Source organism: Microchirus variegatus (assembly GCF_963457635.1).
Source record: "Microchirus variegatus genome assembly, chromosome: 16".
NCBI classification, from domain to species: Eukaryota; Metazoa; Chordata; class Actinopteri; order Pleuronectiformes; family Soleidae; genus Microchirus; species Microchirus variegatus.
Window position 1 is genome coordinate 22,187,223 of NC_139817.1, and position 144,179 is coordinate 22,331,401.

Consider the following 144,179-nt stretch of genomic DNA (forward strand, 5'->3'; position numbering starts at 1 on the left):
TTCATTGTCTGCCTGGAGAAGGATTATATTTATGATATTTATGCGTCTCTCGGGCCGTCATTTAGGATAATTGAGGTTTCTGTTTATTTATGTGCTTTTAATGTAGGCTTTATGTTCAGGTATTTGTGTTATGAACTCCTGAAAAATGTCCGCCCGGATCAGGATGGAATGGCTCTGATAGATGATTAAGAGTAACAATGTTTCTGTCCTGTTTGGAGAACATTAAAAGTAGTCATATTATACCCTCTTTCTCCAAGTTAACCTAGTTCCCTGGTGTCCTAATGAACATGTCTGTGACATGCTTCGTGTCTGTCACTCCGTCAAGGGACAACGGAGACGGCAAGGGCTGCGATTGGTCCTCAGGACAGGCCGAGCTAACGCTGCTCTGTGCGCAACGAGCGTCCACAGAGGCGGAGCTGATCACCGCCAACAACGTCGCTGCCAAACTATAAATACGTCATATGTTAATACACAAACCCATTCTCTAGACTCTAAATGGCTAATTTCTCGCCTCAAATTATCTTAAAACTGCGTTCCGGGACAGAAAAATATTGATTTCAGGTGAGAAACGGCCACTGCTTCAATGTTATTCCGCTGCAACAACAACAACAGTCTATCTCTCTCGGACGCCATTGCTCACTGTAGCCAAAAGCACAACAACCTTGTGTAGCGACCCCTACTGATCGGGGGCGGGAAATTGCAGTGCGTATCCGTCACCACGACGGAGAACTGTGAAGGGGTCTCCGTGGTTACGCAGTCGGATAGCGCACTTTGCAGTCGGAGAAGTATACTGTGGCCTTGAGGCTCCGGCAGCTAACAGCAGCTAGCATGTGGAAAAGTGTTCATTTGCTGACTCTAGTCTGCCATCGTATATAAAATGTATTGACAGGACACGTAAATATCCTCTGAGGCTGGAAATTTGTGTAGAACTCTGTGCTGCACTGTGCAGCCAACAATAGAACTCTTTGCAGACTTCTGCTCTTTCAGATACTTTTGCCCTCGCCTGCACTCTTGCATTTTTTAGAGCCAAAGCGGAGCTCTGGATGTATCATTGTGACGTAGCAATGAGTGCGGAAATCAACATTGTGTGTTTTATCTCCTGTACTTAGACTGAAGAGGACCACAAAAACATGAGTGAGTCATCTTTTTTCACACTTTGTCTACTCATAGGGCCTCCAGAGTCCCAAATATAGGTATTAAAGTGATTAAAAAAGTTGATTTTGCAAACCTCTGGGAATCATCAGACTGGTGAGGACGTACCGTCTGGGAACCAGATTTGTACCACATTTAACAACAATCCACCCACCAGTGTTTTGGAGCAGCTTGACAGATCATCTGTGAGATATACAAAAAACACGAAGGTAAGTTTGAGCTCGTATCTTCATGACAGCAGCAAGTCCACAGAGAGCTTGGGACAGAGCTCCAGTGCCAGTGAACCTCCCACTCTGAGGTCACATATCCAAAAAGTTCAACTTAACCTCACCATGGCAGACACTTGAGTCTGGCCCCCGAGGCAGCGAGTCCTTCCCTGACCCGCAGAGTCATCAACATCCCCCTTTTACCGAAGCCGCGGTGCCTGGAAGTCATCAGTGATCCTGGCAACACACAGAGAGCACTGAGGTCATTAATAATGACTCCATTTACTTAACACCAGCCCAAACACCTGCTCATTTATCATGGCCGACGTGCGTCAGCCCGGCCCATTTCTCACACAGGAGCCAGCGCGCATCTTCTTCAGGTCACCTTTGGCTGTGAGAGTGCTTTAGTGAGCAGATTAATGCACAGAAAACACACGGCACTGTTGTGCTTGTACAAACAACATCCTACATGCCGTCACATGGATAACATCTCATAAAAAATACTGATCATGTTAGTACATGTTAATTTTTGTGAGCAATTTTGACAAAAACATTTTTTATTGGTGCTTTCTGTTAGTGATAGTACCTTGTTTCTTTTAGTACCAAGAGAACTGAGTAAATACTAAAATGTTATGTCCACAGTCTGCCGGTCACCGATTGGTCAGAGAGTGATGTCACAGCGAAGAGTCACGGGCGTGAACAATGCCGAACTGTAGATCAGTTAAAAAAAAGAGTTAAAATCACAGAAGCATGAGTTAATCTCCAACATTTAGCAAAGGAAATGTCTAAAACCTCAATATTTAACAGAGGAGTCTGGTGTCACAACTAGTGATGGGATAGCATGTGGCTAGTTCATTTCTGCATTGAAGACATTTTAATGGAACTCTTCGGACTAGAAAGTATGAATATGACAGTTCGGCCTATGATTTTAGAATTTACAAGCTGCGGTGCCTTCAGATGGGTCGAGGAGAGGAGTTCATTTGAACGCCCCTTCCTCATGTTGTATTCATAACCTTCTAAGTTTCAGGAAACTTGGAGGGTTTTTAAAACTTGCAATGTTTTGCAATGCCGACATCTGAAAAACAAGAGACGCTTATGGAAGTTCCCTTTTTCTCAGCGCGCGGTATAAAATATTGTAATTTAAGTCGTACAGGGAGAAAACTTTTTGCAGGAAGATGAAAAGAACGTCAAAAGAACCAGTCGAAGGAGTTCTTGCACAACTGAACCATTAAAAGCATGTTGTTCTCACATGATTGTCAAATATTGATCATGGATGCAATCATTACTCTCTGCACCTGTAAAACAGAGAAACAAATGCATCATCTTTGAATAAATATTCGTTTTGTAAAGACCTCTGGTTTATGAGTGCAACATATTTCTCTCCTCCAGCTTCCTCGGCTAAATCTCTGAGGTCTCCCTCGCAGAACGAGCAGGAGCCGCCTTCAGCTTGATGCTCGCACACTTAAACAGAGTTGAAGATAGAGCTTCTCTTCTGGGATTTCCCCGAGAAATAGCAATAGTTCTTGTTTTCCAGTTGCTATGCCAGACTGCCTCGCGTCTCTGGAGACACTGTTGTTGTTGATGATGATGATGATGATGTTGCCTCAGCCGACTTCATCGCCCTCGAACCGGCGAGTCTCAGGTAGAAGAGATATTGATATCATCGAGCATTTATGATGTAGGTCTGCAGTGCAGCGGTTTACTTTTTTTTCCTTCTCCGTCTTTTCCTCATACCAGCCGCTACTACAGACTGAGAGGGAGTGGACCTGGAAGGTTTCCCAGCATGCAACAGGCAGAGGGAAGAGCAGGTCACTCATTCGCAGCACACACAGAGAGACATGGCTCACGTCCACATGCCCCAGAGGGAACGCGTGCTTCTGAAATGTGGCGAGAACATGAACGTGAAATCAGAGTGAAGGGATTCAAATCCTGCAGGGCGTGATTCCAACACTCTGTGTCTCTGTGGATTAGAAAATAGGTGATAATAAATAGTAAAAGTCTTGTTTAAAGCACCTAAAAGGGATACTTTAGTAAAAGTATCTTACCAGAAAAGTATCAAAAGTAATTTTCTGATGTAAAATGTGCTTAAAGGGATAGTTTGGAATTTTGGACATAAGACCCTTTTTTCCAACTCAGCCAGTGTGATGGAGACGTCTGGAGATGTTTTCAAGAAATTTCATTCAGTTCTTCTAGTTGCCGAGTTCGCTGATGCTATGGCTAGCGCAAGTCAATGATACAAGTTAGCATGGCATTAAAAACACTCATACCGACTCCACAGTGCACCCGAGGCAAATCGATTGTAACGGCAGACTATCGATGTACATATCTGTCTTATGTCCAAAATTCCGAACTATCCCTTTAAGTTTTAGAATTATCAAGACTAGAATTATAGTAATTAACTTTACTCTGACTTCCTTGCAGTAGAATCAACATCTCCAGGCACGACATTAAAAAACTAAACTTCAACTTAAAATTCAGCGTAAATTTAAACTACCTCCCTCTTGTAGTGCCGTCAGCCTCCCTCTGAGTTACATGGACAAACTGCACCTATCATTCACCTGCATGAGGACATTTTATTTGCTGAAATTGTAAAGAAGAAGTTGGTTGTCAGCGTCACAGAGAGCTGCTTCCAAACCGCTGGGAAGGATTTCAGCAATGATCCATGTGATCTGCTGTGAACAGACAGGAAACATCCGTCCAGTTGTTCGGCACCGTCTTGTTCTTGAGACGACTGCAGGGCAGAGAAGATAAGATAGATATTATTGATATTATCAATAATGGGTAGTAATAAATAGTAAGGGTAACCCTAACCCTAAGCCAAACATATTGGAATAAAAGTACACAATTTATTTAGGAAATGTGGAGTAAAAGTAAAAGCTCCTATAAATATAAATAAAGAACAGATACATGGATTTTACAGTAACAAAGTATAAAAAGGCCCAGTGACTCTTTCACTCTGGCACATACCAGAAAGTAAGCGTCAACTTCTCAAGTAAAAGTTCCCACTTTTTAGATATTTCTTTTTACTTAAGTAGTAAAAGTACTGGTCTAAAAATGCACTCAAGATAAAGTCTTTTTAAAATTTAAATTCAGGCCAACATTGTTTTTTTTTTACTCATTAATGGATGTGATTTACTGCGTAGTGAAGTACAGTTCTTCCAAAAAAAGAAACATACTTAAGTAAAAGTTAAATTACACATTTTAAAAATGACTTTAGAAAAGTACAAGTACACAAAAAACCTACTTGATTACAGTAACGCCGGTAAATTCATTACTTTCTAACCTCTGCACATCGACTTAACAGTGCAGGACGTTTTTTGTTTCATTAAAAAAGTTTAAACTTTTCCTAAGGCTATGAAAACCAAATAATTTAAAGTATACAGTGAGTATACATATAATATATTACTATATATATATATATATATATATATATATATATATTAATATTCTGTAGCTTTACAGAGAACATACACATCATCATTGTTGTCATTTCAGCCTTTTTGCGTCATTAACAGAGAGAAGAGCTCATGCATTTTTGTTTTTATTTGTGTTTCCTGCCGTCCTCAAATTATTAAATAGATGTCTTATTTCTTAAGAGATTGGACACCATGAAAATTCAGTTAAGTTTCAAGCCGACGCCACCTCTTCACCCTTCTGAAGACCAAATTTTCCACGCTGCGTCAGTGAAGAGCAAATCGTGTTTAGACTTGTAGAGATGTGCACAGGTATGTCACTGGGAAGCTCTCTGTCTCAAACACAGACTGACAGATGTTTATGTTTTATCCTTCATTTCCTCTAACATTTAAACACGCACTAATGATTTCAAACCAGCTTTAAAAATCATTAAATATAAACCCTTTAAAGTATAAATAAAGGCCCGTCATCGTCCAATCATAATGGATTCATAGCCTACATCGTTTTAGGATTGAGTGTCCGTGAATGTCATGTTTGCAGTGTTGCTAAGTAAGAATGACAAAAATGACCATAAATTCAGTTTCTTACCGACACAAACAATGTCACTCGTCTTCTTTTCCTCCTCTGGCCTCTCTCTGTGTGTGTGTCTGTGTGTCTGTGTGTGTGTGTGTGTGTGTGTGTGTGTGTGTGTGTGTGTGTGTTCACTGAAGAAGCAGAAACATGGAGACGGTGACAGCACGGATATTTATCGCATGAATAAATAATATAAAATGTCACCCACTCTAAAGAAAGGAGTATCTTATTTGTGGAGGTTGTGTTGATTCATTGAAAAGAATTGCACGTTTGTTTTTTATCACCTACATAAACAGGACTTAAAAAAAAAAAAAAAAGCAAAGTAAGGATCAGACATTTTCTTTTTTTTTTTGTTATCTAATATCTACAGTCTGTAATGTGTAAAACCTGTGGTCTACATTACCCACAAGTGCGTTCTGATCATGCTTGGTGAAGCCAATCAGGAAGTAAGAATATACCGAATAGCCACCAGGGGGGCGAGTCCTCTGGTGGCAAAAACAACTCCATTTGAATGAAACATTATGGGCAAAATGAGCATTTCTCTTACTTGATTTACTCAGGAGTTACTGGTCTCAGATCTGCTTCAATAGAACATGATGTAAATGCTGTTCCCCAACAGAGGAAAAAATGACTATGTGAGATACAGCTGGTGTCGTCCAATAGGAGCCTGGTTTCAGGCGACCTCAGCACGGTGCCAGTGATATCATGAATCTCAAGTCTTCAAAACACGAGTTCAAATTCTTATGGGTGACGTCATGACTGGTTGCCATCATCATCATCACCAAAACGGTTTGGTATGGTACAGTTATAGTACGGTATGTTTGGAATGGTAAAGCCCTGGGTCAGGCTTGCATGTTATGACTGAGAACAGTATCTTTACTCGGTAGGCCGGTGTGCGTACCGCGATGTTGTACCGAGATGAAGATGCCAAACAACTGCAACAGAAAACCCCATGGAGCACAAAAGCAATTTTCCCATTGACCGCAATAGTAAAAGAGACGCCTGTAAAAGTGTCCACAGGACACGTCGAGACATGGACACGGGCTTTTATAGATCTTTATATGGTAGTGACACTACTGCGCAGGCCCCATAACCCGGAAATAAGCGCGGAAGTCAAAAACTTTTTTGGTATATGCGCTGAATGAGCAGCTTCATAGGAATGAACGGAAGCGAAGGGGCGGAGCTCTATCCAGTTCATATAATACATCCATGTGTCAGCCTTGATCAAGATTCAAGTATTTATTGTCATTGTGTAGTACAATGAAATTCTGTACTAACAAAAAATGCACCCAGAGGTGTATTTAAAACCTCAAGGCATAACGGAACAACAACAAAAATGACAGATCATTTAAGTGTTGTCATATAATACTGGTGGGATTTCCCCTCTACCATGATAAATGAGCAATAATTCACTAATTGCAGCAAAGTAACAGGACAAGGTTGAGACGACTGGGCCTGCTGACAGTAACATTTCTTATTTACGGTACATAGACTCACGGGAAACATTTTAAAGTACACTTAGTCAGCCAATCACGTGGCAGCAAATCGATGCGTTTAATCATGTGGACGTGGTCAGGACGACCTGCTGAAGTTCAAACTGAGCTGATTTAAGTGACTTTGAACGTGACAAAGTCAAGGAAAGTGGGTGTTTTTTTGAGAGTTTTCACACACAACCACGTCTAGTGTTTACAGAGAATGATGTGGAAAAAGAGCCAGAGCTCAGAACAGAATGACAACAGAAACACAAATAACCTCTCGTTACATTGACGGTATGAAGAAGAAGGAGGAGCAGGTGTCCTGTGTACATAATAAAGTGTCCGTCGAGTGTAATTCTAAGTGTTATATTATTACACGTCCAGTAAAACGAGCTCTTTTAAAAAAAGCAATTCATTATGGATTTACCGGAAGGTCTTTACAATCGTGTTTATGGTGTTATGGAGGAGGCGTGCAGCTCTGGAGCACGTTAAAAAGTTACAGATTCAAATAAAACGGAGGATTCCATTGGCTGAAAAAATACAACAATAATGACACACTACAGGAAGCCAACACTGTATCTCACGTTGAAGAAGCTTAAAAGTGCCATATGTAAGAATGTGGCCAAAAACAGTTACTACATTCAAATTCAAAACACCGAGGTCTTTCAGGTTTCGTTTTCTGACGTAACTGGCAACCCGTGGTTGCTCGGCAGCTGAGACTCTACTGACTGCAATGATTGGTAGACGGCGGTAGGTGGCGCCACATGCCAAAACATGATTTCAAAACATAAACATGATTTGCAGTCTGCAAAATATTTTCTTTAATGCAAATATTTTGTCTGTACTGTTGTTGTTGGTGAGTTCAGTTTGTTATATGAACATTATTCCTGAGTCTCTGTGACATTTTAGGAGGATTTTACGGCCAGTTGCTTTAGATTTATTACATAATTCACCTTTAAAGCTGTAGTGCGTAACTTTTCAGTGAAATTGTTTATTGCATCTATGACTGTGTTTCGCAGTATAGCAGTGGATTGTTTTTGTGTTTGTGGAGACACTAGCGTTTTTACTGTCTCACTTTACTGTTTTACTAGTAAAGTGAGACACTGGTATACTCGCTCGTCAGGGTACGGTAGTATCTGACTTCACCATCGGGTGGTGATACATGTCTGGAAGCCGGGAAATAGGATGTATATCTACCAAAGAAGAAGCGAACGATGCTACAGCTACCTCGGACCCGTCCGGTTCTAGCCGCTGAAGGAGTCGGGGCGTCAGCCGGGTTCGTGGGTTGCCAGGTCAAGGCTCGGATGACTATCCTTGGCGACTATTTCCTCTGCTCAGTGAATGTCCCCAGTTCTCTGAGAATGAAACAAGAGAAAGGTCAAACAGATGTTGAAGAGAAATTTAGGTTAAGGGGTTAAGGGAAGCCTGGTTCTCTGAAACATGAGGGAGGGTAGTGGGATAATGAAAGAGTTTATTGAAAGTGGATCATTGACCTAGAGTCGTTCTTTTAGAAAGCTTGGAAGGTTCCCCTGAGGAGTGGAGTAAGTCTGGGGGGGGGGGGGGATAAGTGACTCTTGGATCAATTCTGACCCTTCTACAATTTCGACAAAGTGTTTTTTTTGTTGAACTTTTGTTTGGGAGAAAAACTATAAAAATATGACCTCATCTATGATTTCCTCTCCAAAACTAATCAGCAGATTGTCTGATGGAGAAAATAGCTGCTGGCTGCAGCCTGAGTGATAAGCAGCATGCAGACACACTGGGACAGCAAAGCAAACTGAGGGTAGCCCAGGGTCTCTTGTTGTCGTTGCGCCTTTGTTTTGCCGCCTTCCTCCTGCTGTCCTCTGCTCCATAGGAGAGCACTGCAGGCTTAACACAGAGCGAGGCTCTCAGCATCAATAATGGGAGGCTCACAGCAGACAGCGCTGAATGGACTGAGGCAGCGGGACAACTTAATACCATTCAGCCACTAATTAACTAATTGAAAGAGCAAAGTCTCTAAATCTGGAAGTACAAATCACTTATTATTGTATCTCTCTGTCTGTGCAGGAAGTGCTCTTCAAACCTAAAATGAGGCGTAAAATCACACGTACGGCGAGTGTGAAATCTCGAGGCTCATATTTGTCAACCTTGGTCTTATTCCCTGATCACAGCCCATAACTGCCTGATTTATTCCGACCGCGGTTCCTGTTTTTTGTGTGCGGGCGAATTGAAGGTGATGAGTCAAGTCCATAAAGTGTAAAATGAGATGTAACCCACATTCATGAGGCCCGAGAGCAGAGGACGACAGAGAGGATGGGGGGGGGGGTGGGGGGGGGCAAAGATATACACACCCGGGGCAGCTTCAGCGGAAAGAAATGGACTCCATTTTTGTAAAGTCCCCCTCTCCAGCTGTCAGCCCCGCTCCCTGTCCCATGGGGGGTTGCCACGGTGATAGGAGGCCACATGTCTTGGGGGCGTCGTTTTGGTCAAAGGACCCCATTGTTCTTGTGTTAAGCCGTCTTCAGTATGCCCGTCTGCCAGGGACAGGGGACTCTGCTTCACACCCTACACACACACACACACACACACACACACACACACACAGAGAAAAAACACACCCACTTGTATGGAGGTGCAGCACTGCCTGCACACTTCAGATCCTCCCAGTTAAGAATCAGAAAAGGATGTGAATATATGGAACAACCGTACAGAAGAAACTAAATTATGAGGAACATTAAACAAGTTTTAACAGATAAAGAAAAGATGAATTTGTTTTGTAATGTTTCTTTTTCCCTCTAGTGTTTTTTTGGACTTCCTTCTGCACCTTTTTGAACACTGAAAGGTCATGAAGTTCTTGCACAAATACAAAAACAAAAGAGTAAAAGTCTGAAACACATTCAACAAAAATCTTACACACAAATTCATCTCCATCTGTTGAGAACATGACTGTGGTCAATGTCCCACAGGAAGGAAAGGAAGTCTTCACTTTAAAGGTCCAGTGAGTAAGAACTACTGACATCTAGTGGTGAGACTGCAGAATGCAACAAAAACTGAGCCTCACACCAGAAAGTTTTGTTTGCTTTGTTTACATAATAAACTTTCACCTCAACCCGAATACAGGGATTTCAGTACAAGATGATGGCCCATTTTAAAGCAATTAAACCCTAAAATACATGCATTTATGGGTATTTCTGCAAATAAACCCCACTTAATGTTACACACTGCACATGTTCTGGTGATAAATATAAATAAAACCAAGAAAATATCATTGGAAAAGGTCAGTTTTAAATCTTTACGTGCCTATTATAGACAAGTTAGTCTAATTTTCCAGATAACACGGATGATGTTTCAGAGGTTATACCGCTGCAGAAGATTACAGCACTTTGTGGTGACTGAGCCAATCTGTAAGAAAAACACATGAGATGGTGGGTTATGGAGAAACTTGGATGTCAAGTGTAAAGTGAAACCGTCCAGAGCGGTTAATACACAATCACACAATCATGGGGGAAACCACAGATGGAGCTCAGTAACAGGTGTATACATAAAAAAACAACTCAGTTTGAAATGCTTTTGCTTCAGGGAGGTATTTTATAAACACACAATCTAAAAGAAAAAATTGGGGCAAGAAAATAGTTAAATCATGAAATTGTTCAACTCTTCCAAGACAATTTTGATGTTTGATCTAACCTGATTTCCTGTTGCATCTCTGGAAACATGATCCATGTACTTACAAGAGTATGAAGCCTGGTTATGTGCAGGTCCTCAATGCTGCCACCAGATGGCACCATGGCCCCACTGCCTCTCCGTGACTTGGTTTGTCGCCCTGTCCATCCATCTTGCATGAAAGTGGGAGACCCTGGCAAACACCGGGAGCCGGAAAATCCACTCGTGTCCTTCAGACTTGATTTAAAAGGGAGGAGTCAATTACTCTGTGATGGATAGATTATGTTGGTGCATAATCCTGGAAGCCAATTTCCCCAATGTGAAGTGAATCAGAAAGTCAATTTGTTGCCGCTCGCTCTGTTCCTCCTCTGACAGACGGATGGAGCTGATTTAAATCAGTAACTGGTGAAATCTGAGGTTAGAGGTCAATTTAGTTCCCGGACATTTGAGCAGCGTTTAAAACGTACATCACAATTATTGCGGTGAATGTGAAAAGGACTGAAGTGACTGACCACACAGACAGAAAACATCACGTTAGTGGAGACTGTCGGGTTTTATTGTGTGAATCGACTCCCGACGTAATCGTACGTTTAAAGGAACACGGTTTGGTGGAGAATCATCACATCTTGCCAAAAGCTTCTCATCAGATAACGCACGTGAAATGGCAACTCACATATGCTTTGCTGCATTGTACAAGAAAATATTAGTGCAACAGGCCGTCTAAAAGCTCAGATAACGCGGTAAAATGGGAACATCTTCATTTCTGAAAACAATAAGCACTTAAAAAAACAGCCTATGTTTTGACCTCCCTCCATTGCTTTTCACTTCTTTCTATCCATGGATCCGACGACCCCTCTCCCGTGTGGTTAAAAAAGGGCCACCTTCATTCATCCACAAAGACCAGATATTGACTTGGACCTGCTTGATCCAGTCACTTTGCAGATGGAGAGTGAAGATGCACTCTGATTACCAGCTGAGGAGTGCTTGGTTATTGATTAGCTGGTGGTCAGCAGACATCGCTGCTGCTGCTGCTGCTGCGCTCTTTCAGAGTATTGACGGGCTTGGTTACGGGAGGTAATTTGGCAACAATTTACTGGTCAGCTCTAATAATTCAAGCACAGGGAGGGAAAGAGACGGGGAAAAAAAATCAATCATCAGCCCAATCTTTGGAGAAAAAAAAAGGTAAAATTTAATCTTAAGAAAACAGGGAGGCTTTCGGTGACAGAGCGATGAAGGTTATCATGTAATCCAGCTAATCTCAGTTCATTCAAATACACAGAGTGTAATCAGCGTAAAGTCTCATGAAGCGTCCTCATGCATCTCCTCAGAGGCTGACACAGGTTGAGCTGCACTGAGCCGTCGTCCCCGGGTTCTCCTGCGAGCCTCCTTAGCGGACTCGGGGGACGTTCGAGGCAGCCAAGCGAGACCTGCGATGCCTCTGTTGGAGACAACGCTGCTCTGGTTCCTAAGGCTGCGGCGCACGGACCGCTGTCCTCTAGTGGCAACAGGTTTAAACACGTCTTCAAAGTTAAAGTCAGCTTGCCAGGGAGCCAGGTCCTCATCAGACACTCGCTCCTCCTCCTCCTGGCTGTTGGAGCTTGACCCGCTGTTGCCGTCGTGCCGCTTTGGTGTATGGTCTCCTCGTCGCTTCTGCTCCACTTCATGGCTCGGCTGGTCCTTTACCCGATCGTCCCTTTCCTGTATGGCGCTGGCAGAGTTTCCGCTGAACTGCTCGGCCGTGTGTTGCTGACTCGAGTAGCCGAGTTCTTCACCTGAAACTGGGAAGGAGTCAGGACTGGCAGGACTTTCTAATTTCCCATCGGAGCGTGTGCTGCGAGTATCTGCACAAGTCTCGTCATTAAGTTCAATATCAACCGCTGGCTGCTCGAGTGCAGTGTGGTACAGTGGGTTTTCCCTTGATGCCTCAGGGTTTGTAGAGGCTTGGTCTTCACAGAGTTCTGGTGTGGTTCCTCCACAGTGCTCCCCAGGCTCCTCACCGAGCCAGTCACAGTCAGCACCACTGACCTTCCTTTTCTTCCTCCCTCTCCCTCTGGACCTCGGCCCTGACAGCCTCCGGCCTTTCCCTGTGCTGCACTTTTTATTAGCATCAAGAGATGGGACCGAGTCTTCTGAAGCATTTTCTAAAGCATGTGTCTCAGTGAGGTCACCAGTGACTTCAGTAATGTTGATATTCTCCGGGTTCAAGTGAGTCTCTGCATTTGGTGCTGTTGGGGGGGAAAAAACAGGAGAAATTCTTACAAACATAGAAAAAAGTATATCTGGAAAAATAAAATAAATAACAGGGAAGAAAGGTAGTTTTGTTTTCCAGTCAGCAGAAATGACCTCCCTCCATAACTCACTATTGCTTTTGAAAACTGTAAAAGGCTGGGGCCATACTGGATGTGCAGTGTGGGATGGTGAGCGCCAGAGTCGCTGATTTACTGCATCTCCTGCACCTTTGTTGTTCACACAGGGAGTGTGTCCTTTGCTGCTATGTCTTACAAAGGCTTTGAAAATCGCCATGAAAATACTCCTTTGTATTGAACTAATCACTGGGACTCTTCGGTTTGAAGCTGTAGATTTGTTGGTCCAGCAGACATTTCACAATTAAGCCTTGCTGGGAAAAAAAAGCAGTTCGGATTCAAGGAACTGAAGTGGTAGAGTGCTTTTCTTTTGAAACGGTAAAACGGTTGATGATATAAATGTTGAACCCATTGTGAAAGTATTTTTTTTTTGACAATTTTGCTGTTAAAACCCGTACCAGGTGAGAGGTCCATGAAAAAAAGCTTCCATACGAGACACACGGGAGAAGATTCTGAATCTCTGCAACAACACTTTTCCTCAAGAGTCACTTCACCTCGCTGTGAAACAGAACCGTCTCCTCACAAAGCGAGGAGAACAGTCGCACTTTCAGGGGCCTTGTTTTAATGAAGTTGACCGCGTTCACCTCTATCAAAATCTCTTTTAATTCCGGGACCGAGCTGCCTTGACACTCGTACTTCTCTGTGAATGACAGCGTGTTCATGTCACGTCTGGAGTGACCCTCTTGATCAGTGCCTGTCGGTCTTTTCTTTTCTCTGTCAAAGCTCTCTGCTGGAGCTCTGCGGTTCCTTTGTTTCTCCATATCACAAATGTTTCCAGTCTGCCAACGTTAACATCCACTGCTACTGCACTGTGTGGAAGTTTGGTTATTGTTCCGCTGCAGTGGCCCAGCAGACATTCATCACTCGCATATATATGGTTCCATATGCACCAATCGATTTTTTGTTTGACTTACTCTATGTTATTTGAAAGACCTGATACCGATTTAACATTTCCTTTGTCCTCTGCACAAATCTTGAGAGACTATCGTGGTCACAGAGACTTGACAGCAATAACCTTGTGTGACCGCAAGCTAGCGGTGGAGCTAACAACTAAGCTAATAGCTGAATGTGCAGATTTGTTCGTTACTTTGCCATATATAGTGTAAAATGTCATCGTCTTTAAGGCTGAACAATTAACCGAAATTATACTGATTATATCACAATATGGCATACTTCATCGCAGGAGGCGCAACATTTGTTAAAGCCAAAATGTGTCGTCTTGATCTGTACACATCTTACTCTACAGACTGAAGAGAGCAGGTTTGTTTCTTACAGATCTGCACGTTTTTCGAATGAAAATCAGTTAAAAAAGAAAAAGAAAAACACCATTCCCTCAGATATTGTGACACATATCACAAAATTGTTCAGCCTTAATCATCTTTCATCGACAACATCACGGTTTTCTTCTTATGAGCAAAGAGGTAACGGACGCAGGCCAAGCTGTGTTTGCAGCTCCCTCTGCTGGACAACTTGGTAATTACTTTACACCGTCTTGAAAAGTCAGAATCATCGCCACCATCTACGTAGTGTTTCACTGTGTGGTCGTATTAATTAAAATCTAATTTGCAGGTGCAGAACTTGCATAACTAATGGAGTGGAAACCAAATCTGTACCAAATAACAATCAAACCGAGTCAGTAAATCAGTGACGACACCTGCCTGAAAAGAAAGACGCAGTCATGCTGCTCTTGAAGTTTGTTAGTACCTGGATGTTCTGTGCAGCTGATGTAGGGAGTTTGCTGTGCAGCTGGGGACTGAGTGAAGAAAGACAGCAGCTCTGTGATGGGACTCAGGGTGGGGTTCTTAGAGGCGTATTCCCGGGAGCCATAGAGAGAGTGATCCACGTCCTTTTTCCACTGACGTGCTGCTGTGGTGGATATCTGTGGAAACAATCTGCATCAGTCTCCTCTCTCTACTGAAAATGCCTCGTTCAAGTGTTTGATACCAGTCGTTTAAACTACAAATTGGGGTTCATGCATAACAGCCATTTAAAAAATATGCCCTAACTGTGTATTTAAAAAAAAAAAAAAAAAAAAACAATATCGAGGGATGTTTCTGGCATACTTGTCTCTTTTAAAACTAATCAATACTGACTGCCATCAACTTTGCTCCAAATAAATGTCATAAAAAAGAACAAAAACAAACACACAAAGTTGTTTTGAGGAGACAGACACTACAAGCTCTGTAAATTGAATCTTGTGATGTGAGGCACTGTCAAGATAGCTCCAGCTATCCACGCCGCAGATTGCTTTCAAATGACTGGGCTGATGCATTGGGAATGCACTGTCAACTGCACACTGCCACATATTAATCTTGTCAGAAAATGCCACAAAAAAAAAGCTATCACACTAAAAACCAGCTCAGTTTTTATAGAAGGATATACAAGTGTAGCGTGCGTGTGGCTGATTTGTCTCCCCACACCTCATGCACATGAACTTCAAGGACCCGCTTTCAAGGCTTGGATTCCTTAAAACCAAAGACCCAACGCTGCATAGTTTGAGACAGGGAGGCACAGGGTTGATTTAAATGTTTGAGCCCAGGAAAAACAATGAAAACGGGAGAACATAGAAAATATGTTTTGAAATGGAGCAAAAAAACTCTGTTTGTTGTTTTCTGTCCATAAATAAGTTTAAAACCACAAGTTTCTTTCACTCAAGAGCAAAAACAAAACATTAGTCATAATTTTGCCATATGGTCATATTCCCACATGTTAAATGGGAAAAATAAATTTCTTTACAACCCACATTATCTCAAATTAAGGAATATTTCAAAGCAGAACTGCATCATTCCGTTTTAATATGCATCGATGAAACACTGATCGTTAGAACACACTGCCTCATTAAAAGGTGCAATGTGGAGGATCTAACAATCTATTGGTGATGTCACCCTTCCTTTCCAAGCCTTGAATTATCCTTTTAACTCAAAAGGTTTTTTGGCCTTAGTGGAGAAGACTCACTCACAACGCACAATGCTGATGCAAATAGAAATGGCTAATTCATTGGTTATTTTTTAGTAAAATTAAAAATAGTCCTTATATGACATACCAGAGGTTTGAGACAGAAAGTGTTCAGTGCAAACATAGTTGAAGCTCCACGTTTAACTTCCTCTCTGCTTTCAGCCATCTATATTCTGATATGTATCTATAATTTTTTTCCTCCTTTGGTCAAGACATTTTTGAGAGAGCTAGTGAGGCTGTTTCCATTCGTAATCAATCAGTATTTAGCAGCTTGCCGCTCTCTGGGTGCCACAACAGACCAATACAACAAACCAATAAACAGGGTTTGTGGCTTGCTATTTGGGGATAAATAGCTGCTCCGTTGTAATTAATGAGGCCAGTATTTCAATTTCACCCGTTTCCATATTCTCTAATGACACATTATGGTCACTTTATGTCTTAATATAATACATTTCTTACATATATCACCTTCAACATGACAACATTGTTATTAAAAAAAAAAAAGCTGTTAAAAAAAAATTCCACTTTCCTTCGTTGCTCTGACAAACTGCTTTGCTGAAGTGCTGAGTCAGCAGAGCCATTTACTCAACTGGTGGCACAACTTCAATTACTGAAAAGATTTCATAATGGAATCCCAATGATTTCTGAGCATGTGGTGAGCATGATAAATCTGTGGCGGTTACAGGAGGAACATCTAAAACACACATCCGCAGTGTTTCCTTCACTCAAGTAACCGAAGTAAGTTGTGGTCACGTATTGTGCCTCAGTCGCTGCCTCCCACAGCGATGTGTGCAGATCCCTCAGTGCAGTGGTGTAAAGAGAAATCAAAGGAACAGTCCCTGCCAGCTCACCTTCATCTTCCCAGAGGCCATCTTGGCAGCAGAGCGTGTCGACCTCTTCACAGGTTCACTCTCCTGTGTGTGCTGAGAGAGCACAGAGTAGGCATGAGGATATAATATATAATAGAGACGAGAGTGGCTGCATCTCTCTCTCTCTCTCTCTCTCTTTCTCACACATCCACGGATCTCATTAAATCCAGATCCAATGGTGGAATTAAACAGTAGATTAGACAAGAGCATGTTTTGACCCCTAAATTATTAAGAAAGACAATCTTGTCTGGTAAATGGAGATTTCTGGTGATCGAGCGGAGAGCGGTGTGTGATAAAAGCAGACCTTTCTCTTTCGACTCCTGGAGCGAGCTGGAGCCTCGCTGGTAGATTCACTCTCTGGTTGTGACTGCCAAGACACACAGAAGTCGTTGTTAAAAGAAATGAAATGTCACACTGTGCGTGGTTCTGTATGACATAGTGATAATTACTTACACATTAGGGCTGTAACGATATGCGTATCGAAATCGCGACACTCAGAGCCACGAACCCGTCTCACGGTGTGAGAGAACAGAATCGCGAAACACCCTTTCTTACTCCCAGTTATTTTAACAAATTACCGCGTTGTTGTGATTAATTAATTACAGTCATCATTAGGGTTGTGAATTTCACACATTTTTAGAGTCGATTGTCGAGGTCCACGTGTCAAATTTTTGTCGAATTTTTTTTGTTGCAGTAACAGCAGCAATGTGGGGGTGTAAACTATTCTACAGTGTACTACTTCATTTTAGGCTCAAAAACATGGCTGTAATGTCCATTATTGACCATCAGAACAGCGGTAATAAAAATGAGGGGCAAAAAAAAGCGGACTCTCCGCCGTCTTCATTTGTGTAGCGCTTGTATCATGTCCCCCACCCCCGTCCTAAACTTAAGCGACAAAAGCGTCATAAAACCATGTCTAACTTTAACAAACACAGACATGCTGCATACCCACAGAAAGGTCAGAAACTCAGCTAAAATCTCATATAAACCATTCTTATGTTCACCAAACAGAGTTAAAACACCGATGGATCAAACCCGCAGGAGCGGAAAAAAAACGTTACAGCGCACATGTTTAAAAGCGGCACCGGAGTGTCAGCGTGATTATGTAAACAGTGGAGAATTCACAGATTACAGCGGTACCATTTTTATCACTCTACAAACAAGATTCACAGATCGTGCCCCAAAATAAGAGCAAAACAACAACTGACTTTCAAGAAATACAAGCGGAAATGCTGTCTTACCTTTGCTATTTAGTTATTTCCACCGGAACAAAACTACTTCTCATGAAGAACTACACTTCCCAGCATGCTTTGGGGACAAATCCCAGTCTGATTGATCATTTACTTTGTATTTCTCAACAGTATTGTTTTGTTACAGAAAAGAGAGAAATCTTTGGTTATTTATTTATGTTCAAGTCTGTTCCAACATATTTGTTATTAAATGTTACATTAAGTTGTTATATAAGTAAATGTTGTTTAAATAAAATGTTTTTTAAATTTAAAAAAAATCGTGGAACGTATCGAACCGTGGGTCAAAAATCGTGATACAAACCGAATCGTGAGTGCATCATTACAGCCCTAGCAGACAGTATCCATATACATATGAAGCACAGAGTTGCTCTGCCCATAAAGACCTATCCAAGAAGGTAGATTAAACTAAAAAAGAAGAAAAAGGTGGCAGACCTTCTTCCTTTGGGTGCGAGATCTGACTGCAGTTGCTTCAGGCTGTTTCTCCTCCTCTGGTAAAGATGCAGGCTCACAGAGGACATCCATCTGGGATGCTGTGATGGGTTCACTCTCTGACTCTAAGGGGGGGAAAAAAACAACCTTCAGTGTTACAACTGAAATAATGAAATAAGAAATAAGAAAACATTATTCACAACATGGGCTGTGAATAATTATCATATTTATCATTTTGACCACAGCAACATTCCGTCTACGGTCTACATTTACAGACCGGCTATTGTATTCCTTTATTCCTATACCCGTTTAAGAGAAACCTGAGATATTGCACACAGTAAAATTTCATTGTTTCTAGTGAGTATTGTAGCTTGACACTGGTGGATTTTGTCAGGGGAAACGGAGCAGACAGAGACAAGGGGAATGAAGACAATAAGAAAAGAAAAGTGGAGTATGTTGGCAGTTCACCTGTCATTATTTGAGAAAGAGACTCCTCATTGAAAGCAGCGTTTAGGTTTAAAGGCTGGGAGTCCCACGTATATTCTGAAATTTCAACATATGGGAAGAGCTGTTAGAACACAAAACAGTTTTGATATATTATATTGGGAAATAACTCAGAGTGAAACACAGAGCGATAATGTACCTGCATCATTTGACAGTGCAGAGTCAATCTCCTCCATTGAAGGGAAAACAATCTACAACCAGAGCGTGAGGCAAAACATCGTTACTCAGTGATTCATTTAACATGTATTCTTAAGGTGTGATTGACTAATTTATTAACAATTAAGAGTTAGCTGAGACTTGTGTGGATGAATTTCAAGTAGGCCTGCAATTAACAACTATCTTAACAATTAATCTGTTATTATCTGTTATTATTTTCTCAATCAAGTAATTAGTCGTCTTTCAAGAAAATTTCACAAAAAATACACAGATTTAGAACAATTCATTGATTTTTAGAATAGCTGAATATCCTTGTCTCAGTGTAAACTGTTCATTTATGACATGTACAATCATGCCGTTTACCTTTTCACTCGCTTCCTCACTCTCTTCGCCCACAGGCCGCATTCTGGAGTTGCGAGGAAGTGCTAATGTTGGAGAGGCACCAAACTCGTCGTGGTTGCTGTAGTCTGGCTGAGCTTGTGGCGTCTGGGCTTCACTTCTCTGCGGCGTCTTCATCAGCGAGCGCAGCAGTAAGCCCCCACCTGGGGTGGGTGCTCGGGCGGGAGTGGCACCCTTCTGTAATGGGGTGCTGGGGGGCAAGTTCTTATCGAAATACTCAGGGGAGAGCGGACCTCCAAAGTGCACTTTCTTGTTCCTCTTTACAGCAGACGTGCCAGTGGAATCATCCTTTCCTGCACAGAGAATTAAACTTCAATTTGCTTTGCATTTGAATTCACTTTTTTATGTCCGATACCGATATCAAAAAGTCGAATAAATAAACAAAAAGGCAGATTTTTATTTTTATTTTTACAGTCTCTGCACGGTGAATAGGATTTTTGGGTTGTATTGGATTCTACATTTTATCTAGATTTAGACAGGACTGATAGTATTGCTTGACAGAGCCTGTTTCAGATTAAAGATATTGTCACTCGTGATCTAAAGATTCAGTGCAGCTAAAATAGTCATGTCTTTGGGCAATATCAATATCAGGACAACTGAAATTGCTTTAACAAATACAGTTCTAGTGTGTGTGACCCCGATAACACATACTGTAGCTCAAAGCTACAGCTCACCGAGGACAGAACTAGGCTTGGATACACAGCTTTGCCTCAAACCCCAGGCTAATCTGAGGGAAAAGCACAAGTATCCATGCAAGGCCACAGAAAGTAGTGTACATGTACCTGTGGGCTTCATCTCAAGCAGAGAAGGGAGAGAGGGGATGCGGAAGGGGGAGACAGGCTGAGGTGGTGAAGCAGGATCATCAGCTGGTGGTCGGTTGGGGCTTTGCGGTTCAAAGACACCATCCTGTTGAAAGAGAATACATGAGAAGTTTCCTTCTGTGGGTCTGTAATTTCAGGAAATTCACAAAACGGGCCGTTTCGTAAAAGTGTAAATGAAATAAATCTCAAGCTAGAACCAATTCTGTACAAAAAGGGTCACACTGGCTGTGAAAGGGGGCTGGATGGACAATATTTAAATGTACAGATTGACATTTTGGGAAAAGCAGTGATGTGATTGAGATGAGAGAATCAATGTTTCTCGAATACATGACTTCCTCAAATCATGACACCATGATTTACAAACATATGTAGCAACAACAACAAAAAAATGATCCCTGCATGATCACAAATCGAGTAATTTAAGGCCAGGGAGCTGCTGGTTAATGGAAAAGACGATTAGTTAACTCCGTTCTAAAGTAGACTTGTGTCTGGGTTTACCATGAGATAAGGCTGCTACCTAGCTTGCAATCCAAGACACCCTTTAAAAAAAGACATCATAAAAAGTAATAACCAGCGTCTGGACGTGCTTATCTGCATTCACAGACATCAGGTACCCCTGGTCCCTGATTTGGAGCCAGGCTGTTGAAAGCACTCAAAAAGTGTGACTTGCTTCCGTTTCATTTTACCACAGTTCTTTACTCATGACTGTGACACATTAGCATGCAGTGCTAGTGAAGTGCTCTGATCGAGTGTGTCAAGCACAGCCCACGTCACATAAAAAAAAAAAAATATATACACGCACTCAAACCAGCAAAGGTTGCCACACCAGAGGGGCAGATGAATCAGCGGTCAGTCTGTGCGTGTGTGAGAGAGCTGCGTGGGCAAGGATATGAATGAACAGAACAATTCTGTGACGGCCTGCCACACATTGGTCGATGTATGGGAAACACTGCATTAATGCTTGGTGCCCATAGTTGTTCTGGCTATTTCAACCATTTCTGCGTGAAACTTTTTAACTCTAGTTGCCCTACCAATTACAAAACAGCTGTTTACTGACTTTAAGTTGTGTGTTTTTCCCTTCTTCTTTCAATTTTGTGTGTGTTTGTGTGACCAAACCTGTTGGTTCTTAGAAGAGGAACATAGCTGGAGCTCAGATTCAACATGCAGAGGTGGGGAAATCAGCACAGCCCCGGCTTCTTTCACAGTCTCACTGGGTGGCAATGGTCTTTGTGTTAAAACCCATGTCACTGGTACTTCAGCCTCCTGTGGAAATGATTAAGAAAAACCCCACTGTTTTCAATTTTGGAACGCTGCAGCACAACAGCAAACACTTCTCTCATGGGTACAGAAAGTAATGCATTTACAAGATTGCAGATTTACTGGAACGATAAAGAACATTTATACTGATATTGAAAAATACAAGCTAAAGAGTAAGACTGCAATACATAAACTAATACATAAACACAGAAAATGATTCATGTCTCGACAGACATTGTGACAAGATGGCTGCAAACAGGTGGGATTATGACTGAAGATACAAACCAAACAAAAGTTTCAGAAGTGAATTCTCCTGCTCCTAAAATAGACTGAAAAGATTGTTCAGCAGATTGACGGGACAAACAATTACTCGGGTCTGGACGCAGCATACAAATATTGTCGAATAATAACAACAGACTTAAGCTCAAAAAAACCCAAAAAGAAGATGGAAAAATAAATACACAAACCTAAAACACCAGCACTTTAACCAAATCTGGGTTTGCTTGTGGTGAAAGGTCCTGTTTAGCACTAAGATCTACCATTCAAAGAGGAGTTAAAAATAATCAATGGACTCAGTGGAAGCCAAGCACAGACAAGTAAAGCCCTCCGGTTACATTATTTACATCATGGTCAGAGTGAATGTACCTCCTGCTCTTTAAACTTGAACTGAAGGACAGGAGCGCTGGCCTCTCTAATCTGCACCTTGGAGCTTTCAAGTGGGGCCAAGCACCTCCTTCTTTTGGCAGTGGGCGTCATCACTGGTGGGTGGTTCTCCTTGCTGCTCCCATCTGCGACAGATAAAAAACATGTTGCACATGTTACGTAAATATACAAACACAAATGGCACTTGGGGACACCTCATTTACGAAAACTAAAACATCACACATCAAATACACGTTTTAAAAATGTGATCAAAGAAATGCAGATTTAGTCTCACTTGAGCAACAAACTGACTCATTTAACAGGCTGCCAGGGGAGAGTTGACAGAGGCTGTCAGAGTTGGGTTTAACCATGCTATTAATCCACTGTTTTTGAACAGTGCCTCCAGACATCACAAAGAATCCTACTGGCACAGAGCTTTTTCTGAGACATGAAACTATTAATCCTGTGGCAATGAGGCAGCCTCACCCGACAGATAATCTCTTGTCTTGATGCATTCTCCCGCGTTGCTGTCCTGCTCTGGCATCAGATCACAGACCTCACTCTCCTCCACATCCATCAGACTCTGGAAGGAGGCCATCTTCTGCCTCAGTGTGGAGGGGACGCGTGGAAGTAAGGGGCTATTTCTGACACGCTGAGAGGTGAAACGGCAAAAAAACAACATATTCACTCAGTGAGCAGCTCGGCAGGTCATATACTGCTGAAATTACAAAAAGGGGGTGATGGACACAGGTGGTTCATACACTCCTTCCACACACAGTGTCAAACAGTAACAGTAAGTCTCTAGTACCTGACATGGCATCTGCACATCATGGTGGAATAAAGAATAAAAAGCCCACAGAATTGTCTTCAGCCACCTCTCCAGCATGACACATGTCCCCACTGTCCACAACACTGCTCTATATAAGCCAGGCTTTGAGCTAGGATTTTTATAGAGGGTTCCTTACACTGGCTCAAACATGCGAGTGCCCACCCCCCTTTCTCTTACTGGTCACAAACATGACATTTGCAGTATGATTGAACTAAGGCAGTCACGGATGTTTTTCTATTTCAAATCTAAACCATTAAAAACATTTCAAAAATTTAAACTAAACCAACATATGCCAAGAGATATCAAGATTCACAACTGATCATGATTCAGAATAAAGACTACCATGATATTATGTTGACATAAAATCACTTGGATGTTATATAGCCTTAGCCCAACTAAAAACATTTAAAACCAGTTGAATGGTGTGTTAGTTTGCAACATAATGTGTCAAGACCAGGCTTTTAGCTAGGATATTTTCCACATGAATTGTGTGACCTTTTTCTTGGCTTGTTTTATTAGAAGACGAACACAAACACATACACATACACGCTTGCAGTATATCTATAACAGATGATAAACATTTAAATGTATAACTTGCTTTGTTGTTATTCATTGGCAAGGGCTGGGCAACTATTCAATAATATATTATGGTATAATTTTCTTCAGCAGCAACATAACAGCAATTTAATATACATCAATATGATGTTTGGGCATAGTGCAAAAACACGTTGAGACATTTCATCAATCTGAAATGTTTACCTCAGATGTGTGCAATATTTGTGTTTAAAAAGAGTATCGTTTTCGGTCCATAAAAAAAAAGATTTAAATAAAGCACAAATTATTGGTTTCTTGTCTCAGGAGAACAGATTTTCATGATAATTACTGATATTGACTATTTTCTAAACTATATTTCTCTGTCTTGAGTGTCAGTGACTTTTTCTTATGCATCGAGTATATGAATATGTCGCAGTTCACTTAATACACCTTTTTGTACCTTTTAATTTCTTTTCTACTATTTTAATCCTTTTCATTTCTTTCTTGCCTGGCACAGGGACAACAGATGGAAATTAGCTATGAAGATAAAATATGGTACAGAGCATCTTTACGCTGACTGAGGCTAATGTTTATTGTACATGGTTCCTGACAAATAAACAAACAAACCAACAGTGAGAAGCTGCATCTGATTGTTTTCTACACTACATTGCAAATGATAATCAGTTTTATCAATTATTGTTTTTCTTAGGAGCTTAGTGAGGCCGAACACTCACAGATGCGATAAAACTGTAAATGTATCCAGAAATAAACAACCACACTATAGTCAATCACAACATTACAATATTATTTGAATCTAATGAATCGTAGACGCTTTGTTCAGTATTTACTTTACATTCCAACCCACACCTTATATTCAATAAGAGGAAAATTGCTTTTTGTGTTGCAGACTTTTTAACTCATTATGGTAAAAGAAGAACCAGGTTTCCATCACAACATTAACAACAGCTCTGCATCTTTCAAGAGCTCCTATAATTAATGTTTTTCTTTACACTTGTGCTTTTTCTACTGCGATACGTCAAAAAGCCTGCTGTTGTAAATTAACGGGTAGAACAAGCTATTATGCTGCTGTGGTTATGGCACAATTTCCTTTAACAGCCATGTATAATACAAAACACCATTTGCTAGCGATTGTACACCAATGATAAAATAAAACCGCCATCACCACACAATTGTGTTTTCAAGTCATTATTACTGCCACACAAATACATTTGTTAGATAAACCCAAATCAGGGGGTTTCTACTCGGATAGCAGCCATTCTCCTAACATTTTCTGCTGAGTCTTAGTGAAAATATGTGAAATAACGACTACATTTGTGAGTACATTATTAGAATTAATGACATTATTATATGTTAAAGTATTCAGAGTTGTTTGGGGATCTGTACTATTCCTATTTCCCTGAGTCACAACCAAAAATGCTTCAGAACAGCTCTTTATCAATAATTAGATGCAAAGCCATGTAAGGCAAACACCAAGTTTTGAAGATATGTGGGAAGCGTTATTATCCAGATGCTGTCTAACTGGAAGGTCCAGTCTGTGACATAGACTGTAAATAAGAACTGACAAAATTAACTCCTGCTGTGAAGCCTCAAGATTCATGATTTGACCGGCATGTTGTGGCAATATTCACATGCGTCACTTGCAACCAGACTCCTATCAGACAATAGCAGCTGGAATATCACACTGGTGTGCACTCATATCTACCCACAAGGCACCATACTTTTGAACTGAACTCCTATTTCCTCTCCTTCATGTTTTCAAGGGTGTTTTTTTTATTTTATTTTAAATGAAAGCAAGTTAACAGTGCAAAAATGTCAATATGTATATGATGGGTGATTAGAGTCTATGTATTAGTGGCAATGATTCAGGGCCAATATCAGTTCTGTCTGTCTGTCTCAATATTGATCACACAGAACTAACCAGCTCTGATTTGGTGTGACACGATTTGCTCGACTGTAAACTGAGCCACTGCTTGAGCACCTCACCTCTGAAGTGCGTTGGGTTGTCGGAGTTTTCGTCCTCTGCTGTGCCATGAAGCGGATGAGTGAGTTTGTCTCTGGGGAGCCTCGGACACCAACACTGGACCGCCGCCTTGCCTTTATTTGTGCTAGACGAGACTTGTCTAAAGCAAGAGGAGAAGAACGAAGCTTCAGCCACTGACTATATATTTGAAATATATCAGTGCACTGCGGTGCAGACACAGACTGCAGAGTGGAGAGACCACAGCACAATTTGTTGTTATAAAAAAGTTATATATGATCAGATGGAGGAAAAAGCTGAATTGATTTGTACAAATCGGCCATGGGAAAACCCATATCAGTCCACGTCTAATTAGTGATGCAGAGGAGTGTGCCCGTTATTGTTCTGGTAATTATGTGTTTATGTTCCTCCCTGAAAGCTGTTCATGTCAACATAACAGTATAGTTATACAGCTGTGAACATGAAGAAAACCTCTCACCTTTGCAGTTGGATGGTGCTGGGGTAAAACTCTGTGCAGAGATGCCCAACTGACAAGGTGTGAGCGTGCAGAAATTCAGGGGGGCAGAAGTGCCTTTTAAAACTGGAGGGGTGTTCTCTTCTGACGGAGACAACATTTTCTCCCTCTCATCTCCGTCAGTGCCAGCAGTGTTTATCTCTACGGCAGACATCTGCAGGGAAAATAATGTACTCATTAACAGCAAGACCTATTCAACTGTTCATTAATGCACATATCTACTCAGCCAATCGGCTCCTCAGTGCATTAAGGCCATGGTTCTCAAAACTGTCATATGTGGTCCACCAGTGGTAGGCGAGATTCCTCTGAAAACACTGTACTACTGTATATACCAGGGTATGTATACCAGCATCTGAAGTATATGTGAGGAAGGGAAGGATGATGTGTGAGCAAATAATCTTTTTAGGAATAAATCTTCTTCCTGTAAAAAAAAGTCTGTAGCCAGTATATTTCCCTGATGTGGGATCAATAAAGTCTAATCCAAGATGGATGACAACAGAGGCCTTGTCGGTCACCTGCTTACTGACGTGTGAACTCATCATTCTATAGGATTAAAAACACTTAATAACACAGTCCACGGTGTTACAGAATGTTATGACCCTTCTCATTTAGCTTTGTCACCTGAACGCCTCAAGAAACATACACGAAGTACGAAGTAAAAAAAAAAGTACTGCACCTAGCTTACAATAACATAATGACACTAAACGAATCGCTAATTATAGTAAACAACGAGCGAACAGGTTGATATAGCAGACTTAGCTGGATAAATATCAGCTATTTCATGGTGATCTCTTCATACGAGACGTTAGCAAACGGTAGCAACAGAACTGCTAAACAGAGTGCAGTGACAGCGTGTACGACACACTTACCTCGTAGAGTTACTGTCTGTGTGGTTATGCTACTATAAAATCGAATATCTAGTGTGTCATAAAAAACGCCTCACACATCTTAAAACACGTTCATAAAAACTAAAACTAAACAAAAAAAGAATGAAAACACAGTTCAGCTGCAGCACGGACGGGTTCAAATTTCGCTCCACGCCAGAGCACACAGAGCCGCAGACCGCAGTTCGTGGATCCCTCCGCCTCGGCAGAAAACACTGCTCAACTCTTAAACATTTGTATAACCTCAGCACATACTGAGTGCCCATCTAATGTCGTTTACAAAAAGTGAACGATTGATACAAAGACAGACGCTGTTTAAGGGTGGAAAACCGTCTGTTTTTAACGGTAAAATAGTACCTAGTGGCGGAACTATCTTTTGTATTTTTCAGGGGCTTGAAGGGGGCGGGGAAACATGTCCAGAACTCGTTTAATATGAATCGACCAATAGAAACACCGTACAGGAAACCACGTGATTTTCCAAAGCAGGAAGATAGATAGATAGATAGATAGATAGATAGATAGATAGATAGATAGATAGATAGATAGATAGATAGATAGATAGATAGATAGATAGATAGATAGATAGATAGATAGATAGATAGATAGATAGATAGATAGATAGATAGATAGATAGATAGATAGATAGATAGATAGATAGATATTATACAAATATAATTGCTATTATATTAGATTTGCACATGATTTTTACATATTTATGCATTGATTTACAACCTAGTATCTGTTTCAGTATGCCTCAGGGCTTCTCCTGATGATCTTGTGCTCTATATTGGTTTACATTGCAGGTCCTTTTATTTCTTCATGATTTTGTTCTGTGTTACTTTTTATCTGGAAAACATTCTGTGTTTAAACTTGTTTTCCACTTCCACGTCTTGGAATTTACTCCCTCGTCTGTGAGGCCCCAGCTGCTGTTTGCTTTGGTGAAACTAAACAGCTGGAGCTCGACTGCATTGCTCTCTCAGTTTGTTGATTCGAAGCTGACCTGATGCTCAAAGTTTAACTCCCCCATCTGTCAGCCAGACAGGTAGCATCAGTGTTTTTTTTTTGTTTTTTTTCCCTCCACCCCTTTGGAAGGTTGTATAGTCTGACATTATATATTTTTATTCATTCTGTTTTTCAACAAAAGACACTGTTTTATGCCACACTGGCTTGGATATATAATATGGTGGTAAATAAAAACCAAAATGAATGTTTAAAAAAATCACAACTAAAACATATTCACCAAAATACGATGATATAATATGTAATATGAAATTGGATTACTGTGGTTTTGCATTATCTGCAGCCTGTGGAGCTGAAACGATCAATGAGCCCCAACAGGTGGGTGAACTGTTGAAGAAAGCCCAGTGAAGCTTATGGAGAGGCTGTGATGCAGCTGAGTACACGGAGATCAGTCTCTCTCTCTCCACAGCTGGGACTGTCCACCGCATGAAGTGTGCGGCTTCCTCAAGTCTGTGCAATCCAAGTTGCGACTGTTGTTGTTGTTGTTGGGCAGAAACAAGCTTTTTTGGACAAATGCATTGCAATTAAATGCATTTAAAGGTGCCATATGTAAGAATGTGGCCAAAAACGGTTACTACATCCAAATTCAAAATACCGAGGTCTTTTCGGTTTGGTTTTCTGACGTAACTGGCAACCCGTGGTTGCTCGGCAGCTGAGACTCTGCTGACTGCAATGATTGGTAGACGGCGGTAGGTGACGCCACATGCCAAAACATGATTTCAAAACATAAACATGATTTGCAGTCTGCAAAATATTTTTTTTGAATGCAAATATTTTGTCTGTACTGTTGTTGTTGGTGAGTTCAGTTTGTTATATGAACATTATTCCTGAGTCTCTGTGACATATTAGGAGGATTTTATGGCCAGTTGCTTTAGATTTATTACATCTTTTTATTTTATTTTTTTGGTGAGAATAGATCTTTCCACGCTGATGTATCTGTGAACTCCATCCCTCCGTATTTTTAGTTTGTCACTGATGATTTCTTCTCATGTCTCGCTCAACTTTCTTTAAGCATATGTTTTTCAGTCTACTTTCGCCGGCCTGATTATGTCACTATAAATATATCTCCTCACTGTCATCACAGCCATCATGTGGTGCAGCGTGATGTTTAACTAATTGGTGGTTTGTCAAACGCTTGCGTTTGATGCATGTACAAGTCTGTCAGAGGAGTTCAAGTCTCCTCCGTCAACACCAGCTGTCACGTCCCAAATGTGTTCCTTTGAATTTCAGTCCAGATTTGATGTCATTTAAAGCAAACCCAGACCGGAAGTTCTGCGTCATTACCTTGTTTAAGGAGCCCTGAAGGTTCTAAACAAATAGTCCAGCCACTGATGAGAACGCTGTGTTTTATTGTAATCTCGGGCTCAGCGAGATCTCTGAAAAAACCTGGTCCGGTTACGTAAACAGCGGTTCTCCTGAACAGCAGATCCTCCTGCTCCGGGCACTAGTCCTGGCACATCCAGTTACGTAAATTGAACCTGCAGAAGAAGAATAACCTCCGTTGTGGAGGTGTTTCACGAGCGACAGTGTCTTCTGACTCCGGGTCCAAGGTCGTCAAAGGGACTGTGGCGGGGAGTCGTGAAGAAGCTATTTTTAAACACTGTTAAAACAATGTTTTGATAATCAGTAGCAGTGCATCCACCGCTCCAGAAGGGGGAGCTGCGCTTCTGAGAGCTGGTGTGCTAATTACGTCACTTCCTGGTATTGGCCAATCACAAGACAGTTGGGAAGGCTCTACACTGGCTGGCCAATCACAACACAGTCTGTCTTCTGGCTGTGAGAGTTCAGTCTGAAATATCGCAGCTGAGAATTTGACCAAAATGGAGTGACATTTTTTGCACGGACACAAATTTGTGACAGTGAATTTGACCTCTGCATTTAACCCTATCCTATGACACACCAGTAGTGAACACACAAACGCTGGGGCACAGGAGCAGTGGGCAGCACTTATAGCTGCACTTTCCCAGGATTAAACTGTTGACCTTAGCAGTTACGAGCCATAGGTTACCTAAATCGGGTGAATAAGACTATAATAGTAAAAGTTTTTAATGCCTTGGATAGCTTTCTTTACAAATGCCACCAACACCCCAAGGACTTTCTCTCAAAGCTGTATTTACAATAGTCGTTTTAACACAATTTTACTCTAAATCTGTGTGTATATTCAACATATTTTGTCCTAAAGAATGAATTACATGAGTAAACCCTGGGTGGCCATCACCGTCAGATGTTTACCATACGTTTTCTTATTTCAGGGACACTTCAGCAATTTTAAATGACATGTCGATAAAGTTCAGGAGACAGGTTAAGAATAAATAAATCAAACCTACTTGACTAAGCACAGACGCTGAGCTTCTAGACGGCCAAGAAATGCCCCATTTTCCATTTCCCCTGTCGTCTTTTCACTCGAACCCTCTGTGTCTTGGTAAACAAGGCTCTGATAACCCTGAGAAAGATAACTGTGATGGCTCTGACATCAGGGTTATTTTCCTCAGACGCGACAAAGCTCCTCCACACAGAAAAACCTCGGCCGCCGCCTGTCGCATGGTAAAACTGACGTCAAAAACAAACGCTCACACACCCCCGAGTATATCTCTATTTTTATTTGTGTATATATACACATATAAAAAATAAGGACATATGTACAATGATAATAAATATCAACATGTTTGTACAAGTGAAATAAGTTACGTAACATACTTTAAAAACAATTAATAACAGACCAGCAAAGATGGGGCAAAAAAAATGAAACGATGGTAACAAAATAATACAACGTGGGAGAAAACAGCAGAACTTAAAGCCTTGTGTGAGATAAATAATTCGAGCAAACAAGAATTTAGGAGGAACTGAGGAGATGCACATCAAGTGCATTACACATGCATTTTCCCCAGCTTGATGCCTGTTTTTCTTTTCTTTTTTTTACAACAAGTTAAATTAAAGTAAAAAGCCTAATCGTAAAAAATGGAATACATTAAGACATAACTACCAGTGTAAAGAGCTAATGTGTTTTTTTTTTATTTATTATTTCTGCCTCTGGTAAATTAATACTATTATGTGGGCTTATTTAATTACTGATCAGCAGCTACTTATTTGGTTTTTACAGGCGCAGACAAATTAAATAATGGGTACGGTTTTGGTACATTATTCAGCCTTTGATAAAGAATTGAATTCAGCAGATCTTCACTGTAAACAGGAAGTGAACAGGACGTCCACTGGCATCAAGCCTTTTGTGTTTTGCTTGAGGGGAATTTTTTTTTTTTTTTCGCTGCAGTTAAAACGACTATGCAGAAACGTTGCAGACATCAGCTCAGTGTAGCAAAGTGGACGGACCGCCGCGACTTAAACATCGAACTGGAACCAAATAAAGTTAATTGAAGCATCCTAACGACAGTAGAACAAAAGCAACTGCAGTCTACTTTGGCTTATTTAAAAAGGTGGCGAGGCACAGAGAAACGTAAACGTGTGGAAATGTTGCCATGAGTTCCTGTACAATCCTTGAACAATTGAAATCAGACACATTTAGTTGTTTTTGTTTGTTTTTTTTTCAAAGAGAACATGTACTCTTCCACAATGTTAGTGTCTGTAAAAGTCCCCCAAAAAATGCACTTGTACAAGGATGATCATATCAAAGATGCACAGTCCACTTGCAGAGGATCATGCAACACTGGGATGGAGCGCTGAAGGCCGAGTACCTCTTCAACAAGGGGATCACTTATGACATTCTACATCCTCCTCAGCGATGTGCACACAGTGGAACAACACAAATACAGTCTTTTTTGTCCTTCTCCTTCCACCATTCTCCGCTCCTCTGGTCCCAAAAGACACGTCCCGAAAAAAGAAAGACCATCGTCGACCCCTGATGGACAAAGCAAAAGACACAGGACAAAATAATGTATATTTAGTAAGACAGAGCTGAGCACATTGTGGCTTCGTCATCACACTTGTGAGTGTTGGCAGTGCGTCAAAGTTTTCTTCTAATCGGGTGGAAAAGTAGGTCATATTTTTTTTTTCAGGACATCATGACATTGCCAGGAACACTTTGAGCAGACGGGCCTGTGTGTGGATTAGACACTACACTTTACAATGCTAAATTATTGTAGATAAAAGAAAAGTAATGTAAAAAAATAAAACACCTTGAGGTATATGAGAGACTAATATGTGGCTACAGCGAATATGACAGTTTTTGAGGCTGAGGTTCGCCGCACTTTCTGAATCTTGTAAATAGAAGTTTTTCTTTTGTTTTTTTTAACAAACAGATGTTCCATTCTGACAAAGCTCTTCCTCGGGTAAACTCATTTTAATCTTTGGCAGTTCAAAACAATTTCTGTTTTTGTTTTTTTTTCCAGTTCAGCCGACCCTTTTCTTATCTTTTTCTATGAACGATTTTCTGACGCACCTGTTCCCTAAGACTTTGACAACAGAACGCACATATTTTAAAAAAGACCTGAAAGCATGGAACGTGTATGAGACACGTTAACATGCAGATGTTCAGTAGATATTGTATTTACAACGGGATGCAAAGGCAAGATTAGCTTATATTGCTGAGCATAAAATGTATAAACAAGGTGGAAGGGAATGATACATATTTGACCTAGTGCATTAAGCAGTATTTTCTGACATGAAACTTAAGTTTGTAAACCACTCACTCCCGACACCAAAGTCCATTCAGAGAATCGTAGATTTTACACCATGGGACACAGGAGTTGTACATATATTGCTGCCTCCACCAGTAACTTAAACTTGGTTATTTTGTAACTTTGGTGTTTTTAATCCTTTGTTGGGATTTACCAATGGGACAAAAATGCAGCCAACAGCTCCTGTGACCTCACATGCAAAATGCTGATTTTCTCTAGGGAGTTTGGTGCAGGAGACTGAGTGGTTTATAAACTGTAAAAGGCTGTCTAAAGGGGAGAAAAAGCAGCCACCGTATTCTTAAGCTGAACAATGCTCACAACATGTGTCAATAGCTCATTTGAAAAACCCTGTACTCTCCCTGTGGGCTAACCGCATCACAACTCCAGTTTCACATCGAGACAGACAGTGCTTTAGCTCTTCTAATTAAAATCTCAGCAAGCAAATTGCATATTTTTCAGCAAGTTCAATGATTCCTTTTTTGCAATAAGTTAAACAAAGAGACAGCCAGAGAACCCAGATGAATAAACTGAATGATTCTAAACAAAACACTGAGTAGCACTAACAACAACCACCACCAAAAAAAAAAAGCAAAATTGGAAATCATTAAAGGTTAGGACTTTGTTTGCAAGGATTTAATTAAGCAGAACAATACCTGTCACTGGTTCATGGCTGCGTCCCGTCTCCAGCCAGCTGTTTTTCAGCTCAGCAGCAATTGGTCTGTGTCTGTCCGTCCGTTCTTCTCTTTAAACTGTGTGTGTGTGTTCGTTCTGTGTGGATGTGTTTTTACAGTGTTCTTCCTCTGCAGGACGTCCACAGTGGCCCCGGGTCAGTCTCTGGGCATCGGTAAGAGGGAGGGGGTTCCGTGGGGGTTTTAAGGGTGCATCACAAACACACTGCAGTCCGGGGGGGGGTGTGTGTGTGTGTGTCGGTGAGTGGGAGGGTTCGTTTCCTTCTCGTCATCCCCCCCCCCCCCCCCCCCACCAAACACACTGGATATAAAGCACTTAATGAGACATCCACGGCGGTCGCAACAGTGAAGGTTCAACTACATTCTCCATGCCAAAATGTCTTCACATCAACTTTCAATTTGGAATTAGGTGTGCAATTATTCTCCGCTGAATGCAAACAGCCTCTTTTTTTTCTCTCACTGTGGGGAGGCACAAACATCCAAAACAGCCCGACCAAAACACAGATCCGCTTTGACAATGTGCAAATGTGATGTGGCGCAAACTCGTAGTATGCTGAACTTGAACGTGCATTCGAGGGCCACCGTGCAGAGCTGAACAAGGAATGTAGGCGCCTGCCCCTCACAGAGTCACTCACGGGGAAAGGGGTGGCGGGGGGGGGGGCATCAGTCACATGACAATCATTTGAATTGAACACTGCTGTAGTCCGTACAACATAGAAAAGCAACAAGTAAAGAACAACAAGAAATGTCTTAATTCAAAGCAACCAGCACAACAAATTAAAGTGGAAGGGGTTGAAGGACTTCCTCCGTGGGTAAATACAACGCGGGAGAAAAAAACACAAATTGAGCAGACAAAGTCTTGAGAGATTGTCCTTCATTGAAAAAACCCCCATCAGGCCTTTCTTGCCGATTCACTTCATTTTCTATTTAATTTCCTCTCTCTTTGTCGCTGGCTCTCTCTCTCCGTCCTCTTCTCTCTGTCCTAAGCAGAGCTCCTGCTAAAGGGACATGATTGTCGTCTTGCTTCGAGATTAATTAGTCTTTTTATGCCGCTCTCACACTCATGGCTCACGAATACAAAAACGGAAGACGTGCTTCCACTTTTTAAGTGCAGTAAGCTGAGAAAGTCTCAGAGGGAGAGAAGAGCGGGGGAACCACTTCAATATTTCCAGTCACTTGCGTTCGCTGCTCGTCATGTGGCGCTAAAGGGCCTCACGTGGTCCACACAGCAAAGAAGAAATGTGCCCTTCATGTAACGCCGCCTGCTTGATTTCCACACTTGCGGTGGTGCGCTCCTCGTCGCATTCGAGCTTCTTAAATACAAAATTTACACAAGTAGCGATGCTGTCCAGAACACAATAATTACAGGAGTGCATGTTGGCGAACACGGTGTATGAATGTGTATAATTAACATGCTGTGTGCTATAAATGTCTACAGTGAACCAAACAGGCATTGGCAGAGTGAGAGAGAGAGTGAGAGAGAGCACAGGGGATTAACAGCTTGTCACTGAAAGAGAGAGAGAGCAGGCATCCTCGCGAGGAGGGAGGTAGTTTGGTTGTTTTGTTTTTCCAACTTAAAAATGGCGACGGAGGAGGACAGGCCTAGACAGATGACTCCTCTGGGTTGGCGTCAGGCAGGACACTTCTCTGCTGAAGGGTGCGTCTCAGCTCTTCCTTGAAGGGGCTCGAGTAGTCGTTCCCAGCCATGCCGAGGCCTCCGAGCCCGCCGCCCCCAGCACCAGCACCGCTAGCCCTCTCCTCCCCTGCTGTGCTCAGGTTGAGGCGGATGTAACCGTTGCTGCCGGAGCCTCGTATGTTGGTAAGGCTGAGACGGCTAGGGGAGTGGATGGGCTGGCCGGGAATGGCGCTGGGTGACGCCGTGCTGCTGACGCTGGTGGGTCCCAGGGCATGACCGGGAACGATCTTCAGCGAGCCGTCCGAGTAGTAGTAGTTGGCGCCGGTTTCCCAGAAGCGGTCCTCGTCACTGGGCATCTTGCTTGGCACAAAGGTGGGCGGTTCCTTAGGGAGAGTGATGGGGTAGACCAGCGTGCTCTCAAGAGGCTTCATGTCTGCGCCCTTTCCCAACGCCAGCTTCAGCCTCCTGCGCAGGTAAAGAGCCGCCACAAGGAGCAGTAAGCACGCGGCTCCGAGGGTGATGACCAGCACCCAGAACAGTCCCATGCTGCTGTCTGGAGCCCGGGCCTCCATGAAGATTGGGGCGCTGGCTACCACGGCCACTTGGAAGCGTTCCGTCTGAAACTTGACCCCCTGCTCCTCAGAGTAGCAGATATAGCTTCCGGCTTGCATCTGGCGCGCTTCAGGGATGACGAGGGCTTTGAGGTTGCGGTCAAATCGTGGACCTCCAGCCTCTCCCAGCTGCAGTTCTCGGTCGTTTACAACCCAGTAGGGCTGAGCCAGGTTGGACACCAGCTGACAGGGCAGCACCAGGGCGGCAATGTCAGATCCCACCACCACAGTTATGTTCCTCAGACGGGAGTGTTCTGCAAAACAAGGTTTAAAATTCATTCCATAAACCAAATCATATTCTCCAGCAGTCATCTCTCTTCTGATTAATTCACTTTCTTTAAGCTCTGGTTCATTATCTTTCTTTACTACTGACTTGCTTCTGCACTGGCAGTCAATTCCCACAAGGGGCCACTACTGAGATGTGGACACACACTCACCAGGACTGGGGATGGAGACGGGCTTATCAAACTTGGCTTTTCCTCGGCTGAACCTTTCCAGCATGAGGTCTTGTGACAGGGAGGAGGTGGACCTGGAGAGGAAAGGGCAGAAAGCAGAGAAAAATAAGAGTCTCTCACGAGGCCTGAGGGAAATTTTCCGATCTGAAAACGTCAAGACGAGACTGCACCAATGTTTTTATGTGCGCAAACTGTAAAGGTAATAATTACAGCTCCACTCAGAATAGAGTGAATCTATCAAAAAACAGGTTTTAACAAGATAGTTTTATAGATTCAGATACAAATCAGTGCACTTATTTATGCAGATGCATCAGCCTTTTAGTCCAAATCAGATCTGGTAAATATCATCCTCACTTGATATGCAGAGGTTTCCTCCCTCAACACAGCATTAAAAAAACATTAGCATGACTGTTTATGTGGAGTTCAAAGGAAAAATGATATCTAGATACTGGTTCACTGTTTACAAACTCCTTTTAAGATATCTATACCAATCCTTATAGACTCATATGCATGAATTAATGCACGTAGGTCTCACCCGCGGTGGAGGTCGATGCGGACACAAGCCCGACCCTCGCTGTCCCAGGCACAGTAGGGGTCGCGGGCGAGAAGACAATCTGGCTGAGACTGATAGCGGCTGCAGTTGGCCAAGGGCAGCTGGAGAACTTCTGAGCGAGAGCCGATGTACACGTACTTCTACAGAGAAACACGGAAAGAGGGAGAAGGAGTGAGACAAAGAACAGATTCAGTCAAGCATCCAGAGACAGAAACCAGAGGGAGATGGGGTGAAAAAAAAAAACCAAGACAGAAGACAAACAGAAAGAGAGTGAGGCAGGGAGAAAGTGACTCAGTTTGGGGTTTGAGGAGATAATGGGATAATGACTCTCAATTACAATAACATTCACTCCCTCGACCCTTTTCCAATCCAATCTGCCTTACGCTCTTTTCTAAAAAGCTGTTATAAAATGTCTGGTCGCAGCTAAGCCAGCATTAATGAGATAAGCAGTGGGCTTTCGAGCTAGGAACACCCCATCAAAACTGCATCGATCGGCAGACATGTCATTGCGGAGCCGCAGGGACATGACCGGTGTCAACACACAGGCTCAGTTGACAGGGCCAGCAGATTGAGAAAACAACAGGGGCAAGGGTTCAATTCCCAACTGTTGTGAAGGATTGTAATTACTGTTATTGTGGAGAGAGATTTGGATTCATGAGGGGAGGTGACACTTGATCTGGGAAAGGGCAGTCTTGATAAAAAACATCTGCTGAGTGCTACTGAGCCTATTTATGATTATAAGAGTCTGCCAAAAAGGGCATTAATAGATCAACAAAGACAAAATTCTGCTCCCATCACTGAATACAAATGATACGGTGATACAACAGAAATATGAGCTTATGTAAATGCACGACTACCTTAGAGGAATATGGTCAGATGGCCTGGGTGGACGGGAGATTCTAGAACAGAGGCAGAATTACCAACAACCTCTTCCCCCATCACTATTCTGATAATGGAATTAGAGCCATGTGACCCCTTGTGATAAGATCTCACTTCCCTGCTCTTGATCAGATGGACATCAGCTGAGGAGGCTCTGAATGTGTTCTGAGTAAAGGCCACATTATACTTCTCAGACTGCGTCACCACGGAGACCACTCGAGCCTTCATACTTCTACGTCGTGGTGACGGATACGCGCTGCAATTTCTCGCCCGATCAGTAGGTTGTTGTGCTTCTGGCTACAGTGAGCAATGGCGTCCGAGAGAGAAAGACCGTTGTTGTTGAAACAGTGGCCGTTTCTCACTTTTCTGTGTCACGGAACGCAGTTTTAAAAGATAATTTGAGGCGAGAAATTGGCCATTTAGAGTCTAAACATGTGGTTTGTGTATAGAGATATGACGTATTTATAGTTTGGCAGCGACGTTGCCGCCTCTGTGGACGCTCGGTGCGCACTGTGAGCCGGCACAGCTTAGCTCGGCCTGTCCTAAGGACCAATCGCAGCTCTTGCCGTCTCCGTTGTCCCTTGACCGAGTGACGGACACTTAAAAAAAAATTCCGTGCAGTCTGAGACGACGCAGAGCCTATCCGACAGGATTTACGCAGGAGTATAAATTGGGCTTGACCCTAACCTGTGCTGAGAGCTGAAAGCTTGTGATCAGATCACTCAAATCAGATGCTAAAACACAATTTTAAAGGGTCGTTGACATTCACTCCTACTTTATACCGTGATTGCATAGGTTTCCCAGCGTGCTATACACAGAAAGCCACCTTAAAAACACTTAAGAACCGAGACTCAGGAGCTTCCTATAAACCAAAACGTACTTTTATCACGTTTCCACATAATATTAGAGTTCAGTGCACGTCTGAAAGCAGCTGTGAAACACTATCCGCGTTTCCTTACCTTGGAGTGGGAGATGGTCAGGCTGTCCACTGGCTGACCCGACTCAAACAGCTGGATCTCCTCTATCACATGGGCCTCGGTGCCAAGGATCACCACTCTCTGCAGCCAGCCCTCCGCTGCAACACAGGAAGAGCAAGGAAGATTCAGCTCACATCTGTTGTGTTCAGTCAAACTTTCAATTTAATTCAAAATTGACTTAAATGGAATGGATTTTCACCCCAAACCGTGAGGGCAATTTTTCATGGCATGCATAAAAACATATATTTTCAAACTTTTCCAAATTTTCAAAGCCCAGAAACATTCCGACGGCCCACTTGTTCATCTGAATAATAACGATATTCTACATAAAATTACCCACGCTCTAATGACAGCATACTAATCAAGTTGAATATTAAAGATCAGTTAATAGATGCCTGCACAGTATTTTACTTAAACACTGATGCTATGCAAAAATATTCAGCAACTCACACCTGCGACTGCTAAGGAACTCATTTAAATATTCATGATGATATATTACGGTACGCAAACACACTCCTTTGATGCCACGGCAACGTATTTAAATATTAAAGAACCGAGTCACAGTGTATGCAAATAAACACTTTCTTTAGCTGCTGTTCGCAAACTACAGTGACTGCCAAAAGACAATCCCCAGCTGTTACTCGTTCGTGTTGTAGTCTGTGGTTGAACAGATGCAAAAGAAAAAACATTTAATGCTCATTTTTGGACTTCCGATCACAGGAAAAACACAGGTGAACGTATGACGTTAATTCCGTTTACATGTCACGGCAGATTCCGGGAAGTGAAGCAGCTTACTGGGATGCAGTAATTGGTTACGTTCAATTAATCCTGTGCTGTCCTTAAAGATCATATGATTAATACTTCAAGGAATAGTTCAGGTTTATTTGAAACAAGGTTGAATGAGGTACTTTACTGACACATACTCAGCACTGGGGATGTGCTACGTGTTTGAAATGCTTTATTCAGATTTACCTAAGTGGCACAAACTTAAAAAAAAGTCACACTTCTCTATGTACTCGATCTTCTCTGTGTACTCAAACTACAGTTTCCAGTAGTAAAAGGCTGTCGAACGGCGAGGTACGGCAGTGAACATATCCTTAGCATATCCCAGACTTCAACCTTTTGTTCAAAGGCTAAAATCTGTTTTTCTTTGTGTCCTCGTTGGCAGCCATGCTTTTAATTAAAGAGAGCATCTGTGTCTCAGCCTTGTTCCTGCATGGCAAATTTAGTGCTGAATAAGTATCAGTATGTTATAACAAAACCCCCCTCAACTATTTCCTTTAATTATTCCTGTACTTTTCCTACTAAAAAGGCCTATTGAAGACAGAATGCACCCTCTGTGGGTCGCACTCTTATCGTGTCATAACACACTCTGCAACTGTCAATCTGTGAAAAGAAAAAAAAAAAAAAAAGTTGAGCTGCCAGAACGTACTCGTCTCAGCAAGGAGCTATTAGAAGGTGAATTTAAAAGAGTGGAGGCCTTTCAGCACCTCAGGTAAAAGTAATATTATAAGAGACATTTGAAGGTTTTTAAAGGGCGTACGGGGAGCTGGTGCCGGAGCAGGAGGAAGCAGAGATCTCATGTTCCTTTCATGTAGGGCATTGTGAGCAAGTTTAGATTCCCCGTGATGAAAGAAAACGCATTTCAGGCACAGCTGGTGGGGGTGACCTTGATGTGTCATGTGACGTGTGCTTGATTAAGAGACTGTCACAGATAATATGAAAAGCAGCCCTGCAGCTAACAAGGAGGTTACGAGGAGGAATCGTCACACGTCCCTCTCTCACAGCTCGTCCTGACCAAATTTCTTCTCCTGTTCTTGGGCTTTGAGAAATCTCAATAATCACTGCATCGCTGTCTTTTCAGCTGCCTAACAGCTAATCAAACCCACAGCCCAATTGGCAGCGAGTGTACGTCTGCCAAGGTGCAAGGAGCACGAGTGTGTGTTTGGATGTGCATCTGTGAGTGTGTTAGCTCGACTGAACAGGTAGCAACGGTTAGAGCTCGACTTAAAGGGACACTGTGTAGTATTTATGGGTTTATACGACCCAAAATCCACCTATTTATACATATTATGTGCTCCTACATTGTCTAGTCGCTGTATAATAGTTTTTGTTTCATTTTCGTAGTGTTTCAAAAAGTCATGTAAAATAACATGGTCGCGGGCCGCTGTTGCATTGCCACTGACGGCATGTTTCTACTGGGAGCCTGTGAGGGCGAACCCGAGAGAACAAATCAAGAACAAAACAAACTGACGGAGCTAATACGATATACAAAAGACACACTTATACATCTGAATAAATACGCTCAGGGAAGGGAGGGGGTGAGCAGAGGAGCAGTTCTTTGTTGTAAATTTCAGCCTCTCCTCTAGATGTCACTATAAATTACTTCACCTTTAACTGTGCATGGCATTTGAGGATGTTTTTGACCATAAAAACAAGTTAATGTATAAGTAGACCTCCATAACTCACATATATGTGCAACAGGACCACTCTATGTGAGCTTCAAGTTGCAAAACCACGTAAACATGTCTAGTTTTAATTGGACTAATCCAATAACTTGTTTTTTTCTAACATCATGTGAACATAGTGATTGCTGGTCGCTACAGCCACTCACTGCTGCTGCTCTGGTCTGAATGGTAAGAAGCCAACTTTGTCTCACCATTCATGAGATTAGCTACATTCATATTCACAGCCCCCATATTCCACCGCCAGATCTGTTGCTCATGAATAAGGTTTCGGGACGGTTGACTGATTCCCGATCCGTGCCAGAACAGGACACCTGCACTCAGGCTCTGATGGACACTGACAAAGATATTAATGAAGTCACGCGCACAAAGATGTTTCCCTTTGATGCCTGAAGATGGATCTTAACATGCATTTCAAGCCCTTAATTGAAACCCAACTGAAACGTGGCCAGATGGCATGATGTTTCGTGCCACCTTTCCTAATGCCAGTACCTGTCCCTCCCTGTCTGCTGCCAGGGACTGTGCTCTCTCTCTCATCTCCTCACCACGGTGTGTGTATCTCCTTCGTCTCAACCCACACAGACAAAAAACACACACACTCAGCCACAGTGTGAGAAACTGGGACATACTGTAGGAAGGAAGACTTTGTATTTTTCCTCTGCCACCACACTGTGAGGATGCCATTCTGCAAGCCGTGGGCAAAACACAAATAAAAGCACACACTATATGGAGCAATGGAACACAACAGCCCTGCAAAACCTAAAACTCGCTTCATTATTAGCTCGTAAGGCTGAGTTTATGTATGAAGATACTTTTTCATTTTTGAAGCTGGAGTGTGGGATTCTGCACCAGACGCCAACATAAAACATGTCAGAAAAGAACAAGAAACTTGGCGTTTGATGATTAAAAAACTATGAAAGATGAACAAATTTGATGACGTACAGAAAGTGGTGATTGGGTTAGGTCTCTGGGTAATAAGTTGACAGATGTTGAAGGACAAATTTCCCGCCTCATAAAAAGCTCTTCATGTCATTTGTACCCAGAGCCGTTTCTTGCTATATGCGGACTATGCAGCTGCATAGGGCCCCGCGGCCAACAGGGGGCCCCAAGCTGCAAGTTCAGACTCATATTTTGTTATATTTTTGAGAATTAAAAGTACCTGTCTTTATTTGCATGTATTGCATGCATTCATTATGCATATATTTGCAAAGCATGTAAGTGTTAGTTGGGTAATCAGGTAAAAATCCCATTATAATCCATTATATCTATTTATAAGTAAGTTTAGTTATGAATTTTTTTTACTGTTTTTGAATCGTGGGTTAAAACTGTTTTATGTTATGCCACCTTGTTATGCTAACTTGTTATGTTACCTTGTTATGCCACCTTAAAGTTTATATTAAACATTTTTCAAGAATATACTGTATCTGTTGCATTTGTGAATGTACTCTCGCCTGCTTTCCTCTTAAAATGTAACAAGATCACAGAATATATGAAAAAGTTAGGAATCTCTACCTCGAGTTTGAAAAAAAATAGGGGCCCCCAAATAGTATCTCGCATAGGGCCCCCAAACAGCTAGAAACGGCCCTGTTTGTACCTGTGCCAATGAAGAGCATGTTGTATGCCCTCAGGTCCAGGGCGCTGACCCGATCCACTGCCAGCCTGGTGAAGTTGACGCCCTTGGCGAGCAGCAGGGGGCGAGCCAGAGCTTTGTCCTCCATCAGTGGGTGCTTCTTGGCGAAGTTGAGCGTGGCATCAGGCAGCTGCAGAGAGCTGTTGTAGCCGTTCTCCCTGTCTGTGTTACTTATACACTGCAGCAGAGACACGGGAGGACGGATAACACAGGGGAGGGAAGTGGAGCGAGAGAAGGGTAGAAGGGTAGGACGCAAGGAAGAGCGAGAGGGGACAGAGGGGAGGAAGGAGACAGAGGAGGAAACTTTTTAGCTGCAGCTGGCATGGTTAACTGGCTTAAACATGCTGCCCTCCCTCTTCCCTTCCTCTTCATCTTTCTTTTTAACGTTCACCTCCGCCTGCCATTACACCCTTTCCTCTGCTTCCTTTCCCTTTCGTGCTGCATCATTACATTCTTAGCTTTTTGTGTCACGCCAACTTTTGCTGGTTAACTTCCATCGTTCACCCTCGGCCTCCCTTTACTTCTCTCGCTCTCATTCTTCTCTTGCTTCCTGCCCACTAATCCTTCTTTTTCAGATGCAGTCGCGGATAACGAAAAGCAGCCACACAGAACCATTTTCACATTTTAAATGTGCAACTTAAAGATATAATGTGTAGGCATTTTGGCATTAAAATGATGAGACTAATGTTATGTATTTTATTGAGGGGAGTACTTTTCATAACTCTAGAAATTCATATTTCTATTCAAGGTTTAATTTTGTTCATGTTTTAACGACCACTTAGTCATCTCTGTTTTAACTTATGAAATATTCAGTGCTACCACTGTATAGAGCCGTTTATATAGAGACTGTTTAGAGCTGCAACTGATGATTATTTTCATAATCGATTAATCTGTCGATTATTTTCTCGATAAATCGAGTAATGGTTTGGTCCATAAAATGACAGAGAAACGTTATAAAAATGTTGATCAGTATTTGTCAAACCTGGAAATAACGTCTTGTTTTGTCCACAAACCAAAATGATTCACTTTTAGTGATTTCTTTGTCATATGGAGCAAAACAAATTAAGAAAATATCCGCATTTAAGAAGCTGAAACACCCAGAAATCAGTTTCATTCATATTTCATTTGACTACTTATTGCTGTTAGCAGCACTTTCTACCACTGAGCTCACCCCATAAAGGGGAACCGAAGGAGACAAGAAGACAACAATTCCCATGATCCCACGCTGCTTGCCAACTGTGTGTTTGAAATGTGTTTAATAAAGGTTCATTGGTTCTTACCGATCCAGGCCGAGGGACAGGGACAGCGCCGGTGTAGCGTCCCCACCTCTGAGACGCCTCCCTGTACTCCTTGTAGGATCCCTCAAAGACCTTCTTCACATCACTGATCTGGTACTGGCACACGGCCGACACATCCACGTCTCCCCTGAGGGATGGCAGCGAAGGCAAAGATTATAAAGATGAAGCCATTATATATATATAAAAACAAAAAAACTGAGAGACAAATTAGTCGTAAAGCGAGACGAGAAGCGAGAAGAGCAACATAAATCTGTGCTCAAATAAATGGAAGATGAAGTCTAAATGATCATGTTTACAAAAGTAAATCCCAGTGTGCCACACTTCCTTCACAGGCTACTGAAATACCCGTTTCTGGTGGCGTCATTCCAGAAACCCATTTCATTTAATGGTAAAGTTAAGGGTATATGAGCTTATGTTTTCTTGCAGCCAAATTTCAGAACGCAAATGGCACTAAAAGTGGGTATTGACACAACTCAGACACATTAAATCATTGCTGTGGGCCACTCATCCTCATCATAAAACAACAACAACAACAACCTTTAGGAGTGTTGCTTTTACATCAACTGACTCTCATGTTCATAGAAAGACAAAAATGAATCTATATTCCTTGCTATGTAACAAAAACATGAGTTCGAAGCAAAATGTACACAGGAATTTCTATTACAGTGTAGAGCGTTGGCCGAGGTACAACTTGAATTTAGCAGCTACTAGTTTTATATCGCGAAAAGCCATAAACAGTTGTGTCCATAAAATTATAAAGTGTGTTTTGTCCTGTGAGGGAGTGGAACAGCGCTGTGAATGCACAGCAGTGCACATTGATTTCAGACGGTGAAAGTCAAATCTAAAGGACAACAGCGACGTGTTGTTTCTGTCAGATTACGTCTTGAACTTCGAGTCATCATTTACATAATGTCCAATTATCTTAATGTTATCTCTATCAAAGCCGGGGGGGGGGGGGGGGGGGAGCTTTTGCGGAATCCCCAGTGAGTCGCACACAGAAATATGATTAAGGCATTATACCAGCAGCAGTAGGAGCTCTGAATGAAGACACAAAGCTTGAAGTTCAAAGCTGGTGGCTCACTTTGTGATATGATATCTTATTGAGGGACACAAAAGACTCACATCAAAGGGCATTGCCCAGAGACAAATTAGGCTAAGTCTTCAACTTTGCTTCCAAAGAAAAACCCTCCTGCCCTCACTTTATTTCCCTTTGATGAAAACTTACTCATTAACACATTAATGTTATGTTTTTGGTCCAACAAACTCCAGTCTTTATTCTCCTAATAATGCCACAACCCCCAATTAAAAACCAAGAGAGTGTGGTCGGCCCTTCTAATTATCACGTTGTTGTTGTTTCATGTTTGCTTTATCACACACTTTCGCCGCAAACATCCAACATTGCTTCAATTTAAATGTTGTTTTTCATGACTTAAAGGTGAAGTAAGTAGTTTATAGTGCCATCTAGAGGAGAGGCTGAAATTTACAACAAAGATCTGCTCCTCTGCTCACCCCCTCCCTTCCCTGAGCGCTACGGTATCCTCAGCCGGTCAAATGTCGTCCTCGTCGTCTTTCTCCGTGTCAGCAGATGAGGTTTGTGAGGCGAGGGAGAGGGCGAGCTACCGCGGCCGTAGCAGACGAAGCGGAGAGAGTGGAGGCGGGACTTCTGCTACAAGTAAAGCGACGCTTGATTTGTTCTCTCGCGTTTGTCCTTACAGGCTCCGGTAGAAACATGGCGTCTCGCTGCTAACAGTGGCTATGCAACCGTGGCCCGCGACCATGTTATTTTACATGACTTTTTGAAACACTACGAAAATGAAACATTTATACAGCGACTAGACAATGCAGGAGCACATAATATGTATAAAAAAGTGGATTTTGGGTCATATAAACCCATAAATACTACACAGTGTCCCTTTAATCACTCATCAACATAAGATAAGATACTCAGACCATCTTTGCCCTTGGTGAAGCACATGACAAAAGCAGTGTGATCAAAAACCAGACAGGGGAGGGTAGAGAGCCTTGATAAGAGTTGGACCTAAGGCCGTTCCTCTCAGCTGACTTCTGGCTGACACCCGGTAACAGGAAAAAGGGAATGGATGACTTGGGACTCAGGCTCCCTCCAAAACAGTGGATTGGGGACTGTTATCGCCACATCTTTACAGAGACCTGGCTCCATCCCAGCATCCACGATCAAGCTGGGGCACTGGATGTGTGCTGGTGGAAGTCAGGATAGTGGTGGGGAAAACGGGGTTTTCATGATGCTTGGGACTCGCATGTGGATGGTCAGTAGGGCTGGGTATCGCCACCAATTTCCTTAAAGCGGACCTAGAGTGGTCCTGTTGCACATATATGTTAGTTATGGAGGTCTACTTACATACATTAACTTGTTAAACCTCCTAGTTGCTGTAAACGAGCCGATAGAAATCCTCTTTTCTGACGCTGTATCCCAGCCGCGAGACTTGAGACTCAACTCTCTCACCCAGAAGACAGAGTCTTGTGATTGGCCAGTATAATTATTCAGCACACCAGCTCTCAGAAGCACAGCTCCCCCCTTTGGAACGGTTGGATGCACAGCTCCTCATTATCAAAACATTGTTTTAACAATGTTTAAAAATAGCTTCTTCACGACACCCCGCCGCAGTCCCTTTTATGACTTTGACCCAGAGTCAGAGGACACTGTCGCTCGTGAAACACCTCCACAACGGACGTTATTCTTCTTCAATGTACGCAACCAGATGAGCCCGGACTAGTGCCCGGACCAGGACGATCTGCTGCTCCGGAGAACCGGTGTTTACGTAACCGGACCGGGTTTTTTCAGAGATCTTGCTGAGCCCGAGATTACAATAAAACACAGCGTTCTCAGCAGTGGCTGAAATGTTTGTTTAGAACCTTCAGGGCTTCATAAACAAGGTAATGACGCAGATACACACTAAAAAACAGCGTTAATTGGAACTTCCGGTCTAGGTCCGCTTTAATCGGAATATTTCAGTTACAATCCCACTCTTGGTTGTTTATGAATCATGCGTTCTGCATCACCGTCACCGATGTTGCTACACAACAGCTTATCAAAGATCAGACGCACAAATGCTCAGCACAGATAATTTACAGTAAGTCCTAAAACAGCCAATTGCCTGATGGATTTCTGCTCCCCGCAAAGAAATAAAAGAGTCAATTTTAGAAGTCGTAAATTCTCAAATTGAAACACATTTCAAGAGAGCGAGAGGCTCTGGGATAAATTCTTTGTCAGACTTATGAGAAAAAGAATGAATCAATAGAGCTAATTTAGCCAGCTATTTACTATCGGAATAATAAAAAAGAAGAAGCTTTGATTCTCCCTATATAATTCTGTCGTCATCGTGGTCCACAGCAGAAGAGCTTCATTGATCGGTATGATTCTGCTTAGTAAATTGGTCCACTATCATCTGAAACATCATCATTTAATCACTAACAAAACAAATAAAACACACTTGAGTTGCATCCACTTCAACTCAACGTATTATCATTTAAAAGACTATTCTGTTCAAGGCCTAATTACACAGTAAATGGCCTGCCTAATCACACAAAGGCCATAATTAAAGACATGATTCTAAAGTGACTGGCTGACCCACACTCTTAATAAACAGTCCAGTATTCGACATGTTAAATAGGTGCTGTAATGTCTTGCCTTGACAGCAGATAAAACCCCTGCTAATTAACTCACATTTATCTGAGGATGATACAGAAGTGGACGTTCCAAATGTCTCCATTAGCGCCTGATCTCACTCACCATTGGGCATGGAAGATGCCGTAGAAAGTGGTTCCCCGCCAGTCCTGTCCCGGCAGCGTGAAGACGGCCCTCAGGTTGTTGAAGGAGACGTGGCGCTCCGGGAGGGAACACTCCAGCCGGGCCTTCTGGAAGGTGGTCCACTTTTTCTGCAGGGTCCTGGTACCACCCAGATCTCCCTAAGAGAGGACATATGAATGGTTTCTTTAATTTACTGTTTAGTAGACATTAAAGTAGACACAATATACCCTATTTCCCCACGTTAACCTAGTTCCCTGGTGTCCAAATGGTCAAAATACCTTAAGGATGAAGCACCACAGCAGTTCAATCACTCTGCAAAAACAGCCCTGTTCAGAACGCTCACTTTTGAGTGTCTGTCTCTTTAAATGCAAATTTGACCCTCCATGTATTGACAAACACTCACCAGCCACTTCTTTATGTGTACATAATAAAATGGCCGCGCTGCTGTCGAGCATTCAGAGATCGTGGAGTGTTTACTTGAGTCTGGTCGATCTCTCGTCAATCTCCTCTGATCTCTGGCATCAACAAGACATTTTCTGCTGCTCACTGAAGTATTTTTTTTGGGGGACCATTCTGTGTCAACTCTACAGAGGGTTGTGTTGTGTGTGAAAATCCCATCAGATCAGCAGTTTCTGAAATATTCAGAGCAGCCCATCTGGAAAACAACAACAACCCTGACAACGTTCAAAGTCACTTAAATCACCTTTCTTCCTCATCGCGATGCTCAGTTTGAACTTCAGCAGGTCACCCCCTGACCACGTCTACTGTACACGACTAAATGCATTAAGCTGCAGTCATGTGTGGCTGATCATATCTATTTATTAGATTTATCCACGAAGCAGTGGATGTTTTCAAATCCTTACAAGTGCATATTAAGACTGTTTTTGTCAGATGAGGAAAAAAACGAATGAAAGCTGGAATAGTTTTTCAGAGGTAATGAAATATTTTCGTCGAAGAACAATATGAGACACATTTTAAATCAATACAGCGTTCTGTGTGTTTTAAAAGAAGCCTGGAGGGAACGCGGGGAAACGTGTTCGGAAACCATTTTATTTAAAGCTCGAGCCACTGAGGAGAGTTACAAAATGTCCAAATACGTTTATTCCTCACGTGTAAAGACTCACTCGGTGCATAATCCGGATCCAAGTTACCGCTGTTCTACAGAGACAGACTAACTGACCGTGAGACACTGACACGGGGCTGTTTGTTTAGGCGATTCAGCTTATCGCCGCCTTCACAGCCATCACAGAAACAGACAGTTGAACTACGGTTTATCGTGAGTGACGTGCGAGTGTGACCCGTGTGCAGAGATTCCCTTAAGGAGAAAGAAAACGCAGAGTAAATGGAAAGAAAAAAAGCCCTAAAGGAAGAAGATTATCTCTGAAAGACGGTGAAGGTCCAGGAAAAACTGCCTGACGATGACTACATAGCCTCATTAGGGCACTGTTGGTTTTCTCCTCAGGATTTTGTTGTTTGTTCTCTCTTAATAAAACTCTATATAAAACAGACTTGAAGACACTTTTAAAAGTTATGGTTATTTAGATGCTTTTTTTTTGTTGCTCTGCTGCACCTTTAAAGTTGCACTTCATTAGCCGTCTCTGTACGTACATTGTATGGCCTCCGTATCTCTATATTAATTACTAAAATTTGGTACACACGATTAGCCTGACTGAATGAATTGTTGTCAACCTGGAAATAAGCCTTTGAATGCTGAGACATTAAAGGGCATCGCTGAAATGCAGGATATTTTTCCGTGGACGTCAAAAGAGGTGCATTCGCCAGATTTTCTCTTATTACGCTGAGTGATTAAAGCTCCAAAAAAAAAAAAGGAATTAAAAAAATGCAAATGCTCATATTACAGCTGTGAGATATATTGTGCGGCGTATTATTCATCGCCCCGCTCTCCAGTATACATCATGCACGAGCATCTGCTTCTAATTCCATCCGAAGAGCTTTATTGTTCATCACTGTGCAGACATAAAAGGGAACTTCCCATAAAACACTGCTTATATTGTACACTTAATTGCACACATCTTCTCAGACCGCTGACAATCCGTCTCTATTTCGCTCAGTTTAAAGGTTAGCGCGACTATATGGATGCATTAGTATCTGTAACAGGACACCGGACCTTTGCTGGGGTAACTTTAAAAAAAAAGGTCAGTGAATTCATACATCATAAAAGGAAAGTCTCTAAATGTTTCACAGAGGGGAGTCTCCTCAGAAGAAGAGGCCACAACCACTGTGCTCTGTCAAACCCAATCAAGGAAATTAATTAAGCAAATAAACTTAATTACCTAAATTAATCTATGTCAATGTGATGTGTTAGTGTGGGTCAAATGAAAGATGTGTTCTGGTATCAGTAGAAACATTTTAAAGAATTAAGTAGTTTGTGGTCCAGGACCTTTTACTTTATGATTATTATTACACGTGTGCCTCAGTGTGTTTTAATTATTATTATTATTATTATTATTATTATTATTATTATTTTAAGCATAAAAGGGCCATAAAATGTACTGTGAGTGCTTTTGCTCATTTTCCCAGAATACATTTCAATATCTGGCAGTTATTTACAATTTACTGCATGTTAAAATGGTGTATTAACAATTTAAAATGAAGAAAAACAACAACAAAAAATGATGTATGACAGTGCTTCACAGCGCCACCTAGCCACCTGGCATGCATACTACATCAAATTTCACACACTTTTGCGTCACCGTGTGAATGCAGATTTCCACCCAAAGACGCTCGTCTAAACGCGAAATAAAAAGTGGGAACGCAACGCCACTTTTTGTGTTCAGATCGTTGTCGTGTAAAGCTAACCTAGCCCTTTAAAGTTGTCCCCCACACGTTGAAAATGTCCACAAGTATAACAGAGGACGTTACATTGACTTACATTAATTTCATGGAGGTGGTTTAAGGTTAGGCCGAACCCTAACTTTAAGTTTAACCTAACCATACAACATGTCTTCACCTTAAAAATGGAATCATTTATTCTGTGTAACTGTGTAAACAGATTCTGGTCCCCACAACATGAGTAATACCTGGAACACACACTCACTATGAAATATGTATTTTCTCTGAATGCAGCTGTAAAAGCAACTCGACGAGAGTTACTTCCTTATCTGGAAATCTCCTGCTGGATTCTGTGAGCCCACACCTGTAAGCAGGTGCCGTCTCATGTTATTAAATGCTCAGAAACAGCTGTCCAAACAGCTGGAGGAAATAAAAAAAACAAACCCTGTCTGATTTCAAGTATCACGTATTCATAAAACTACGATTTTTGCAGTAAAAATGTACTGCTTGTATTAGTATGTAGCTTTTCTTTTGTTTGCCTCGTTACCAAGCATCCACAAATACAGCAGAGAGACACACAGAGAGAGAGAGAGAGGGGGGGGGGGGGAAAGGATATGAAAATGCTCATGTTCTGCTTGTTAGAAGTGTTACCTTGCAGACGCGCGCCACTCTGGCCACGGTGACCTCCGTGTCACAGTCCAGCTCCAGCGCTCGCTCGCTGAAGAAGAAGTAGATCTTGTCGTCGTCGCCCTCCTTACTGCCGCCGCTCTCCCTCACCAGGGCTGAACCCACGAAGTCCGGCTCTGCACACACACATAAAAGTAGTTTAACAGCATGTCACTGCGTTTGAACGACACCTCCGTCTCATTCCTCACCTCCCACTCTCACCTCTCTTTTCTCTCATCACCCTCTCTTTCGCCTCATCCATCCTCCAGTCATTTGTCTCTCTCTGTCTCTCCAACACTCCCTATTAGCGGCACTTTTTTTCGTTTTGTTTTTGTTTCTCACTTCCTGTCATGTCCCCGTTCTGCTTCACCCTCTCTCTTCATCTCGGCTTCGTTAGGTTGTGAGTGATGTTTCTGTGTTTCTGTTCCGTTGTGGCCCGAGGCAGCTGAGAGCTAAAACCATTTTATGCAAAGGTAATTTTTGTTCCGCCTATATCACAGGGATATATTGTTTCCTCAGATGAGCTCGTCTTTTCAGCAAAGGAAGCCTCTGAAGCAGCTTTTTTAAAGCCAAAGATGGGCCTGGACAACTCTCAACTGAAACCCAAGCCTATTAAAGGCTCTTACTCTGGACAGAAGCTGCTTAGGCTAATTGGACTAGATTTTTAATAATGTCTGTGTATCAATATGAATAAAAAGCTTACATAACAAGCCCCCTAAACCTCAGCCACATCTGTGTGTTCCTCCTTTCCTTCCTTCCTTCCTTCCCTACATCGATTCACCTCACCACAGTCTTTTCATTGCCAATTCTAATGTCATTTTTCCCGCAGAAAATTCAATCCCCCCGACACAAAAACACACCCACAAAAGATAACCATCCCTCCCTGTAGCATGCCCCTGCGCTTCATTTCCTGCAACTCATTCTCTTGCACTCTTTGCATGTTTTTTTTTTCTAATGAAACTGTTCAAAAAACCCTTTGTCAACCCTAATGTGATTTCTTTTATTTGAATACGAGTGCAATTTGTCAGTGTCACAGAATCTGGGCGGACAAAAAAAAAAAGGAAGAAAAGAAAACCGAGCCGAATGCCACAACAACACAATATTTTTCCCATCAGTTTTAATTTTCATCCTAATCGAATTTTTCAGATCTAATTTTCCAGCACACTGCAGTGAACATGCTGATAATATATTGGCGCTGCAGTTTGGAACGCGGCGTCTTCTTCTTTTATCAATCAAAAACAAACACAAAGCAAAAAGCACGACTTTATTTAGTAATTGTCTGCTTTGACGGCAGTTAAAAATGTTTTTTTACCAGCACAAACACCGCAAAGAGCCAGATAGTGTAGTAAAAAGTATGTAGTATCACTGACTAGGATTTATTTACAGTATGTAAATTTACCTAAAACTGCAATGCCGCTTGCCCGATTAAGTCTCTTTGTAATTAAGTAATACAAAAAACATTCTAATGTGCCTACATTAATCATCCTTTAAAGAAGCTATATGTAATTTGCTATACTGTATGTAATTTGGTAGTAGGGCTGGGAGATATGGGAAAACAAGCTGATCTAAAGCTGCACATGCTTACAATTATTACTTTTACATAACCCTTTAACACAGAAGGAGGGTATCGCAGATGACACATTTGTGCAAGCTAACTTTTCATTACCATAATTTGTTGCTATCGGAAAAATTCTAACGGTTTCTGAAAGCTAAAAGAGAGGAGAGAGTTGGAAAAATGCATATAAGTTTCCATTTTTTGGCCTTCCTGCAACGGCGCGAGTGAAATTACCGTAATAACCACATGTTGGCTTTGACGCGTAATTACGATAAAGCACAGTGCGCTTGTGCAAACGTGTCGTCAGCGATACGCTCGGTGTTAAAGGGTTAAGCATATTATTATGGATGAAGCCATCAAGTTAGAAAATAAAACTTATTTTCAAGTTATTATGATGGTAAAAGTGACTGCACAGTGTGATGCTGATAGAAAAGTTCCACCATTGCCTTGATTTCCCTGCGTTTTATGCTTTTGCCACAGGGACACAGTGGCAGAGAGAGAGAGAGAGAGAGAGAGAGCTGCAATATTCAGTATCCAAAACACTGCAGAGAGAAGACTGAGACCGAGATCCCTCACGTGTTCTTTCACACAGACCATTATTTTGACACAAAGCAACACAGACACTGAGGAAAAGTAACTCTGTCCTCGCTGGCATCTTACATTTGTGCTGTTGTTTGCGTCTCTGTAAAAGCAAAAACACTTTGAAAACTAGGAAAATTCACAACGACGGTGAACAAATAGGTCTGTGTGCAATTGTTTTTTGGCAATGAACTTAAATTCAATAAAATTTAAACTGAACAAACAACAGAAAAAACATGTATGTTATTTCCAATCTCTCTTTGATAACTTACCATTGAGCCAGGCCGGTAAATATTCGCTCTTCATGCTGTAGTGTTGCTGGCCCAGATTCCTCAGAATGACTGGTTCTGTGCCCAGGAAGTTGTTAAGTGTTGCCGAGTACAGCTCCTTATCTGTACCAAACAAAAACACAAGCTTATATTTAATACTGCTCCTTTATGAAGCACACATTTATATAGTTCACAATGAGAGAAGGTAGAGACGGAGAAAAAGACGCAGAGAGAATCGGTGCCTGTGGATTCAGCGGCGAATGCCGTGCAGGAGAGGTTTGTCGATCTTATGTTTTGTATTTTATGCTTTTGTTCGAGATGTAAAGACAGGCCCTTAACCTTCAAAATAAAGACACTAAACTACTAAACTGAAAGAAACAAAGATGATTAAGTATGTACTCTGCGTCCTTGGACTTGGAATGAAGAAAACATTCCCATTTAAGAAGCTGAAACAAACAGGAATCTTGAAAAAAGCTTCAAACAGATTAATAATCAACAATTGCTCTATTTAAATAATAACATATTTTTCCTGAGTTTTATATAAACGTTCATATGAATTTTGAACCCTTGTTTGTTTTTAGATTCAAAACTTGATTTTTAGGGTGGACATTTGAAGAAGAAAATCCTCTTCTATACTTGTATTTCACTTTCGCATAATGTGATAATGTATTTTCATTGACCTAAAACAGCATGTGTGGTGGTGGGGCATCGCCATAACATTTTCTTCTCTATTCATTTTTATGCGGAAAGCACTTTGTGCTAAAGCTCGCAAAGTGTTCGATAAATAAAATGCATTCCAAGCAATTTGTGAACCGGGTAACCTGTGCTTTGTAGCATTGTGCTGGAAATGATGATGATCTAAATCTTTGTGCCAGAATCAATGTCAATGAAATACATTCCAACTGGTCTAAAAAAACAAAAAAACATTAAAACCTGTGTATAAACCCTTTTGTTCACCTGTGGGAGTAATATACAGTACACACAAATACAAGTGTACTTACCCACAATCAGGCCAGTGTGTCCCTTGGCAGGGTCATATGGGCATTTGCCCTTCCCATCTTCCAAGGCTGCAGTGTTGAGGGCGAAATAGTCTGCATTCTACACACACACACACACACACACACACACACACACAAAATGTGGGAACACAGGTGGTCAGTATGTGCTATGACCTACAAACGAAGCTACAAGCTGCAAGCTTTGTTTTTGTCTGTTACAAGGACGATAGATTCACCCTTTTCGCCACGTTGCCCCAGATGCGCGCGCACACACACACACACACACACACACACACTGCATTCACACATTGCGCTAACACAGTGTCAGACACTATTTCTGTTAGATTTATTTTTATTTTGCCACAGTGTTGGTAGCCTCAGGTCAAATGGCAGACATTTCAAGTTGATTCCTGTCAGTGCTGGTTTGCTATGACTCACATGACTACTTACACACACACACACACACACATATGCATACTTACCACATAGGTGCATTTTGGCTGGAAGGCATAAGTGCCACAGGTGTATAGATGTGTGCGGTTGTAGCTCTGCAGGAAGCGGATGTAGTTGAAGCACTCGGTCTGTGAAGGAGGTGTTAGAGTACAGCTGTTAAATGTGCTGTTTTGCTCCTCGGCTGAGGTTCATCCTGTAATACCTCACCTTAAATACCTCAATACCTCAAGGTTTGTTTTTACAGATAGCGGCACCTATTATGCAAAATTTGAGCATGTTTCTGAAACAAAAACCTCATTTATTCATTGCAGTTCTGTCTGTTTTGGCATCAGAAGTCGACTTTTACGCCGTTATATAAGTTTTCAGCGAGCTCCCAAGAACACTGCTGAACATGGTGATGTAATAATGCCACCACACGACCTCATTTAAACCAAACAAAAAGCAAGAGAGAAATTTCCATTGGAGAGATATGTGAGCAATTAACGGCGTAATATATGCCCTGTTTTTATGGGTAATGCCCTTTTAATGCCTGCACTGTGATAAACAGTAAAGCTCTCTGAATGGGATTGGGAACAGATGCTCACACATGATGTGCACTAGAGCGATGAATTATTCAGTGCATCCAGTTGATGTTGCCATTGCAGCAGCTAAACAATATCTGGATCTCGGCAGAAGAACAAGCAATATGATTTTTTTATTCAATTAATTTTTTTTATTTTTTTTTTACTGCTCCGGCAATCACTGGGGATAATCAGGATGTGATGCGTCTGGCAGCCGGACCTTTTCCAAGCACACAGCAGCAAAATTGCACACAAGGATTGATCATTAAACGTAACGATGGACTGTGTAAACGCCATATGGCCGTTTCTGCTCGCGGAGTAAACGCCTGCTAGCATCTGTACGGCAGATATTTCAGTTCTGAGCGAATTCGATCACACCCTCCATGCATGATTTGAAGAATTTCAGAGGTGAAGTTTGAGTACGCATCAACTTCGAATGAGTCAGTTTTAGTTAAAAGATGTAGTATTTAACTTATAAACAGGGGCATAGTCCATATAGGCAGTGGCCTAGGGCGCCATCTACTGGAGGGGCACCCATGGATGCCTTACTTGTGTATGTGGATGGAAGATCAGACGTGTCAAATTTAAATGATCTGTAATGTGACAGTTATTTTACCATTTATTTATTTATTTTATTACCATTTACTGTTATTTACTATACTTTTTTTTTTAGTACAGTTTGGCTAATTTTACTTTCAGTGTCCATACTTTTATTGTAAACTTCAATTACAAAAATGTTTTATCACTTGTTGACCTCTCTATACCAGGAGGTATATGTTTTTTTTCGCTTCGTTTGTTTGTTTGTTTGTTTGTTTGTTTGTTTGTCAGTCTGTTAGCAACATAACTCGAAAAAGTCGAGGACGGATTTGGCTGAAATCAGGAAATGTCTGCAATGGGACCGAGAACAAGCGATTACATTTTGGCCGTGTTCTGTAGCCGCTATCACTATTTTTATCGCTATTTTGTGGGGGGCTGAGCTGCTTTGGCGGAGGTCTACACTCTCCGAGTGCTTTTCTAGTTTATTAATGTAATTATTAAAAACACAAAAAAGTGTCCAGGAAAAGTGACAGAAGTGAATTCTACTACTGAAAAACCCCCAGTTTAACGTAATTTCATGATATAAATCCCTCTTGCCCCGCCCACCCATGTGTGCTTCTGGTGCATACACAAACGCTCCCTCAGTCAGGTGAAGATAGTTTTGCTTCACAGAGGCAAAATAAGTTTGTGTTGCTGCGACTGCTTGCCAGTGAACTATTTCTCCTTCTTTTCAAAACCACATCCAAACTTGCTGTTGTGCAACAACAACAACAACATTTTAGCTCCATTCTCATTAACTTCACTCGGATTGTATAAAATATTTAAGGAGACCTCTTTCAAATGTGATCTGTGCAGCCTAAGCAGTGGAAGGCTCGTGCTGAGACTAAAGTATGGAGCTGGGGCCAAGTTACTCTTTGTAGAAGTTAAGGCTGTTAGGAAAGAGTTTTCTGTTAAGTTTTGTGCAAACATTTGTGAAGTGGAGGAAAGTGGGACATTGCTTAGATCTGTGTGAGTGGACTTTTAAAAGAAGAAATTGTTTATGGTAAGATGTTTTTCTTCCTTTCAGTTTGTGACCCACGTATTTGATTTGGCAGATATTTTTACACCGGATGTCCTTCCCGACACAATCCTCCCATTTCACAGGGCACGGTACCGGTGTCTGGGGTCAAGTTTAGAGTGTCCAGTAAACAAATATTTCCGTCACTTCCACTTTGCCTGATCCCATAATAAGTACATTTACATTGTTACAGCAGCATTACCTCAGGCAGTAGAGGTAATGGCGATAAATAATAAACATTAAGGAACGACTTCCTTGAAAGAGATGAAAACATCGATCCTTACAGGTAATCACAATGTTAATTATATAATGTATTAGAACTGAAGAGAGATTGTGCTGTGAATCATCTGTAACAGGTGTGGATTTGAATGAAATCCAGTCACAAATTTGATGACTTTAGAATCCACAAAATCAATAAAGGCTTTTAACTCCACTCCAGACTTCCCTTGGACTTGAGCCTGTTCGTTTGAAAAGACACGATGCCTTGTCCTGTTCCCAAACACTGAAAACTGTACTATCTACACCCTGCCAAATCGTATTCTTTCACCCCGATTACCCGACTCAAGTCTCTTTCGTGCTGCTCATTCCCAGAATGTTTTTTTGTTTCCCTTTCTTTTTAAAACCAGTCCGACAGCATCCAATCAAAAGGCAGGAGAGAACCACAAAAAAAGTACTATCCTACTGAGCACCAGATGGACGGATGATGCCAACGCTGATCTCAGTCAACTTCAGAAACGACAAGTGCCAAAGCAGGCAGAGAAAATTCAGATTTGGTGGATAAATTAAATGCGATCACTGGCCAGTAAATGTCAAAACACCATATTTCCATCAATGTCTCTGATGACATCTATTGTTGAAACAAATTAATCATTTTTTTTAAGGGACACTGTGTAGTATTTATGGGTTTATATGACCCAAAATCCACTTTTGTATACATATTATGTGCTCCTGCATTGTCTAGTCGCTGTATAATAGTTTTTGTTTCATTTTCGTAGTGTTTCAAAAAGCAGAGGAGCAGTTCTTTGTTGTAAATTTCAGCCTCTCCTCTAGATGGCACTATAAACTACTTACTTCACCTTTAATAATGGAATGAGTACATTTAATGCTTTACTTGGTGTCCTTTACTCATACGATCATTTATTCGCAGCCACCTCCACAACATCAGCACAGATTGTGATCGTTTTTTTTTGTCATTAACTAAAACTTATTATTATGTTCCAGCAGCATATGGTGCTCGCTTTCTTTCTGCCTGTTACACACATACACTATCGCAACCCTTATCGGCTTGTGTGAGTTCAGTACTGGTGTGTAATAAGGATGGGTTAAATGCGCAGGTCAAACTCGCTATCGATTGGATCCCTGACCTGGTCTGAACAAGGCCTTTATAACGTGTCTACAGGACTTGAGTGCGTATGACCCACCTCTGCTCCCAACATATGCTTGTGGAGCAAGACTCTTATGCACTTTTTGTTGTTCAAGGCACAACGCTCTCTTAATCGAACCACCCTTAAAAGTTGCTGATGCGAGGCGTGTCTGGAAGATGCACTTCGCTGTGTGCTAATGTAAAGACTGGCAGGTTTCCAGTTTGAAAGCCCACACTGACTTAATAAATGTAATTGAGTAAAAAGAAAGTAGTAAGTGATGTTGGTCTAATAAACTTCGGACTTAAAAACGACTGTGAGTAATCCTAGCGACCCTGTCAGCAAAAAAATCCACCGCTATTACCTGGTTGTTCTTTCCCTTGGCAACGCACTCTCTCTTCTTGTCCAGTGGAGCCGGCCAGTCGATCTGCAGAAAAGAAAACAGATGTGATGTGTTCAGGGAAGATGATGATATCCATCTTTGATCCACAAGCAGTACAATACACTGTGTATATATCATGCATCAGAAAATGATCATCATTCATACGACAAAAAAACATGAGCTAATTTTTCCTCTAATAGGGCGCTACTTAGAGACTAACAATGCAAAATAATGATCCTAACATCGCTGCCATTTTAGCTGCACTTTTGATCTCTATCTGCTGTAACTATATCTGCAACAACACACTCATTAAAAGTGCATTTCACCGGTATATTTTTGGTCTCGGAAATATAATAGTATTTATTCAAGGGCTCCATAAATGACAAATAATGGGCCAACAGGACCCTTTGATCCGCCTAATAGGTAGGAGGTAGAAATACTGAAGTACTGAAGTTCACCCTGAACTAAAGACAAATAAACTGAGCTGCCAAGGTGGTGCAGGGACAAAGCTCCACTGCAGGGACACAGGTTCTGTCCCATTAGAATTGGCCCCATCAGAGAAATACATTATTGGCTGGCAGGGAAACCGGGAGGTCCAGTAAAACTCCCTAATGGCTACACTGTTCTATAAAGAATAGAAAGAAAGACTCAACTCTCGTTTTTTTTTGTTTTTTTCCATTAGTGGAGCATTTTTTGGTTCCTGCTCTGGCAAAGTTGCAAGCGAGCTGAGCTGATACTAAAATGTGACGTCAACAGACTGATTGGTCAGAGAGCGTCGTCGCCCGAAGAGTCATGAGCGCGACGTCCAACAAAAGAATCAAACCAAACGATGCCGAACTGAAAACATGCGTTAATCTCCAACATTTAGCAGAGGAAATGTCTTAAATCTCAATATTTAACAGAGGAGTCTGGTGTATTTCCCGACAGCGCTGCTGAAAGCCTGCGACCGTGAGACGAATCACAACCCGTTCAGTCAGTCCGGAGTCTGTGCTAAACTAATCTTTTTAAAGAACGGACTCTAATGATTCAGTACACTGAAAATAAGTGCTTTGCTTGTCACTAGTTTGTGTCGGAAGTACTGTAAAGTAAATGGAAAATGCCGAGTCGAGTCGTGCTAGAACTGTATAATGAATAACCGCCTTGTGACTAGAGCCGGACAGTAACGGAGTACATTTACTTGAGTACAGTACTTAAGTACAATTTTGAGGGATCTGTCCTTTACTCGAGTACTTTTTTTGGGGAGTACTCATGATTTTACTCAAGTACATTTGAGGGGCAAATATTGTACTCTTTACTCCAATAACCCTAACCCTAACCCCAACCCTCACCCTAACCCCTAACCCGAACCCGAACCCGAACCCCAACCCCAACCCTAACCCTACCCTAACCCTTTACCCTGGAGCTCCACACCGAGGCTTCTACAAAGTGGGGAACATAGGACCCTTTTTTAAAAAAAGGTCAGATGCTCCCCAATAGGGGAACATAGGTACGACCCCCTTTTACTCAAGTAATGAAGCTGTGTACTCTATCCGCCTCTGCTTGTGACACATGGCTGAACTTTGCTCCATTGACAGAGGTCTAAAATATGAACTGCATTTACTGAGGTGTTTCCACACCATTAGAAATAATCACTCTGGCCATTGCAGGGCCGAGCGCTGCTGTAATTTCACAATTAAACTCTGATTTACTTGACTGGATTTAAACCAACAGCAATCGAACAATGGATTACTGCCACAGACCAGTAGTCATAAACTTGAGCGATGCTTACTTTTATGCACGGAGATAATTGTGAATTTTAAGGGCAATAAATAGAAAATAAAGATGCACCTGGTTGACAGAGAAAATTACCTTCAATATGACCCAATAAATTCATTCAGTATGTGAAGAAGACAGCGTTTCCTGACACACAGCCTGTTGTGTTACTATCATTTTTATTGTCCAGAAAATGATTCACCCTTCCAACCCACTGTCCACTTAATCTCAGCACTTCATTTCCAGAGATGTAATGAGGATGGTTAAGATTTAATAACTAAATTATTCATTAGGATCAGCAACTGTAAATATTACCTCTGCACGGTCAGTGGTTTCAACTAATGGACTTTGGCTTTTAAAGAAGACCAAGGCCAGATCATATTAAGCAACAGCAACACCAGTAGTTTATTGTTATTTCTATTTTTTCCTCCCCACTGCATTCTTGGTCTCGCTCCACTTTATGATACCGTCCAAAACATTCAGTCTTTATATGCTCCACAGAGATCAGGTATATAATAAAAGACATCAGTCAACCAGGAGCTCTTATTGTTGATGACAACCATTCTACAAAGTGACATCTGCCAAAATAAATCTCCTGTGTTTCCCATTGAAACGTGGCTCTAATAAAAAAAAACAACAACGGCCAGAGGGTAAATTCTTCAACTCTCACATTATTGTCTTTATCTTAGAGCTTTTGTGCGACAAAATGGATCGTAGCAAATATGTACAGTATGTAGTCGGTGGAAAAAAGATTATCTCTAGTGCTGAAAATAAAGATTCTTGGGACACAACTTCCAAGGTCACTGGGTCTGAAAGCCTGGTGCTATTCTCTAATGTTTCACATCACCCTGTGTCAGCACAAATTATGCTGTCTACACGTTGGCCAAAAGCACATGAACAAAAATAAGACCGAACACCAGCTCTCAAGTAACTCGAAGTGCATGCAAGATGAAAATTTAATATAATTTCCAGAGCGAGGATTGGTGGCTAAGTGAGTCACATTTCATGTCATTTGAACTCACAGTGTGGGACATGCGAGCTGTGAAATATTTTTGCGTGACGCAACCAGTGCGCTAATATTACGGATTCTGTCAGAATTAAATTTCCAGAACGACTGAATTTAATAGGAAAAAAGAATGGAACAATACGCAATCACCGCGGGAGAGAACAAAGACCTAAATTAAGAAAACATCTCAGACACAAATGGGAGCTGTGAGTCTCCGTAAAGTCTAAATCTTGGGAATAACAGCTTCATAAAACATCCAGTGAAGACAGGCAGACATGAAAGTGAAGAAGAAAGACAGTGACTGCAGCAGAAAAGAAAGAAAGAAGCAGTAAAGGAGGAGGAGGAGGAGTGAGAAACTGATGGGCAGATGGTGACAAAAGGGATGGACTATTCCCCTCATCCTCACTCAGTCATTTTTCTGTGTTGGCTCCTTTACTCTCCATTACACACTGGGGGCTGACAACAGGTGGTCTTATCATTACTCTAAGTCTCATAGCCCTCACTCAAACAGCCTGTCGGTGTGTTTGTGTGCGCGCACATCTAATAACTGCTCATTACGGAGGGAAATCAGGAAACAATCCCCAAACCACTGTTGGCTGCTCACTACGCCTCCATCGGACCCCGTAATTGTATTGATTGCAATATGAACCAATTACTGAAGGAACCGGGCCAAAGTAGCCTAAATCTCTGAGGCTTCACCGTCCCTGCATGTGTCTGAGTATAAAGTCAAGTGAAGGGTACTTATGCAGCACTTTCTGCAAACACTTTTGCCCTCGAGTGCTTCACAAAAAAAAAAAGATCCACAAATTAAAACAAGGACAATAAAAAAACATGATTGAATAAGAGCATCATAAAGTTGCAGAAAAGGGCCAGAGTCTGCCTAATGTGTCTGTGTGCTAGTGAGTGCCTGTGTCCTCCCACGCATTCACACCGGATATGTTTGTTCGGATAGATGTGAAATATTGGAGCCAATTGCCGCACATAATATTGCGATCTTAATATTTGGTAGCTTACCCACGCTATAACTGCTTGGAGGCTTTTAACACCAGATATAATAAATTACCTCCAAATAAAGTAACAACCTGGCAAACATTTGAGAAAAACACTGAGCCGGTTCCAAGTATCATAAAAGTGTATGCACCTAATGAACAGGCAAGTGATTAGAACATAACACTGAATGTTTATTTGTGACAAATCCGTCTTTTTAGTTGTTATAAAATCACTACGTGTTGTCCTAAACCACAGAAAAAACACAGACAAGCTCTAAAATAAGTGAAAATGTTGTTTAAAAGGAACATAAAACTTAAATTATACTTTAACTTTGCTCTAAACTTAACTTTTAAGTTGTGCTAAAGGCTAACTAAGCCACAACTAAGTTAGCTTGTGAGAAGTAGCCTTTTTTACGCTAAGGTAACCTATAGGTAAGTATAGTTTAGGCTAAATTAGCTTAGGCTAAGTTAGCTGAAGCTATGTGTGTAACATTATTAACCATTCTCTATAATGTACTGCTGTGGCATTGCTCTATGAAATCTTAGAAACAGTAGGTCAATCATTTTAGCTGGTGAGCTCATGTTTTTGTAATAAAAAGCGATATAACAATAAAACTAGAATATTTTCATATAAAGGTCTCTTACATCATCCGGCCGACAGCATGTCCCCTTCTCTTTCCTTGTCTAATAACTTTTAATTGTCAGTTTTGGGCTCCATTGTTTTCTCTGGGTTGAAAAATGCTTTTAACGGTTTGGTTTGTGATTTTTCATTTATCCCATAAAACGACCCATTAAACAAAACAATACTCTTGGTTCAAACCAAAAAAAAACAGACTGTTTGTTTGCTACTTTGGACACGTTGCTACATTTGAGGAATATAGTTCACTATAATTTGATATTGTATATTTTAATTGTATAAAAGTATTATAGTTTGACCCTTCAAAGATGACACATTTAAGAAGGTATTCAGTTACTTTGCATTTCATTGGCGACCAATATACAGCTTATATGATGCAGTTGAATTTATTATGGCATTATTCCTATTTCCAAACTAGCTTTTTTTTTCTGTACTGAGCCAAAAAAAAAGGGGAAAGAAAGAATAAAATAGTCTGTAAATTAATCAGCAGCCATGGAGTAGCACAGATTATGCTTTTCATTTCCACCCCCTTCCTGCTTATCCACTCCAAACATTTTAATATAATAACTCTATCACACTTTAAATCAGAATAAAATATGGTGTGTTGTATTCTCTTTGTTGCTGAGCTGTCACAGGGATATCATGATGGCTGTGTGATATTAACTCAGGTATGTGATCATTTCTTGCATTTCAACAAAAGCCATTTGAGAACGTGTGGGTGTTTGCAAACCACAGTCGTGCACTGTAGTGGTAATAATTGTTTTCCTCTCTTGTGCATACTGAACTTTATGGTTTTTAATTGCTCACTGGTGGAAAATAGAGCCTTAGAATGTGTCTGTGTGTGTGTTACCTGTGGCCGTAGCTGTCGGCTGATATCGTTGGGGTCCAGTGCGAACAGTGCCTCGCGCGCCCCCACGTACAGGACCCTCTCATGGTCAGACAGAGTCAACATGCTGTAGTTAAACACTCCCTGAACGCTGAACCTCGCCATGCTGTCCAGCACATCTGTAAATATACAAAAGACACACAGATACATCAAGACATCGTGATGTTACTGATCAAATCTGCGAACTCCGTCATTTTATCTACATCTCCGCACCATTTATTCTCTTTATTTAATAGAGTGTTTTGAGTCACCGAAGGATCAGCTCTGAAGATTTGAACCATCTGCTCTCGATCGTCAACCGGTGTCGTTGCTGAGACACTCAACCCTGAGTCTCCAGTCCCTCCTGTTCAAGTTTAAGTCCACATTATGTGAGTCTGAGTCATGGATACTGAGTCAAGTTAAAAAGGCTCCACTTATAGCTGATATATATATAAAAGGTCTTTATTAAACATAATAAACACAGATTAACACTATTTATTTTGTAACTAGAGTTCTATGACAGTTCCGTGGATGCAAAGTATTTTGATTTTGTGTGTATATTTAGGCATTTTAACACTTTAGACTGGGAACACCCACTCTCGCAGTTCATGTACACGCAAACAGCTAACGTTGCAATGCAGCATCTTAGCAACTTCACACTTTGTGTAATAGCCGATGAGCTGAGGAGCAAAATGTTGCTCTTTATTAAAGCACTAAAATAAGTGAAAATGTTATTAAACTTAAATTATACTTAGCCAAAGCTACGTTAGCTTGTGAGAAGTAGCATTTTTCATTTAAGGTAGCCTATAGCTAAGTTAGTTGAGGCTAAATTAGCTTAGGCTATGTTAGCTGGAGCTAGAACATGTGTAATATTAACCATTCTCTCTACAATGTACCGCTGTGGCATTGCTCTATGAAATCTTGTAACAGTGGGTCCATCATTTTAGTTGGTGAGCTCGTGTTTTTGTAATAAAAAGTGATATAACAATAAAACTAGAATATGTTCATATAAAGGTCTCTTACATCATCTGACCGACAGCATGTCCCCTTCTCTTTCCTTGTCTAATCATTTTTAGTTGTCAGTTAATTGTCATCGGTGGGAGAGGTTTTGTCTTTTTTCCAAGTTTTGGTAAAAGAACATAGACAAAAACATTTTTAACTTTAAAAAAGATCCATGCACAACATTACAAGTGTGACTCAAGCGTAACGAACACACAGCTGACACCTGACTTTCTAGCCCATTGTTTTGGTTGCACGTCTCTCACTGCTTTGGATAATCACTCATCATCATCATCATCATCATTAAGCAGCTACGTTTAATGAAAGAGATCTGATGAACCGCCGCAAAGCTAGCTGCTGTGTACCTCCATGCAGATGGACTGCCCAAAAACAAGCGCTTCTCAGCATCTGCTTTTAGCACACATTTGCTAAAACATGTTCCGGAGAGTGAAATAGCAATTACCCTCTTCTGTTTTCCCCTTTTTCTCCATTCAAGTGTCTCCATTTCAGCCACATACTGTACATGCACAGCAATTAAAAACATTTACACACTGAGAAACAGGAGTTCTCGCACGCTAGTGCAAATGCTGTCCCGATTCTCAGAAAAATGAAGTTAAAGGTTCAAGTTTAAGGGCTGTATCGCCCTCAATATTGAGATTTACCGAGACCACCCTTGGGAGCAAGGGCTACCCAGAATGCATTGCGTGTTTTCTCATAACAAAGATGGCGTCGAAAGCAGCGTAACGAGTACGCTACAAATTAAGTATTTTATTTGTTAATAGAGATATAAAAATGATGAAAACCATTGTATTATCTTAGTTTAGGCCCATATTATGGATTACTGACGTCATTGTTGCCTAACATTTACTTTTATTTTACGGCCGGTGCGCACACACGATCGTTTGCTATGGTTTACTTTTCAATAAGCCGTGGTGTGTGGTAACTGTCAGCTGAATATGTCCGTGGTTGTGGTATTTGTATGAGTATCAACTTATAACTAACTGACTTCTTCTTCTTCTTTTTTGGAGTTGACAGACTGGACGCAGCTTTCGCGTTATTCTGCCCCCTGCAGTCTGAAGACGTATCTGCATTTAAGGGGTGTCCCATTTCTAAGTGACAAAATAACCCTCAACACTTGGTTTTGAGGGCCAGTTAAGATTAAGGGTTGAGCTTGAGGGTTAAGATAGGAATTGGAATTAGCTCAAAAACATGAAAGTCAACAGTCACAACTCATCAGGTCCTAGTGACGAAGCTACACCCACAGTATCTGACTCTGAGATCTGTAGTGAGTTATTACAGTGGGACAGAACGCGGTGTTGAAAGCTTCCTAAGCTCTGTATTTACTTTAAAAACCTGGAGGCGAATCAAAAATCGCAGGGCGAGTCTGATAAGCTCCAGATCTGCATGTCATAAGTGCGATAAGGTCGTCGTCTATTTAGAAAAAGCACAAACAAACAAGGAGCGATGACGCTCTCGTGGACCAGCCCTTGTGTTGTTTGTACCGTCGCAGAAGAGAATGGAAGCAGCGACAGCTTCTGGAGTAGGAAATAAATGATTGCAGATAATGTCCGGAGACAAGAAAGATGCACATCTGCACAATCACAATGTCGTTTTGATCTGTGAAAGAAATACATCTTTAGAAACTTGCATCGGCCAGTGTTTTTAATGAGACAACTAAAAGTCATTTTAATTTCAAAGCAGGCGTTAAAATGTTTATAATCACACACTTGCTCCATAAAAAATCCACTAAGGCAAAGTTTTGTTTTGCCTCACAGTTTTTCAGAGTTAAGGCGGTTAAAAAAAGACATAGACTCAGCATTGTGACTTTAAGAAGCTGCTCTCTTTTCCTTGGAAAGGCTTAATCCAGTCTATAAAGAACACATATGCACAACAATGCAGGGATTTAGAGTTGGATCTGCTCGCATTATTGTAAAGAGAGGATGTGATCCCAGAGACGACGTGTGCAGAATGCAGAGTGAGCAAAAAAAACCCAATAATAATGGTGTGTAAGTCTGCGGGTGTGATTAGAATCTTCATTATCCTTAGGGGTGCACATCCAGATGCAGATGGCATATTAAATAATATGAGACCTAAAAGAAGTCTCTATGATTAGGATATCACTTAACAGAGGATTAACCACCCTGTAAGCCTGGATATGAGCTGAATTGATGTGATTTATCTCAGGATTGTTCAGCGATGTTTACGAACTGCAAATAATCTTTACGGTTCATTCCTCCGTGTTCGCTGCTCGCGAAGAGTCGCAAAAAAGATTATGAGCACGTTCTCTCCGTGGACTCATCTGCAGCGTCTGTGGCGAAACTAGAGCTGGCGAATTTTAAATAATGCTGTTTGCTGCTGCTTTCTCTCTTTCTCTTTCTCTGACAAACACCCAAACACACAAATCCCCTGACTAGCATACAGACACACTGCCGAGACGGAGAAGAAAGCAAGACAAAGATAGGAGGAAAGAGAAAGGATGGTATTTAGTTTTCATTATCCATACTCTTGTTGTTTGTAATGTCACCTTGTTTCCCTCCCCCCTTCCCCTTACTCTATCTGGGCCGACGACAGCCCCGCACTGCAGGAAACGTGATTTTTTATAAACAAAATAAGGAGGTTTATTTATTTATTTATTTATTTATTTATCTCTCGTTCTGCTACAGCACAAATGTTTTTTTTCCGCTCTTCTTTCCTCGACTGAAAATAGCAGCTGAAATCCAAGGAGGGGGAACGTCAGGAACTGCTTTGATTTATGGAGCGACTAAATGCTCACGTGACGCTGTGGCCTAAATAGACTCGTACACATGGAGGAGCCTGTTCAGAGTGAGGGAGCGGCACGTGTTTGTGTGAGCGAGAAAACAAAAAGGTGCACGGAGTTCAGGAAAAGTAAAAGGCTTGTTCCTGAAAGACTGACGGGTAAAAAAACAACGGTTTAGTCATTAAAACACCCATGAGGCCACTGAACTGCAAAGCCATTCAATTTAAAGCCACTTCTCTCTGTTGCCTTAAATGCAAAGTGATCTCTGCTAAATATCCACTGCACGGGAAGAAAAATCACCATTGTTTTTTCCCCCAGCAAACTGCAGTCACAACCACTGCGGTAGCTGTTTTGCACCAAAGGTGGCGCCAAACTCAACCGAATCATGCCCCACTTTGGACACAACATGTGAGCATGCAACACTTCTTATGTTATTGTTGCTTTATATAATTATATAATTGTTTAAGGAGTTTAATTTTCTGGCAAAGGTGCATAATTAACAATAATAAATGCACAATAGCTGATAATGTGTGGATTTGTGCATTCCCACAATGATTTTGTTCAGTTGCCGCCAAGACACATGACTCAAGACTGGTCCAAATGATCAGCAGACGTCACCATTGATATTGTATATGGATATATAAGTGTAATAAACCGCCTGAAACAACATTTGTTTTTAAACAAACCTGAGGTAATAAAACTCTTGACTGAATCACAAATCTAACCTCCATCTGTCTGATTTTTTTTTACGCGTTTAACGGCGCATATGACAGCATGACCGGGACAAGTTTGAATTAAAAAAAATCCTGATTTGTTGTTAGAGGTGGAAGACGGCAGAGGCGGGCGGGGGGGCGGGGGTGGACAGGAGGACAGCAGGGAATTACTAAACCAAAGGCAGGAAGAGACATAAGCACTGAAGTCAGCTGATTATCTGAAGAGCAGCTGCGTGTAAACATTGGTGGGAACGATGAGAGTGAAGAGAGAGAGAGAGAGAGAAAGAGGGAGCATCCTCGGGGGAGAATGGAGCACATCTGCTGTGTTCCACACAGCCAGGGAAAAAAAAAAACTTTTACTGATACACACACACACACATGCACAGAGAGAGAGTGGCTGCTCGTTGATTCTCCGTCGCTCCATCAACAGAGGCAAAGTTTTGCTCCGAGTGTCTTGTTTGAAGTCATCAGCGGCTCCGTCATTAAGGAGCGACACGGGCGGATGCTCTTACCATCTGCCGCCACACTGTGGCAGCCCTGAGGCTACGTGTTGCATGTGGGTGAGAGAGGGTTGTGACCTGCTCCTCGACAGAGAGAAGACTGTCCACACATGTGGTTCACCACAGTGTTTGTGCGCCGGTGAGCAAGTGTGTATATTTGTGGGCGACGGAGTTTGGATTCTGTGTAAACGTGGGGGGGGGGGCTGATGTTTTTTCAGCCGTGTGGAAAACGAATTTAGGGAAAGATAAACTGGCAAATAAGGAGCCTTTCATTCTCTCGGGCAGACGCGGAGAAAAGACGAGCGCGGACGGCATTAAAATGCATGAAGTGTAAAAAGGAGGCATATTGTATCGTGCTGCTCTGAATGCACCTATTGTGAGGCAGCACACAGAATCGTGCCATTGTACTGGACACAGGGATAAAAAAAACAAAAAAACAATCAGTCCTGCTCTGTCTGCATGTACAGTGTGTGAGTAAAGGGGTTTAGTAATGTTTCAGGACTTTACCATCAGATTAAAGGCACGCTGTGTGTGTGTAAAGGTGGTTTGAAACAAACGTACGAGGGCCTTTCATGCCTGACGACTACAGTTCAGGACCAGGAGAGGAGAGAGATTTTTAAATTAAAGAGCAGTGAAGCCAACAGTTGATGAGATAAATACAAAGAAACGAGTAAAAATAGCAAGGTGGGGTGGTGGGGGGGGGGAAGGGAGAGCACAATTCTGAGGTCAACAGTACCACTGGAAACATAGATAATCACTGATTACAAAGCATGACCACTCACAGGCTCTCTCTGTGTGTGTGTGTGTGTTTTCAGATGGGTGTGAGGCCGTGATAAAAGAGGGCAATAAAAACGAGACAAAGAGAGTGTGACAGGCGTTTAGATCTGTGTTTGTGAATGAATAATAGAGCAGCGGGTTCAAAACCTGGATTTATATGAAGAGGTGTTGAGAGTAAACGGGAGTAAACATCACCGCGTCACTTTTGATTTTCATACGACGCGACTGACGCGAAAGTGACACATGAATAGCCCACATAAAAAGGTCCAGCACGTAAGCATAATGTCTTACCGTCACTTCCGCATGCAGGGTATGCTAGCAGTACTTAAAAGAAGAGAGACGGAATTAAATAGAATACTAAATTATAGGATACTGCAGAAATAATAATAATAATACATACTGCGTATGTGTGCGTCTGTTTTTAAAGTTTAGCCTTACTTTAGAGCATTGGTTCTCAAAGTGCGGCCCGGGAGCCAATGGCGGCCCGCAGAAACATTTCTGGCGGCCCGCAATGAATTACAGTTGATAGTTTTAATCCAGGAGCTACTGAGCTTGTTAAATGTTTATTGGACATTACTGGATACAGACCAATAAGTGTAAACTGTAGAACTGCAATCTGGGCATTAAAATGTTTACAAATTGGATTTCTTTCTGGGTTTTTTTTCCCTTTGGTGGCCCTCAGTCCAATGTTGGGTACCTAAATTGGCCCTCTGGTATTCATAACTTTGAGAACCCCTGCTTTAGAGACTCATTTTAACAATCGAGAGTCGCGTAAAAAACGTTGTGGAAACGCTTCATGCGTTAACGTTGACGCCGTTAACGTGTCCAGCACTAATAATACATTATAAAAGAAATAAAATGAGACCCTGTGTCCTATGTCATCTGGGAGTGGCTCCAGCTCCCCCCCTCCCCGGATGAAGTGGTAGAAATGGAAGGATGGAAAACAAAATAACAAAATGTTCCACCAAAACAAGTTCCCCTCTGACACGCTTTTGAAACAACACTGTCGCAAAGCCTGTAGGGGCTAAACACCGCCCAAAGACCATCGTGATTAGTCTCTGGAAACACAAACCCATCACAGACTGATAATGTGTACAGTCGGATCATTTTCTCCAGAGCTGACACGGCGATGTGGAGCTGGAATAAGCTGATAATGCTAACTTATTTCCGACTGTTAATCTCACTGCCACGCCTCATGTATTGATCCTCAGAATAACTAGTAACTCAAGCGATCAGATACATGTAATGTACAGTGCTTGATGCTTTGGAAATGCACAACAAGACAGAATTCTTCCATAAAACAAGCACAGCGCCCATGGCAGTAATGCAACTTTAGACAAAACATTATCAGGAGGATGATGCAATGCAGAAGAAAAATCTTGTTTTTGTTTCTTTATCTGCTGCAATAAAAAAAAAAAGGGCACTTCAGCGGCCAAATCTAATGCTACAGCTTCTTAGAGAATAGCAGCAGTGACGCATTTTTTTTTCTTCTTCTTCTTCACACTGATGGATTAGCTGTCGCGGGAGATTTTCCAACGCTGTGCCAGTTGATGAACTGAAACCAAAGGTTCACTGAAATGAAATCAAGCCGAGATGTGATTATTTAGAAACGCCGTCAGGAGTCGTGTGACGTGTGCAGAATTGTGGTTAATGAACTAAAACTGAAGAGCAACACAGAAATGTTTCTGTTGTAGGAACCGTCAAATGAATCCTCTTTAACGTACATCTGTGCATGTACGCACACTTCATTGTTCGCTAACTTAAAAATGCATTAATTCTGCCCCAGATATGCCTGTCATCCACATTACCCTGGTGTTTTAGAGCTCCTAAAATGGGATAAAAAAACACACTGAGGCTTCATTTGTGACTCAAACTCAGGGCCTGTATTTTATTGTATTTTTTCACGTTTACCTCCGTCTCATTAAAGAAATCCCCGCTATGAATCTAAGCTAAACAACTACAGAGGGCAGAATCAGCGTGATATGCTTTTTTTTTTAGGTCACTGACGACGATACATAAATATAAACGTAGGCTTCCAGTTTTAAAAGTGAAGCCGAAGAAAGTGAATGAAAGTCTATGGAAAAAAGAGCTTCTCTATGACGTGATGTACGTTTTGTAAACGATGTTGAGTGGACATATGGGTCCATGACCTGGTCTGATCGAGGGCCTTTCTGCATGAACTCTGCATGTTCTCCGAGTACCGATTTCCTCCCACAGTCCAAAAACATGCAGAAGTCCATTGGACACCATAAGCGTGAATGTGAGAGCGAACGCTTGTTCATTTCAGTTCAACCCTGCAACCCGCACGCGGAGGACAAAACGATGAATTAAAAGCACATCCACTTTTATACGCAGAACTCTATGTTTTAGCTGTATTATAGTACGGCCACAGATTGCTCCCAATAAAAAAAAAAAAGATGAAAACGGTAGTTTGGACGTTTTTATCTGAAAAACCACGCTTCTCAAATGAAAAGGTAGCATTGTGGATGCACCGCTGTATCATCCAGCCCCAGGCCACACCTGCACTTGAGCCAAAACCAGTGCATACCAAAAAAAAACCTCCGCTGCAGCACGGAGGAGAAGGTAGAGTTAGAGGAAACGGACGAGGGGCTACAACTGTTGTTTCATGGCCGACTGAAAAGGTCTGGAGCTGGGCCTCGCCTCTGTGATCTGCCTCCATCGGCCTTCAAGTGGAGCTCCAGCCTCATCTTCCATGCCCTGCTATAAATACTCCCAGCCTCTGCTTTTAGCGTCTAACCGCCGAGCCACTCACACTCCAAACTATGATTAAGGGCCTATTTTAGTGGGAGCTTTGAAGCGACGACAAAACAGCAGAGAAAGGCAGAGAAAGACAGACGGACGGACGGACGGAGAAGGGAGAGACGTTGGTGCAGCACCCACACACACATGCAGATTTGCCCGAGAGTGCGCGAGGAGCTCCGTCACACCTTCATCCGCACAGGTACCCTCTTAGAAAAAAAAACAAAAAAAATACAACACTGAGCGCACAAAGACACACGCGTGCTCCCCTGTGGATGCTGGAGCTTTGTCTGCTAAGCAGATGACAAGTTCAATGCAGAGTCAGGTGTGAGACAGAATGAGAGCACGAAGATAGAGAGAGAGAGAGAGAGAGAGCGTAAAAAAGGGGAAAGATATACATCACTTTACTTGCTGGATCTGCAAATGTACCTTTTGCCTACGGCGTGTAAGAATTTTAGGCTAATATAGGTTAATGCAGTAATAAATTAACAATGAACACATTCATCGTATTATTCAGACTGTGACATGAAAGTAAATCACGTACTTGACTTGCTCATGGCTGACTCAATATGCTATTTGGAATAAAAATGTGTATATTGACGAAAGTATAATTAAATGTTTGAGCTTAATAATTGCTCATCTCTGCACGGCTCGGACGTGTAGTCCGTTGTTTGTTGTTGCGTTTGTGTTTTCTGTATTTCCTGCAGAGCTTCGCCATTGTTGCTACTGATAAAACAGTCATGGGCGATAGAGCGGCGGCAGCGTTCGGCGGTGTTGGGAGAGGGTTTAGATGAAGGGATGGGAGAGTGGGAGGAGAGGAAGTGGTAAAAGTAGATTAACACAACCAGTGAGCGAGTGAACCCACGGGGGGGTGTGGCAGTTTTTTCGACGGGGAAGATGAAAGCAGGAGAGGGGTGGGGGGATGAGAGAACTGGTGAGGTGGGGGGAGGCGGGGGGGGGGGGTCATCACTGCAATCCACATCAAGCAGAACAAATCAAGAGCTGGTTGATGCCACAAGTGAAGCTCTTTCCGTTCAGAGTCACGGTTCGTCGTGTATGACTATGGCTACAGTGATGCAGCCCAGCTGGGGAAAGAGTGGGGCCTTTTTTTTTTTTTTTCTGCGTCTGCTGTGTTGTGGTGATGATGACACACATGTAGGGAGATAGACAGGAGCCTGCGGAGCTTAGAGGTGAAGGACGACACTGCTGTAGTCACACACACCCGACCATTACAGGGATTTGGGGGCAGTCACAGGAAAGGGTAAGTGAAAAGGCATTCAAGGCCAGAATTATAGTGATAAAATGTATACATACTATTGAGACGTATACAAGGTTAGGTTCCGCACAAGCCACTGTAATAACAATACAGGATACCTTGAATTTCCCTTCTTGCAAAATGACTTACAATTTAAAAGGTGCCATATGTAAGAATGTGGCCAAAACGGTTACTACACTCAAATTCAAAACACCGAGGTCTTTAAGGTTTCGTCTTCTGACGTAACTGGCAACCCGTGGTTGCTCGGGCAGCTGAGACTCTACTGACTGCAATGATTGGTAGACGGCGGTAGGTGGCGCCACATGCCAAAACATGATTTCAAAACATAAACATGATTTGCAGTCTGCAAAATATTTTAATATTTTAATGCAAATATTTTGTCTGTACTGTTGTTGTTGGTGAGTTCACTTTGTTATATGAACATTATTCCTGAGTCTCTGTGACATATTAGGAGGATTTTATGGCCAGTTGCTTTAGATTCATTACATAATGCACCTTTAAATAAACAGACTAAATCAGTTGTTATTGATTTCTTTCCTCTCCTGTATAATCGATGCTACACTCTTAGAAATAAGAATCCCAAAATAGTCCTTCTACAAGGGCTGAGGTTCTACCTGGAACCATTTGCTTTTCCAAAGAAAGGGTTCTTGGTAACACTAATGGTTCCACTAAAAAAATATTTAAACTTACTGAAGGCTTAGGTCGAGTAGTGGATGTCAACAAATAACATTAAAAAAACAAACAAATTACAGAGCCTGGATTGAAGGGGGAGAGATTTCATGGATTTTATATTTTCCCTTGAAAAATAGGTCACATGTGACAAACCACACATGTGGCTCGATTCACATGCTGGATGTTAGAAACCCAGGTGACCGTGTGCTCTCAGAGTGGATTTATTAAACGCATGCGATGTTTTCCGCGTACGCTCGTACACTTTAACTTCATCAAGTCTCATTAATCTCACATGACGACTGATGATATTTTTTTTTTATGAATCCAGCACAGATAGCTGTAAACATCGCGTTCAACCGCTGCTGCATGAAGGTGCTTTACGTAAGCACATCCTCCGAGTTTTGTGTTTTCATTTTAATCCACGTCAGCTCTCACAAAGTCAGCACGACAACGCCGAGCTCTCCAGGTCTTGACATCTAGTCCCGGCTGTTAATCTTCACTGACCAATCATCTCGGGGTCAGAGGACGAGTGACACTCCATGCAGATAAAAAGAGGTGATGAATCTCCTCCCTCCTTCTATGCTCCCAGTCACGCACAGCCTCTCTCTCCCTTGCCTCCTGCTCTGCCTCACTCTTAACCACTCATTACAGTAATTGGAGGGTTTGGGGAGATACGGCAAAGAAACATAAAAAAAAGAGAGAGAGAAAGAGGTTTCTGGAGGTCAGAGGCCCAACCCTTTCCCAGTTTCCTGCTCTCCCACCATTTCTCATTCTATCTTTCTTCTAAATCTAGAGGCATCCATTTGCTTTGGCTTTAAACAAAAAAGAAAAAGAAAAAAAAGATTCAGGGCTCATTTGCTGCATAAAAGCTGGCTAGATTTTCAAACAAAGTATCAAGTTTCTGAGTGCTCCATTTCTTCTCGTCCTTTTCTTTCATTCCGTCTTTGTTTAACCACAGCTGCTGTGTCTTGTCACAGCGTTGGCTCACTGGTCTCTGTCACAGCGCTGAGGCTAAGGCGTGTGTTTTGTGTGTGTATAAACCGAGCAGGAGACAAAAAAACCTGGGCAAGTAAGCAGCGGTTGCATCAGAAAATACAGGATTTATCTGCACAACTGTCCTCCAACAAGTTCACCAATGTAAGGTCCTCTGGCACATACACATGTATATGCTTTAGATACAACACCTCTCCAGATCTGCAGGTGCAAAAAGCCTCTGCTTGTCATGTAACAGAAAAGAAACTGGAAACCCTTACAGGAACATTTGCACACAACTCACTCGCTAACCACTTCCTAATGCGGCCTTAATCGTGCAGATTTTGGATAAGACGCAGAAACTGTCTATGTTCCTTCTGTTTGTCTTCAGGCGTCATAGTATTGTTGCAGACATGGATTAAACACAACTGTGAATGGACCAAAAAGCTGCACTCTTAGAAATAAGGGTTCCAAAAGGGTTCTTCTACAAGGGCTGAGGTTCTACCTGGAACCATTTGCTTCTGAAAAACCCTTTCCCGAATAAAGGATTTTTCAAGGGTTCTTGGTAACACTAATGGTTCCAGTAAGAACCATTTTGATCCAGAGAACCCTTTAAAACCCCTTTCCTGAATAAAGGGTTTTAAAAGGGTTCTTGGTGGAACCCTCCAAAAGGGTTCTCCTATGAGGACAAGCCGAAAGAACCTTATATGGTTCTACTTAGCACTTTTATTTCTAAAAGTGTACTGATGAGAATTCCTTAGCCATGTTTACATGGACACAAGTAATCCGAATAAAAACCTGATCGGAACAACAAAAAAAAGTGCCCTGTAAACATGCCAATCCGTAAACTCTGATCCCATACAGCACTGATTGATTACTTTCCTATCCTGTATAATTGATGCTACGTGTAATCACGACGTAGCATCATGACTTCCTGGTTTGGCCACGTGTCTGATCCACGTAAAACGTGACACATTTCCATGTTGTCACCGCTGTATTTTCATTCCAAAAAAAGAACAAGGCAATCGGAGAAGGCAGACTTCACCCCATTCACGCAAACAAGCCTCTGGCGGCCTCTGTTGGTCATATTTGCAAGTGCGTCCGTGTGTCTGTCCGCTGACGCTTTCCTGACAGCAGCTGACTTTTTCTGAGCGACGTTGGATGACCTGACCGAGTGCTTAAACCCCAATCAAAAAGCAAACACAGGTGTTCGCGTTACTGTTTTTAAAAGTGTCAGTTTCCTCTCATCCAGGCTAAAACACAGGCTAAACTGGGGGCAGCAGTGTTTTCACCACATCTCCAAAAATCCTGGAGCAGAGTGAGCGCCTGCCTAAAACACATTAGTGTGCATGTCAACACTAATCCATTATTTCACACTCACACTTGGGACTCACAACAATGAGATTTCCCCGAGAAACAGGTCTGATATGCGGAATGTTGCTCCTCTGTGTAATCGAGCTTGGTTGTTTCCAATTACCACACTGCAGTGTTTTTAGAACATACATTTCGCAGCGGCGGCTCCACTGCTGCAGAATTATAGCTGCCGCTGCAATGTCGCGGAGTCGCAATTACACCGCTCTGCAGAGGGCTTTTAATTTGAAATGACAGATACAGGAAGAGGAGACACGTGGCGGCAGCAGGCCGAGGGCCGGAGGGACAAAGACGGAGAGAAAGGGAAAAAGATGTATTTATGACCTGCAGTTGCAGAATTATTTCCCCAGTAGGAACCATGGTGCTGAGGCTCACACGAGGCAGGTAAGTCAGACGGCAGTAAACGCATCACGCATCAAAATCACTGCAAATTTTAGCGCTTTAATGGGATTTGTCGAGCGCAATCGGCCTCATCCTTTAACATCAAGCAAAAGTGTTTGGATGAGACAAACTTTAACAGCGAAAACAGCCAAATATAAAACATGACCCACATAAAAGTGGAGCGAAAATCGAGATGCATGCTCCACGTCAGCGACAACAATGGGAGAATGGGAGAGAAAAATGAATCGCGCGTACATTTACAGCACTCATTAGTGGCTCTACGAGGACTATACATAATGTGTGTACATAAAGTGTCTCATTAGGAGCCAGATGAGGTTTTTTTTTTTTTTTCACTCCCCTCGCTCCACAAATGGGACGAGAATGTGGGCGCGGAATAACAACAGACTACGATTCTTAAATGCCGACATGGGATTTCCACGGGTTAAGAGAAGAAGAGGCAGTTACAGTGTCCGTGCACAGATTTGACGGATGAGGAAAACCTGGAAGCAAGTATGTATTTAAAGGGACAATGTGTAGTATTTATGGGTTTATATAACCCAAAATCCACTTTTTTTTATACATATTATGTGCTCCTGCATTGTCTAGTCGCTGTATAATATTCTTTGTTTCATTTTCGTAGTGTTTCAAAAAGTCATGTAAAATAACATGGTCGCTGGCCGCTACTGCGTTGCCACGATGCCATGTTTCTACGGGAGCCTGTAAGGACGAACGCGAGAGAACAAATCAAGCGTCGCTTTACTTGTAGCGGAAGTCCCGCCTCCGCTCTCTCCGCTACGTCTGCTACGGCCGCGGTAGCTCGCCCTCTCCCTCGCCTCACGAACCTCATCTGCTGACACCAGCAGTTCTTTGTTGTAAATTTCAGCCTCTCCTCTAGATGGCACAATAAACTACTTACTTCACCTTTAATAGCTACCAGAGGGCGACATTGTCCTCAGTAAACATTTTCCTGATGAGTTAATGGTCTTAATTGCCCAATAAGAGTCTGTTTGCAGGTGACGTCTGACTCGGCATCATGGTGGTCAAACTGCACATCTCGAGGGAGTTCAGATTCTCAGATTGTTGTGATTTGATAGGAATTAGAAATTTAGTTTAGTTCAGATTCATGTAAAATATGCTGACTGACAGACACACAGAGAGAGAGAGAGAGAGAAAAAGAGAGGCAGGAGGGAGAGTTTGTTTTCTTTTGCAACCTCCTGTAAGCCTCATGTAATTGTTGGGCGGCAGAGGCAGTGCTGTTGTTGGATGGATGGGTGGAGGGAGGGGAGTAGTAGATATTATCTTTGTAGTCATCTCTCTAACCCACCCATCTCTCTCTCTCGCTCACACACACACACACACACACACACACACACACACACACACACACACACACACACACACACACACACACACACACACACACACACACACACACACACACACACACACACACACACACACACACACACAAACACACACACGCACACACACACACACCTCCTGCACTCCCTCCAGCTCCAAATCCCTCAGACTGCCAGCCTAAGCAGGACACACACTCACACACACATATAAACAAAAGGGGATTAGATAGACAGACTCACAGCTACACACACCCTCACACACACTCTGTCTCTCTCTCTCTACACACACGCAGGTATAAACACACACGCCCTCTCTGAGCTCCCACATTTTCTTACTCGTCTTGACTTTAATGCCCATCTTCTGGTCTGCGCTTGAAAACTCACGCTGCATACAAAAGCAGCTCACACACACACACACACACACACACACACACACACAGAAACACACACACACACGTGTGTGTAGTGTCTGCATGACAAAAAAAAGTGTGTTTGATTGCTTTCTTTTCTATCTGTCATTTGTCTGAAGATACTTTCTGACCTTTTAAGGCAGTTAGTGACTGCACTCTCACTCTTTTTTTCTCCACTATATCTCTCCCCCCCGCTCACTCTTTTCATTTCTCCCCCCCCCCTCCATCCAATCCATCCCTCCCCCCCTTTTTCTGCAGCTTTGTTTTTCCATTTCGTCTCTCTCTGCTATCTCCTCCTCAGCAGCGTAGCAAGAATCCATCCATATAAGTCAGTTTACTCCAGGACTGGGCCTGAAAATCTCATTTCTCTCTAACCGAGTGGAGAACGCTGTCAACAGGTACGAAAATCCCACTTGCTCCGAATGTAAATCAATTTGAGCCAAGAATCTTTCGGCACTCAAGTGTCACACTCGAATCAATGCGATGCAAGTGAGGTCATCTCTTTTCTCCTGCGTTTTGTGACCACACTTATATTATTATTTTTATTTCTCTGATGTTTTGTGGAGAAAAGAAATGCATCACTAGCAGGACACTAACTTGTGGTCAAATAACCATCGTACCTGTGTACTATGTAGGTGCGCCTATGTTTTTAAAGATTAGCATTACTTTAGAGCCTCATTTTAACGTAAACGTGACGTCACGCATGTCTTTTTCCGGTCAGTTGTCATGGAAAGGCAACATGCCTGGATACATGTTATAGATGATGGCAATGTGCCTGCTAGAGCCTGCTAATTATCACTTTTCCAAATGCTACCTACTGTTGCTGATGTCATTTCCTGTCCCTTAAAGGTGAAGTAAGTAGTTTATAGTGCCATCTAGAGGAGAGGCTGAAATTTACAACAAAGAACTGCTCCTCTGCTCACCCCCTCCCTTCCCTGAGCGCTACGGTATCCTCAGCCGGTCAAATGTCGTCCTCGTCGTCTTTCTCCGTTTCAGCAGATGAGGTTCGTGAGGCGAGGGAGAGGGCGGAGCTACCGCGGCCGTAGCAGACGAAGCGGAGAGAGAGGAGGCGGGACTTCCGCTACAAGTAAAGAGACGCTTGATTTGTTCTCTCACGTTTGTCCTTACAGGCTCCGGTAGAAACATGGCGTCTCGCTGCCAACAGTGGCAATGCAACCGCGGCCCGCGACCATGTTATTTTACATGACTTTTTGAAACACTACGAAAATGAAACAAAAACTATTATACAGCGACTAGACAATGCAGGAGCACATAATATGTATAAAAAAGTGGAATACTACACATTGTCCCTTTAAGTTTCGTTTTACTTTTTTTAAGGTGGACCTAAAGAGATACTACTAACCCAAAGCGTTCTGAACAGGGCTGTTTTGGCAGGGTGATTGAACTGCTGTGGTGCTTCATCCTTAAGCTATTTTGACCAAAGCATGTCACAGACGGGACCGTACCTATGTTCCCCGGGTCCTATGTTCCCCGCTTTGTATGTGACCGGGGAACATAGGACCCTTTCTCTAACCCTAAACCTAACCCTACCCTTTTTCAAAAAAAGGGTCCCATGTTCCCCTGTCACATACAAAGTGGACATAGGACCCGGGGAACATAGGTACGACCCCTCACAGACATGTTCATTAGGACACCAGGGAACTAGGTTAACTTGGAGAAATAGGGTATAACCCATTATGACTCCTTTAAGCTCTGTTAAAGCATTTAAAATGTACTTGAAAGTAACACAATAGTTACTTTGTCTCCTAACTCAGAAACTAATTCAGTTACTTTTTGGGAGAAGTAACTGCAGCTAATTACTTTTTAAAAGTAACATTTCCAACACTGACTGATGGTGAGAGGACATTCATTTGTCACGAAAGGGAAAATTTGATCACCTGTTTTCAGAACAATACGGAGAACCAGAGCCATTTTAGTTGCAGACTTTTTTTTTTTCCTTCTTCTTCTTTCCATATAAGACCATGTGTGTGTGACTGTCCCCGTTTGCCCTCTCTGGAGTTTTCTCTCTGCAACAGAGTGCTGGCCCGAGTGCAGCAGAGGTCTGAGCTGCTCTCTGCCAACACTGGCTTCGCATTATCACACTGAAGCATTTCACCAGAATACTATTGACAACCTGTCAATCGTTTGTTCCTCTGCTCTCTGTCCTGACATACCAGCACAGCAGAAGTGATGCCTATAGCATGGAGGGAAGAAAAAAGGGCTGTGTGGAGGGGGTAAAAAAGGAAAAGAGAAGGAGAGAGGGGGAGGGGGTGATAGCGGTATGGGAAAACAGCCTTTGAAATATCCCCACACCACACGGCATTCTCTGAAACCGGAGCTCTTTTGTGCAAAAAAACGCCATAAGAGCATTTCAGGTTCACACGATGAGTCACGGCATACAAAGCGAAAAAAGGGGAGGCGACGGATAAAAAGGTGAAAAGAAAGAAGAGAATGATTAATATGGGATGAAAGGCGGGATAGGTGACACGGAGAGGTGAGAAAATATCGCTTTTTCTCCATATGCTCCCGCTCTTATTATGGTATTTCTATAATCCGCAGGGGAGAAAATATAACACTTCCACTTTGATGAATTAAAAGAGACTCTTTCGCAGCTTGCAACAATTGGCATTGTTGAGTAAAAGAAAGCTGAGCCGGGATAAAGATAAAGAGTGCAAATACAGTAGAGTGCTGGAATTAGACGGATGAATTGTTTTACTGGGGGTCAATATGGGCCTCAATAAAACTCTGAAATAATGGGAAAACCCTCTCTGACAGTTGTAATGGAATACTTTTTTTTTTCTTTTATAAGTATTGGTTTTTGGATCAGGCCTCTGCAATTAAATCTGACTCATCAGCTCTGCTCATCACAGCAAAGCCAACAATGTTACCAGGGATCAACTTTGGTGCACTTTAAAACACACTTTACTGAGCTACTTGTCCTCACAACACATTGTACGGCTTTGATAGAGGTTCACAGCTTATGGGGAAACGTATTATTTTGTGTCGCTGTGACTTCAAGGACCTCTTAAACTCACTCACCCTGGTACCGAACAGTCTTGCGCGGGACTGGGTTCCAGTTGAGAGACGTCGCCGCCTCCCATCCGACCAGCATCAGCAAGAGCAAGACCTTGGTCCCGCCCATGGATCCCATGTCGACCCCCCCGTTCGTCAGCACAGATGCGGAGTGACGGATCGGCCCGATCGATCAGACGATCAGAGGGACTCGAGAGAGCGGCAACGCTCCAGGCAGCCTACCAGAAACGGACAGAGAGGGAAAAAGCAACATGTCAGCTTTATTGACTTTGTTTGTTAATCAGACACAGTGTTTACAATGTGCAAATATATAAAAAAAAACAAAAAACAGCTGTACCGACAGATAAATCCCCATACTTTGAGAACGTGTACTTTTACATTGACTATAGTCGTCGTAATCGAGAGACGACTCGCAGTGCAAATCAACAGGGCCAGCGAGGACATTGCTATAATCAGTGTATGCGTCTGCCAACAAAAACAAAGCAAACATTTTAATGACTTTTGGCCTTAGGGGTTATACAGGAAAAGTTCTCCCCGTCCCTCCCTCAGACTGAGCGATAATCAGCTATCGCGAGTCAAAAAGCTCAGAAATAGCTTATCGCTGCACTCTTGTCAAGCCAATTCAGCAGCAGTATATTAAACTGGGGCCGAGTTATCAAAGTTAATTGGCGCTGGCAACGCATCAAACACCAATGTGTTGGGAAATGAATGTCGAGGCAAGGACAATCCAATTCCAAATGAATTAGTTTAAACCTAATGAACATGTCAAGTGTGCATCTGCAGAGTGGCATTACGGTGCAATAACAGCACGGGATGATTGACTTGTTACCGTGCTGCAGGTGACACTGAGGCACGGGGTGAGATGTGAAGATTTTCACATTAAAATATTGTTTACACACAGTGATACACCTTGTGAGGAACGACTGTATATCTTACACCGTCTCATCGTTTTGTATGAACTCTGTGTCATAAGGTGAACACAGAGCGTCGCCGTACAGCCCGTCGTGTATTGGACAGCTGTTAATAATGGAGTTGGTTGTCAGCCAAAATGTGCTGTCAAACCTCCACGCTCACTAATGTCAACCTCATTCAGCCACAAGCCTATGCATAGCAGTATGTATCAGTCAACATAAATACATGTATTTTTATTTACTTGCATGTTTTATAACCTTATAGTCCAACCACCGGGAGACACTCTGGACGACTGTTCTTGACCCAGTTTACATGCACTAGCAGGGAATCGATTTATTGAATGAAGTGTGTCCAATCTACGCTGACCGCTAACATCGGTTTCCGCTTTAGCTGGCGGCTAGTTGTTAGCATGTCAAGCGCAATCTTGAGTATTCCTGTCAACCATGTACCGTGAAATATTCAATAGTTTGAGCACGCAGGGCATAAAGTCAGTCTCCTCGTCAGTACAAAATCACATCGTCTGAGTTTGTTTGTCCAACTTTCAATTGAGCGTTCAATTTCAGTTGGACTAATATTTACATGTTTTTCAAAAGCATTGGTTCTCAAAGTGCGGCCCGCGAGCCAATGGCGGCCCGCAATGAATTACAGTTAATCCAGGAGCAACTAAGCTTATTAAATGTTTATTGGACATTACTGGCTACAGACCAATAAGTGTAAACTGTAGAACTGCAATCTGGGCATTAAAATGTTTACAAATTGGATTTCTTTCTGGGTTTTTTTTCTTTTGGTGGCCCTCAGTCCAATGTTGGGTTCCTAAATTGGCCTTCAGGTATCAAAACTTTTAGAACCCCTGTCTTAGAGGTTTTAGTCAGACAAACAGAATCAAACTCAGAGTTTTCTAATGCCATGTTAACTAGATATGCACCATATTGGACCTTTTGTCGATATCCGATATGCTTGGGCTGATGATCAATAACCAACATCAATATCTAAGTTTTTCCCTGCCCCCAAGAGCAAAGGTCATGTAGCCTCTTGTGTCATTATTTTTCACACTCATGACGTAGCAAATGCAGATTTTTTTTTCATTGTGCAAAATAAATAGACATTAAAGAGTATATCTGGAGAAGAAAGCTAACGAGGTCGCAGCCTATTGTTTTAGTCATTGGTCCGATCTTGGCGTACTTGCCAATAATACATTTTTAAGCCAATATGGGTCAATACCGGATACCGATATTGAGCCAATACTCTATTGCAAACATCCTGTGTGTCTAATGGTTATAGTACCTGTTCATGTGGCCACGCCCTCAGGCTGCATCCATGTTCTAAGTGCAGTGACTACTAGCCCAAACATGGAGCTTCTCAGACAGCCTCTTATCCAAGATATTCAGGGTGTTCTACTGGTTTCAACACATGTAAAGAGGCAGCGTGAAAAATTAGGAAAGAGGACTTGAGCGATAAGACTCTCTGGCTGATAACGCCACCGGAAAGCAGATTACATACACTGTTATATAATCTCATAAGCCCTTAGCAGTGTAACATAGCAACACAAACATTCTTCCCAGTGTTTTCACATCGAGACTATTGTCAGATGAAAGCGTTTCTTGCAACAACTCCTGGTGTGGTCTGTGAAACCCTGCGTGGAAAATGAAGACACTTAAATTAAACTGTCATCTCTAAATGCTGTTGATGCCACAAGCAGAAAAAAAATCTGTTCACTTCTATTGAGAGATGAATCTCAGAGATAATGTGTATATTAAAACCTCAGCACATGAAACCAAATATATCTGCATGGCTGTGTAACCTTAACCAGTGACTGAACTTCAACCGAAATGCTACAAAGGACGGTTGCGGACGTATTCTCATGAGTATCGAATATCCTCATAACAATCAACATGCAGACACACAATCAAACAGTGAGCTTTTATCTCCATACCCAACAAGGTTGAACAAAGTTGAGACAGAACACAGGCTAACTTCAAGATTATTGAGACAGATATGAAAGAATTTCAATTTTATAAGTCAGGGGCAAACAGAAAAGACTTTAGCCTTGATTTAAAAGAACTGACAGTTGCAGCAGACCTGCAATTCTCTGGGAGTTTGCTCGAAATACGTGGAGCATAAGCACTGAACAAAAGCACTGAAGCAAAAAAAACAAAAAAAACCAGAAACTGGATGAACTGCTTTTACATAGCAGCCGATCAGAAATGCATTTTGCCCCAAGTGCAAAAACAACAGTAATTTTGAAATCGATTATTTGACAGACGGAAAGCCGACGATTCAATCCACGTTCGAAGTCAACTGCTGCTGTCTGATCAAAAACTACACAGGGTCATGCAAACACATCATTACAGTATAGTTAAGTTGAATTTTGCAATTGTCCAAATATGAAAATTGAAGCCAAAATCAATGAGGGGTTTGTTTGTGGTTTTCCACTTAGCATTAGCTACCCTGTCTTCTCTCTCTCTCTATATATATATATATATGTATATATATATATTTATATGTATGAAATAATGCCAGATTAAAATGATGCACTTTCTCAGAATTTGTATTTGTATGTCATCATCCTATTTTTGTCTTTCTCCATAGTTGGAGCTTGTTGAAGCATGTGGGCGTTGAAAAGAAGAGGCCCCGAAACGGTGCCTTGGGGAACTCCACACATCATTTTCATCCATTCAGATGTGTAATGACCCGTAGACACAAAGTAGTCCCCGCCGCTAAATTGTGCCAAAAAAGTCCCACTCACTTTTCAAGCTGGCCCAGTATTATGCTGTGGTTGACTGTGTTTAATACGGCCCTGACATCCAGTAATAATACCGCTGCATTTCTGCCACTGCCTGTGTTTAAGTGTTTGTCAGTGCAGATATTAAGAAGAGCAGTTTTACTGCTGTCGCGTGGTCGTAAAAACCTGACTGAAAGGCATCATAACAAAAGCTGAGAGTCGGGACGTTTTACTGCTCTTGAGAAGCAGCTGTTTCAAGCATTTTTTAAAAAGTGAAAAAAGGAAGATTTGATATGAGCCTACAGTATATGTGTTCATTTGTGATGTGTCCATATTTTGAGAGCGGCTCGATGACTGCAGTTTCCAGCACGTCCACTAGAGAAGGGAACCAGAGGTGGAAAGTAACGAAATACATTTACTCAAGTTACTGTATTGAATTCTTTTTTTGTGTATTTTGTATTTTGTAACTCAAGAATTGAACTTCGTTACTTTATAAATCCTATCCGTTACTGAGTAAAAAAAAAAAAATCAGCACAATAAAGACCTACAGGGGGAAAATATACAGCAGAACCAGACGAATGATGATGTGATTAGCACCAGCACAAAAGTGACGTAATATCCTGTGTGAGCTCCAAAATAGTTTTGGATTTCTGAGCCCTTGTCATATTTCTACTGCCCTCACACCCCACGCAAACTAACTAAGTAACTTTTACTTAAAGTACATTTCAAATAAACTACTTTTTACTTCTACTTGAGTAATATTTCATCAAAGTATCGGTACTTTTACTTGACTACGATATTTTAGTACTTTTTCCGCCTCTGAAGGGAACCCACTGACTTGTAAACAAGCACGACACGTCCAACTGTATTGACTTTAACCCAGCGAAAGAAAGAAAACACCTCTGTATATGTAGCACATTTAATGTCTCCTACTCCTTGGTCAAGGAATAAAAAAAAAAAAAACTAATTTCGTGAAGTAGACGGATTGGCAAGGGAGGTAACTGAGACTTGAGTGCCCGCGCCGTTATTGATAATGCTTTTCAGATGAAAATAAGAAGAGGCTCAAAGAGGTGAAAAAAGCCACCCGCCTTCCCCATATCCCTCAGTGGCCTCCACCCCCCCCCGGATCAGATCATGGCGACGTGCTGTTAAATGAGCGTGCTTAAATGCTGGGTTTGGGTGAAATCTCTCCAAGCCTCACAGTGCCGACTACCAGCTTTATTGGATCGATGCTGGAGGCCTCGCCGGCCAACGCTCGAGTGAGCCGTGAAGAGAGTGAGAGGGAGGGAGGGGAGGTGTGGGATGAAAGGCTGAAAGGATGAGAAAAAAAGGGAGAGGGAGTTATGGTAAAAGAAAAAAAAAATACACGTCTGGAGATGTTGCAGGCAGCTAGCAATTTCTCTCCCCCCCCCCCCTCCTCCCTCAGCATCCACTCTTCCATCTCAACGCTGAGAGGTAACAAAGTGTAGTGGGCATCCTGAAGGCCTGATTTAGTAGAGAGACAGTGTGTAAACACAGCAAGGGAAGACGAAGAGGAGAAAAGAGGTGGAAGAGAAATAGACGGAGAATCCTTCTATCTTCATGAAAGGGCTTTTTTTTTATTGTCTATTTCCTGTTTCCTTTCACTTAACTTTCTCACGTTCTCTTTTTTTAGCAGTGAAATACGCACGATAAAGTAAAGTGAGTTTATCCACAGCGCTTCCTTCATACTGACTGCATGTAGAAAAACAGCATTCTGCAACCCTCTTTGTAATCCAGCACTTTAACTGTAAAACTGCAAGGACTAAAATAATGTGTTTGGACGTGAAGGAGTTCCAGTCCTTCAGTTACGACGGCCACAAAGGGAACAACTTTGACTCTTTCAAAATATCTCAATAAAGATGACACAAAACTGCCACTTCTAAATGTATGACATGATACCTTTACAGAGTTTTACGTGTATTTGTGGATTCATGTAAAAAAAATTAAAGGTATTATCGCATTATGTAATAAATCTAAAGCAACTGGCAATAAAATCCTCCTAATGTGTCACAGAGACTCAGGAATAATGTTCATATAACAAACTGAACTCACCAACAACAACAGTACGGACAAAATATTTGCATTAAAAAAATATTTTGCAGACTGCAAATTATGTTTATGTTTTGAAATCATGTTTTGGCATGTGGCGCCACCTACCGCCGTCTACCAATCATTGCAGTCAGTAGAGTCTCAGCTGCCGAACAACCACGGGTTGCCAGTTACGTCAGAAAACGAAACCCAAAAGACCTCGGTATTTTGAATTTGAATGTCGTAACCGTTTTTGGCCACATTCTTACATATGGCACCTTTAAACATAATTTTACACCTCATCTCTCACAGTTCTTTCCCTGGAGCTCAGGCTGGATTGTGTGTCAGTCTCCGAGCGTCTAATTGGCTGACTGTTTCCAGAGTGACACATGGTTAGGACAACCTCAAAGTAAACTGCTAATATAGCATGGTTGCATTTATTTAGAATAGATAGAAGTATTGTCAACAGGGCAAAAAGTCAACTGATGCAAATGTTCAGAGTGAAAAAATTACAAAGCTGGAAATAAGTGGTACAGCGTTTTCAATTTGTGAGCACCAGGTATGTAAATGCACCAACATTCTATATATGTGGTCATGTTATATGCATAACATGCAGCGGCACACGTGCTCTGGTTACACCTATGTAGCAGCAGTCGCTGTAAGAGAACGTACAGTCACTGAAAAACCATTTACAATCCAGCAAAAACACACTTCAGTCAGTTTGATTCATTTATCTAATTTAATAGCATAAAGCTGATGGATTATATACAGTACCGATATATACAATGGAGCCACTCACTATAGAGCAATAACAATCAACTTAGAAACAGATTGGCTCGCTGCGGAATTGTTTTTCATTCGGCGCGGCTGAATATTTCTCTTAACTTGACACCGCTCTGCTGCTAAAATTGCACATTAGATCTTCAGGCTTCATCTGCAGGGAGCGTTATGAATGCCGGGGGGAGACGGCCGGAGTCAGAGTGTGATGTATTCTTCTTGTATTTTTTTCCTTTCCTCTTTTCTTTTCGATCAAAGCGACTCTTAGGGTTTCTCGCTGTGTCGTTAAAAAGTGAGGTTCAGCCGTTCTCTCTCCCTCTCACCGCGGCCTCTTTAAGGTTCCTGCGGTGTCGCGGATCTCCGCGGGTGGCATCGAATCATCTTTTAGCCGCTGCTGTTGTTGAGCCTGGTTTAGCTAATGAGCGGAGACACAGCAGCAGCCAGTCGGCACTCCACAACGGAGCGCTCGATAAAACAAACGCAAGAAGTAGGTCACACGCTGTGATTGGGTCGCTGAGTGGTTTGTTTTGGCTGCTCCTGTCGATTCGTGTCATTCCGTGTTCTCCTGTGTCAACGTGACACAAAATTGGACGATTGCCGAGTGGTTTGGTAACGTACGTTTCCATTAGGAATCGTACCAAAATAATTGGGGTACCAAATGGCTGAGTGACAGAAAAACGTCTTCAACGCCCGCTTCTTGACGTCTTGTTTAGACAAACAAGCAGCTGGATGTCATCAATTTTGTTGTTATCTGTTGTGTCGAGTTCAATGTAATTTTTTGTTGTCGTTGCACTATGTAGCTCACCTACCAGGTAAAGCTACTTTTCTCAGCTGAAACACAAGCCTGACCCAGGGATTTACCATTCCAAACCCTACTGTACCATCAGAGGCAATTCTAGAGTCTGTGGGGGCCCTAGGCAAAAATTCCCAGGGGGCCCTTCCTTCCAACCAGTGTTCATCACCATTATGTTACAAATAATCTGACACCAACGAAAAACCACCGACTTCAAAATATATTTTTTTTCCAAAATGACTGATTTAACGTGGAAAAACCTTGTAATTAAAAAGTATGTGTAAAGAACAATAAAATACTGTTAATAGCTTTTTAAAAAACTATATAAACTTAGTAAAAAAATACATTACACTGTAAAGAACCCACATGATAAAACAATATAAATATAAAGAACAATAAAATACTGTAAAAAAGATATGCATTACACTGTAAATAATCCTTTTCATTTTCCAACTTGCAGAACGATAACTTCACACAGGTTAAAGTGAGGTGGGGCCCCTTTAGGGGGGTTTCCTACTGAGATATCATTGAAATTGCCCATTGTATGTTAAGGGGGATGGGGAGGCGGCTGGTCACTACACATTTCAGTAAAAACAGCCCTCAGGCTCTGAGTGTCGGGGGCCCCCTATCAGCTCGGGGCCCCAAGCAGTTGCCTGCCTTGCCTGTTCACAAGCTGCACCCCTGCGTACCATAATGCTTTTTACTAGACACCAGCGAAACTGGAAAACATTGAATAGCAACAAGCTGTAAGCAGGCATATCGCCCCCTAGCGTATTAAAGGGCGATATGCTGGGCTAATTAAATTGTGTTGCACGTTAATGACTTTAAAACATTCAGTTTTTTTTGTGTTGAGCGTATCTGAAGGTAAAGATGAGTCCGTGTGGTAAAAAGCAAAGCAGGGTCCTTTCCTTGAAGAGAGTGAATGTCATTTAAATGCCCATCTGTCTGTCCTCTTTTCTTCACTGTGTCCTTTTCCTGCCCTTCATTTTCCCGCACCTCTCCTTTCCTTTCCTGGCAGCCTCTTCCGTCCCATCCTCCCATATTACTACACGGACACACAACGCTGTTACACGCACGCACACGCACACGCACACGCTGACCTCTGCTGATTGCTAGTCCTCGCAGGCATTGTTTGACTTTTAACCCCGACCTCTGACCCTTTTTGTCAGTTAAAGAGAGAGAGAGGGTGCATCAGCCACAGCACCTCCACCCAGACGATCACACTGTGAGAGACTTGATGTCCATTAACCCGTAAGTGCCCTCCACACGCATGTGTATGAATGGATGGACTACAGGACAGCCCTTCACCTCCCCTCTCGCCTCTCTGCAAAACAAACACAGAAGCTACCGGCCTGCTCTCGTCCGTCCTTCCTTCCTTCCTTCCTTCCTGCACCCCTCCCCAATCCGTCCACCTTTTATTGCTCCACTAGCATTTGAATAACACACACACAAGTGCAATCTCGCCCACACACAAAAGCTGTTCCACCTAAGCTGGATCAAACGATTTCATACCTCGTGGACACAGGGAGGACAGCAGATCTAGGACTTAAAAAGCTCCTTTCGCTCTCCCTTTGAAATCAGCATAGCGAGAGAGAGAAAAAAGAGCGGCTCTCGTGTCGTATTCATTGCTTATGTTGGCATTTCTGAAGCGGCTGATAGCTGACTGAATAATAGTCTTTTCAGTGTTGATAAAAAAGTCTCTGAAATGGCATTATAAGTAGAGTTGGACACTGAAACCAAGACCAGGGGATGATTCAGAACTGAATTGTATATGCATTGAAGGTGAAATTAGCCTATTAGTCGTGGAAAAAAACAAAATAAAAGAAGAAAATATGCATCATTTTGACCTTTTCTGTATTAGTGTTAAGTGGAAGAGTGGATATATATCTATGGTATGTCTCACACTGAGGGTGAAAAACGTATTTCAGGTTTAGTGCTGGACACGTTAGCGGCGCTAACGCACATTAACGCTTTTTACGTGTTTCTATGACGACTGACCGGAAAAAGACGTGCGTGACGTCATGTTTACGTGACTTTAGATCGTTAAAATGAGTCTCTAAATTAACGCTAAACTTTAAAAACAGAGGCACACATACGCAGTACGCAGGTAACACTGATCTTTTCTTTTAATAAACAGACTGCTCCAGTTCGAATGAAGCTAACGGCGCTACTAAAAGCAAAACCGTTTGATTGGTGTCACAGTTCAAGATTTTTTTTAAAACTTTCTTTAAGAATAAAACAGTTTTTTTTCCCCTCTGATTTATTATCAAACGCTTCTTTCTGACCCAAGTTCACCCAATTTCATAAATCTGTCCTGAAGGGAACAGAATGTTGTACGTGGGAGTTGTTTCATATGATAATTTCACCACTTTAAGAGCCTTTTTTACAGCTGAAACATTTTGATTAGAGATCAGCGAGGGGTTCCTCGGAAAGCCATTTTAGGGATTTGAATCTGCGCTCGCGCACTGCAGGTCACTCTGTATCAAGGCCTCAGCTTATAACGCCTGGAATATAAATGTAAGAACACACGAACACAATCTCTGCAGTCGTGGCCGCGCATCAAAGACAAAACTTTAAGGGTTAGGGTTCAAGTCCAGAGCAAAACGACTGTGGGGCCGGAGAGGAGAAAAATATCATGTTACAGCTCTCGCTGCAAAATTGATGACTTCTGGGATGTGAAGTGAGGGAAGTCAACATGGACTCCAGCTTTTTTTGTGTGTGTGTGTGTGTGTGCATTATTCCACAACACACACACACACACACACACACACACACACACACACACACACACACACACACACACACACACACACACACACACACACACACACAGCTCCACATCTCACTGAGGCTTTGCTTTTCTGACTTTGCAAGAGCAAACATTTGGTTTAAAAGGCACACAGCTAAACTCTGCCTACTGCATTGTTAAATATTCTATTCTATGCCGTGTTTTCTGGCCTTCAGTGAAGTGGAATCGTACAGATGTTGCAGATGCTGACACACTTTGTGCATTGTGAGTGTAATGAGCTGGCACAGAAGAAAGACTTCCAATCAAAGAGCAGTTTCAGCACAGGACGCTGACAAAAGTGACCGTGATTGTTTTGCTGTCGTTTCCACCGTTCGTCACAAAAAGCGCGTGAAATCCCGCTTTCTGACCCCATTACCTGTGCCGCCGATTAATTTCCATGCACCTGAGCACACAATTTCCTTTATTTGCATACAATTAATGACTCGATAACCAGCGGCCCTGCCATTAAAATGCTCGGGAGTTAATGTCATCGACTTTCCTTTCACGCGGTGATTGGAATTCACTGCTCGTCATAATTAGCTGAGCACCGAGCACGGCACACGACTTTCAACAACCGACTGCAAATTGGCGAAAACGTCAAAAAAAAAAACAGAAGAAACTAGAGTGGTGATAGTTGACGACTACTAATGAGTCCATGTGCCCACATTTTTATGCCAATTTTAAAGCAACATTTGCATATGCAATGAAGGCCACTTTGGACATGTGGTGTGCAGCGGTGACCTTGGAATGTAGGTCAAGGTCACCGATCTTCGAACTTGTTCAAGATACTTGTAAGAGGCATAAACAGTGCCAGTTTGGCAGCAATACAATAAATATTTGTCAAGTTATCGCGTTGACAAGGTCGAAAAGTGCCGTATTTTGGCTATTTTCCAAGTTCCAAGTGCAGCTGTGACCTTGGAAAGTAGGTCAAGGTCACCCATCTTCGAACTTGTCCAAGATACTTGTAAGAGGCATGGACAGTGCCAGTTTGACATCAATATGTCGAATATCTGTCAAGTTATCGCGTTGACAAGCTCGTAAAGGGCCGTTTACACATTTCTCACATTTCCCCGCAAAAAAAACCGCGTAAAAATTCACGAAAAATTGAAAAAATGTAAAAAAAAGGCCTGGAGATATTCACCCACTAGACAATCCTGCAAAATGTGAAGGACGTACGCGCACAGGAAGGTATTCATTTTAGTCCGGACGGACGGACGTCGCTCGTCGACATCCCATGAGGATTCGCAGTGTTATATCTTAGCCTTCGTCCCTTCTGCCTCCCCCATGCGGTGCCCCACGCTTTCATGTCCCTCCTCTGAGGGATTCTGCAGGCCGCCATATCTCCATTTTCTCTTCCTTTCATCCCTATTGTAGCTCCTGCATCTCCGCCCCATCCCCCCCCCCCCCCCACACAGTCCATGCTGGATGTCCAGGCGTGGTCGGGCCTCCTAATTCTTTCATCGACGCTCTGATCTCTCCCAACAGTGCTGCAGGCTCCAGCTGATTACAGATGAAATGGACCTGATTGGGTACGGCGACGGCAAATCAAACACCTGCTCAGACCCCGAGGTAGCGTTAAAGGAGAAGCGTGTGAGTGAGATGAAACCAGAGAGACCGACGTCCAGTTAATCAGACGGCACGATCAACCGAACTGGATGTTGGACGGAGATAACGGTGTGTCTGCTATTCTGAACTGGAAACAATATCAGACACCTGATTGGACTATTATGTATCATTTTGATGTCGCTACAAGATATTGGATAAAACTATGATCGAATCAAAATTGATAAAACGTCCAATCAGATATTAAAAGGGCCATTTAGGAGGGTTTGCTGGCAGAAGATCAAGCCTTTAATAAGTACGTCAGGCAAGGGGGTTGCGTTAAGGAGGCAGCCATCTTGCGCCACGATGTTTATATAGATAAACTAACCAGAGCATTTGTTTTGTGGTGTGAAGAGGATATTAAGTGCACGAATTACATAACTTTCTGGTACATGAAAGCCATTATAGTTCACGTTTGGTAAAGGAAGGAGTGAGCAGAGGACACATTGGTACTTAAAGGTGCCATATGTAAGAATGTGGCCAAAAAACGGTTACCACATTCAAATTCAAAATACCGAGGTCTTTTAGGTTTCGTTTTTTGACGTAACTGGCAACCCAGGTTGCATTTATATTGATTTTATGGCTCTAGTGTTGTGTAAAAATGTTCAATAAGTGAGTGCTTTTGCACAAAAGTCCTGGGGGCTACCGTTATGACAAGTATATGGGCGCAAAGCTCGATTTCTCTGCTTTCCGGTATCCATCCATCCTCCAGTCTTCTACTGCTTTATCCTCCACATGAGGTGCTGTGCCCTGTAAGGCGGAGTCAGACCCTGAACAGACCTGTGACGACTTTAAGGGTCTTTTTCAGGGTTAAGATTAGAATTAGGTTTAGGCTAAGGGGCCGTAAGATAAGATAAGATAGACCTTTATTAATCCCGCAGTAGGGAAATTTACATCATCACAGCAGCAAAGATAATAAATTTAAAAGAAAGAACACCATATAAATATATTAACAATAAGACTATAAACAAGTTTAAAGGTGCCATATGTAAGAAAGTGGCCAAAAATGGTTACTGAGTCTCTGTGACATATTAGGAGGGTTTTATGGCCAGTTGCTTTAGATTTATTACATAATGCACCTTTAAATTGCAGTTTCACCAAATGGTACATAGCAGTGAAATGGCTTGGCTAAGCTAATTTGGTGGTACCCTTTCATAATCAAAATGCAAATAACAGTGATGCACCAAACCTGGTGGAACACAATGGTTTTGGATTCTCTGTGTCTTTAAATGGCTCATAGACGGTCGATAAAGAGTTCCAGAATCAGAAGCTACATATTTGTCTTCATCCTTTAACCCGATTGAGGATGTTGGTTTGTCAATACTTGACATTTAAGAAACGCACCTAATGCAGAGAGTCAACAATAACCAGGTTACTTACTGTAGGTGCAGACACGCCGTCTGCCTCTCTCCATCTATAGTTCTCCCTGTTTCTCCCTGGATGACTCTGTGCCCTTCGGGCCATTGTGCGTAGAAGAATTGTAAAAACCCACATGCAGTCCACTCTGCCCTGCCTTGACTTGCCTGCCCTGCATGCAGACCGACGGCGGATGCTCAGAGTGCTGGGATTGCCCTCTGACATGTCATCGATGCACATGCACTGTATGTGGGTGTGCACTCGCGGTCGATCGGCCTCGCTGAAGGCAATACTGACTTCTGTACTTAAAAACACACAAACAATTCCATTCTTTGTTCGTATGCACGTAATGAAAATATGATGCTACACGTGTTCATGGATTACAACGTGTGCAGATGTGCACACACATCAACAATCTGAAATACCAGATGTTTTTGCCCTGCATGGATACCCAACTCAAGCCTGTTGGATGCTGATACACTACACTATGTTCAAAAGTTTGGGGTCACTTATAAATGTCCTTATTTTTGAAGAAAAAGCACTTTTTTCTACAATGAATATAACATTAAATGAATCATAAATACACTCTATACATTGTTAATGTAGCTGCAAACGTCTGGTTTTTAATGGAATATGTACATAGGTGTATAGAGGCCCATATTATTTTGAATAAAAATCATTATTTCTAATCTTGTCAAGGTCTCGACTATATTTTCTATTCATTTTGCAAATCTTTCGATGAATAAAAGCGTAATTTTTTATGGAATACACAAAACAATTGTATAGGTGACCCCAAACTGGGCTGGGTTTGGTCATTTCTAGTTGTTTTAGTTAAATATGGTGACGTGTAATTGCTTGATTGAAAGTTTGGTGTAAACATTTAATAAATAGATCAATAAGGAAAGTAGAAACTGGAAAAGTAATTGAGTTTTTACGACAGGTCAGCGAACGCAACGACGCACAGGCTATTAAAGCCATCCACGTGGACGCGTTCGTCCTTTTCCTCCACAACTGGCAACAAACCACGATGGTCGGATGATGTCACTAGTTATCCACTGTTATAGTTTAACAAGAGTTTATAAAGAACTGATGGTTTGAGTCTGGCATTTTATGATCCTATTATACTTTTATTATCGAGGAAGAGCGACTTTGTTAGCGACTGCAGACATCACGCGCCAACACTCAGACACGTTTACAACCGTCCAGCGTTACTGTCTGAGTGTAGCTTCAGCTTACTCTATCTGTGTCTGGCTCAAAAAAAAAACAAGCATGTCGGGTTTGGAGGTTCGGTTAATGTTCTCTCGGGCAGCACTGCAGTAATAATCAGCAACAGCTAATCACACTGGCTGGGCTTTTATATGACCAGTCATTTAGAGTTCACAGGCCTGGGAAAATAATCACTGACCGAACAGTGAGCAAGTAAAAACGCACGATTTGATCGATTTATACTATAAGAATAAAGCATATGCTGCAACAGGCCGAACTATACACACAAAACAGTGCAAACACAAACGAGAAAGCGATTTGATTACATGTTACGTGCACACGCGCCCGCAGATGCACGCACTATTCTTCACTCATATACAGTATACTGCGACCTGCTCCTCACACACCACACCACACCACTAATCAAATACACTTCTTTTTTGCCTGCCAGCAAGAATCAGACGAACAAAAATGCAGACAAACTTTCTCCGTTGTATTCCAGAGCTCATTAAAAGGTATTCACCGCTGTATGTTTTTTTTGTGCCGTAATCAGCTCAGAATAATAATAATACAAAAAAAAAAAAACGGCCATATTGATGCCTTCAGGCTCCCCGGGCGTACCGCCTCACTTTGGAATAACAACCGCTGGGTGTATGAATGCAAAACAATATGACACGCCCACGTGCACACATTATCTCCCTCTCGCTTTCATTTCTCTCGCTCCTGCTGCCAGTCACTGAATCCTTCACAGCGTACTGTGGCTTGGGGAGGCCGCCTACTATGCTCCTAGGAGGGCTAATTGTCCAGTAGCACTCCTTCGCTTTCACCTCCCACTCTCTGTACGCTTCTCTCTCTCCTCTCCCCCGTTCTTTCGGGAACGGGTTCAGGAGTTCACGCTGAGCCAAGAGCTCCGGATCCCAGTGAGGTGCCACGGGGCAGAAAGGTTACACCTAGCTGGACTCCGATGCAAACAGACCACACACACACACACCTCAATGGCAGGAAGGTGGGTGGAGAGGGAGGGAGACAGGGGCCGGGCACACCGACAGAGAGATGAAACGCTCGTCAGAAGCAACAGAGGGAAAAACAGGACTGAAAGGGAAAAAGACACCGCTGACTGTAGTGTAAATGTTGAGGGTCAGAATAACTTTGTGCACTGAAGCTTTCATGCCAACCGTTTTTATACAGGGACATAAAATAATCACATTATTATGTATATTCATCTATTTTTTTTACACTCACGTGTTCAATATACTGTCCGAACATCTACAACCGCAGTCGTTACCACTGAACGGTCGAAAAACAGGGGGAAAAAAAGGCTCATTCTGAATGCATTAGCGTTCAGCACGTCAGACTTCCTGCTCTTCGACGCGACCTGCTTTCAGCCCATTTAACTCACTCCAATACCTTTACACCCTTTAGAGAGGCCTTTAGCATTTAGATGGATCTGCATTCTGAGTGTTTCTCTCATTAACAGTTTGCCTGCTCATCAGATGTTGCGATTCTTCTGGGATCAGTGAGCTCAGGTAAAAAAAAACGGTACGTGTTCTGTTCTGGCCATCGTATCTACTGTTAATACTGACTCTGGCTTCTCAAAGTTAGTTGTTGAGATCCAGAAGCATGTTGACATCACTATATCCAAATCAGATAAGTTTAAAAAACAAAAAAACAATCAGATTATCATGCAGCTTTATTCCAATTTAATCTAGATTAATGACACGCCATCGCTCCTTCAGCTATATAACCACAGTTTTCATCCAGTAAAAGGAGCCTGGTTTCTTAAAAATCTCTTATCATAGTTCTTAAAGGTGCAGTGTGTAAGAACTCCTCTGCTAATCCTCCCTTAACCAAACCAAGCATGTGCGGGAACTACGGTGACCTTTGCATACCAAACAATATGTTGTTTTTCCTTTTTTTTGCATAATAAGCTGCGGCTTGAAAATGCAAATTCATGTTTTGACTGGTTTTTTGTTTTCTTAAAGGGAGGGAAGCACATTTTTTAAAATACAATACATAATCTAGCGATACAAAGCCACATGCAAATTGGTGAAGTATCCCTTTAACCAAGCGTGAGCGATGATGGCCTTGGTGTACATGAAAAGATGTCATTCGGGCACTAAAATTTCTCTCTTCAAACCACAGAACAAAAGCTCTGGTTTGTTTATCTGTTGAAGCTGCTGATACAAACATGGTGGCCTTCATAAAGCAAGAGCCTTGCCTTAAGTACATGTAAAAGACTTATTCTAACCATAAAAGTATTTTAAAGTGATTACACACTTACACAAAAAGTACTTATATTCAGTACATTCAACTTCTGGCAATTAAAGATGGAATACTTATATTCCATCTTTAATTCCAATAGTTCTTCATTATTGTGTAGAGTTGTGTCCTTCCAACACATTTCAAATCTATAGAAATCCACGTTTATATTCAAAGGAATGAACTGTTTTATTTTGGTGGTCTTTCACAGATGTCATCCACTCAACCTGTCTCTGCTGCAACTGTGTCTGTGGCTAACCACTGATGGAACACCAGAGCGAGGGAGCAAATCTTCTGCGCCACTATTGTTTCTTTTCTTCATTATTTTATTGTGTGTATTTGTCTCACCCTCCCAATAAAGCACAACCAAACAAACAAAACAAGACAATTTGCATGATTCCTCGCTGCTTTCCGGTGTCAAACTTTAGTTTAGTTGCTTTGACTACGAACCCCCCTGAGCACTAGAAATGACGTACGGTGCATTTAAAACAACTGCGTATTGTTTTGTTATTAAAATGTATATCTTCTTTTATTTTCTTTCCTCATTTTCCCATCATTTCAAGTTGGCATAAGCGGAGTAAACCTGGTTTGTCTGATCACCGCTGGATGGACACGTGAGCGCAACAAAGCACCACAGCACCAAAAGCAGCATTAGCATCTTCTGATGAATTAGTTTAGTTTTAAAGGTGCCATAAGTAAGAATGTGGCCAAAAACAGTTACTACATTCACATTCAAAACACCGAGGTCTTTTAGGTTTCGTTTTCCGACGTAACTGGCAACCCGTGGTTGCTCGGCAGCTGAGACTCTACTGACTGCAATGATTGGTAGACGGCGGTAGGTGGCGCCACATGCCAAAAACATGGTTTCACAACATAAACATGATTTGCAGTCTGCAAAATATTTTTTTTAATGCAAATATTTTGTCTGTACTGGTGTTGTTGGTGAGTTCAGTTTGTTATATGAACATTATTCCTGAGTCTCTGTGACATATTAGGAGGATTTTATGGCCAGTTGCTTTAGATTTATTACATAATGCACCTTTAAACGTACACCAGAAAAAATTACTAATCTCTTCCGGAATTTACGTGCTGCAATATTAGCATGCAGCTAATGAGAAAATGGACTCTGCTAGATCCCGTTCGTCTCTGAATACCACTTTCATTCTTACCCATCTTATTCATAAGCCAGTAAAAGGCCCCCGAGGTCCAAGCTGAAGAAAACAACAGCGAGAGGCACAAACAACGAAGGTGCCCTTGAGCATGGCACTTAACCCAGCTCCATTCCACATGCTCAGTGACTGAGAGAAGTCAGGAGGCAGTGAAAAGAGGGAAGCTCCCAGTACTGGGCAGTTCCCAGTGGCCAAATATAGCAGACTGTGGTTCTACAGGGCAGAACCCGGGAAGGAATGTGCATTACTGTAACCATTCCAAACGCAGGACATCTCCCGACAAAGCGTGTGCACACTCAGCAGAAGCAAATCTTCCCCCAGAATGCATTAATGCACATAAAAAAAAAATAAAAAAAAATCTGCTAACGACAGCTACAGGATCAGTTAGCAAACTCAACACAGTCATCAGCATAAAAATGCACCCGGCAGACTTACAGCAGACAGATATTTGCTGAAGGGAGAGGTGAAAGATGAGAGGAGAGAGGACAGCTCTCTAATCCAGGGTCTATTAGATCCTGATTGGGCCCATTAGGTTGGAAAGGTGATATGCAAACGGCGAGCAGCGCTCCGGTCGGCGCAGCTCTACATTAACCACTGCCTGCTCTCTACTTTGTTGAACACATGGGCTGATCGATAGCAATGAGGAGGAACGGAGGGAGGGAGGGAGAGGAGGTGGAGGAGAGAAAAGAGGTCCAGTTTTACGGGAAGATAAGCTGGAGATCGATAGAGAGTGGAGGGCTGCTGCTGCTGCCTGGAGAGAGAGGATGGAGGAATGCGAGATGCAGGTGGAACACATAAGTCCACCTCATCAAACCTGATGGTGGGCGAGCACAAGTGGATGTGACAGGGCGAGAGTGTATACGTCTGTGTCACACACAAAAAAGTAGTTTTTTTTTGTTTTACTCCAAAAAACTTCTCAAATAAAATAAAATAAAAAAAGTAGCCACAAAATCCGGCAACAGAGAAATAAAAAGCATGATATGGAGGTTAACAAACAGAGGAGATAACTATAATGTCGTCACTTTCAGCATCATTTCCAATCACCACCACTGCAAAAGAACCATCAGTCATCTTCTGGGTGATAAATATCACATCAGTCGATATCAGTAATTATCATATGGATTATAAACTGCCTTATCGCCGGAGGTTACAAACCTAATCACATTCCCTTCCATCTGAGGTAGAACATTCAAAGTGTGTTTGCACAATGCATGGACATCATATCAATACATATTGAACGTGTGTTATATTGCTATTAAACACAATTAAATTGCTGCTTAATTACTTTGTTGCTTAATTGTTGCTAACTCATTTAGTTGCTCTTTAAATGCACAAGAAAAGTGCGCAGGATTCAAGACGGAATCCGTCCACAGCAAATGACAATTAGGTCGGTGAATCTTATTATTATTTAATTAAGATGTAACTTTTTCCAAAAGTTTATTTGATAAGGTTTAGTTTTGTAGTTCAGACTCATGAATTCACCGCAGTATAAACACACACATATGAGTCCGACACATTCATCTCCGAATACCTGAAGCATGTCGCCCTTGCTTTATGAGCACAGCCTCCACATCCATCCTCCGCCCCCCTCCTCCCCCACCTCCCCCTCTCCACTTCCTCCCTCTACAGTGCTCTCCATCCCTCTCCTCTCTGTGTCACATCACCCTCACTCCCCACCCCCCTCCTCATGAACTCTCACGGTCTGTGATGGCACCCAGTCAAACAAAGAGCTATTTATGATCGGCAACCAATATCCTCGCGGAGATAAAGGCTCACACACACCACGGAGACACAGATAGGAAGTGTGTGAGAGGTAGAGAGAGGGAGGAGTGAGAGAATTATTAGGGAGAACGATGGATGAGTGCATCGCGAACAGAGACGTACACGCAGAGGAAAAGTCAAACGTGGATGGAGGAATACAGAAATGTTGTAGTCGTGATGGTTCAGGTAAGGTCAAGGGGCGAGGGGACGAATTATGTGTGTATCGATTATGTGTCCTCACTAAGAGTGATGTACAAGAATGTGTGTGTTATGTTTGTATGAGTATCTTTGCGAGGACCAAAACTTGCAAACCATAGGGAATGAGGACATATTGGCTGGTTACCCCTTAAAAATGGGTTAAAACACACGTGTCAAACTCAAGGCCCGGGGCCCAGATGTGGCCCGCCACGTCATTGTGTGTGGCCCGCGAGTGATTGATTGGTCTTAAAAATCTTTGTTAAAATAGGTCTTAAAGCACCTGTACAAGAATATGTGTGTGTGTTCTTGTATGGGTGTCTTTGTGAGGACCAAATAACATATACACCAGGGGTGTCAAACTGATGGCACATGTGGCCCCCCCAATTGATTATTTTTTAGTTTTTTTTAAATCATATTACTAAATGTATTACATTAAACAATGCATTACACATATATAAGCTTAATTGCAGTTATATTAATAGGTTTATTTTGCATCATAAATGCCACTATTGTGAATTATACAGCGATCCATATCAAAACAAGCACTTTTACTGTGAAATTCAGTGAAATATCATCATGAGTATCTTTATTTCGACATCATGATGGAATATTTTGTTATAATTTTCTGTTTTATTAGAAAATGTTTTATAAACAGCTGTTTTTTTTCACACCCCCCCCCCCCCCCCCCCCACCCGGCCCCCTCTTGACCAGACTAGATGCTCATCGGGACCCAGGTCATTTGAGTTTGACAGCCCTAGTATAAACCATGGGGAATGAGGAAAGTTTGGACAGCCTTTAGAATGACTTTTTGAGAGTAAAGATTTGGGTTTTAGGGCAAGAGTTAGAATTAGGTTTAGGTTAAGATCGGCGTGAGCAGTCATATCGAGTGTCCTCCCTACGAATGCTGCACAGATGTGTGTTTCTGTGCTTCCAAGAGCCAATTTAGTGAAGTCCGTGGGAGCTTCCAGCCACTCGATCAAGCAGACTCTGATTGTAAATGAGAAAGCCCTTCATCATCACACACTTCAAAGAAGAGATGGACCACCTCTGCACTAAAGCACACACCTGTCTCATTGTCTCCTCTGGACGGAGGAGGACAGACATTTAGCCCACGCTCTGGATATTTTTAATCAAACTAACACGACGAAAGTGTAAATGAGGACCTTGAATCGTGGTCACAAATCACAAAGCGCTGTTCTCAGTCAAATTTAAGACAAAATTCCTGGCGTGGTCATTTCTCTTTCTTTACAGTACGTCACATTGTACTACCACACACACACACGCACACACACACACACGCACGCACGCACACACTTGTTTTTCTGCACTTACTTTTCACCAAAATCATTTATTTCCGGCAGAACTTGGAAATAGCTGTGATTTTCACATTCTTTTTCCTTGACAACTGCAGCCCTCTCCTCCCCCGTTAAAAGGTTTTCCTTTTACACCGCGGACTGACTTACTTTTCTGAGTTTCTTTTTTTTTTGCACCTTTTCATAAGCCTCCCCATATCCGTTTCTTTCTTTCTTTCCCCTGCGAAACAACAGAGGAGAAGATGCTGTTTTTCTTCTCCACCCCTCTGTTCTGTTTTCACTTTCTTACTTGTTTTTCTTCTCCTCCCTCGTGCGTCCGTGGGCTTCTTCTTCTTAATCTCCTCTTCAGTCTGTTTATGCTTCTGTTTTCTTTGTGGAGGTTGAATAGACACACGCAACTCACATGAAGGTCACATCGGGCTGAAAAAGAGAAGAAGAAGAAGAAGAGAGGGGTGATGAGTGATGTGCAAGACATTTGTGTGTGTGTGTGTTTCAGGTATTACCCACGTTGTGGGGACCTGGATCTGTTAACACAGTCACATTATAGGGACATGTCTTCAAAAGCAAGCTACCATAACGTACATTGTTACACTTAAAGGTGAAGACATGTTGTATGGTTACGATGACGTTAGCAAGTAGTAGTAACGTCTCCAGGAAATGAATAAAAGTCAATGTAATGTCCTCTGAAGTCATGGAAACCAGACTGTGTGTATGCATATACAGTATGTGTGTACTTCCATAAGCAATTAGCTGCTTTAACCCTTTAAGGTAAGCACCAAGAAAAAAATCTAAGGAAAAAATATTTATTTGTATTATTTTATTTATTATTTATTATAAATAAATAAATGTTTTTTTATTATTATTATTATTTTTTTAATAAGACCCTACAGTATTTTAGATACAGGCCTCTACCAAACGGTTGAGACGGGGCCGCGGGAATACGGCGGCAGTTCATCAGAGAGAAGAGGAGGGTGAAGGAAAATATCGCTGACGAATTCACCGACAGCTCTGGTACAACAAAAGCCGAGCTGTCAGCACGTCGACATGAAAACAGCGCATCTCACCTGTGTCGCACATCAGTTTGTGTGATGAGAAAAATCAGTGGGCAGACCGTTCCTGGTGTCAGATCATGTCGGTGTAACTCACACCATGTGCAATAGAACCACTGTCGTTTACAAAAGTAACTCCCTGTGCAATGCTTACACCGTGAATATCAAGTTATACGATCTATTTTGGTGATGTAAAGACTATCCATGTAGGATTATCTCATCTTATCTTATCGGCTTTGTCATCACATGACAGCACGTTGTGTAGCGTAGCACTGACAACAGTATGGAGTCAACTTGGCTTGATCTTACTGTTAATCTCCTATCCATGCAGCGTAGTCAAGAAATCAGTCACAATAAAAGCCAAAACGGTGCATTTCAGGCTTTTGTATAACTGGTGTTAAATGTCAAAATAAGCTTCCCTCAAAGTAAGTGCTGAGAGATAGTGTTTCTTTTATACGGAGAACGAACAAAGAACAAATGCAAACCCCCGGTGTGACGTCATGGATTTAACCACAACACATCACATGAGTATCATTTGAACGAGAGGCTGCTGTTTTGACCATTTTAATTCTGCTATAAATCTTAATCTGGTGTCTCACTCATGTAATATTAGACCCTGAAGTAGGTCAAAGATTTGTGCTCTATTAAGAAATGCAGATGTTCTGATCTTAACCAAATTTTCTGAACATGTTACAACACAGGGCTTTTGTTTCCTGTGTAATATTCTTTGTACTTAGCTCCCCTCCGGCATTTTGTTCTCAAGGTTGTTGGATAATTTGCAGTGTTGCTGAAGATGAAACAAAGCTCTTTCACTGTGCAAGCAAACCAATTAGCTAATAGTTGATGATTTATTTGGGTTTTTTTTTTTTGCTTCTCCACAATCAGCCGCAGTCTCACAACCGTCTGAGGACGAAAGAAAACAAAACAACAACAAAAAGAAACACCATATTTCATGTTCGCCACACTCCTGTTCCAAAGGGGGCTCGGGAGCAGTAAGAACCTTCCCGGTATGATCTGATTCTTTTTTCGTTCATAAAAAGTTACGGCATGTTATGACATGCTGATCGTGATACAAATTGGATCAAGCTTTGGCTCTCGTGGTTGCTGTGATGTGTGAACAAAGACGCCGCCCTATCGTTTTCCGGCAACGGCACTGCAGTTTATAAACGTCGTCTCCTTCTACTTCTGGGTCAAAGACGGGGGAGGAAATGCTGGTGCGCACACAGAACGCCAAGTCTGACTAAGCGTATACATGCAGGATTATGAACTGCATTATCCAGGTATGTTAGTCCGACTAAGAATAGTTCATTTTAGTCTGACTATTGTGTTTCCATGACCTCAAAAGAAACAAATGATTGTCTAAGGGCGCTTTCACACCTATAGTTCGATTGGAACCAGACTAAAGCCCGATTTCCAGCAGGTGCATCACTGCCGTGGTCGCCAGAGCTGATCGCTGGCTCGCTGAATATGGCTGGCTCGCAAGGCAGCGATGCGCTGCCGTAATGTGGCCTGTGGGGATTGATGCTGGGCAGAGTATGGCGCTGAATCGCCCGGTGGAAATTTAGGGTAATTCCGCATCTCATCTGATACCATAATGCATTAAACTATACCGTTTCCTCCCATTTGGTTTGGTTGCTTTCATACCAGAGGAACCGTACCAAAGTAGGGCAGATAAAACCGGTTGATTTGGTGCGCACCAAAGTACAGAGATTACATTCAGACCTACGCAAACGAACCGAACCAAGGGACCAAACACGTTTTGGTGCGCACCAAATGCTGTAGGTGTGAAAGCACCCTTAGTCTGACTGAAATCAGACTTTTAAAGTGTGAATGTTGCAATGGTATGATTACAGTTAAGGGTAAAATGCAGTGATTGGCCAAAAAAACATGTTCCGATGTGGATATCACAACCTTGAGTATCCACAGAAACCATACCTTTTTTCTTTTAACCATTTTGAAACGACGACGCAGTCAGAGCACATTTGTTCTTACTTATCTACCAGAAGTTTTTGACCCACACACTAAGAAATCAAAGTACGAGACTGTACCTAAAAAGGTACAAATGCTTTGTCGCTCCAGTTGCACCCTATCAGGGTACAAGCACTGTACCTTTAAAATGTGTACCTGCTTGTTTGTACCGCTAAAGAAACATTTCTGCACCCCTAGTGACAAAAATGTACCTGTACACACTGAGAAAGGTACAGTGCTTGTACTCTGATAGGGTACAACTGGAGCAACAGCGAAAGGTACAGTCTTGTACTTTGATTTCTTAGTGTGCACAGATTTCATCTGAGAATAAATCCATACCGCTGACATGACTGCTGCAGCGTGGAAGACACACACAAACACACACACACACACACAGTCGTCTCTCATGTTCTGGTCACATGACGCCCGTGGTGCAAGTCTTTACAGCCTGTGTTTAGTGAGGCATTTACGCGATAGCTGCGGTTGACTGATCGTATCGGATTTTGCTTTTTTCCAAACCAGTGATTTTTGAACAATAATCTGACCGACACTGATACCGGGTATTGGATCAACTCTTCCCCGCAAAATGTGTCAATATTGAACTTATTTATCCGTAAAATTACGCACACTCTGGGACATACAGAGCCTCACACATCCAACAGCACACACCTCAGTGCTCGAGGCTCACATTGACTGGATCCCATTGTTCGAATAGCAGATCGTATAACTAACTGCCAAATCCCAGCCAGTGTGTGTGTGTGTGTGTGTGTGTGTGTCCGCTCTCAAGTGTGTGTCCATAGGCAGAGATTCATGTCAGCGTCAGTAGCTCGCTAATCACACTGAGCACGCTGAAGGCCAAGTGGCTACTGTCAGTAATGTATGGTTCCACCAGTGTTACACACAGGCGGCATACAAATGCAAAAAAAAACCCAAACCTCTGAGACCATCATAGTTCATTCACTGCCGTCAATAAACTAGACAGTGGAAACTCAGTTACACTCTGTGCGCACACAGTGCTGCACTGTATTGACTGGAAAAGCTGTGACTTTCATTAGACTCTATTGACTGAACACAAACAAAAAACGCACATAAGAGTGTGCGCGAGAACCCTCCAACGTCCTTTAGTGGCAAAAGACTGAAACGGCCTTGTTTTATTTAGTGACAAGGTGGTTTTCAAACAACTCGACATGGTTTTTAAACACCTTCTTTGACTCCGGGAAAGGAAAAATGTTCTCAACCCATGAAGACGACGTTATTCCTTCAACACAAAATGAAGAAATCCAACGAAACTGTTGTAGGAAAATAAAAATCCAGTTACACAAACATCTGTTTCATGGCAGCGTCTGTAAAAAAGTGAATTGGTGAAATTAAGACTTAATCAGAGACCTCGTGGCTGTGGCTAAACTCACTGTATGAGTGCGCCCATGTGTGCATGTGTGTGTTAAGTTCTTCTGGAGGAGCGCTTAACCCATCACTGAGCATCTCCACCTGGGACCGAACCGGCGGCGCGTCTGTTGAAGCTTTAACAGCAGCAGAATAACTTTAAAGGCTGTCCGAGAAAATGAAATACACTACTGCTACTGAGGCCAATGGCTGGAATACCTATAGACACACACACACACACACACACACACACACACACACAAACACAAGTATGTGACAGCGCGGCAGCATTCTGGCCATCTCTGGTCGGTTTTTTCCTAAATAAGTAAGTCATCCAGACCTCAGCTTTCCACTGGCTTCATCCAGAAGAACACAGCAGCCAAAACCATGTGAGGCACGCACACGCACACGCACACACACACACACAATGCACAAGCATCCACAGACAAACCACACACACACACACAACCTCCCTGAGGATACACACATACACAAGTTGTCGCACCGGTCGTAGTGAGGACACTCATCGACTCAATGCATTCCCGAGCCATTTACCCTAACCTTAACATGACAAATACATGTCTTACCCTAACCCTAACCCTAACCCCAATTCTAAACCAAACCCTAAAATCAAGTCTCAACACACAGACACACATAACAGACAAACGCAAGGCCAACACAAAGTTAGATGCTGCCGTGGATGTGTATGTTTCATGTGTGGGAGCGTCTGTTTAAAAAGAGGAGGATTTCAAAAACACCTGCACACATACACACACACACACACACACACACACAATTACACATCTCCAGCTGCTAGCGGCCTGCGTGTTTGACAGGCAGCACAGTGTGAGTGGATGTGTGGACACTGGCCAGCTGCTTGTGAGTCAGCAATGACTAACAGTTTAAACCTGCACTTTCCAAGCTAATGGCTTTGTATGCCCATTTTATGTGTGTGTGTGTGTGTGTGTGTGTGTGTGTGTGTGTGTGTGTGTGTGTGTGTGTGTGTGTATATGTGAGTGAGTGGGTGGATGTGCCGGTCGCCCACGTGTGCGAACATGGCACCGGTTGTCTGAATATGTGTTGATGTGCGCCTCCGTGCGATGCCTCCAGAAGAGCCGTCCCTATCAGGCCAGATTGTTAGGAAAACGGGGGCCTTTAATTGCTCTGCGCCAAATTCGACATTGTCTGAGCTGACGGCACCCTGATGAGCGCAATAGAAGTCGATCGACGACGCGGACGCGTCCCCGCCACTTCCTCCGACAAGCGCACAATCGGAGGCTCCGTTTGATCGCGGGCACAAGACAATGCAATCGGATGCTAATCACATGCAAAAGCCTGCGCTGTGAGCCTGTGCCAAAGTGTGTTGGTCTGTCTTGTAGGAGTGTGTGTGTGTGTGTGTGTCTAGGCAGTAATGGCTGCTCTAATCAGCGGCAGGATTGGAAGAGGCATGTGGCAATAAAGCCCAACAGAATGCCTGCCAGTTCCTATTAGAGCCGAGTACTCTCCAAAAAACTTGGCGGAAAAACCGCACACATGCAAAGGCAGTGCAAAAGTCTCCGGGCACCAGCGGCTGTGTTGTTTTTATAATTTTGTCAACTCCTGTGATAAGGGGTCACACGTTGGTACAGTCCAAAAAACATGCAAATTGGGGATTGGGTTAATTGCAGACTCTAAATGAACTGTAGGTGTGAGAGTGAATGGTTGTTTGTCTCTATGTGTCGCGATGTGACCCCACCTTTCGCTCTGTGTCAACAGGGAGTGGCTCCAGCCCCCTGGAGACTGAAAGTTGATCTTATTATATTATATATGTGAGTTAAATTTTCAACATGGCCACTGACATTAAATTAGGATTCCACTCCAGTGTACTTGACACTTTAACCCTGTATAAGCTGTTATCCATATTTTCTGGACGTGTTCCAACAAGACTTTTACAAAGTTCTCCATATATACACGCACATTTAAACACATGCTCCATTTTACTGGACATCTGGCCAAGGTCAGAACCTGATGTGAGTAATGAACACTAACTGCGACCCCCCCCCTCACCCCCCAACAACATGCCAATAAAAAGCACCCCTTCAAGAACTCCGACAAACTTGACATCACAGTCTTTGTCCTCAACGGTGATTTAGTCGTAAACTCTGACCCCTCTAAGTGCAGCCCATTACTCGCGCGGTTGTGATTTACAAGCTCAAATTGGAGGTGGTCGCCATTTTTTTTTACAGGGGGGGCAAATATCAGTGGCTGAGGCACGACTGAGTCAACTCCCACCGAGATCCCTCACGAGAGTCGTCAATCTGTGCTCAAGTGAAGGATCAATTATTCGGCGAGGCACAGAAATGACTGATTTACAGCCGACAGTGTAGCTATTGTATTCGTCATGCTTCGCTCTGTCGGTGAATTACTGCATCTGCTCGGTGCCACTGTAGACCTGTGAGAAGATATCGGCGCTTTAACAGCGATGGCCGACGTTGTTCTGCACTCACGACGCGCCGTTACGCAAAGTATTACTTTTTAAAGTTGCACCCCGATGGCTTCATTAATGTTCATAGATTATTTAATAGAGATTTATAGACCCATTATAAACCACTGATAAGAACAACAGCTGGGTTACCAATTTATGTGAAAAAAATACCTTTGTCCAGTTGTAGTGAATGACCTCCTGAGAGGCTTATATAGAACTGCTGGCAGTGAAATGTGTGTTAAACAGCTGACAGTAAATCTGAGAGAAACTTTTCCTGAATACTATGAGGAGGAGAGATACTCTCTGTCCGTGATGTAAAGCCTGTCCCCTCACCAAACCTGCATGATGTAACGTTCCAGGGAGGGAGGGGAATGCTAACGGCGAGGACAGACAGGAAGTTAGCAAAAAGTCAGTCCACAGCACTGACAGCAGCTTTAATTATTTAACAGAGCACAGTATGTCCTCTCAATCAAACCAATAACAACAAAACAAATACTAGTTTGACAATGTTGGGATGCAGCGTGGCATCATGGGAATTGTCGTCTCGCTAGCTCTTTCGGTTTCCCCAAGTGTGTTTGAGCTTCAGCTGCAGAAAATGCTAAACACGGGCTAAATAGTAGCAGCCAATGTGAACTTCCTCACTGAGTTTCCATAGGGCGTTTAACGCAGAATTTTATCGCGGATGCAGTAAACAATGTCATTAAAAAGCCAAACAAAATGTTACCTCGAATAGAAATACAGTTTTTACTGTGTGTCTGCGATGATTCCCAGACATCCAGGTCATGTAATCTTCAGGAGTGAGCTACAGGCAACCGGACAAGCTAGCTAACAACTAGCTAACATTTTTAGCATTTTACAGCAGAAGTGTTACATATTATATCTCTCTAACTGCATTATTTGGAAAAACAAGGAAGAAAAACTATGACTTCCCTAACAAATGTAGCTCACACTTAATTTGTAGTAACTTTAATTTAAGTCTTTCTTCATACCTTCCATCTTAAAAAGCCTAACTGGGGACGGGAGTTGGAAACTAGCATAAGCTATAATCTCTCTTGTGACTATGTTAACCTGTGTTGTGATTATTTTTTAAATAAAATAAATAAATAAATAAATAAATAAATAAATTAATTAATTAATTGGAAATTTAAAATTGCTTGCTTATTTCATCTGCGAGGTCCTCTTGTGTCTCTATAGAATCTATTCTACGTCTGTCATGTCAAATTGAAAGTTTCACACATGAAGACGGAGCGCAAACTTTTTTTTTTGCAACGCTTCAACGGCTGTTCCAGTAACAACCTCAGCGCCAGTGAAAAATATCATGTTTGCCAGCTCCAAACGTGTGTGAGTGCCGCCCCGCAGCACAGATGTTATCAGCGCCTCTGGTGCTGCAGTCAGTCAGAACAAAATCCACCAACTTTCTGGCTCAAGTCAAGTCCTATTGTGTCTAAACAAACAGACAAAAAAAAAAAAAAACCTCTGCATTTTTTGTGTTGATGGATAAAGTGACAGTGAAGTGGACCTTTCCACTATCCTGCGCGATGCTGCGTCTGTGCTTTTGGCAAGTGATATTGATCGGAGCCGAGGAGCCGTGATTATTGCTCTCACTGTGCCAGAACACACAGGAGCCACGGCTTGACAACAAAGCACCGAGCGGCACCTGGTGAGTGGGTGAAACACACGGAGAGAGGAGGACACAAGCGCGCGCATTTGTCGACACATCCACAACATATGCACGATAACCTTTTTTTTTTTTTTAAATCGCGTGCAGCAAGGTTAGACCTGCTTCACGTGCAGAGTGCAAGTGTGTTTTTGAGTGGTGAGGTTTGTGTGTGGAAAAGCCTGGTCAAATGAGTGAGGCAAGTGCATGGTCTCTCTCTGTGTGTGTGCATGCATGCATACATGTTGCATGAGACATTTGTTTACATAAGTGGGAGGATGTGATGGTAAACCACTGACTTTTGTCTCATACAAGAGTTAAAGCTCGGACAAATCCCTTCCAGCTGAAGCGCCGTCCAGCAGAACCTGCCGCCACTTTTCCTCATCTCTCTGCTTCTCCCTCCGTGCTTTATAGGCGTCAACTTTTCCCATTAAAAGTGTCCAGTGAATGCTGATAAAGTGCTAAGAGTTGCAAAACAAAAGCCAGTCAGTTTTGAAGGCCAAGGCCAATCACCGTCGAATGGTGTATTTCACCGTTCTGCTGCCTTTCTCTACATAACTTACTCTTTGTTCAAGCTACAATAATAGATGTTTTTGTTGTTGTATTAAAAACCAATTAAATGACCCACACAAGTATGTCAAGGCTGTGTTGTGACTTCATAATAATCACTGAGTTATTCTCACGAATTCAACAAAAAAGCTTAGCTGTTGCTAAGGACACATTTTTAATTTCAACAATTAGTTGATTCAAGGACAAAAGTAAATTAACAAGCTACACACAGAGAAAGAAGCAAAAAACGACTGTGGAAACACCCTGCAGTAAGCGAGAACATTTGATAAATTATGAATTCATATCAATTATAAATGAGAAAAGCAAGACGTGCAGACTGATGGAATAGCGAGTGATGGCTGAACTCAAAAAACAGACACTGACCCTGTCTTGTTTCTTTATCCAGCATTTTCATTTCACCTCCTTCACACAGATACAGATACAGTATTTTGCTTCTCCAGCCTAGTACAGTACAGACACTCGCGTTTATGCAGCCACTGGTTCTTGACCTTCAGTCTTGCTGGAGAAAAAAAAGAAAGTCCATATTTCTATAGATACAATGCAGCTAAACATGAAAAAAATGTTTCTGCTTCTCTGTAATTTACAGCCGTGGTCTTACAGGGGGGAGTAAAACCGAGGCTCGTGGTCAGGTCTCGCAATTTGCCGTAAAAGAACAATGGCGGCTGCCACTGCATCAGCAAAGTGGGTAAAGAAATGCTGCCATTAACTGAGACTTTAAAATCTCATTCAGGGTCATATAAGAAGAGTGATTTCTTCTTCTTCTTCTCTTGCAGAATAACCAGAGGCGGGCGTATCCTGTTTCATCAGCTTTCCTCTCCCTGCTGCTGCTGCCGTTTCTCGAACAAAATGTAAACTGGCTGAGAGTTTGAAATGGCAAATAGCCAGGGAATCATACATGAGTTGAAGATTATTGACAGAGGGGAAGGTTAAAGAGTAATACATGTGAGCGTGGATCAATTCATGCATCTACTCCAGTAAAAGTAAGTGAGTCTGTGTGAGTGTGTGTGTGTGTGTGTGTGTGTGCGCACCACAACACTATTCCCTACTGGATGCTGTGTTTGTGTAGATTAATTTCTGCACACATCACTCACACCTGGCCCTGCATGTGTGTGTGTGTGTGACAGTATCAGCGTGACGTCGCTGCATTATCTCATTATGTGTCTCTCCGGTGCTGCAGGACCCCGTCCCTCATGGCCTCTGTCTTCATTATGTCCAAGTAGAGAGAGGGCAAAAAGGCAGGGTGCCGTCCCCCCTCCATGGTAACCGCTGGACCCCTGAGGGCACGCTTGCTTGTCTGGCTGTCTCACTCCGGCTTACTCCAGCCCCTTGGGGACATATTCCGAGGGGGGTTTGACAGCTAAACAAATGAGATCACCTACCACTTCAGACATCTACCTCAGCCTGACCCGAGGCCATGCAGTTGATCAATGTTTTCCAAGTGTAACGACCCATTAGCTGCAACGTTTATCTGCTGAGTGCTGTATCAGCAGGTGGAGGTGGTTGTGTTCGGCCATGCTTCCTTTGTTTACGAGGAAGAGCACATGTCCCCGTACTATTTGATTGAATTATATCAACTGTGGGGAAAATGCGAAGCAATACATGCCTGAAAAGGACGCTGGTATCAGTGGAACAAGGGTTGGGTACCGAAAAGCTGGCACTTTTTGTACTTGGTACCGATTTGCGTCGGTACTAGCGCGTATTGGTTCACTTTTAATGAATCGGTGATTGAAATGGCTGGGAGATCCTGCAAGAATGTGACAGCTACGCGTTGCAAAACTACAAAAGCACGACAGCAATAATGGCGAGCCGAAAGCGGTTGAAAGTGTGGCTGCGCTCAATGTAATATTTGCGAACGCGAAATGCAAGGCGGGCCGGGGAAACGCCTCAATCCTGATGAAAGCACCTGGTCAAACACGGGATTCATTTAAAAGCTGAAGAATGTACCGTTTTTGAGTCGTGGAAAGTGACGACTGCTGGTTAGAGTTAGGGTAGGGTGGGGTTAGTGTTAAGGTTAAGGTTAAGGTTAGGGTTAGGGTTAGGGTTAGGATAAGAGTTAGAGTTAGGGTAAGGGGTAGGGTTAGGATAAGAGTTAGGGTTAGGGTTAAGGTAAGGGTTAGGATAAGAGTTAGAGTTAGGGTAAGGGGTAGGGTCCTATGTTCCCCAGGTCCTTTTGGGTGAAAGCGGGGAACATAGGACCCTTTTTCTAAAAAAGGGTCCTATGTTCCCCGGTCACATACAAAGCGGGGAACATAGGACCCTTTGGGTGAACAGCAGGGAACATAGGACCTTTTTTTAGAGAAAGGGTCACATACAAAGCGGGAGAACATAGGTCCCGTCGCACCTATGTTCCCTGGGTCCTATGTTCCCCGTTTTTCCCAAAAAAAGGTCCTATGTTCCCCACTTTGTATGTGACAGGGGAACATAGGACCCTTTTTAAAAAAAAGGTCCTGTGATTACCTGGGGGACACACACCCCTGTGTATATAATATATTTTCGAAAAAAGGGGTTCCAAGTTCCCCGGTCAAATACAAAGCGGGGAACATAGGACCCGGGCCCCAACAACCCTGAAGCCAGTCAAGCCAGAAACATTGACGACGAAATGAGCGATGGATCTACCTCATCGACGCATTCAGCTAATTAACAGCTAAGTAGTTGTAAATAACGTACAACTAAAGTAAAAAATAAGGTCCCGTTTGGTACCGGTATCAAACTCCAGATACCGATACCGTATCGGTTCAATTATGAACGGTACAATATAAACTCATCTTCCAGTCGTTGGTGTCAAGGTTTGGAGCAAGTCTTCCTTTTTAACCCTGGAGATAGCGCTTCATATCATTTATTCCATCAACTGAATCATTTAAGAGATTGATTCAAAGCAAGGCTGAAGTAAAAGATGCAAAACAGTAACCTGGGTAACATTATCATTGAGGGTTATGGTGTGTGTGTTTTTTTTTTCCATCGCCTTAACTAATTTTGTTTTTCTGTAAAATCACAAGGGCACAAGAACCCTGCTAATGAGAAGGATGTTAATCACCCTTTCTTTTTACCTGCTTCAACAGAGTCTAAAAAATCCACTCCCATTTGAGCGTGAAAGGTTTTGATCGATGTCCCGCGCAACCTAATGAAAACAACGTCGTAGCCTTTAACTCGCGACGCAGACGGACAACCTCGCTGACGACAGGCAGCAGCGTTCTGCACTGCAGTTAATTACTCATCCTTCTATTCTTGCGAGGACATCTGTTGTTCCTCGCACACACACACACACACACACACACACACAGCAGGTGGCTGACGTCTGCGCGCAACCTGTTTGGCCATCGCGGAGGTAACATAATTACAGCCGCAGACGCAGAGACAAAGCAGTTATATTAAGGAGGATTATCCTCATAACACACACACACACACACACACACACACACTGTATACAGAGGACTTGCGTGCATGCAAAGACGCGTTTCCAAATCCACGCGAACAACCACGACGACTGTTGCCACAAAATGACAAAGGAGGACGAGATAAGACGGGAGAGAATGAAAATGGAATTTCCCCATCTTGAAATAATAATTATTTGAGCAAAATCACACACAGAGAGAAAAGAACACAGACACACACACACACACACACAGGTACACCATCTGAGCAGCTCTGGCTGAGGTCATGTTTATTAATAAACCCTCTGACAACAAACACACTCACATCAAGGCCTTCTCCCTCCCTCCATTCTTACCCCACACTCTCTCTTCTCCCCTCTTTTAGCTTCTTGAGGGATGGCAATAACCAGACTGACCCAATGGGGGGTCGTCTGCAACCACACACACACACACACACACACACACACGGATGGCCTACAGACAGTATGTCAGTGATCTGTCAGAGGGGGAAACACTGTGAAGCATGAGTGTGTGTGTTTGGGTGGATGTCTGCAACCACACACACACACACACACAAACGCTCAGACACATTCGCACTAAGAAACACGCTCCAGCTCATTTGTTCCCGCTGACAGGAGAGAAAGAGCGATGTTTTCTCCACACGACGCGGCTCAGGGAGGGAGACAGGTGAGCGTCGGGGTGTTTAGCTAAAATTTGCATCAAAGCCTCGGAATGTCGTGCGTCTCTCTGTCGATGCGCTGACTTTTCTGTGTCTGTTAATCAAAGCGTTTTTTATTTTAATACCGTGGCAGCGGATGCAGCGAAAATGATCCGCGCGCAGTGCTTTAAGTTTTCTATCCTCCAGGATCCAGGTTGTGGTCGGAGCCGGCTTAAAACTCCATGGGCCACAGTTCACCCTCCAGACATTTTCGAGGGGAACACACTCTGAAATGTTTCCAGGCCATATGGGATGTAAAGTGTAATCCCTCCAGCATGTTCTGGGTTTGGCCTGCGGTATCAACAGTTGGACACGTCCCGCGGCCATTTCTAGACCGTATTATCGGACTATCTGACTGATATTTATGACTCGGGGTGAATTCCAATTCCTTGCATAACCCTCAATCTTAACCCAAAATCTCAAAAATGCGCGCTCCCTCTAGTGCAAGTGCTGTCCCGATTCTCAGAAAAATTAAGTTGAAGGGCAAGTTTAAGGGCCGTGGTTGTGGTATTTGTACGAGTATCATCTTATAACTAACCGACAACCTAATAACTTGACTGACAAACGGATCGTAATAAATAATCCTGACGTAAACGTGTTCTTCTTCTTCTTCTTCTTTTTTGGAGTTGACAGACTGGACGCAGCTTTCCGCATTATTCTGCCCCCTACAGTCTGAAGACGTATCTGCATTTAAGGGGTGTCCCATTTCTAAGTGACAAAATAACCCTCAACACCTGGTTTTGAGGGCCAGTTAAGATTAAGGGTTAAGATTGAGGGTTAAGATAGGAATTGGAATTGGCCCTAACACTGGTTTGTGTATTAGTGCGTTGCCAAAACAGGTTTTCAGCTGCTTAAATGTTCTGGTTTCTTGTGTAGGGCCCTATGAAATCCGTTTTATTTTTTTCCAAATTCCGTTTTATTTTTTTCCAAATTCCGTTTTTTCCGTTTTAATTTTTTAGAATTCCGTTTTTTCCGTTTTATTTATTTTTTATTCTGTTTTTATTTACCTTTTATACTTACTTTACCACCATAGAATGTGTGCTTTTTGTGTCAGTGAATAAAATGTCCACTGAAATGCAACTTTCTTCTTGAATCCACTGACTTCTCAATTGTTCAATTGTTTTGACTTAAGTTAAATCCTAATTAAGTAAATGCAAGTGAATCTTAAAACAAGCCATGCAATGCTGGTCACATTTAAAAGTAAAATAATTAACATAAATAAAAAAGTGGTAGTGCCCCCTCATCTGGTGCAGACGGATTTCTGCGCACCGCCCCTGCGCTGTACTGTTCTCCCTCTCCTGCGCCGTGCGCTTCTCCGTATCCGACTGGATCGTTTCTCTACACGCAATATTACACCTACAACTCTGCAATTAAGGGAATAACAGATGCATCAGATGAGCCGATGTCTTTAGTTAACTGTTCAAAGAGAGAGAATGTTCTCTGGTGTGAAGTGAAAGTCGCGGGGAGTTCATAAGTTTCACTTTTGCGCAGAGACTTTCCAGCATTTAACAGGCGATGTTCCACAGTTTACTCGCCGTGTTTCGGCCGCAGAATTATCGGTGCATTCCTAAATATAACATCTTTATTGACAATAACAATATAACCGTAATAATGGCGTATTTGATGGTGTGACTTGGGTTTCAATCGGCACCTGGACAAGGGGACGCTCGCCGGTTACATGCGGGCGCAGCGCACTTGTTCCGCGGTTTAGAAAAAAAAAGTGTATATAAAGTAAATATACAAGCAACACGCACTGGGGGAGACCCTGGCCGGGTGAGTGTTTGTGAGGAGATGCACGGGTGGTGCCACGAATGAGCGTTCCCCGGAACATTTCTCCAGACAAACGTTCCTTCTCCTCACGATGACAGCATTTCAGTCACATTATGTCAATTTCCGCGATATTCCGCGTTTAACATTAGATTCCGTTTTTATTGGCCAATTCCGCGATTCCGTCCGCGATTCCGTTAACACGGAAATCATAGGGCCCTACTTGTGCTCCACGACAACAAAATAATTAAAACTGAATCATTTTCGGTTTGTGGCCAAAACAAGACATCATTTCCAGGTTTGGAAAACACCGATCAACAAAAAATAATTACTACTGCCTGATCTACTTCAACAGGTTTCTCAAATCTCAATCTGAGGAAGCAGCCGTTTTTATTGAGAGACACTCTGTCCCTAAAGCCAAATTTAATAACAGCATATTTATTAAATGCCATGTTTGTCATGTGGTCTGTTTATTTGAAGCCAAAAATGTGTGACTTCTACATAACAAAGTCAAAGACACCATCACAGCAGGGGTCTATTTCACAGCCTGGAACCTAAATATATATACGAATCGCCCGTGTTCACGCACGAGCCCGACCTGTAAATCAAGCGGGACAACGTTGACGACCGTGCGTATAAACAGAACGTTCATTTTCGCTTTTCCGACGCTCTGAGGTGAAGCCAGGATTGAAGCAAGATGAAAGGAACTATTTACAGCTGCACCGTTTTTGTTCGTACACTTCTAATACAGGTCTGTTCCCGGATCACATGCAGTAAAATTACAGTATAAGAGAGGGAGAGGGGGGGGGGAGGGTCTGGAGGTGGCACTTGTTTCCCTCTGGAGCCTCACTGGCTGTCACTGTTCAGCTTCACATGATGCATCTTCCTCTAGTTATTCCAAAGTCCTGCTGCTGCTGCTGCTGCCAAACGGAAGACACATTACTTCCCATGATGCCGCTTGTTCCAGAGGATCCTTCATGGGAATGTCTTATATAACGCGGACTGTTTACAAAAAACGAGGCGTAAGTAAAGCACACAAATAAGAGCATTATGAGCTGACACTACTGTACACTTAACCGCTCGCGTATTGTTGCTGCCAAAGAGTGTGTGACAGATAATCAGATTAATGAATCCGACCGTGAAACGCAGTTAGCTCGTCTAAATTAGACGTGACGCGACGTACATTGTGACACAAGATGAATTGTCATGCCGGATCGAGCTCGGGGGGGGGGGGGGGGGAGAGAGAACATGTGACACATTTCAGGCGTGGAGTGGACGGTTGTTGCTCGGTAAATGCAGAGCAGCTGGTACATTTCACCATTCGCTCTGGTTAGGCTGCGTTTAACGTTCGGTTTGACAAGCAATTTCTTTTTCCACCTCAGCGCTGCTGCTGCTGCTGCTGCTTCATGGAATCCATGCTTCTTTCAGATGTTGCGGGAGCAGAGACAAACAGCGAGGGCACAAACACAGAGACTCAGAGTTGTTGTAGGTAAGAGTCACACAGTTCAGACCACAGAGGCCACAGGACGTCGCAAACACTATCTGGACAGTGTGAGTCCATTTTATTCAGAATCCCCACAGTGGAAAAAAACTTGTTGTTGTACTTTATTTATGACTTATGGCAGTGGTTCTCGAACTTATTTTTTTTTTTACCAAGTACCACCTGAGAAAATATGGAGCTTTTGAAGCAACACCGTTCAAATCCAGTGGCGTAAATAAATCAAGTACAGTCAGCGACAGACTTTTCACAGGAGGCAGATTTATTCCCAATAAGATCATTTTCTCCCATCATCATCCTCCTCTTCCTCTCACACTGGTATAGTATTATTATTATATAATTTATTATTATTTGCTTTATTTTCTAAGCCAGGGGTCAAACTTGAATGACCTGGGGGTCAATCGGGGGCCGGCTAGTGAAAAAAAATCCAACTTTTTGAGAAAAAGCAACTGTTTATTCGGGGTGAGAGATAAGAGCTTACACTTATGTCATATTATAACACGGATTTAAAAATAAAAGTGTTTGTTTTGATAATAAATATACAGGCTCTAAATAAAAATATATAATATAAATGCGGAAATAACTCGTTATAACTTGATATTAAATGGCGGGCCAAATTAAACCAATTGGGGGTACCACTGGTGGTACACATACCACTGTTTGAGAACCATGGATTTATGGTCATGTATATTTAGATGTAAACTCAATGCTTTCTAAAATAAAAAAAAACACACCATGGGCTTTTATATAAAGGTCTCTTCTGCTGCGTACAAAATGGTAAACAACTGGCAGCCCATGACCAACGCGGATGAAATCAGCTCATCATGAGATCACTGTGGGCCTGCAGCCAATCGCTCGATGTGCTTTACGCCATCGGGACCGGTGGAGACGAGATTAAACTCTCCACTCAAATCCTCAGCTCACTTTGATTGATTTCTAATGTGAGCCTAACTGGAATAAATGGTGCAGTAATGGGCGGCGAGGAACTGTGTTACAGTGTAATGCTACCTGTTAAATGCAGTTGCTGGTCACTTGATGCTCGCTGTGTAATTGAATGACGAACCGGAGGAAGGGAAAAGTTTGAGGTGGGAGATGAAGCTGGACTGGATTTTCAAAAACATAAAAATTATTTGTATGCCGAGTCGGTCATATGCCAACAGGCTCGGTCAGGCAATACTATCAGACCTGACTGAGGGGGCGTTTGTGTGTATACAGCAGCAGCAGCACTGGGATGGACGGGGACAAGATGTTTAACTCGTTTAAACGATGTAAAATTATTTGTATGCCGAGTCCGTCATATGCTAACAGGCTCGGTCAGGCAATACTATCAGACCTGACTGAGGGAGCGTTTGTGTGAATGCAGCAGCAGCTGCACTGGGATGGACAGGGACAAGACGTTTAACTCTGTTAAATAATATAAAATGATTTGTATGCCGAGTCCGTCATATGCTAACAGACTCGGTCAGGCAATACTATCAGACCTGACTGAGGGGGCGCTGGTGTGTATACAGCAGCAGCAGCACTGGGATGGACAGGGACAAGACATTTAACTCTGTTAAACGATGTAAAATTATTTGTATGCTGAGTCCTTCATATGCTAACAGACTCGGTCAGGCAATACTATCAGACCTGACTGAGGGGGCGTTTGTGTGTATACAGCAGCAGCAGCACTGGGGTGGACGGGGACAAGACTAAGATTTATCCTGTCAAAATGCTGGACCACTTCTTTGTGTTTTCAGTTGTTGCAACAAAACATTACTATACTGAGAAACACAGCTAGAGAGAGAGCTGATAGGGAACTCACATCATTTTATATTTAGAAGTTAAACTCAACACTTTTAAAGATTTAAAGGAAGATTTAGGAATTTCACAGTTAACCTGCAAACAAACAATTAGGATCCTGAGCTTTTCACGCAGTTTATTCTTCTGAGGCTTTTACACCACCTTGTGACAGTCAATAAAAGCCGAACAAACAACATTTTTAAAGGTGGGTTAGCAGCTCATTAAAACAAGTTCACAGGGTTTTACAGGCTGACGGCACGGAGTGAAAATCATTACTTCGTCTCATCGCAATCACAGATGGAGACTCAGTGAAATCAGTTTGATATTATTCTACCCAAAACATAAAAATCGGCTTTTAGAGCCCGTGATTTATTCATACAAGCTGTCATCACATGCAGCTTTGTCACCGGGAAGCTTTCACAACTTTCCATCAGCCGTCACAAATTGCAGACCATTTAGATTCATTTCAACATAAACAAACCTGCATCGGAATAAATGTGAAGCTCGATGGTAGTTAACGGCGTCCAATCAAAAGCTCAGTAGTCAAATGTCCATCGTCTGGTAAATGTTTGTACATCGTCTGTACAAAACCAGACACAAACTGGTGTGTTTCAAAAAGGACGCGTCCCATTTAACGGCTTTATTTTTCTATGGCATTATATGGAAATTAGGGCCCACGCTGAGACATTCATAAACAAAGATGTAAACAGATTAGTCTGCTTTTGGTGCTTCAAAAACAGCAAAAAGACAAAACAACACAAAAGAGGAGCCGGGTGATTCTGGCCCTTTAAGTTAAATTTAGAGGAAAGAACTGGGACACTGCAATGGAAAAAAAAAAAAGAAAGAAAAAAGAGACATTACGGTGTCTGGGTGGCAAATGCCGAGGAGGAAAAATGACATGTGGCAAAAAGAAATCAAATAAAGACAGACAATAAATGAAGTGCAGAGCCTGTGGTCACTGAGACTTAGGTCAGAGCTTCTGCTGATGACAACAATCACACTCCGCCTCCTGACATTCGATCTGCAGCATTAACCACTTTCCTATTCCTGTCTGCATCAGTCTGTCTCACTTTTCTCAGTCTCTTTTGTCGCTGCAGACACTTTTCAGTCTCCCATTCCCTCAAAATGAGCCCCCCCCCCCCCAGTTCATTTGATTCAGCCTCTATTTCCTTCTTCCTCTGTTCTCTCGGGCACTTTTTGACTTTCTCATTTTGTGACTGTTGGACGACTGTCTCTCTCTCTCTCTCTGTCCTCTTCATTTTCCCATTTTCCATCTACTAAGTTGCCTGACATGGCCTTTTTTTTTTCTCTCTTTTGTTTTTTGTTTTCCAGGATTTTAAGATTCTCTGAATAACTTATAAGACCAATTATGTGTGCATTGGATATAAGGAGTCACTTAACTTTGCATAAAGAGTGGAGGCAGCAGGAAACAGCAAGCCTCACTTAGTCCTAACCCTAAGAGCACAGAGCATTTTGGCAGATTTTTTTTCCATTCCGTTAAAACTTACAGTATATACAGAGCCTATAAGAATGTGCAATATAGTATAGTTTTTTGATGAAAAAAGACCAATCTATATAAACACACCAAAATATTTAAAATCGGATTGAATTTGTTAAACACAGTTCAAAGTTCGCACGGCTCGTTTTTATGAACAAAAAGAAAAGAACAATGGTTTAATTGTGTGACTTCTGCACAATTCGTGCTACTTTATGTGTGATTAAGTATGATATGTGATATAAAATAAATCATATGAAAAAAAAACCTACGAATATGTGACCTATAAACACACACCCCCAGGATGTCCATATAAGGAGTTACGTGTTATACCCACAACAATTCGACCTGTGCCACGCGAGCACTAAGGGTTAAGGTAGCCATCATTTCTAAAGCTCACTGATTATAAAAGATACATCGAATTCATTTACAAAGACCCAAAGCAGATGATGTGTTCCTTTAATGTGGACCTAAAGAAAAACAACAGAATATACATATATATATATATATGTAATGCTGGGATAGAGCCCAGCGTGCTGTTTTGGCCCTGCTTCCTGTCTGTGTGCTGTAAAGTAAAATATTCATAGACTCCAGCTCTGTCTGTACTGAAGGGATAAACATCAGGATGATGTCAAAGTCAGAGTCAGACAGAAAAAAAAAAAAGAAATAAAAAACTCTGAACGTGTCCTTGTTCGGGTCACAACAACTCCCTGGTGCACTTTCTCAGGTGTTTGAGAGTCTGTGTGTGTGTGCGTGTATGTGATACTATCACAGCTCGTCACACACTTCTTCTTAAAGTTCTTAAAGGGACACAGCACCTGATCGGTGATCACTGTTTCTGTCAGTCTTAATACAAGCGGACATGTTTTCTCTGCCATTTTCTTGTTAACACCTGTCTTCCATCCATTATCTACCGCTTTATCCTCCACCAGAGGGTCGCGGGGGGTGCTGTGCCTATCTCAGCTGACATTGGGCGATAGGCGGGGTACACCCTGGACAGTTCGCCAGTCCATCACAGGGCCACACAGAGAGTCAAACAACCATTCACTCACACTCTCACACCTACAGTCAATTTAGGCGTGACCAATTCACCTAATACCCATATCGCATGTAAGGCCCTTGTTCTCGAACCCAGGAACCCAGGTCTTCTTGCTGCAAAGGCGAGAGTGCTAACCACTACACCAACCGTGGGCCCCACACCTGTCTTATTACTGTTTATAAAGGTGCATTATGTAATAAATCTAAAGCAACTGGCCATAAAATCCTCCTAATATGTCACAGAGACTCAGGAATAATGTTCATATAACAAACTGAACTCCCCAACAACAACAGTACAGACAAAATGTTTTTGCGTTAAAAAAAATATTTTGCACACTGCAAATCACGTTTATGTTTTGAAATCATGTTTTTGGCATGTGGCGCCACCTACCGCCGTCTACCAATCATTGCAGTCAGTAGAGTCTCAGCTGCCGGGCAACCACGGGTTGCCAGTTACGTCAGAAAACCAAACCTAAAAGACCTCTGTATTTTGAATTTGAATGTAGTAACCGTTTTTGGCCACATTCTTACATATGGCACCTTTAAACTTGTTTTTGGTCTTAATGTTAATATATTTATATGGTGTTCTTTCTTTTAAATGTGTGTTTATCATTTATTATCTTTGCTGCTGTGACTATGTAAATTTCGCTACTGCGGTACTAACAAAGGTCTATCTTATCTTACAGCCCCTTAGCCTAAACCTAATTCTACTCCTGACCCCAAAACTACACCTTAACCCTGAAAAAGACCCTTAAAGTCTTCGCAGATCTGTTCAGGGTGTGACCCCGAAGAAGACTGGAGGATGGACGAATACCGGAAAGCAGAGAAATCGAGCTTTGCGCCCATATACTTGTCATTACGGTAGCCCCCAGGACTTCCGCGCAACGACCGTCCAATCTTGATGTTTGTGCAAAAGCACTCACTTATTAAACATTTTTACACAACACCAGAGCCATAAAATCAATTGCTTATAAATCCAGGCAGCGTCATTATCTTGAAGAGGGTGAAGGGGGCTTCTTAGGTAGGTTTGAATCAAAAATGTATCCCCACAACCTACTATACAGACACACACACACAAAGTCATGACTGTAAACACATAAATGCACCCTGGCACAGGTACACACAAACACTTCCACAGTCTCACTGATGCAGACACAAAGAAAGAGCCGCACACACGCAAAGAACAAAGGGACAGACACAAAGAAACACACACACACACACACACACACGGAACCACCAACAGACGGCACGAGCCCGACAGCACGCGGCAGCACCAGAGCTGTTCCATACAAAGTGTTTGGCCTGCCGATGAACAACACCGTCTTCACACGCTTACGAGCGCAGAGGCAACACGTCATGAATGCAGCTCTGGAAGGGGACAGTTTAGTGTGGTGCACGACGCGGGAGACGTATCGACAACAACACGAGTGTTCATGCAGGTGCAAAGGAGATGAAACACACACTCACACACAAAGACATGGAATAATAATCATGAAGAACGACATAGAATCTATGTCATTATATACGACTGTAGAGGAATAAAAATGACAAATAAATCACAGAATCCTTGGTGGTAAATTCACTTAACATAATGGTGGCTTTCGCCGTTCTAGTATTAACCTTTAAAGGTTTAAGTGTTAGTTTCCCCGTCGCATGCGCGAGCGTTTAGAGCTAATGAGCTGCTGCAAGTGAAGTGTTGACAGAATTTTTATCTTAGTCGTCTTATCGACGTGGCGCTCACTTAGGAGGGAAGGAAGCTGCGGTTGTCTTCCAATTGCATGGTATTAACGCGGTCTGTCCACGGTGAGCCCATAAGGAAAGCTCTAAATACGAGCTCACGTTAAAACACATCCTCGACGCGTCTCCTGCGACCGCGTGAGGTCAGAATCGGGGGCTTCCACGCCCTGTGTTCACACTGACGTCACTGAGAGAGCAAAATAATGATTTTAGTGAGTCTGACTGTAATGTAAAGCCCAATTTATACTCCTGCGTAAATTGCTCTGCGTAGCTACGCAGAGTCCTCTGCGTCGACGCAGAACCTGTCGAAGAGCCTCTGCGTCGTCTCCGGGTGCACGGAATATTTTTTAAGTGTCCGTCACTCCGTCAAGGGACTACGGAGACGGCAAGAGCTGCAATTGGTCCTCAGGACAGGCCGAGCTAAGCTGCTCTGTGCCGGCTCTCAGTGCGCTCCGGGCGTCCTGACAGAGGCGGAGCTGATCCCCGCCGATAACGCCGCTGCCGAACTATAAATACGTCATATCTTAACACACACAGCACATGTTTAGACTCTAAATGGCCAATTTCTCGCCTCAAATTATCTTAAAACTGCGTTCCGTGACACAGAAAAGTGAGAAACGGCCACTTTTTCAACAACAACAGTCTTTCTCTCTCGGACGCCATTGCTCACTGTAGCCAGAAACACAACAACCTTGCGCAGCGACCCCTACTGATCGGGCGGGAAATTGCAGCGAGTGTCCGTCACCACGACGCAGAAGTATAAATGCTCGAGGCGTCTCCGTGGTGACGCAGACGGATAACGCATACGCAGTCGGAGAAGTATAATGTGGCCTTAAGGGTGAATTCCAATTCTTCTTCTTCTTCTTTTTTGGAGTTGACAGACTGTACGCAGCTTCCGCGTTATTCTGCCCCCTACAGTCTGAAGACGTATCTGCAATTAAGGGGTGTCCCATTTCTAAGCGACAAAATAACCCTCAACACTTGGTTTTGAGGGCCACTTAAGATAAGGGTTGAGCTTGAGGGTTAAGATAGGAATTGGAATTGGCCCTAAATGAGTCTGCTGTCACTTTGTGTGTGAAAGTGAGGAGTGAATCAAAGCACTACTCCCGCTGCTGCAACATGAAAGGATTTCCAGTGTCAATCACTGTTACTGTTAAAGTATTCAACAAAAATTAATGTTTGAGCACTAATTAGTGTAAAAAAAAAAGAGGATCAGATGACTTCAGCTTCATCCATCCAGAGGATTTACTGCTTTCATGCCCGCTCAGTAGTGCGGACATCGCTCGTGATTAGATCACACGCAAGAGCAACATTATGAATAAATAATCAATATCCAATGTCAAGTCGTAATCATTTATTTGACCGCAAACGACTTAATTTGTATACAATCAAGCAGGATTCATGGATCCGTCAGTGTTCCGTCAGTGGATGTCTGCGTTTTTAGAAGCCAAAGGTCTCACTAACTATGTTTTATTCTTGTTTATGATGATACGTGCAAAACTGAATCAATCTGCACTTTTATGGAGATTTAGCTCCTTTGATCGCCAACTCGCTCCCACCGCAAACACTCCTTCTATAGCTTAAAGGACGGACGCTTTCGAACCAAAGATGTTTTTAAACCTCATTTATTTATTTTTTTTTTTTACTCCCCACTCGTCTGTAGAAGGACACTCACACACGCACAGAGCAGCTAACTTAATTTCAGAATCAATTAATTAAAAAAAGCATAGTCTTCTCCCACGGGGAGCGAAAGACAAATTTGAGTAATTTAATCCTGGTACACAAATCAGAGCTACTCAGCTGCAGAGATATGAGAGGACAGGATGGATGGAGGGATGGTTGATGAATTTTAAATAGGGGAGGCAATTTAACTCGGTTGCTTCAATTTGACATGACTCCTCTTGCTTTTCCCCGACTGTAATAATTTTCCCATTTTGCGTTTCCTTTCTATCTCCCTATCTTTTTTTATGATTTCCATTCATTTTCAGGCATGCCAGGAGACATGTTATTGATTTGTAGATGTAGGGTGTGTGTGTGTGTCTCAGTGTGTGTGTGTGTGTGTGTGTGTGTGTGTTCTCCATTGCTGGTTTAACCTCGGGCAAAAAAAAAATCATAAAGAAAGACTTTTTCTCCTCCCTGGTGTTTCTAAAAAAAGGCTTTCCCTAATAGGCCAGAGAGAAAAGAAGAATAATAATAACACTGTGAGATAATCTCTTCCATATGCCACAGGTCTGTGTGGGTGTGTGTGTGTGTGTGTAAGAGAGAGAGAGGGAGGACAGAAAATCTGTGCATGTTAGGTAAGCAATGTTCGTGCAGGTGAGTGTGTGTGTGTGTGTGTGTGTGTGTGTGTGTGTGTGTGTGTGTGTGTGTGTGTGTGACCCAGAAACAACATGTGGTCTTCCATATTTGTCTGATGTTATGAGAGTTTGCTTGGGGAGGCAGTGAAGTAGTGCGAGGGTTTGAAAGCAGCGAAGGGGGAGCAGCGATAGGGAGTGTTCTCGTCCCCTGCTTCTAGCAACAACAGCATCAAGCGTCTCTGCACAGCGAGAACCTCGAAACATCGGCCTCGTGCGATGAAACGACTGCTGCAGAAGTTCACGTTCATACAATGAAGATGTTAAAAAAAAAGCAAATTCAATAAATAAATAAATTATTTATTTGCTACTATGTGTGTTCTCTAATCACACATCAGAAAAAAGAGCACTTAGGGCGCTTTCACACTAACAGCAGTTGGTGCGCACCAAACGATCCATTCGAACCAAAAACTCTAGTTCGTTTCGTTTTCGTTGGTGTGAAAGCATCAATCGCACTCGGGTCCGCACCAAATCAAGCGGACCGAGACCTCCAAATGTCAGACTCTGGTGCGGTCCCTCTGGTGAGAACGCGAACTCGGGTCCAAACCATATTCTGCAGTAAATGCCATGGACATAGCCTACCTTGTAGGTCTTTGGAGCAATCTTCGTCTCATAGTTAGCACGACCACATTCATGAAAATAGCGCGTCTCCTCTGCCTGAAATGACGCGATATACGTCTTCGCCGACTCCAGTGCATCAGCAGATTGTTCTCTAGACGCAGCCACGACTCATTCTCAAATTGGATATTTTGCCAAAAATGGCCAATACAGAGAATGTAATAAACGAAGATCAGTAGCAATGTGCGAACGTGTTGCTCCATAGTGAGTCAAAATTGGCGATTTTCTACCGGAAGATTTAAACACATTGATGAAACGTCAATCGGGCCAATTTTGCTTCGTTTGCTGGTGTGAAAGCGGACCACACTGGAGTCATATGTTACATAATAACAATTGTATTGACTGGTGCGGATTAAATAATCCAACTAGTGGTGTGAAAGCGCCCTTAGTTCTACATAAGTACAGTGCTGGATGGCTGTTTTCTTAATCATGTGTCTCCGTGCATCAGACAGCATGACACACAGGGAGAAAAGTGAACAAGAGTGAGCACCAAGGAGCAACAAATGTGAGAAAGAGAAAGTGAGGGAAAAAAGTGAAAGCCATGTTGGAAATTGATGACGTAATAGTTGACTGCTGCTCCACTCTTATCTTGGTTTCACAGAGCTGTTCTCAGTCCAAGCTTGTTTCTTTCTTGCTTTCCAATCTGTCTTTGAGTGGACCAAACCTGGCAACTTGCATACTCCTCTCTATTTCCCCCCCTTCTCTCACCTGCCCTTGTATTTCTCTCAATCTCTGTCTTTCTCCTCTTGTATTTTTTTTTTTTTTTTTTAATGCAGCTTCATCCCACTGAACACCCATCTCTTTTTTTTTTTTTTTTTTACCTCCCCCCACCTCTCGCCAACCAGACATTGAGCAGAGAGCAGTGGACTGGAAAAGAGCAGCAGATGCAGAGGAGTGAAGCCATCCCGGGGTCAGAGATGAGTCTGCAGCAGGACGGGGGGGGGGGGGGGGGGGTTCACCGCAAATACACCAACAAGGAGATAGTAGTGTTGGACTCCAAACTGCCATCTAAACACTGGTGCCAGGCCTATATGTGGCGCAGTAGCGCTGCTACAGAAACACACCAAAAACAAAAGTATACTTGAAAGCGTGTACAATCACAGAAAAAGGGACATGGTGGAAAAAGCTAGCGGGGCAGCTAGCATAAATAGTGCACATGGGCACATTAACGCGTGACGCGTTTCCATGACGACTGACGGAAAAAGACACGAGTGGCGTCATGTTTACGTGCCGCGCTACAAATAACCAGCGTACTCTGTGTAGTGCGTATGTGTGCCTCTGTTTTTAAAGTTTAGCGTTACTTTAGAGACTCGTTTTAACAAACTGGGAGTCACATAAACATGACGTCGCGCGCGTCTTTTTCCGGTCAGTCATCATGGAAACGTGTCGTGCGTTAACGTTGACGCCATTAACAGCCTTTAACCGCCTTTAACGCGTTAACGTGCCCAGCAATAGTCATAATGTAAGGGGACCAAACAATATTCAAACAAAACAACGAGGAAAATAAGCGACAGCAAATGCTAAAGCAGTAAAGTAGCATATTGGTTGGAGACACAAAAATGCAAGGGTAGCATTTTGAGTGTGGATAAAAAGTGATACATGAAACAAACTTGCTTTCACGTGCACGGCTTATAACAAGTCCCTTGTTGAAATTCAATGGCGAGTGAACACTTTTTAAGCCACTAATAAACAAAATAATGAAATAATGGCTCCGCTAACTGCTACGCTAACATCTGGAGCATGAATATGCATCTTAGTGTAGATGCTGAGATTTAAAAAAATTAATCAGACAACAAGGAAATGAGCACGGTCACCCGGATCTTTATCAGAGCCAAAGCCGATAAAAACCAAAGTGCATTGCTGAGTCATTTCTTCTCGGATCAAACACATTCCCTCATCCTCCAATACCTGTTTAAACCCAGGATTAAATAGTATTTTGACCAGTAGCAATTCAGGATAAAGGAAGCTAAAACCCTGCTAGGAGACTTTTGGTAGTAGACCTAAATGGAGGCGATTCATACTCAATATAAGGGGTTAACAAAAGACCTCACGTGGATGCTAATGGTGTAGATTCTCATCTATGAATGAATGCATGGCTTTACCTGTTAATAGCTCCACAGCGACGCAAAACAAAAGCAGGCTCCTGCATGCAATTAGGCTGAACTGTGCTTTTAAAGAGCATCTGTGGGCTTGTTTTTTTCTCCAACAGAACTGGACTTAAAAACAGTAATTTCCATTTTAGCCTGTTTAATTACTGAAACAGCAGTGTTCTGTACATTCTGTGGGTCCTGAAGCTGCAGGAGCCACAGAGTTTGCATCACTGCAGTGACACGATAGCATCGCGACAACTGCTCCTCCATATCAGGATCAAATATTCAGCCAGTGTCCATCTGAGTATTGACTGTGGTGTTCATGTTGTCTGCATCTATCATGAAAAGCGGAGTGGTAGGTGGTGAAGAAGCCACAGTGCATGTGTATGCATGGTTTCCCTTCTTTTCACGGGAAGGAACAAGAACAGTGACAGGTTTACCTCGCAGTAGTGGAGTTGAACCCAGTATCACTTCATCCTCTGCTGCAGATGAAGAAAAGGGAGTCATCATACAGTCATAATCTGATTAGCCAGTCACTGGCATACTGACATATTTAAGCAGAGTTTAACAACCTGTTCCCATTGATTCTCTGAACAATAAAGGTCAACACTGACTTTCCAGTAAGCCTTGATTGGCTTAGTTACCACGAGTGTTAACTTTGGATTTCCAATTAGAGGTGCTACAGTGCGTGAACATCTATATTTTCGCTCGGGAACGGCGAACGACTCACTCCGATTTTCTGGGAGGCCAAGATGGCGCGAAACAAACACGGCAGGAAATAGGCAGGGGTAGCTCTTAGTCTCCGGACGGGCTACCAAAGCTAAGCTACGCCCACGCAGCAGCTCAGTGGATCTCTCAGAGAGCAGCCATGTATGGGCCCCTCCTGCTGCAGATAAGTCTGCATGGGCCCCTCTGCAGTGCCTACCCCGGAGAGAGGCCATTAGCCCGGCTGCAGCCCCTTCCTGGATAAGCTGTGGCTTACCAGCCTACGAGCCGGAGGGCAACTTTTTATTGTCCTTCCCCAAACTTTATGTGTGAGTGTGGGGCAACAGCTTAGGAGGGGCTGTGTGGGATGCAATATAGTGTATGTGTGTGTGTGTGTGTGTGTGTGTGTGTGTGTGTGTGAGCTCAAGCTGCGCACTCCCAGCACTTCCTGCCCACTAACGGCCAATCCCACGGTAGGGAGAGTGAGCTCTGCCGGACCAGAACAATGCCAGAAAAAGGGCCGTCATAAAAAAGCAAACTACCATGCTCTGGTTAGCACAGGCCCCCCCCACACCGCACACTTTATCTGACTTACAAACACATTGTTCCACACACTGCATGCTCCAGTTTTCTTTGCCGTTATGTTGTGTTGCTCGTCCATTTGCATACACTATCGAGGAAACAATGACAGGAGCTGAATGTGCATATATATATATATATACACACGTACTCCAATGCCAAACACACACACACCAGCACAGACTTAGCAAACAATTGGTACCTCTGCGTACTTCGGGGTCCAAACAGTTTCGACATGTCACCAAAACCAGAATAACACAAAAGACTGTGACTGTGTACACAAAACTGTGCGGACGACTGGGCCAGAAAACATCTGCTGAGTCGTGACAAACAACAACAACAAGCTTGCGATGAACAAGCGCGTCGAGGGGCCTCGGGAAAAAAAAAACATACTAACTACCTTACATGGTGCCCCCCAAGAACACAGTTGGCCCGCTGACAAGCATATTACCGTCTCTCTGAGCCAGCTTTGCGATTTTAACTAAACCCAACTGTGGGCCAACTCTGTGAGGAAAGAATGAGTGAAGATGCAATATTGAGAGGGAAGAGCTGGACACGCATGAGTTATACTGGTTATAAGATTGGAAAGACGCATAGTTTCATGGCCAACGATAAGTGGTTCCTCTTCAGAAAATGTAAAAAATGATCCAGCACTAAAAGAAAACATTATATTGCAGCGACAACTCATTGATATCACTCTCATATAGTGGATATTTGTCCAGCTGCTCACACCTTTAAAAGCTCATTCATCACCATATTACGCATTATTTAAAATCAATCCGACGTATGCTTCACGCTCATTACATTTTAAATGCCAACACATCTGATAATTATTTTCCTCTATTAATTGATTCATTGTTGACGAAACGCTTCGTCTTCAATCAAAAACAAATAGCCGTCATCCGTCCATTAGCCATATGACTTTTCCCTCCGAGGACGACTGGAGTCAATCCCAGCTGACACGGGGCCACGATGCAGGGTATTATCTGTCACAAAAGTGTCTCGTTGTGTATCTGACCAGCACTCTGAAAGCCAAAGTGATTTATTCACGGTGAGGAAAGAGGAAAAATCAGCACAACCGAGGAGCTTAAACCTAGAAATGTGGCCGTAAGGAGAGGAGTCACTATCATTTGTGACTTGAAAGTTAGGGAAACGCTTCCTTTAGTTTGGTTTTTGTAGCCTTAGAATAAGCCTGAGAATAAGTCTTAGAATAAACCTTAGAATAAGTCTTAGAATAAGCATTCTACGCAAACTTCAGGCAAGGACGTTGCTTTATGGAGGCTGCCGTCTTCTGCCACCATGTTTCTACAGGGGGGTGTTGCTATTGGTTGCAAAAAATTTGAACGAAAGTCTATGGGAAAGGTAAACTTTTTTCTCCAAGAGTCAATGGTCTAAATCACAACTCTTCGCGATGTCAGTTTTGTAAACGATGTTCCCGAATTTGAGCAACATACACAACGCAACCAGAAAGGATATGAAGTCTGTTTTGAAGCAGTAGCTGATTACATAAACGAAGAAGAACTATATTCATAACCACAGTTCCCTGATGTAATTAGGAAAGGAAAGACTTGGCGGAGGAGTGCTCTGCAATTCTTACACACTGTACAATAAATTCAACACATATATACAAAACCTGGCACCTCTGCAGGCGTCCATTTAAATGTCATGCCTACTGTATGTGAACACTTATATTTTTTTCTCAAACACCTCTATGTTACCTTTTTAAATCTAAATGTGACCTGTTTAACGCGAAGAAACAGATTCAGACGGAGAGCGCAGCGATGCAGAGGTTTACAGAGACACAGAAAGGGGGGGGTGGGGGGTGGAGGACAGGGAGGCCAGCAGGCAGCAGATGGACTAAAGTGGTCAGCCAGTAACAAACAAGCAGGTCAGGGCTCTCCTGCACCTCTATTCCACCGCTTATAAATAATGCAACGGGACCGAAGCCAACCCCCGATCAGTAGGCTTCACCACCATTCTTCTAAACGTCTCCAACTCCACCAGCGAAGTCTCATAAAGACACTCCAGTGGAGCTAAAAAAACAAAAACAACAGCAACAAAAACAACAACAAACCTTTATATGATGGGCGGAGAGTGTGTGCGGATTACACTCCATCTGTTCATTCCTTTGACAGCGGTTATTAGAGTTTTGGGTGATGCCTCTCACTGCTGCACTGATTGGGCAGACAGGAGGGAAATTATGGGTCAACTTAGGGCGCTTTCACACCACTAGTTGGATTATTTGATCCGCACCAGGCAATACAATTGTTATTATGTAACATATGACTCCAGTGTGGTCCGCTTTCACACCAGCAAATGAACCAATATTGGCCCGATTGACGTTTCATCAATGTGTTTATATCTTCCGGTAGAAAAGCGCCACTTTTGACTGACTATGGAGCAACACGTTCGCACATTGCTACTTGCTCTGATCTTCGTTTATTACATTCTCTGTATTGGCCATTTTTGGCAAAATATCCAATTTGAGAATGAGTCGCGGCTGCGTCTGGAGAACAATCAGCTGATGCGCTGGAGTCGGCGAAGACGTATAGCGCGTCATTTCAGGCAGAGGAGACGCGCTATTTTCATGTGGTCGTGCTAACTATGAGACAAAGATTGCTCCAAAGGCCTACAAGGTAGGCTATGTCCATGGCATTTACTGCAGAATATGGTTTGGACCCGAGTTGGCGTTCTCACCAGAGGGACCGCACCAGAGTCTGACATTTGGTGCGGAGTCAAGCGGACCGAGACCACCTCTTTTTGGCGGTCTGACCCGAGTGCGATTGATGCTTTCACACCAACGAAAACGAAAACGAACTAGAGTTTTTGGTTCGAATGGATCGTTTGGTGCGCACCAACTGCTGTTGGTGTGAAAGCGCCCTAAGCATCCAAAAATGAAAGGATTTGGTGCAGCTCGACTTACTCTACAGGAACATCAGTATGCACCATATTGGATTTTCCATCCTGGAAACACTTCTCCTCCTCTCGGTTATTTATTTATTTATTGATTGATCGATCGGCCCAAAGGGAAGCTGCATCATTCATAGAGGGCGACAGATTGTGGGCTATATTTTTTTAACAATAATATAAATAGTTAATTAGGTTCAGTTTGGAAGTGAGAAAGCGATCAGCTATGGCACGACTGGCACCGGCAGGATAATACGACTTTCCTCTATCGTGGCTATGTTTTTCATCCACGATGGGCTGAATATGCACTTGTCTGTTCAATTAATGTTGAGCCACACAAGTGGGGAGTTCACGCACTTGTGGCAAAGCAGAAATGACCTCATTATGCTGGACGAATGGAGCCCGACGAGTGAGTGAGTGAGTGGAGGAGGAAAAAGAAGAGTGTGTGTAAAGAGGGTGAGAGAGTCAGAATGATTAGAGAGGGGAAGGTAGAGAGAGAGAGAGAGAGAGAGGGAGAACAAGCTCAAAGGGAAGGATAAGTTGCAGAGGAGTAAAAGCTTCTCCTCTTGAAACTGCAATCACAGCTGCTGCCAAAACCCTCAGGATCCATCCTCAGTGTCTGACGGAAACTTCTCAACAGGCCTTGAAGCCACTGCGAGGGGGGCGGGGGGGGAGGATGTGCCGCGGTGTGTTCGTGTGCGCGCGCGTTTCCCGTTCAATACGCCGAGAAACTTAACGGAGCAACATCAATAGCTTAGAGCCGCATCAACAAGAAGAAACCCGGCAAACGCCTCTGTGATCTAAATGTAAATAACACAAAGTAAACAAACATCATCAGCGCTTGGACCGAACGTGCGCCGCATACACAAAATAAACCTTAAACACAGGCAGGGTAACGCTCGTGAAAATATGTAAGTGAACGCAGCGCAGCGGAACACACTGAACGCAACACAGTCAACATGGTCGTAAATCAAAGCCATAAATCTGACCGTGGGTTAAAGCCTGCAGTGTTTTCCCAATGTGACTATAAACTACTACTACAAAACGCATAATAAAAACATGATGTTTGAGCAGCTGATGTCTTGTGCCGAGGGAAAAACTGAGGTGCGGGGAATAATTAATTGCAGGTGGTAATGAGACATCGCAACAACAGCGGAAAAATGGAATGAAAATGTGAAGTTAATTTGGCTGTGACATTTTAAAAACGGGAGCTTCTGATGCACATTTAATCATTTCCCTGGTTTCTTTTTTCCGAAACAGTGTCCGATAATATTCCACACGCTGTCGTGGCTACATTTGATGTATTTATGGCGCTGTAGAGGGACACGGAAAAAAACACTTAACGCTAATTCTGAGTGATTTCAGGCCAGAGTCATGTAATGATAATAATATTCTTCATTCTATCAAATAAAATATCAGATTAAATACATTCTAAGATCATGTTAGAAAGCCAAAGAAGCGAGTTTCAACATCACAACTATACTTTTTATTTTTTATTTTTTTCAAAATAAAAGCACGCTACAGCGTTTTTCCGTTCGCTGCATGCATAAACTGTTTCCAACAAGGCTTCCATTGTGAAATATCGTGCATCATACTGAAGAGCCCGCGCTATTTATAGCGTTTCAATGCTACAGTATGTCAAAGGTAGCAGATAGCGATTCAACTTCAGCAAATCAATCATGTTTATCAGATTCTCCCGCGCCGTAATCTCCTGGTGTTGTGGTATGAGTCGCCCGTTTGCACTGATTTACAGCGCAAGGAAATGTAATTTAATGTGCGCGCGCCCAACAAAGACACAGAGGGCGCTGTTCTAGTTAGAGATAATCGTCTTCTTTTTTCAAATAACACGTGGTATTGAGAGGTGTGTGTGTGTGGGGGGGGTTTAGGTCAATGAAACAAACAAAAAAAGAGCGGGTAAGGGGGGGGGGGGTTTCCGTCACTGTGCAGGAAGGGCGAGGAGAAATAAAGGCAAGTCACGGGAACAGAGGAAGGAAGGAAGGACAAGAAGCAACATCCTCCTTCGGGGAAGGGTTTGATTCTGACCAAAGATAGTCGCGTCTGTCGTCTTCAGCTGCAGTAATTATCACACAATGCATCACGTGCTACGCTAATGTGCTACACTGCTTAATACTCCTGTATGAATATGATTATAGGCGCCATATGTAAGAACGTGGCCTGTTACTACACTCAAATTCAAAACACACATCTTTTTATGTTTGGTTTTTCTGACGTAACTGGCAACCCGTGGTTGCTCGGCAGCTGAGACTCTACTGGCTGCAATGATTGGTAGGCGGCGGTAGGTGGCGCCACATCAAAGCCAAAACATGATTTCAAAACATAAACATGATTTGCAGTCTGCAAACTATTTTTTTTAATGCAAATATTTTGTCTGTACTGTTGTTGTTGGTGAGTTCAGTTTGTTATATGAACATTATTCCTGAGTCTCTGTGACATATTAGGAGGATTTTATGGCCAGTTGATTTAGATTTATTACATAATGCACCTTTAAGTAAGCTGTGTTGTGCCTTCCTCAACACACAAACGCGCACAAACGCTGACTTTTCTCAGTTCAGTGTGTTTTATTAATGATGACTCAATGGTGAGGCGGACGCAAACACATCAGGATTCTATGGTTTTGACCCTGCACTTCACCATGATATTTTCCATACACGAGGGTCTCCCCTTCCTTCTTCTCTAAACACCAGCCTGCCCAGCTCTGCCCTGCCTCCTGCTGTTCCTCTCAAACACACACAAAAACCCACCCATCTGCTTTTGCTCTCCTGACCTTGCATCCGGCCTGCCATGAATCATTATCTGTACTCAACACACACACACACACACACACACACACACACACATGTTCAGGTTAGCAGGCTTTGTTGGTGAGGCATCAGAACACAGGTGAAGTGAACTCTCCTCGCCTCAGCGGGAGGCACCAGGCTCCGGGCACGCAGACCCGTTTGAAACGGCAAAAAACTAAAAAAAATCCTGTGGGAAGCCGGCACTTCAACTGTTGCTCAGTGGCGGATGAGAGAGGGAAAAATACATAATCGTTAGCGAATTCACCTCGGTGCGCTCGGAGCCAGCGCGAACACGAGCTGAATGGACCAAGTGTGCCTTTCCTGGCTGCTTCAGACTGACATCATCGCCGCCCTATCACGGGAGCGCTTCCGAGCGTTCTCCTGCTCCCCGTGTGGGGCTACGGGATCTGCTGTCGCGTTGACGTGATGCATGTGACACAGGGATGACGATCACACACACAAACACACACACACACACACATACATGGCAGAGAGGAGACATCTGCTGCAGTGACTGTGTAGCAGTCATGATGCAACATTGGCTCTTTGGTGTCAAAACAAACAGGTCATGTCACATGAAGTGTGTGTGTGTGTGTAATTAAAGGACGCGGCGCTGGAGGGTTTAGTTAATTGATTAAACGGGTCCATTATTTAAGATTCTAGCCACTAACCGCTTCTCAAAATGTGAGGATTTGCTGAACAAAAATCGTACATTTTTATCTTAAAAGAAGTCCGCACACTCTGCATGTGTTTTGATCGTATCACTTTCTCTTTTTCTGATATCCCATGCGCTGGTTTTAACTGATTCGGAAAATCCTGTCGTCTCAGATAGCTGTTTTGTTAATCGTATCTCATTTGAGATTGATCCTCTAGTTCAAAAGCAACCTGTCCTCCATCTGCAACGCAGCGACGGAGTATTTCAGGTTGTGCACAAAGGATTTGGAAGTAACTTTATAAGAAAGTTTGGATCGATCTTTGTTGAAAAATCACCGGCGCTAACCCTCGTGTGTTACGAAACCACTAACACGACGCCCCCGGAGGGGACGTCTGTCTACGCTGCACTTGAATACGGAAATTAACCTGCGCGTGAACCTGCTCCACACCTCCGTCTGCACCAGTCTCACAGTACAAGCCTGCCTGTTCATGCACATTTACTTCTTTGTCTGCCTGCACGCCGCTTAATTATGTGTTTGTGTGTGTGTGTGTGTGTACATACATGTGTGTGTGTGAGGAGCATAAGGGAGTGTGTGGAAGGAAGATGGGAAGGCGACTGGCCATAAGGATGTGGAGTCCATTGTGTGTCCGACAATGAAGAGATCGAGTCGACAGGAGTCCTGTGGCTCTCAATGGAGGCATTGACATCTGGGGCCACAGGGCTGCAGTGTGTGTGTGTGTGTGTGTGTGTGTGTGTGCGTGCATGTGAGTGTGTATTTTCAAAGCTTCTCTCCCCCCCACCCTTGAAATAATGCAGATGTCAGAGTGACAACCAGATTTGTTCTACAACTTATCTCTTATATAATCACAGTGTTTACATAAAGCATCACGTGAACTTCCTTTTTCGGGTTATATTCTCAATATTCCTGGTTACTGTGAGGTATTCGTTTAATTTTAAAGGCGCCATATGTAAGAATGTGGCCAAAAACGGTTACTACATTCAAATTCAAAACACCGAGGTCTTTTAGGTTTGGTTTTCGGACGTAACTGGCAACCCGTGGTTGCTCAGCAGCTGAGACTCTACTGACTGCAATGATTGGTAGACGGCGGTAGGTGGCTCCACATGGAAAAACATGATTTCAAAACATAAACATGATTTGCAGTCTGCAAAATATATTTTTTAATGCAAATATTTTGTCTGTACTGTTGTTGTTGGTGAGTTCAGTTTGTTATATGAACATTATTCCTGAGTCTCTGTGACATATTAGGAGGATTTTATGGCCAGTTGATTTAGATTTATCACATAATGCACCTTTAATGTTCAGAGCATGTTTTGTGTCAGTTCCGCTCTGTAACAGTCGCCGCATTGTGACACAAAGCGAAGGACGACATCGACTTCTTTTGACAGCGTTGCACAAACACGGCTGTAAACTTTGTGCCTCGTAGAATAAAAAAAAAAGTGTCCATGAACACGATTTCACGAGTGTAACTTTCTTTAATCTTCGCGGAGGAGGAGGACGCCCGTGGAACAACAACAACAACACGCCTACAGATGTTACGGAGGACAAACAAACAGACGATTTGAAGGAATAAATCAAACGCTGACATAAAACCATCCTTATCTACCTCCTCCATCACACCAGGCAATAACACGACTCCACTATATTACCCACATCCTTTACTGTGTGTGTGTGTCGTCTGAACGACCAGGGCTGCCTCTGTACAGTCTGTTAGTTAAGTGGCAGTGGCACCATGCAGCTTGTAAACCCCCAGCGTTTGTAACCCCCCCCCCCCCCCCCACCATCCACCCCCTTCCTTATACTACAAACTACCATGCTTTTACAGCAACCGTTGCTCACTGTCCGGTGTGTGGACGCCTGCCTCCACTCCCTCCTTAGTAATTACAATAATCACCCAACTGAAGCTAATACCTACTTCATTAAAAGAAAGGGTTTTTGTGAGGGTTTGTGTGTGTGTGTGTGTGGGGGGGGGGGGTTGTTGGTGTTTGGGGAGCGGGGGGAAAAGTGATTTTTTTCTTTCTAAAGTGACCAGCAGCTTAATGTCCACACGTGTGTTGACACTGTAGGATGCTCTGATCTGTCACAATCTCTGCAAAAAGTGTAGGGGGGGAATAATGTATTGTTATAGTTTTATGATTAAAGAGAAATAAAACAACACACTTGTCTCCGTATACTTGTGAGGACCTTCATACAAATAACCCCTCACTATAGCACTATATGACTTTTTACTTCCTATTCTTTTGTCATTGTGTATTGTATGTTTTGGGTAACATCTACTGCACATCTGTCCGTCCAGGGAGTGGATCCCTCACCTGTGGTTCTCCCGAAGGTTTCTACACCTTTTTCCCCGTTATAAGGGTTTTTTCCCCTGGTAGTTTTTCCTTAACCTGGTCGAAGGTCTAAGGACAGAGGATGTTACTAACCCTGTGAAACAAACTATGTTTTGGGTAACATCTACTGCACTGTCTGTCCGTCCAGGGAGTGGATCCCTCAACTGTGGTTCTCCCTAAGGTTTCTACCCTTTTTTGTTACAAGGGTTTTTTTCCCCCTGGTAGTTTTTCCTTACCCTGGTTAAAGGTCTAAGGACAGAGGATGTTACTAACCCTGTGAAGCCCCGTGAGACAAACTATGTTTTGGGTAACATCTACTGCACATCTGTCCGTCCAGGGAGTGGATCCCTCACCTGTGGTTCTCCCTAAGGTTTCTACCCTTTTTTCCCTTTTTTGTAATAAGGGTTTTTTCCTTACCCTGGTCGAAGGTCTAAGGACAGAGGATGTCACCAACCCTGTGAAGTCCCGTGAGCCAAACTATGTTTTGTAAACTGTGGGCTATACAAATAAAGATTAATTGATTGATTGATATAGCAGCATGTTTAGTCATAATTTAAACCTACAACCAACACCATTAAAGGGAAGAGCCTTTTAAAGTTATTATATCCGGCCCAAAATGTCTTCATAATGATGGTTTAAAGGCAAAAAATATCTCCTCAGCCAAACTAATAACAACAAATGAAGTGATTTCATGATGCTACACAAACACACATATATGTTTTATTTGATATAGGTAGATTACGCACACACACACGCGCACGCGCGCACACACACACACACACACACGGTCTTGATCCTCTTCCAGCAGCTTGTGACCGCAGTGCGCTGTGTTTACACTGCGCGAGAGAACGGAGATAAAGTTGCACCACGTTCGAGCGCCCCAGACACGCGCAACACGCAGCGGCTACTGACAACCGTGCGTTCCCGACCCCCCCAAAAAAGCACGCGTCTTCATTATAAGAAGAAGAAGAAGAAGAACACAAACAAATCAGAACACGGTTCTTCGTGGCAACAGTTGGAGAACCCGGAGACTCGGGACGAGGATGCCCGTTCCTGCCTCCGCTCCCCTCTCGTCTACTTTTAATCCACAACACAGCTGTAAACAAAGGCTCCAAAACTTACCTTCTCATTATTCTCAGAGTGAAGCTGGTGAATGAGAGGAGCCGACGCGTCCTGCGCTTTTCCTCTCGGTCTCTCTCTCTGACGACAGATCCACTATCCGCCTCTCTCTCTCTCTCCTGACCGTTATCTCGCTTCTTCCCTCTGTGTTTTTCAGTTGAGAAAATTATTCCACATCCTCGTCAGTTCGTGAGCGATCTCGTCTCCCGGTCTCTCACTTCTCCTCTCGCTCCCTCCTCCACTCGTCTTCGCCTCTTTTATTTGTTGGATTTCTCAGTGTTTCTGCTGAGAGGCAAATGGAGCCATATGATCCTGTCATTCAGTTTCCACGCACAGAGGAACTGGCTCTGCGCGCAACTCACTCCCAAGGCTTTGTAACACGAAACCGGAGGAGGAGGCGGAGGAAGAGGAGGAGGAGGAGGAGGAACAAAAAAAAAAGGAAAGAGAAAAAAAAAAATCGTAATTTTTCTTCCAGTGCCTATGAGCTGGGAGGATCTGTGCAGAAGTTACAGTCCCGGTCTGGTCCACAGCGGCCGTGGCGCTGCGTCTTTGTGCCAATCTGGACTCAGAATGATGCAAACGTGTGTGTTTCTTTATTGCGGCTGCGACACATCCTGCATCTAACGTGCTAGTTTTAGGGTTAGGGGTCAGAGATACAGGGCGAGGCTGAAAAATACAGCCCCATGCAAGGCAGAGGCGATTCTAGAGTCTGTAAATTCCCAGGGGGGCCCTTCCTTCCGACCAGTGTTCATCACCATTATGTTACAAATAATCTGACACCAGTGAAAAATGTATGAGTTCAAAATATTATTTTTTTTCAAAATGAATGAATTAACATGGAACCTTGTAATTAAAAAGTATGTGAAAATATAAATGTAAAGAACAATAAAATACTGTAAATAGCTTTTTTTAAAAAACGATATAAACTTAGTAAAATAAATAAATAACCCACATTCTAAAACAATATCAATATATAGAACAATAAAATACTGTAAATAACTGAAAAAAACATTAACTGAGTAAAAAAGATATGCATATGCAGCAATAACTACACACAGGTTAAAGTGAGGTGGGGCCCCTTTAGGGAGGTTTCCTACTGAGATGTCATTGCAAATCACCCATTGTTGTTTAAGGGGGACGGGGAGGTGGCTGCTCACTGCACATTGCAGTAAAAACACCTCTCAGGCTTCGAGTTTCGGGGGCCCCCTATCAGCTCAGGGGCCCCAAGCAGTTGCCTGCCTTGCCTGTTCACAAACTGCGCCTCTGGGGTCAGCGATACAGGGTTAGGCTGAAAAATACAGCCCCATGCAGGGCCGTATATAACAAGTGGATGCAATCTTGAAGCTAAACAGGAAGGGAGAATTTATTGACTAGCCACCAGGAGGCGACTAAAGGAGTCTATGTCAAATCGAGTCAGTATCTCACTCGATTAATAACATTTTCCTGAGGCGTTAATCATCTCACTCACTAGTTTTAGCTCGTCATCATTTTCACATGACGCCAACTTATTGGAAAATAGACGGAGCATCAACATGGCATCGCACATCTCAGCTGATGTTCAAAATGGCAGCTCAGGTTCTTATAGATCAGGGGTTCTCAAAGTTTTTGTACCTAAGGGCCAATTTAGGAACCCAACATTGGACTGAGGGCCGCCAAAGGAAAAAAAAACGAAAAGAAAAGAAATCCCATTTGTAATAATTCTAATGACTAGATTGCAGTTCTACAGTTTACACTTATTGGTCCAATAAACATTTAACAAGCTTAGTAGCTCCTGGATTAAAACTATCAACTGTAATTCATTGCGGGCCGCCGGAAATGTTTCTGCGGGCCGCCATTGGCTCGCGGGCCTCACTTTGAGAACCAGTGTTATAGATGATGTCACTCTCGACTGTCACTTGAAAATCAATTAAAGGCAGCGTTAGAACCTCCAGGTACCATTTGCTGCCTTTAGCAGCAGCAGCTTCACCAGTTACAGTAAATATTATATGTCAGCGTTATATTTAACAGCCAAACACTGTTTGACTTTTATTGTGAAGTGCAGGAAGTGCAGTATGCACTATATAACGTTATTTATAAGGCACTTTAAAAACAACAACAATAAACAACAACAAAAATAATATGCTACAAAAGTAACTGTTCACCTTAATGAAGGTGTTGTTCCTGTGCTGTTTTCATGTCATTCTGTTATTCTTGTATCAAACTCATACTGCAGGTTGAATCTCAGGTCTTTTATATAAAAAAAAAAAAAATGTTGCATAAAGGCTTGCATTATAATACAATTGCACATGATTCAATGTGTGGCTCTTCGTCTATGCCAGCGTGGTCATGTGAAGAAAAGTGCTGGAATAAATGATGTCCTCACAAGAATAGAAACACAATCGCAGCAGGGACCAGAAAAAAGGCACACACAGTGCTCTCCACCCTTTACAAAGAGCAGGGGGCCCCAGGAGCTATTACACCACCTGATTAAGAGTGTTTCATTTGTGCAAACTGAAGGTCTGTTTTTTAAACAAAGTACCTCCCAACCAGAAGGACTGACCCCGAGACACCCAGGGGTCATTTTTTTTAAAAAAAAAAGGGCCCCCACAGTCACAGTGTGGAGCAGGGTGGCCTGGAATGAAACCATTGTTGGTCTGGTTCACGTCCACTTCCTGCCT

The 144,179-nt window shown here is 42.6% G+C and overlaps 2 protein-coding genes across 2 annotated transcripts; both read right to left on the reverse strand.

Moving 5' to 3' along the window:
* Positions 1 to 11,764: 11,764 nt before the first annotated feature.
* On the reverse strand, positions 11,765 to 26,086 carry cdca2 (cell division cycle associated 2; the record flags this gene model as incomplete). Its single annotated transcript, XM_083902393.1, has 14 exons — positions 11,765 to 12,690; positions 13,352 to 13,468; positions 14,533 to 14,707; positions 16,635 to 16,706; positions 16,957 to 17,019; positions 18,335 to 18,456; positions 18,800 to 18,874; positions 18,975 to 19,026; positions 19,355 to 19,683; positions 20,173 to 20,296; positions 22,114 to 22,256; positions 22,597 to 22,762; positions 25,478 to 25,614; positions 25,951 to 26,086. 14 exons carry the CDS (start codon positions 26,084 to 26,086, stop codon positions 11,765 to 11,767), a joined length of 2,637 nt encoding a protein of 878 aa, XP_083758519.1.
* Positions 26,087 to 34,807: 8,721 nt separating this feature from the next.
* On the reverse strand, positions 34,808 to 82,061 carry sema4c (sema domain, immunoglobulin domain (Ig), transmembrane domain (TM) and short cytoplasmic domain, (semaphorin) 4C; the record flags this gene model as incomplete). Its single annotated transcript, XM_083902113.1, has 14 exons — positions 34,808 to 35,711; positions 35,895 to 35,986; positions 36,448 to 36,605; positions 38,304 to 38,419; positions 42,381 to 42,594; positions 43,697 to 43,841; positions 47,484 to 47,659; positions 50,946 to 51,097; positions 53,367 to 53,486; positions 54,365 to 54,461; positions 54,844 to 54,942; positions 58,694 to 58,756; positions 63,946 to 64,100; positions 81,950 to 82,061. 14 exons carry the CDS (start codon positions 82,059 to 82,061, stop codon positions 34,813 to 34,815), a joined length of 2,598 nt encoding a protein of 865 aa, XP_083758239.1. The 3' UTR covers positions 34,808 to 34,812.
* Between the last annotated feature and the right edge of the window lie 62,118 nt (positions 82,062 to 144,179).